General features: G+C 41.0%; 3 protein-coding genes and 1 long non-coding RNA gene across 5 annotated transcripts; 3 read left to right on the top strand and 1 right to left on the bottom strand.

Annotated features, from left to right (window-relative positions):
- The first annotated feature begins 25568 nt into the window (after positions 1-25568).
- MNS1 (meiosis specific nuclear structural 1) lies at positions 25569-34285 on the top strand. The gene is made up of 9 exons (XM_032194948.1): positions 25569-25766; positions 25864-25991; positions 27444-27546; positions 28460-28689; positions 29485-29701; positions 29780-29887; positions 31719-31976; positions 32884-33009; positions 33985-34285. Exons 1-9 carry the CDS (start codon positions 25569-25571, stop codon positions 34081-34083), a joined length of 1467 nt encoding a protein of 488 aa, XP_032050839.1. The 3' UTR covers positions 34084-34285.
- Positions 34286-35305: 1020 nt separating this feature from the next.
- TEX9 (testis expressed 9) lies at positions 35306-55455 on the bottom strand. The gene is made up of 12 exons (XM_032195056.1): positions 55337-55455; positions 55130-55215; positions 54091-54154; positions 52509-52579; positions 48851-48899; positions 47740-47825; positions 46085-46260; positions 45146-45228; positions 42623-42796; positions 39815-39949; positions 39248-39382; positions 35306-35562 (listed from the first exon to the last, which is right to left on the bottom strand). The coding sequence occupies exons 1-12, from the start codon at positions 55391-55393 to the stop codon at positions 35485-35487; spliced, it is 1194 nt and encodes a 397-aa protein (XP_032050947.1). The 5' UTR covers positions 55394-55455; the 3' UTR covers positions 35306-35484.
- A 15866-nt stretch (positions 55456-71321) lies between these two features.
- LOC116493716 lies at positions 71322-74721 on the top strand. The gene is made up of 3 exons (XR_004253784.1): positions 71322-71582; positions 72174-72692; positions 74295-74721. It is a non-coding gene; the product is annotated as an uncharacterized LOC116493716 (long non-coding RNA).
- A 6711-nt stretch (positions 74722-81432) lies between these two features.
- RFX7 (regulatory factor X7) lies at positions 81433-134643 on the top strand. 2 transcript variants are annotated; one of them, XM_032194722.1, is made up of 9 exons: positions 81433-81475; positions 104779-104812; positions 112762-112844; positions 113607-113729; positions 120869-120985; positions 123128-123212; positions 123899-124106; positions 126973-127268; positions 128223-134643. In XM_032194722.1, the coding sequence occupies exons 4-9, from the start codon at positions 113620-113622 to the stop codon at positions 131526-131528; spliced, it is 4122 nt and encodes a 1373-aa protein (XP_032050613.1). In that variant the 5' UTR covers positions 81433-81475; positions 104779-104812; positions 112762-112844; positions 113607-113619; the 3' UTR covers positions 131529-134643. The 2 variants fall into 2 exon arrangements, with proteins under 2 accessions (XP_032050613.1, XP_032050614.1); XM_032194723.1 differs by lacking the exons at positions 81433-81475; positions 104779-104812; positions 112762-112844 and having other exon boundaries at positions 113463-113729.
- Positions 134644-144179: the final 9536 nt, after the last annotated feature.

Raw genomic sequence — 144179 nt, 5'->3', positions numbered from 1 at the left:
TGTCAAGAAATATTAGATTCTGTTCAGCTTCAGACCAAACTGTCTGTTACCTGTGGCCTCACAGCAAAAAGAAATTTGACCTGACTGTAATCTGATATTCTTGAATATAATGTACACCAATTAGGTAAAGGTCAATAATTGACAAGGTCACTCATTCTGAACTCGGGTAATTCCTGTCCATCAAGCTAAATACATTTCACTGCCAAATCTTGTTCTGGGTAGGTGAAAAGTGCTTTCTACACATCAACCACTATTGTATCTATCTTTTATTTAATCTGCTGAAAAAAAATAAGCACAGAGTAGAAAAACGTTGTTTGCTGGAGTCAGTCAGTAATGTCTTTTTATTTGTGCAGCGCATCAAATTCTGAGGATGCTGTAAAAAACAGTTTAACTATCCTGGTGTTCATTCTAGCATAGAAAATGGACTTACTCTACTACATTGTTTACTGAACCATATCTTTATTTTTTGCGATCAGTTTAAGAGTATATATTTTAGTTATGCATAGTGAAGTTAGTAAAGCTGAGGTATAAAACCAAGGAGACTTAGAAAGAAGAAATAGGTCTATGTATTTATAGACCTAACACTCACCAATTTCATGGCACCTCTTCTATAACCCTGAACTTTTGAATACTGTGCCAAATCAGTTCCAAGATCAGGAACATTCTGAGCCTCACTGGGGGAAGAATTGTCTTTATTTTGGTGACAACTGGAATACTAGAGAACCAAAAACAAAAATGAAGATATCAAGAAAGAAAGGAAAAAAAAAAAAAAAAAAAAGCCCAGCAGTCTACCTTTCCCACTGCAACAGTAGGCAGGTAGGCAGAACACTGTGACTATACAGTAATGTCACAGAGCAGCTGTTCAGGCTTTTCCATTAACTACCCAGTAGAAGCTCTAGAGGAAGTTACTGAAGCTGAAAACAGGTAAAAGAAACGCAGATCTAATCATTTAAGTCTCACAACAGCATCCTTTAAAATTTCACTGGATTCTGCTTCAGGTGGTTATATTTTTTACCATTACCATCTCCAGCAAGGTCTGTGTTACAAATTGTGCATGACTAGAAAAGTTACAATGTAGATGCTGATCAAAAAAATTGCAAAAAGAACTATTTTGTTCTGCACATAATTGTGCTAATAAACTTATTTGACTAGGAACATGTATATGTAAGGAAAGATTCCTAATGCATGTGCTGAGCTTGAACAAAGAAGTTAGCAGCCACTCTATTTATTGCAGAAAGATTCTGTGTCTGCACATGCTGTTAAGGTGAAGCAGACAAGCCATTACGGCATGTGTATGGATAGCTACAGTAGTTGCTATAAAACAATAGCTTATTCATCTTTGCAGCCTTTTATAGACTGCTTGAATATGTGATGGAGTAAATGAATTTGCAAGGTTAACCAGCTGCATTTGTGAAATGTAGACATGTTGAACTAGATGTGATTTGAGATGTAAGAACTAAGGTCTCTACAGGCAATCCAGGCAAGGATTGCTTCTATTTCTGTAGAAGCAAGAGGGTAATTTTTTTTAACGATACAGTATGTTTTCCAAAGTATGGCTGAGAATCTGGATCAAGCTCTTTAAGGTTCAACTAATTCAGTAATGAATTAAGACAGCTTGGTGTGCAGTAGCTTTACTTATAATGGAGTCTGTAACCACTACAAGATATTAGCAAAATTGGAAATAGGAGTAATTGGACCACCTTCAGACTTCAAAAAGCTCTTTGCAAAAGAATAGAGACAGCAACTGTAGAATATGCTGGTTTTCCTAAACTTATATTCAAGAGTGTTGTTGTCAAAAAAAACATGATAGGCTTATTAAATATTCTATAAAATACCATATGAGATGGTTGTTTTTTATCTAATCTATTTTTTCTCCTTAATTTCAGCTGTATGTATGCTAAAGCAGCTTCAAAACATCTGGGTACAGCAATTTTTTTCTTTTCTGCACCTGCAAGTGTAAGTACACACATAAACAAAAAAGAAATTAAATCTTTCACAGAGCCAGAGAGGAAAAACAACAACAACAACAAAAAACAGTGAGCCATGAAGCTCAGGGGAGCAGTATGACAAGTACTGAGCTGTAAACAAGCTTGAGAGGGATTTAATTCTTATGACAAGCGCCAGTGGTAGAATCTCACATGGACTCAGCATATGCACACATTTCAGAGGAGGAATCACAGAGGACTTAATGCAAATGTAAAAAAGCTTAGAGCACATCAGCCTATACTGTTCTAAAAATAGCTTCACAAATCAGGGTGAGCTAGGGTTGCAATTATCTTGATTTTTCAGAATTTTGCCACTTGTAAGGAGGTTTCTGGTTTCACAGTAATTAGACTTTATAACACAACCTGCAAACTCTTTGGGGCAGGGATTTTGACATTTGTAGGACAAGTATAGAACCTCATTTGGTAGTATTTTCAGGGTGATAGTACAATATAAAGGCTGAGTAATAGCTACATTCAGATTTAAACAGGCTTATTTTAGGTCATAAGCTTTTTTGGTTGCTGTTGTTTGTGAAGGAAAAAGAACTGAGATATAATTTGGTACCCTAATTAAATTTTAAAAGCCTCTAATGCACACTTATTCCCTAATGGCAGTCATGTCCTTTCATATACGCTTATTACTTCCTTGTTAGTCTAGCAGCATTCTGAGAAGTACATACTGCAAACCATACCCTGCAGCCTGTACTCAAGCACATTTCCCCATGGTATTTGATGAGTTCATGCTGCAAGGTGTAGCCAGTTTTCACATAACCTTCAGGCAGGTTTGAGATGAGTGGTGTGCTCCCTGTGCTCTAGCTGCTACACAGGTTTGACTTATTTAAGAAGCCAGAGCAGTGCTCTCTTCACCTTACATCTTCAGTCAAGCTGCTTTCTTTTCTGCTTTCCTCAGTCTGCAATAAATTGCTTTAAAGGTTAAATTTACTAGCAAAGGATTAATAGTCCTGGGATGCATGGGTTTGGATTGTCTGTAGGCTGGTCCAAATTCTGCCATGCTTGGCTGTAGCTAGCTAAAAAATTTTTTTAACCATACTTTAGATTTCATAGCAAAAGGAGGCAGTCTCTATAAAAAGGGAGTCTCTTAAACCCCGTCATTCTTGCTCGATTCCAGTTGACAATTAGAAGGAGATAAACTGTCGATTGCTGAAGTTCTATTATGTTTTTAATTGGATTTTAAATAGTTTCATAATACCACTATTTGCGTTTTTAAATAAGAGATTTTTTTTCATGACTCTGCAAGTTTGTTGTGCAAATTACCTTTCATTTGCATAATGTAAATACCCAGTTTTTTTACCTTGTTTCTGGATATATGTTTTGGACATCCCATGTACTACAAATGATTGAAAAAGGCTTTGTATTTGCAGTTGGTATGAATAACCTTCAAAATAAAAATTAAGAGGCGTGTCTTTACAAGCAGAACTTTTAGCAAGAAAAGTTAAAGCTGTTCTTTCCTTTGTCTCTCACAAACACAATAATATATTTTTCTGTTTTAAAAATACTTTTTTAATTCTGATTTTCATTTTTATTACTTTTCTCTTAAGACGTAAGTATAAAAGAAGCTAATTTTGTTTTGAAGTAAATATTCTAATATTTTGCAAAACTGTAACCTGTAATTATTTGCTTTACTGATCTAAAATTACCTGGGTAGATCAATATATGGGAGAAGAGCAGAATATCAAAATCCCCCCCCCCTTTTTTTTTTAACCAGGGGACTAAAAAGAGAATTTTCTAGCTACCTGTTTGTTACCAGAAAAAAAAATGAAAGACCTGTCCAGTATTTGCAGAACTTTTAGGTCTAAATAAAGGTTTGAATATTGATGTAAACTTGACAAACATAAATATCCAAGCACCTATGAATCTTGAAATTAGATCCCAATGTACTTTGGATACTGTAATATTTATTTTCTTTTTAAATTTTGAGCATAGTGCTGCATACTGTAGAAAGCCATGTAGCTATTTCCCCATAATTTGGGGTCTTTCAGGAGTTCTCAAGTGAAGTAAAGACAACAGTTTTCACACTCAAAATGCAGTTCAAGATTTAATATCTGATCTAAATGAGCGAGTTATGGTGACTACATTTATACTGCAATCCTTTTAAAGGAGCATTTTGCCCCTTTCAGCAACTTGTTCTTTATTTCTGGCAAGATAAAATTATATTATTTTTCTGAAGAGCGTCTAAAGTGCTACATGATATGTAATGGCCTAAAGGGTCTTGCATTAAAGTAGGCTGAACTGTTACTTTACATGCTTTATGGATTCCTGATTCTCCAATATCATAACTTCCCCACGAAGAGAAGGTCTGGGTTATGCTAGGTATCTCCTATTAATTTTCAGAATTAGAACGGATTCTAATGTTCTACTTGTCTTGCACAAGTAGACGGAAGATAGAGGAGGGTTTAGTGGTTGATTATGGGGTCATCCATATACATCTTCTAAATTGATGTGGGTAATCCAGATAACGCTTGTTTACAGACCACTGGATAAGCATCTCTGCCCATGATTGGTTTTGTGGGTTACAGCTGCTTATAGAACACGCTAAAAAAGCTACATCTCTCTTATGTATTTCTTTTGCTTCTTTTAATTTCCTCTATTTTGTTACTTTTCCAGTATTTGTCCTTCTATGTGTACAGTAGGAGCATAGAGGAGTTGTACTGGAAGGACACTGAATATTCTGTGTGGCAGTAGAACTGCTCATCGGTTGTCCTGGGATTATGATCTATTGAAGACAATAGACAAGGCCTGTTGTAGGCTGCTGTGTCCTAGGGTTTTCTGTTATCTTTAATATCTTCATTTAGGTAGTGATGACTAGATATGTACTTTGATTCTTGATTCTTGTTGTGGAGGACAAGAAAGCCCCCACTCACCCTGAGATTTGAGTGATGAGTGGGTATGTGAACACGTACATAGTAAGCAATTAAAATGCATCTATATACTACACTACATTATTCTTACGATGTTTTTGTGTAGTATAGGGATAGACAATGACAAATAATGTGTGTATACGGGGCTGGTGTTTTGTAATCTTTCTGTACAGCCTGGTTTGCTTAATTTTATAACTTGATTGAACTGAAGTTGCTGTTTTGTCTCTTTCAATGGTAAAACATTGTATTTTGAAGAAGGGTTACTGAGGTATGAGATCATTTACATTTATTCTAGACTTCCTTGTGCTTGAGTGCTTTGCAGAGGGAGCTGTGTGTGCCTGCCAGCCTGCCTCAGACCTTTCTCTTTCACCTCTTGTGTAGCCAGGACAGCCAATGGAAGGAGCAACTCCAGGCCAATCCTACTGCAGATGTCTTTGTTTCATTTCTAGTAATCTTAGCATAAAGGCTGCTCCTTTCATAGTAGTGGGGATAATTTCTATAAACAAGGTGAACATGTGGTTCTCTACAAGGGCTTCCATTTTTTCTAATTAACAAACAAACAAAAAAGCTGATTCAATAGGTTTCATACATTTTATTATGAACCTAACTAACCCTTCTAGTTCGATAACTAGAAATAAATGGACAGCAAGCTGCCAGTGTATATGGCTACTTCAAATCTCTTACAGTTTAAGTCCTGCTTGTGCTAGATTTAAGAGTGAGATGACTTCTAGACCTCTGGCTGCATCTGTTGGTCTGAATACTCAAAAGGCTGAAATACTACATCTTACTCTGCTTCTACAAAAGAGAGATTTCTCAGAGTGAAAGACAGAAACTTATTCTGCATGATGAAAATGAGAATTGCCAGAATACAAAATTATCCTAAACTCATTGGCTGAGATTAAAACTTGCTTCATTATTTTCAGCCCTCTGTGGATGCACAGGCCAAACATCAGTAACCTGCAAGATTTGTTAAAGGCTTTAGTATTCTAATTCCCACTGGGGTATTTTAATGACAGCTGTTAAAATTCTCAGACTGGAGCTTCACATCCGTATTCCCTTCCTCACAGACACCTGTAATGGGTTTCATCTGTTTTCTTTGTTATTCCCTCTGCTCATTTAAATGTAATGTGCATTTCTCATCACACCACTGGATTAACTTTTATATAAATTACTGAAATGCACAGATACACACACACACATGCTTATCCCAGACGAGCAGAGGATAGGATTTTAGGCTTGAGTATTAAGCTGGCTAAAGAAAAATACTGTAGTAAAATCCTCATGCCTTTCTTTAAAACAAAAGAAAATTTGTATTATGTAGCCAGTAAGGTGAGGCCTTTTGAAGCTTCTCCTGAAGTTATCTTCCCTGTCCCCTCAGAAATGAATGCCAGGAATGAAGAAACTCACTCCATTTATACTTCTGCCGTGTTACTACCAGTCACATGGTCTTTCTACCTCTTCCCTCCAGTCCCTCTTTCTCATTTATATTGGGTAGAATCATGGCTTTGCTATCTTTTGGGATGAGTTGGCCAGATATTGGGAAGGTATTGTATTGCCTCAAGGATTATTCATTTCTAGGACCTTTATTCTGCAAATGATGTATTAATGGGATGTACTAATAGGTGTTTTAACCTGATACCTGATAGAAATTCCGATTGAACCTGCCTTGGTTTATCTGTGACATAGCAAGTCAGGGTGCCAGCCTTGCATTTGCACCTGAGTTAACTCAAAGATAGCTTGTGTACAGTGGTTGTCAAAGCAGAGGCGGGGTTGCTGAACAGTCTGAGACAGAGACGTTAAACTATAAGCTTTCTGCTGCCACAACTGTTCTTTGCAACACCTCACTCAGCACTTTGAAGTCATGTGGGTGAGTCTCCACTACTGGAGTCCCAACAGGGATCACAGAATAGATGCAGCTCATGAATTAAAGGTATGAGATCAGCTGAGATGTAGTCATTAAGAATCTAATCTGCAGAAGATGCATGCTGCAATGCTGGTCAAATTCAGTTTTAGTAGGAGGCCAGGCTTGTATGCATCTTATTTAATCCCCTTACTCAATGAGCAGGGAGCAAAAAAAAAAAACCTTAATCTAGATGAGTCAGTGTTATCTACCTCTTTGCAAACACTCTTCCCAAACGAGCAGTGTTGCCCACTTAGCTGGAAGAAAGGCCTGCTGTGATGCCTCTGCTATCGTACTCCCTTTTACAAACTGTATATGAGGCTGGCAGGCTGTTCTTTCTTCAGTCAGGCATTGCTCTTGGGATAAAGTAATATTATGGACTTGGATGAAGATGTGGTCCTTGTTGCTGTTGACAAGGATGGGAATTACATGAGACTGGTAAATGGTGTAGTGGTCTTGGGAGGAAAAATGCTAGTGCAAAAATGTGAATTAGTTTGTTTGAACAAAACCAGTTCTCCTTTGCCCTGATTTTTTGGTTTTAGACTTAAGGAACTAGAAATAAAATCCTGCTATTATAACTATGCAACTTTGGCATTTTAACTCCCAGCAGTTACTGTTGTTGTTCATTTGCACTACAACTGCATGCAGAGGCCCAACCCAGATTTATAGTTATTTTATATGCCTAGCTAACAACAACAACAAAAAAAAATCCTGTCAGAAGTTTGCAGTGGGAGGTTGGAGAAATATTTTAAAGGAACAAAATCAGAAACATGGAGAGCAAGCAACCTCCTAAAATTCATCCCCAATGAAAATCAGATGAAGTCGAGCTTACATGGTACTTCTAGCAGAGCTTTTATTTGGATGTTGTAAAATTCAATCATATGTGCATATTTAAGGAGGAAAAAAATGGCATCTTATAGAAGGTCTTTATCTGTCATACCTTAAAAGCAAAGAAAAGAGTATCTAATAATAAAAATGCTATTTTTAATAGACAGACTACTATAAAGTTGTTACCTGTGCGTAAAGCATAAAGAATACATGTAATGCTATCTTGTTATAATGTGTCAAAATAGTCTTTAATGAGGAAAGGTATATAAAATGCACAGAGCAGGGTACAACAGCTACTAATACCTTCATTATTGTCTGTCAAAAAATGACAGTGCTATCAGTAAATGAATGAGCTCGAAGGAATAAACAGACAGCTTGTAGAAATTGCTTTCGCAGTGATCTCTAAACACAGAAGATGCAGTTTAAGCCTTCAAATTTCAGCGTGGTCATTTTGGCAATAGCAACGTATGAGTATGTTAGGTGTCAAAAATGTTTTTCTCTGTTTTCTGTAGCTAGCGACTTGGAGTGGTTTTTTTTGGATTTAAATAATGTTCATGAAATATAAGTACATTCTGCTCACTAAAAAATGGCTTAACCACTAGCATTATTCTGGACTGCAGAATTCAACCTACTAATTACACTTTAAACAAGTACACTTGTGGGGTTTTGTCCTTTCAGAATTAATGGAGCTCTTTGTCTTGCTTGAGGCATATCAGAGCAATACCATGAACAAACTGCTAATCTGACCCTTGGTTCCAGGACATGGTTCTGGGGCTTCAGCATAATATTTTTGAGGCTCATTCCAATAATAAATTACAGTTTTAATGATGGTTCTGCTAACATATGGCAAATATAAAACACTTTCAATAGTTTAAGCAACATAGCTTCCATTAAACCTTTGCAAGGACTAAAGAACAGTAAATTAACAGCCCAATTATTCATTCGTTGTTCCTTGCTGAATTATTTAACACCTTTCTCTTTCCCACTTTAGTGAATAATCTATGTTAGAAATACTATTACTAATCCAGTTACCAAATCTTCAACTATATTTACTGCTCCATTTATTTTACATCTGTACGTGATGTTTACCTGAGAAGCAATGAAGGCAGACTCAATTTCTTATAAATTTTTTCAAGCGCCTGCCCAAACTGATGATGTTTAAACCAGGACAATTTAAAAAGATGAAGTAAGAAACTCATGAAAATTTCTATAGAGGAGTAGTTTTTTTTTCTGACTTCTAACAGCCTAATTATTTATGAATTTAAAAGTAAAGTTTACTTACTGCCAATACTTCTTCTTGAGTTTAATGTTCTTGGCTGTGCTTCAGATCTTGTGGTTAGCTTGTGCTCTTAAGAGAAGACTCACTGCTGTACAGAGCACAGCAAAGGCTGAAAGCATGACAACTCTGGTAACAAGGATATGTATCTGTAGTATCCCTTGGTAGTAAGACTCTGGCTAAAGTATCTGATTTTTCTGTACACACTTTGAAAGACAAAATCTTTGCTTAATGGTTAAAGATTGAAGTCTGAGACATGGGGGAAGAGAGAGCAGGGGAAAGGTGACAGTTTATTTTAAAAAGGCACATTCCAACCTTTACTTAGTTTATGTCTATTTTATACAGTTTAAACTAGCTAAATTTTGGTACGTTTGTTTTAATGTACTTATCCAAGCCATCTGTCAGTTACCTAGTAGTGTTTATTTACAGATTGAATTCTGGTGCCATCATCTGTTGAGAACGTATAATTGCAACATGGGCAGACTGGGATCCTAAAACACCTAGATTACATTTATATTGCTTGTTTCACGCCTAACTTCAATTCTTGTACTTGCAGAAGGGCATTCCATATGCTATTTAAAAAAAAAAAAAAAAAGTTGCCTATGCAATGGAGCAGCCATTTTCTGTTGGGTTGGATATCATGTGTGAATACTAGTAACGACAAAGCAGAAGTTTTGCAAGGAGATGAACTAAACAATGTGAACTTCATAAGTGTGTGTGTAAAGTCGACTTCACGGAGCCACTTTGTCAAAAACTACTGTCCCTGAAATTTTACAGCAAGAGTATGTGTTGCAGTTATTCTGTTTGGAAACTGTTACTCTTTGGAATATTTTTTGGAAACTGTTTTGTTTTGGTAAAGAGTTTCTGACCTGCAAGAACAAAGCTATTTGAAAGTAGTAAAAACTGCTTGAATTCTGCGGCTCTAGATACTAGAGCTCAAGCCCTCATTCTCTTTCCTGGGAATAAACTATCCCAGCAGTATTCTGTGTTTTCTCCAATACCAGCATCTGCAGAATGGAGTGTGACTGGTTTATTTGCTTTAGCAAAATGTGTGTATTTAAATTCAGAAGATCATCCTGTGGCAAGAAGATTCAACGGGTCTTACTTGCTGGTAATAGATGCCTGCAGTGTATCAGACATCTCTAGTTGTGAGGTGTGGTCGTAGGAAGGTTCCTTTCTACATTTGTGGCTTATTGCCACTGAATGATAAACTTTTCTTTATTCATAGGTTCAGTCTCAGGCTCAGTTTACCAAGTTAATGTTTATCAGAGTGCAGCAAAAGAAATGAGTATGCAAATGGTGGAGAGATGTCTGGAGTCACATGTATTAGAACAAAGACCAACACGTGGTTATACCTCAGGCCTGAGTGCCTGAGGTTTGTGGGTGAAAGTCACCTGTCCAAAGATGTCTGCATCTGTGCTGAGCTTTTTCTGGTAACAGCCAGTGAAGAGAGGTGCTGTCATGCCCTCACCCTCCGGTAGACATAGCAGGCAGGTGGATCTGCTGCTCTGTCATGGCAGGAGCAGGAGCTCTGACAGCTTCAGCCGGAGATGCTGCCTTAATGGTCTGAACTTTGCTAAAAACGTGTCCCATATAATACATCCATGCTGTTGCCAGATTGCTGCTGTAGAGAAAGAAACTCCATGATGAATATCCACAAAATCCTTAGCAACAAAATATTTATGTATCAGTTATAATTCAGTGAAAGATGTGTGCTGCACTTTAAGCTACCCAGGTGTACTCAAAACTTGTCGCTGATTTTTGCAGTCTCTTAATCTTCCTGTTTATTCCGTGCTTCATTAAAGTCAATCTCTGCTGGACAAACTGTCACTCAGGCTAGGCCTGTCCTGCTGTCTGCAGTCTCTGGAGAGCACCCTTCATCCTGATAAATGGTCTATTAGGAGAGCATGTCAAAGAGAAACCCTCCTTGAAGCTAAATAGATTACAGCCTCTTCCTTCTGAACAATCTCAGCGGAATGGGGTAGGCACAATCATTAAAGAGGATTTAGAATAAGACACTTTTCTTCAGGATGGGAAATTGCTCTGAATTTACAAAGATACAGATTAATTCTAGTAAATGTATAAAGGGGAAATTCACAGCATTAAGCTCTTGCCACCGGAATGGGCGGAGTGTGTTGTCCCAGAAACTGCTGAACTTGACTTGTTCTTGTTTTTTTCAGGGAGTCAGGGAAATGTTAGGGAGAGGAGGATCGGCTCAGTTATCTTCCTCTGAGATGAGCGGACTTGTAGCAGAGGTTGGCTCAGCTCTCTTTCAGGTCCTTGGAAGCAATCCCAAGCTCTTGAGGCTGGTCCCGGCCTCCAGGCACTGTGTTGCAGATATTGAGTGTAGAGCCCAGGGTCCCTACACATGCATGCACCGAGGCTCTGACTGGGTAAGCAGAGATTTAGTTGAGCCCCAGGATCCAAAGTGCTGTGTGCCTTGTAAACTTAATTAAAAAGATGTTAGGTGCAAAAGCTTGGCTGAGGGGGAGATTTACTGTGTACATATATTTATGAAAGTATGGAAAGCTTGGCTCGCTGTAAGCCTTAGCTGGTGGCGGCGTTTTTCCATAATAGACTGCTGTTCCTGTAACCCATGTTTTTGTTTTTTTCCTCTCACTTTCTTTTCTGCTGGTGCCTGGGGGAGGGCTGGCCAGGTGCTGAGCAGCCAAATGTTGCCAGTGACCGAAAGTCAGTCCCTGCAGGTGGGCATTTGAAAAGTATGCACTGCTCAAAAATGCCTTTTTACTGTTCCTAAACGCTCTTAGAGTCTCTCTCCTTTCCTTTTGTAGGGTTCTTGAGTCTTTTTTTTTGTAAGAGCTATTTAAAAAAGAGAGAGCATTTATATTCATACATATGTATTTTTTTGGTTCACTGGAAATTGGGATGCCCTCAATGATTTTACAACACTGGCTCAGATTTTTCTTCTAGTACACAGAAAAACGATGCTTTTGGTCAAAAGAATATTCCTTTTGTTAGGGTAAATTTAGCCTGACCTCTCAAATTTTAAATATTAATAATTTTACTACCACATCCCTTTCTCTGTATTACTGAGTAGGGATGAGGAGGAAAACCATTCAGAACTTTTCCCCGCATATATTTGTGTCCTGAACATCCTTTTCTGTTGGCAGCACAAGTCTGCATTTATCTGGTCTTGAGATTATTCACTGTTCTGTGGGTGTTTGATACGTTGCAAGGGTGTGCATGGGAAAGGGAGAAGCCTGTGTGAAGAGGAGGCAGAGGAGATCACGGTGCTTTGGTTTTGGTCCTTGTAGGAATTAATGTTCCGAAGTTCTGATTTTCACCCCTGCTGGACCCAAGAGAAGTCCAACAAAACTGTCCCACTTCTGTCAGCACCGAAGAGGGTGGCAAGTCCTTCTTGGTGGTGCTTGTGCGAAAATGGGGCTGAGGGGGATTCTGCCAGACTCTTGAGAGGCGAGTGGCTATTTTCCTGAGAGAAGATAGAAAAGGATTATTCTGAGTGATGTTAATTTTAAACAAATTAAATGCATATCAATTTGCTTTTTTCTGGTAGAGCATCTTCATGAAAGAAGGAAAATAATAAAATAACAAAAAAGCAATAAACAGCAAATGCAACATTACTTTTAGTGAAAGGCTAAGCAAATATAATAGATTTTTTTATAAGAGTAATAAAAAAGCATGTTGAAAACTCGTGTAATCGCATGGTGTTATTGTTTCTGAATTGCATCTTGTTTCTTGCAGCATTAATGTATGCTCTGTCTGCCTGGGAATATTTGGCAGACAATGACTGCAATGATAGTACAAAAGTTGAAAGAGGTAACACAAGGGAAAGGGTGTTCTGGAAGACTCTTTTCAACTCTTTCTTTTGTTGTTATTTATTTAAATGCAAATCTTTCAGGAAAAAAAAAAAAAGGCCCCAAATCTGATAAATATTCAGTAGCCTTGGTGGATTCATGAATGTGAAGCTGTATGGAAACCGCGAGTCACACAGGAAGTCGTCCAGGAAAACAGATCACTTTTCCTATTTTTAAATTAAAGGAGGAGCAGCCTTATGAAATAAGCTAAGGCGTATGGCATATTTTTAGAATCTTTTAAGAATAAATTGTGTGGGAAAAAAATCCCTTTGGTTATCTTCAGGCAGACCTAAGCAGTACTGAAGCCAGACAGCTATAATTAGTGCAGCCTTCTGCTTTGAGATCTGTGAGTGACAAGGGCCTGGTATCTTATTGTTAAAAAGCGGGTTGTTGTGAGGTCTGGGACCAGGTCATCACGCACAACTGAAGTGGTGAGCATGGTGTCTAGCACTGCCATTCTGCTATGAATGTACGATTTCACGTTCAGTGGAAGTAGCCCTCTCTTGGCTGAGATCATCTCCCAGCACTGGACGTGTTCTGATGCAAATAGGTGGAAAAGCTCATCTTCCCTTTCTGTCCCTTGGTAAGACAGTGCTTGTACAGGGTGGCTTTCACTCCCCAAGCAAAGCACAGTAAAGTTGTGGCTTCTCCAAGTGACTCGTGAAAAAGGAATTAAAACTTCCTGCAGTGCTGGGGTCCTCAGGAGTCTCTCAACTTTCCTGTATTGGTCATGAACAGGGTATGAGACTCAGCTCCTTCACCTGAACAACATTATGGCATGCTCTAAATATGGTGATTCTTTAATACATTAAGGTTAAAACTTACTCAACCTATTTAAAATTGTCACTGTTTCCAAGGTATCAACAACAAAAATATTTCATGAAAGAGACCTACAGAAAAGCTTGGATGCATTTTTGCTGCAAGTGTCATGAATGTCATGTTATTTCACAGCTCTATTTTTAAGCATCTTAATTACTGCTTCTACTTACACTTAGAAGATTACCAACTAGCAAGGATTCTAAACTTTGTTCAAGTGAAATTGACATAGCATAAAAAGAACTCACAGAAAACATCTTTGGGATGTGCTTTAGCATTTATTGTGTCTTGGTATTTTTATCTTTTTTTCATGTTTCTACCCTATCTCATTATGAGTTTGTTACAAGGGTTTTGCATACTCACAGTACACTACAAGTAACTTTGTTTAACGTTATTGTTATTATATAAGATAACTTGTAAGTTCTGCTTATTTTATTATTAGATTATACATTTTGAGCAATATTTTTTAGAAAAAGTGTTGACAAATGCCAAGGATTTTTTACGTTTTTACTCACATTAATTTTCTGTCTACTATCTTAACAGTCATTATATAGCACAGACTAGACTGGCCAGAAAATTTGTACTCAAGGAAGGAAGTATTCGTGCCATTTTGGTATGAAATACATCTTATTTTTTCACTACTGCTATAGGAAAAAGAAACGAATTCTCTGATGCAGCTGAGGACAGAGAAGGTAGATTTTCTACATTTAGGACAGATGGGTATTGGATTTATTTAAGATCATGTACTGTTTATGACATCTAACTTTATAGTCTCAACTCTCATATCCCATTTTGAAAGCACGTTTTGAGTATTGTTGTTTGTTTTCCTGCTTACAGTTGGGGACAAACCGCTGCAAAGCTCCTTGACATTATGCCCAAGCTCAAGGTGTCCAGAGGAGGACTTGTACAGGCGTCTCCCGTCTTATGTACACCTTGCACCTGGACTGGCTTGGACACCATTCTCTTCTGACTGTGCACAGAGTAACAGGGTCCTCTCCCATGACTCACTAATCCAGCTTGGGAGCCAAGCAAGGTGGGTATTTGCTTGACAAGCTGCCTGGAAGGCTAAGATAATCTAATTTTTATTTTATTTATTGGGGGGAGGAAGGGAAGATCCATATTTTCAAATACTGACATTTGTAAGAAGATCTTTCTTCTTTCTTTCTTTCTCCTTCCCTAAACTAGGTAAAAAAAATATACAGATTTATAGTCCTTCAGGAAACTGGCACATTGCATAACAAGTAGACGAGAATGAATTGTTCATTTAAAGTTAGTTTTAAAAAAGGAAGAAAGGACTTTTTAAAAAAGAGTGAATATTGCAGTCTAGGTTACAGCAATTTTGTTTTATGCAGCTGGTAGGGAGGAGTCTGATGTCAAAATGCACTGGTACGTATAAGTAGAAATCAATAAACATGAATTATTTAGGAGACAGGATAAAAATGGGTAAGTATTAAAATAGAATCAATTCACTCTATAAGCACTGAGGAACGTGTTTGAATTCCTAGCAATTTTGCAGCAAATCCATTTAGAAGCTCAATTTATGTGCATACAACCGGAGTGTAAGTGAATATTTCATTATCTAAATGTAAATGAATTATCTATAAATTTCAACTAAACTGCATGAACTAACTGTTAAAGATCGAGTATCTTAAGTTAGAATACCTCTGGTGTATAAACGCAGAAGTATCTAGCCAAAAGGTGTGAGAATAAGGAGCAGCTGTATTTCAAATAACAAGCATGTACAAACTGTGTGGGGTCAGTCAAGGAGCAGAGGGATTTGACTGACTAACAAAGTTTAAAACTACCTGGGAGGAAGAGGTGAGACAGTTTAGGAGTGACAGCTTTTCCTGTGCAACTGGTAGAAGGTTTTAACATTGCTTCAAGGTGGAAAAAAAAAAATCTATAGTAGAAATGGTAGCAAACAAGACAGACTGAGTCAGGCAATTTACTCTGCTAGACACCAAATGCTTTTCTGAAGCCGTTCCAACCCAAGCCATTCTCTGATATGATTCCGTGATTTCAAAAATGATCTCAGAACAAGTGCCAATGGCCAAAGAAAACCAGAAGAAAGTTTCTGTGTTGGTGGGGCAAAGAGAAGGTCCCGTTTAACTGAATTGAATTGCCTAAACTGCTTTTAGGGAGGATGCTTATATACATATATACAGCTTATAGACAGCCAGAGACACAACTAAGGCTTCTGCCTTGCAGCACAGCACTCTGGCTGGGAGCATGGTGTCTCCTCCCTCTGCTCGGGGTATCCCTAAGAGCCCAGACTGCCCTGGGGCCCTCCAAGAAAAATGGCCCATCATCTTAGAAAGGTTATGGCAGTCAGACCATGAGAACAGAACTGCTTGGTGATAAGCAGAGAGGCAGATGAGAATAATGGCAATTAGGTACCTGGGGAGGTGTGTTCAGTGATAGCCTTTAGGAGGTGGTGGTGTACCCATTCAAGTGCAGTACAGGTATAAACACACTAATCTGCCTGATGTTCCTGCTGTCCAAGTATAACAAGCACTGGAGCAAAGCAGTAAGGTAAAATAGCTGTCTGAATGCCATGCAGCAAATTACAGACAAAGCCAGAATTTAGGCACACCTAATCCTTAGTCTGTCCAATTCTACTAATTGCTCAAAGTCTCTGTGTTGTTGTCAAATACAAAAGGTAATTACATATCTGAAAATGTTCCCTGCTATTTGCTTGGCGAGCTATTAAAGAACCCACATGTGAGAGATGAACGAGACTAAATTTTTCCATTGTTCAGCAGAAATGCAGGATGGGCAAACTGTGTACAGAAATAGTGCTCTGAATAGCAGAAGAAAGATTTTAGAACCAGCCTTTACAGTGGAATTGACAAATTTGAGGATTATTAGTCCACAGAATGTAAGAAAATGACTGTGGATGTTCCAGGCCTTCAGGTGTTTAAAATCTCCATTATTTTTGGAGTCTGCAGGATTAGCCCCTGGTTTGCAAAGGAAAAGCCTTACCTGCTAGGCTTTCAAGGAACGTTCCTCTTTGAAGAAATAATTCAAACCATCAGTTCATTCTAGAGCGTTATTAGAGACCTTCATCACTGTGCTGCAGATATTGGTTTCCTTGTGCATGGAGTGAATTAGTGCTATGTTTCAGCTGGATTTCATGACCGTATTATCCAGTCAGTATTAAAATCCATTCATGCCAATCCTTTGAAATACCAACCTGTTGTGAATGCAATGTCATGCTTCGTGGGAGCTAGTTACATTATGAAAGAAACAAAATGTTTGTACGGTAGGCTGCTTAGCTCTTCTTTGAAATGCTATACCCCTAGATGAGCAGGAGGGGGTAAAAAGGAAAGAAAATCTGAAAATCTCTGGGTAGGTTAAGTAGCAAATTACTGATTTCTTAGCCATATTATTCCCTCAAAGATGAAAACATCCTGTCTTCATTCTGCTGCTGGAGTTGATCAATTTAACAAAGCTGTCCAAGCAAAGAATTAAAACTACTGTATGACTCTTACCACTGAGCACTGAGAATTGTGCAGGCAAAGAATGCATATTTCTGCCTCCTCTGCCTGTCTGGTTCTTGCCCTGATTCACCACAGCCTTGTGCTCATATGTACATGTTCTGCAGCATCATCAAATTATGTACTTATTATAATTTTTCTAGCTCCACTAAAGTTTAAATTCAAAATCTCAAAGTTCCTTCTCCTGCTATTTCCTTTGCTTCCTCTCTTGTGATACAATTAAAACATCTCTTGTCCTATAATCACAGGTAAACGAAGCACATTGACACTGCTTCCAGACACATGTGCTATCTAAAAGGCAAGCCTATGTGAAATATTTTTCAAATAAACTTGGTTAAAATTTCAGAAGTATAGATGTATGTGAGATGGGGATTTCCTGTATATCCAACAATAGCAGAAAAGTAGAAACTGTAATTACATACCCTATAAAATTCTTTGGGTCATCAACTTCAGGTGACGCGCCCTTATTAAAGCACCAAAATGTTTCTGGACTCATTGCAGTGAAAACAAAGTTGTCAACAGCAGTGTTCATCTACTAGGACAGCAACCTGATCACCAATTCCTACATGAGTAACAGAAAGGTTAAGAAAAAGGTTTCAACAGGAGGACTTTTTTTTAGTCACAAGGGACAAAGGAGGAGAAAAAAAAGACTAAAGAAAGTTATATACAGAGAAGCCATTTAATGCAGATTTACCATAAGGCAAGATAACCATGCTTGAATGTTATGGACTGTAGAAACTCTGTGAACGCATTGTATTTTAAACACTTAATCTGTTTTACAAACTATGTACATTCTTCTGCTAAATAAGATGAATTGGGATTCAAGAAGCAGCACATCCTGACAAATCTCCTCCTAAAGGCATCCATTAATATAAATCAACAGTAGCAATTTTGTTTGATCATTTATTTGCGAGAATCATTAAGGTTTATTAGCATAATTATTCCCTGTGGGACTTCATGCCACATAAATGAGAAATGGCATTATCAATATTTAAAAGATAAGTGTGTAATGTTCAGAGTACTTAAACAGTACTCTGCAGGTGGTGTCCAGCTGTAGCAAATTAGAATAGGTTTGATTTTTAAATTGTAGAAATACAATTTCAACTTAACCATTCATTTCAGAAAGTACTAAGTTTGCATATTGTACAAACCATAAATGCACAACCAAACTGTAGTTACTGCTTACATCAAGTGTGTGTACATTGTCTGCTGATGTCAAGTGGCCAACTTGTCTTAATACACCAAATGGGAAGCAAATGTCTCTTACTGGTTGAAGTCCTTTAGTTATTTTCTTTTTTCCTTTTTACAGTTCTATGTGATAACCTTTCTCAGTGAAGGAAGAGAAGAACTTGCTGCCTCATCCTCCTATCTCCCTCCAAACCGAAGAGCAGTTACGGCACTGTCATATCTCCTCATCCCTACAGACAGCGCAGGGCCCTGCGTTCCTGCCGTAGCTTTGTGACCAAACCCAGCTGGTGCCTCTGCACAGCTCTGTGATCATCTCAGTACTAGGAAAGAGATGGTTTATGTGAGCATTTTTTGAGGCAGACAGAAGGGACTGACTGCTCAGCGAAGCTGCTTGGGTGAGATTGTCCCAGTCCTGCCCCTGAGCCGACTGCTGCCTGAGGCATGGCATGGGCTCCAAGCTCACAGCCCGTGGGGCAGGTGCTTTCAGGCTTTTGAAGGATGCCAAGGAGGTCAGAGTTAAGAAAAGAGTATGTGGGAATAACAGTCAGATTTGAGAGAGGTCAGATGAGTGAACTGACTCCTTGTGATCTGATCAGGAGGAAAACTGTGTCTTTGGTTCCTCTTGCTGCTGCTAGAGCAAGTGCCAAACAGCAGGCACAAGCCTAGAGTGCCTGTTGCTTTCAGGAAGAGTTGCCAAAGGTTCCTGCACAGACCACCTACCATCTCGGTTCTGTTCCGTGTGAGACCTGTGCCCTGAGGGAAGGGACAGCTCAGAGACCAAAGGTGGGTTGGGAAGGGACAGCTTTTGGGGCTGGGTGAGCCCCACATTTTGTGGCATACCTTCAGGGTGTGAGGTGGGGAGCGTGGCGCTTAGCTGCGGCCACCTAAGGAGGCCTCTCAGGCCCTCTCCATGGCTGCAGGCAGTGCCGCAGTCCCCCCAGCTATGCAGCCACTAGCACCAGTGTGATCCTTCCAGGGACCCAGCAACCGAGTCGGGCTGCGAGGCAAAGGGCTGGGGACACCTGGCAGCTAGGCCTCTGGGGCTTCGTGTGGTCCATAGCAGCACAGAGCGATTCACCAGTTCACTGGTGATTTATTTTTTTCTTTGAGCACAAAGTTGCTGTTTTATCAGCGGTGAAATGTGTCATTAACTATTGTGCCCTCTTCTTTTCTCTGAAGGCTTTTGAATAAAACATCAGGGAGCCTACTAAAGATGCCCCAGGACTCCTGCAGGCATCCCCACACGGGGCAAGGAAGGCAGAGCCTTCACCAGCCCAGGGCTTTTTACAGAACTCTGCTGAGCTGACTGGCAGGATGAAATGCCAGAGCAGGAGATGGACACAGGCTTTCACATTGCTCTCAGCCCTTTCTGGTGTTGTTGTTTGTTTTCTGTTCATAGCCCTTCGGTTGCCCTTCCCATTGTTTTAGTGATGTTGTGGCTTAGGGTTACAGTTACAGACTAGCTTGTTAAATACTTTGTTAGATGCTGAATTTTGAAAATGTCAGTTTTCTCCTGTTTTCCCCTCTCTGCTAAACTCCCCTTTAGAGTTCCTCAGCTTTTAATTATACACAAATGTTAAAATGAACTCTTTGGAATTACTGTGTTTGGTGTGTCTTGCAGGAAGGAGGGGGGTTCTGCTTTCTTCTAAGCACATTTCTTTGTGCTCTTTTGTACACAAAGTAGAAATATATACAAACACCTGGGCTTGGTGCTTCCAAGGAATTAGGCAGTCCAGGGAGCATGTGCCATCCCACCCTTTTACTGGGTACACACTTTACTATGGGGGCTAATACAGGGAGGATGGGGAAGAGTAAAGCTCAGCATTTGACAGATTTTTCTCAATATCATCTTCAGTCATGAAAAGGATAAGTATTCCTTCCAGAGATGTGCTTTCTGATGGTAGTGCATTAAAAATGCTGGAAATGGAAAACATGACCAGGTAGAGTGCTTAAGAGGCAGGCAGAAGCTGAAGTGCAGGATGATGGCTGGGTTGAAGACAATGACTGGTTTTCCTCTGCCAGTCCCTTTCCCCATCTTGGCAGATGAGCTGGTTGCAGGATGGTCACTCAAATGTTTCTTCTGAACCCCATGCAGAAAAGACAATGAAAGATAAGAAAATGTAGCATAAATGCAAGTTTGTTACTTAATCTCTGTTTCCAAATTAAATGCTACAAATGGATCTTGTTATCCTGAAGGGCATTTCTTAACAGATAAACAGATCAAAGCGCTCACATAGAAGTCTGAGTAAGCTTCATAAAACTTTCTTGATGAGCTTTTGTAAGCAGAATTGTCATACCATAAACATTTAGATTCTCAACTAAACATCACTGCTCATTGTCATTAAAAAGAAATTGGTCCTTTTGCTTGAACTCGTGATCTCAATTCTTTTTCAGTTTAACTGGGGGAACAAAAGTTTGAATTGAAGTGGATAAAGCTCTTGCTGCACAAACAAGAATGTCATAGTGGTTTTATGATCATCTTGACACAGAACTCTGTTCTGCCTAGGACATTTGCTTAACAAAAATATGATTACAGGTAAAGCAGAAAGCCTGGAAATTGCATCTTGTATTTTCCCCTGCGTTTGCTAGTTGGATTAAAAAGAGCGTGGTGGACATGGCTTTCAAATTATTTTTTAATCACTGAATGCTAGGAAAGTTGTGCCAAATACACTTGAGAAATTCTCTGCTCCATAACCTGAGCAGATCTACTAGACAGGCAGCCAGTTGGCAGGAAAGTTCAGACTGTTGTGTGCTGTAAAAGCTCATTTCCCAGCTCACTGAATGGAACACAATCCTGTTGGCTGTTGTACAAAACTTGGCTGACGTTGATGGTATAGGTAACCTGAAAAAAGACAGCTATTATAAGAAGCAGTTGAACTCTGTAGTATAGATTAAAATAATAAGAAACTATAGAATATGTAGGACACTTACAAAACTACTAAGCAATGTAAATAATGTTGATTGAATGAAGGGTTGCAGAAAGCCACAAACTTAGTTTGGTAGGAGTAATAGGAATAGGACAGAAACTGCAGAGACAGAGGCACCCAGAGAAGATACAAAAGAAAACAGCCAGTGAGTCTAAGGCAGCCTCCCATCGTAACCCTGAACAAAGCCTGACGGGTTGAATGAAGTTTGGAAAGAGACTTGAAACTTAGTGAAGAAATAGTGTCTTGATTCCCTGCTTTTGTTCACAGCGTCCAAATGAGTTTGGTTTGCATGTTTCAAGAAGCACTTGCTTATTATGGCACTGCTGATGTGGAAACAAAGAATTGACAAGGATATTATGGAGGTAAGACACCGTGGGATGAAGAATGGTTTTGTCAACATGTAAGCCTGGAAGGGACTATCTGATCATCTACCTGCGTGAAAGCAGGATCAAGTGTCGTTGCACTACCTTACTGGTTTTATTTTTAAAGGTCCTCTCTATAAAATAGCTAATGACTCTGTTTTAATGTAAGTCTGCCCTTTTAATTAAAATAATAATTATTTTGTGTCCAACCAGCAAAAATCTCCTTTATAAGAAACATTGGAGTGCAATGTTATCACTGTGGAGTAAAATTCATCTGTAGTCTTCGGAATTTATGTATTCAGTTTTTTAGAAACTCTGTGCTTCCTCAGAAGAGCGGGTGGGTGCTTTAAGAACTTAAATAAGCCAGTAATAAATATTAATAGGAAATATTAAGAACTCCGAGTTTACTTGGCAATATATGCTGTGTATGATGCTGTGGATATACATTCTAATTGGCTTTGCTACATCAGCCTTTAGATGCTCACAACATTTACTTTTGACTAGTACAGCTGAGCAGAAATGGAGACCTGAAACTGAAGCAAAGAGCATACTGCCCCTGTAAGACTAATTGCTGTTCATGTCCTTTTCACAAACATCCTTTCTGGCCTGAGACTCCGTTTATTCTCTTTATTCTTTGAAAATTATATAGCTAAATATTTATTAAAACCACATTTTCTCAACAGGAGCAGCTGTATTTTTGCTGAACGAATTTGAAGCACAGAATATTTTTGTTCCTTGTAATATTTTTGTTTACAATCTATAATGTCATAAGTAAAAGATCACTTCTGCCTGCTGCTGCCCTGGGACATATTTTCCCTTCTACTGCAGAATAATCCTCCCCCCCAAAAAAAAAATAATAAAAAAAAATTGTAGTATTAGTGCTCAGATTTTCGTGACAGTGATAGCCCCTTAGCTGCTAAATCTGCTATCCCATCCATCACTAACATCAAGGAGAGCAAGCATTAGTTTCTCTGTGACTTATCTAGGTCTTTAGTAGATCAATACCACTGCTCAGATGTTTCAGACTCTTCCCTGTTAATTCACATTTATCTTTTCATCTGAAGAAGGTAAATTGTCTCACAGAGACACCATGTTATCCCCAGTAGTGGCTTATACTGTTGCAAAGTCAGCATGACCCACATATCTTATCTCAGCTGGAATGCATTTGTCACTGTCACATGGTATGATCATCTGGTAAAATGCCCTAGAAAAGAGGTAAACCTGCAAAATGGCATCACTTTTTTCATTTAATGACCTTATCTGCTTTGTGCTCCTGCATAACCTTTGGTTTAAACCCCTAAAGTAAAGGAAACCTTCTCTTTCCCTTTAATGCTCCATTTTGTCATTTTTATCATGAGCAAAATTGTTGTTCCTCCGCAGTCTTCCTTTCTGCAGTGGTAGGTTGATCAGTAGGTGGTGATACTGAGGCTGAGAACTGAATGGTTTATTAATATGCTCTGTTAACCCTGAGAAAGGGCTGCTGAATTTAACGCTTCACTTGTACAGTTGGCTGCTGGTTTACCTGATGCTTTTCAGGCCCTGGGAGTTTTTAGTGGTGTTAGGGAAAAGGAATGAGAAGCAGGTTGCTGACCAGTAAGCTATAAACAGACTACTGCAAGAAGAAATGCTGTATGAAACAAGGGTTTGATGGTAATTACACAGCTGGGACTCCTTCCTTTCCAAACTGTAGTGAAGTAGACATTTCACTATCTGTTATTCTAAAAACTTGGTAATTTATATTATGGAAAGAAAACGTAAGTATAAACACACTTGACAGTAAGGAGTCTGATGTAGCCGGCTGCAAAATGACTATGTTTTCACTCTGTTCTTTCAGATGTGTTGAGCAACTCTGTCCAAGACTACCAGTGTGGCCTTTAACTGAGAAATTAGCTGGTGCCATCCATCAAGGAGGGCTGCTTTTTGACATAAGGAAAAGGTAGGTCCACTTTAAACACAGGGCTAGACTTGTTTGCAAATAAGAATCTACCACAGAGGCCTCTGCTAGGAGCAGTGAGCTGCTGTGACCGCACAGCTGGGAGGAGCAGCAAAAGCAGATGCTTCCCGCAGGTGGAAATGGATCATCCAACGGAGACAACCTTCCTGGGGAGAAGGGGAAGTGCTAGGGCAGAGGAGAGAAGTGCTTGCTCAGATGCAGGTGTGCTACCCACATGCCTGCATGGCCAGCAAGTTTGTAGATGACCACAATGAGGGGTGCGGTCAGTTCTTTGGTTGGGGGGGGACAAGACGACTGAGCAGCAGCCTCCCAGAAGCTACAGGGAATGTATAGTGGGAGACTGAGACACTAATGAAAGAAGGGGAAGTTCTGGATATAAAGGGGAAAAAAAAAAAAAAAAAAAAAAAAAAACAACACAGACAACCAAGCTTTAGGACAGGAGCCTAAGTATTCTCTAAGTATTTAATTTAATAAAAGGAGTAGGGTAAGGGTTGTTTTTGTGGGGCTTCTAGAGTATTTTCCCCTCACCAATACACTATGTGATTGTAATGGCTGAAAGGTTGCTTTCTGTTTGGAGATCTGTGCACACAGTATGTTTTTTGAACTTCACCATGCTTAAGTTATGTTGGAGAAAACTATGATGGCATTAAAGATAAGAGTTTCTGAACACAAGCTGCCATAAGATTTGAGGATAAAAGAAGTCTCTGGTTGGATTTCTTTTTTTTCTTTACATTATAAAGTCACTGGAGCAAATCTAAAATGTATGGGAAATCAAAGAAAAATGAGGCACTGAGGACTGTAAACCTTCAAGTATTTTCCATACTAGATGTTAGTGCTGTGGTCTGTCCCTTCTGTGAAAGAAACACTGCTCATGAATACTGTTGATACACAAATGCAAGCCACCTCTTAATTTTAAGAAGGACTCTGTGAACTGACTTGCTGTTTTCATGTATGTTTTTCAAACACTTTCAATCCCAGTTTTCTCTCCGAATGCCTTGCTCTCCTGGAGACTGAACCTAGGTATACTTAATGTGCTTTTCTTTAGTGTTGCTGTTCCAAATTAAGGACATGTGTGCAAAAATTAAATTTTACATCTGAAGGCTATTTACTGTTGTTTCCAGAAGTAAGGTGAGGGGAGCTGGTTTTATTTTCTTTGGCAAGAAAGAAAATTCCATTTAACTGAGGCATATAGCTGTTCACTCAGGGAGCAGCAGCGAATGCTCATGGTGTTTCTTGCTGCCCCAGCTCAAGCCCCTGCTCGCAGCAGTTCGGTTCAAGGTGGCCTATAGCTTTTGGGGCAGCTTGTTCTTCTCAAGCGTTGTGGGAGAATGTTTTTCTCTTGAAAGTGTGAAGAATACCCATAGCTTCAGAACGTATTACACTAATCTTGGGCATTCTAATAAAATATTGGAAATTGATTTAAAATAATGAGCATTCCCATCCCACGTATATACAGATTGAAGCATACCTAGTACAGAGTCAATAGAAACAGGCAAACTTTTTGTTTTACCTGTTTCTGAAAGGTTTTTGTCTTAAGGTTAATTGTTTTAATTATCAAATAGGTGACAATGAATTTTAAATACTATTTTAAATGAGCTTAAATGCCTTTAATCTCTCACTCTGTAGAAGGGAGAATAAAGATGAGAGAAGTGGCAAGAGGTAGTTAAGTAGAGTCTGGGTTGATTTCCCTCCAGCAGCAAAGCCATTCGGGAGAAATTCACGGAGTGAGCAGTTGTGTGCTGCATAAGGTGTCTGTGGACGAGTTAGGGTCAGATTCTCCTTCCTTTTTGCCTATCGGGTTGGAGCGAGGCGCACTGAGCACCCTTGCCGGGACTCCCCTCTTGTGGCGAGGGCCATGGCTAACGCTCCGCCACTGCTTCCCCTTGGGCAATCGCCACGAAGGACAGAAATTCCTAATTAAATGCTGCCATCTAGTTCGTGTGCCTAGAGATGCGTGAAGCGAAGTGGTGCTTCAAGTAACACTTCGGGGGGGAATCGCTCCGGGAGCCCTTCTGGAAGCACCCCCCCGGCCACCATTTTCCCGAGGCCGCCCCGGAAGGCGAGGCCGGTGCCGCCGGTTGCCATGGCGGCGCGGGCGGCCGCGGGCGGGCCCGGCGGGAGGGATGGTGAGCGGGGATGGCGGGCGGCCGGCGGGCTCCGTCAGGGCGGTGTCAGGGCTGTGTCGGGGCGGCCCGGCGCCACTGCCTGTCTCTTGTCGCCCGCAGGACGCGGCGGCGGAGGAGCGCGGCGGGCGGCGGCGGGCGGCCCGGCTGTGGGCTGCGGTGGAGCAGGAGCGGCGGCTGGACGAGGCCGTGCGGAGGGTGAGGCCGCGGGGCCGGGGCGGGCGTCGCCTGAGGTGGCTGTGGCAGCGCGCCCCGGGCGGGGGACGAGGTGTGACGGGAGCTCTGCCCCGGCCAGGGCGAGGAGAGGCAGCAGCAGAGGGAGCGGCAGCTGCAGCAGGAGGAGCGGCTGGCGGCTGAGCTGGCCCGGCTCAAGCACGAGAAGCTGAAGGACGAAAAGATGCGGCAGCAAGTGCGGGAGAACAGGTAAACGGGAGAACAACAGGTAACGCCGCCAGGGAAACCCCCACCCATCAGCTGTGCCCGTAAATCAGCCCCAGCCTTGATAACGGTAGCGTTCAGCCTGTTGCATCTCTCAGGTTTGTTTTTCCTCCTTTAAGTTTGGACTGAGCCTCAGATGCAGCAGGGTTACACTGTGGGATGGTTTCTAGCAATGGAGAGGAGCTCTCAGTACGTTCAAATCCAATACACACAATTTACTATTTTAGAACAGGCTTTAACTTTTTGAACTTCAAAACTTTTCTTTTTCTGCTCTTATATGACCATTTTTTTTTTTTTTTAATCTAAAGTCAGGCTTTTCCCCTGAGAAATAAAACAAATGTTTTGTTAGATAGCAGCATATCTTTTATGTAACTTCCTTTTATTGTTTGTATCACTGGCTTTCCATGTTCTGTATCTGTTAAATTCCTGGTGTATCCTTGTAATATTACTGAAAGAACAGTAAATACAGTATTGTGCTCAGATTTCTTATTTGTACAGATGTCATGGGTGAAAATATTTATGAAGATAAAAGAAAACCTAAACAAAACTAAAACCATTTTCCTTTTCTGTAATACATTCTAAAGAAACTTTCCCAAGGAATTACTTATTTAAGTTTATTTTAAAAGGTATTACCTTGACTTGTTTCAGAATAGTTAGGAGTCTAAGGTAATCCTTGAATGTATCAGTGGAAGAAAGAAGTTCTGTGACTCTTGCAGTGATTACTCTGGGTTATGGTCAGGTTATATATTCCATTAAAATGTTTTGGGAACATTCTGGTAACAGTCCTTGTGTCTTTCCTGACTACTGTAGCTTTTGCCTCTGGGCTCTGCAGATTTCAGCTTCCTGAGTTGCTGCACATGCAGACACCGATGTTCTCCAGTGGTTTGGCTGGCTGGTTCATATCAACACTCATTTTAACTTTGTTTTCTGTTACTGTGGGCTGAGACTTCACACAAGAAATTTTGTTCTTGACCTCAACGGGATGAGAGATTTAGCATGTATATTTAGAAATCTTTCATGAAAATCCTTCTTTTTCCTTCCCTTTGTTGTACATATGCATGATATGCAATAACATATCTCTAATTTATTTGCACAGCTGAAGAGCATTATCTAATTTCTAGTGAGCTGTTGTGTTACTTAACCTTTATTGTGGATACCATAACAATGATCTACAGTATGAAACAATAATATTCAGTAGCAAATGTTCATCAGTTTATAATTCTTGTTGTAGTATTATTTCAAACCAGTTGGTATTTGTGGTTTAGTTTTATTGCCTGTTCAGTGGTTGTCTCATTGTTTCTTTCTGTTTGACAATTTGCGTCATTTCAACTCCTGTAAAGAGATTTGATCTCTCCATATGCTTTCAGTGGTGGAAGTTTCTTTTTTTTTCCCTATAGATACCTTGTAATAGGATAAACTTCTTTTTTTTCCCTCTAGTCTTGAACTTCGAGAGTTAGAAAAAAAACTGAAATCTGCTTATATGAATAAGGAGCGAGCTGCACAGATTGCTGAAAAAGAAGCTATACAGTATGAGAAAATGGTAATTAGTTTCAGTGTATCCTAGCATGTGGTTTTCAACCAAGTCCTATTTTGTTCTCAGAAGCCACCAGAGTGCTTTAACTTTTTGTGTACATTGTATTAAAAATTCTCTTTGAGACTGGCCTTTTTATCTAGGTTATTGCTAAGTTTAAGAATTCAGTGTATACTGAAATCTGTTTTTTGCTGTGGAGAACTAACTAGCCATAGGCTAGTTAGGCTTGCTAGTTAGGCTTGCATACTAGGCTTGCTTTGCCACGACAGCTGAAGTAGTAGTGAATTAAGCTGTGTGAAGGGATATAGTTTTCATTTCACTGTTTTTGTAATGTTTACTGAAGTTGAAACTATTATACACAGTTTTGTGGTGAATCCTTATCTCAGAAGCAGATGGTTGAAAATGCTTTTTACTATTATTAAACATAAACACGTCTGAGTAACTTCAAAAAAGAACTGTGAGCTTTTATATACATACAGGGTAATGTTGGTGATCAGGCAGGTGATTCTAATTAAATTTTGCATCAAACATTAATGTAAGTAAATTGAGTAATTAAGTAAATCCTCACTTTATTGAGGATGTTCTGCATAGTTCTATTACATACTGGTCAATATGCCATTGTGAGCTAGTTTCACTCATATTGTTAATGCTCTACTTGGTCTTAGTAAAATATATGGCTTCCTTGAAGTATTGTTAGTTCTTCTCAAGTTGTTTCAATAATGGGGATTCACTTCAAGGGTTCTACTTAAGGCATGAAGCATGTTAAGGCACTATATGTGTTTGTGTAGAGGGAGAGAGAAAGATTAAGGTGGAAAACATTCTATATCTGTAATGCAATATAATTCTTTTTATATGCGATGTAATTTTTCACTGCAAGTGGAAGCAAAAATGAATCTTAATTGCTTTTTTTTTCCCCTTGTAGAAACGTGATGCTGAAATAGCCCAAAAGATGAAGGAAGAGTATGAAAGGGTAGCAAAAGAAGAAAGTTCTGCAGAACTAAGGCGAAACAAGGAGAAAATAATGTATCAGCAAGAACTGGAGAAACAGCTTGAGGAACAAGAGAGGAAGAGGCAGGATGCTTATGAAGAGTTTCTAAAAGAGAAACTCATGATTGATGAAATCGTAAGGAAGATCTATGAGGAAGACCAAATGTTAGTTACTTTGAATTTTTATTATTTTTTAATTTAAACTTAAAACTGTGTATAATTCTACGTAGAAAAATTAACTTGTATATGCCTATTTCACAGGCCAAGGGCCACTTCAACAAATTACTCCTATTCAAGAAAGATTCTCTTGGTCCCACTTTAGTAACAAGAGAGACACTCGCATAGATTTTGCGATTTTGCTGTGTAAGATTCTTGTCATTTCAGTCAATCTTGTCTTGTTCCCCAGATACAAAATCTTTTTTTTTTTTTTTTTCAAGGAGCGCTTCCATTAGGCCTGTCATGCTGGAAATGGCTGCGTATCACAGATTTCTACCTTGCCTTGTGTCCTGACCTTTTCATGATACCTGTTAAAAATGAAATATGTTGTGTGCCATGTCTTAGGGCCATGGATAAGAAAGGAGTTTTCTGAGGGCATGATGGTAGTGGGGTGAAAGTTTAGTATAAATGAATAAAAAGGTTCAGGGCTTCTGAGGCATTTGGGCTATTGGGCTTCCTTCTCTCTGTTGTTTGGATGGAGCATGCATAAAATAAAGTAGTAGTGAGCACCTGTGTGTTCAGTCTGTCCTGAAGGAAAGGTATTAAACATGAAATTCCCTTTCTGGGGTTCATTAATTAGCATTTATAATTCAGGCATCTGATTTCCTGCTGAATGGGTAAGGAGAGTCATCTAAATCTTCATCTCTGGAATATATTGTTAATGATGAGCATACGGTGTGTTTAATGTCACTGCGGTATGTTAGATGGCTATTTATGCACTTTCACTTTTTTTACCTTATACAGGGAAAAACAACTAAAGTTAGAAAAAATGAGAGCAACTCAGATGTATATCGATGAATTTAAAAAAGAACAAGCTATCTGGAGGCAGAGGAAACGGGAAGAAATGGAAGAAGAAAATAAGAAAATCATGGAGTTTGCCAACCGTCAGCAACAAAGAGAAGAAGATCGGATGGCTAAAGTTCGAGACACGGAGGAGAAAAAGCAAAGACTTCAAGCCATGGTATTGAAATTTGATATTATAAAAGAGTACTTTGTATATTCTTGTCTTTTGTTGAGAAGTCCTTCCTTCTTGTAATAGATTGCCCAGAATCTACAGAGAGAACAACAGAAGCGTGAAGAACTGGAACAGCTACGACAAGAGCTGTATATGGAAGAACAGGCCGAGACAGAGAGGAAGAAGGAGATGGTAAGTGTTGGCAGGTAGCTGCAGTAGTACCTCTGTACTGCGTGGGGGGAGATTCGCTTTGCCTGGACTTCTGCAGATACTCGTATGGATGTTTTGGCACTTGGCAGGTAACACTTTTTTACATGTAGAACATGTCCTTTGTGCATAAACTGTTTAAGGGAGAATGCAAGTGGAGAGGAGTACTGCAACTTTGCCGTTATTCCTGTAGAAGATTCAGGTTAGTAGAGCTGGTCTGGATGAAACTTCAATAAAATAAAAACAGAAGTGTATATGCAGAAAAATATAAAATGTATGTATTACTTACGGGTAAACTAACCTAATTTAAACAGACAGGATATGGAAATTTTAACAGGAAGTGAAACCACTCGAATTGCTGATCTGAAAAATAATAAGGTGAAAGCTGGGGGACAGTATTTTACCCAGTATTCCTCTGTCTGTTCATTTCTGATGTCTGTGTGATGGAGCAGCTCTCCTTTAGTCTCTAGGAATTGTCACTACAACCACAACACTTACAGAAACATTTTTGTGAGACTATATCCCATATGCAGTTCCTTCTGCATCTGAGGATGCTCTTCAAAGGCCAAGTAACTCCTGTTTCCAAAACTTTTCTTCTAACAATGCTGGCAGGGTAATTCATGGATTTTTTTTATTTTTATTTTTACACTTTGGATTTTGCAATGTCTCCCGTGTTCATTGTGACTTTGGGATGGTTTTGAGGGACTTCCTTAGGCCCATTTTAGTATGTGAGCTGCCTCAAAGCAAAAGCTCAGTTCTGACAGGTTTATTAAATTAACTGAATTTTATAGAATCATAGAATGCTTTGGGTTGGAAGAGACCTTAAGGATCATCTGGTACCACCTCCCTGCCATGGACAGGGACATCTCCCACCAAACCAGGCTGCTCAAAGCCTGTCCAGCCTGGTTTTGGGCACTGCCAGGGTTGGGGCAGCCACAGCTGCTCTGGGCAGCCTGTGCCAGTGCCTCACCACCCTCACAGAAAAAGAGTTTCTTCCTTATAGCTGATCTAAATCTCCCCTCTTTTAGTTTAGGGCTGCCACCCCTTTTCCTGTCACTACACCTCCTGACAGAGTCCCCCGGTAGGTACTGGCAGGTTGCGGTAAGGTCTCCCCGGAGCCTTCTTTTCTCCAGGCTGAATGACCCCAGCTCTCATTATGTTTTTTCTTCTTTCTGTTCTGGAACAAAGTGTTTCCCTCTAGCAGACTGTATTTCCTAAATGTACCATGCCAGACAAGCAGTTTGTATGTAAACTCTAGTTTTTGGAGGAAAAATTCCATCTTTTGAATTTCCTTTGCCATCCCTAAGGTTTTTGTTTTTCTTTGAACCAGGAAGACAACTGAAGGTTTAGGATACTCTCATGGTCCCCTTTATACATTGATTTTATCTTAAGAAGAAGCATGACAGTAACTTGCAAGTTCAGGTTTAAGCGAAGCAGCTTAACTGCTTGCTTTTTACACATCTGTTTGCTTTTTCCTGCCTACTCTGACTCTCATCAGATTTTAGATAAAATCCAACACAGATAATACGTAACGCTGTTATTCCCAGGGAGCTTGCAGGAGGAATGTCTTGTTGACCCACTTCATGCTTGTGGAAATTTTTTTTTTTTTTGACTTAATTTTGACAGTCTTAAGACACTTGCCAAATTGGTTAATACTGGAGACCACTGTTAAATATGGAATGCTTGCTCCACTCACGTATGCTAGAAGGTAGCAGCTACAGTAATTTTTATCTGAGACAAATCAGGTAGATTGGCTGAAGTTTAAATTTTCCAAAGTATTTTCAATAAAAAGCATTTTATTGAATTTCCTGTATAGGCAGAAATTGAAAAGAAAATAAGGCAACGTCTAGACTTAAAGCAAACACATGAAGAGCAATTTGCTTTAAAGAAGATAGCGCGACAAGCTATGCAAGAAGAGGAAGAAGCCTTCAGACAACAGATGTTGGCCAAGCTTGCAGAGGATGATCGCATTGAACAGATGAATGCTCAGAAACGAAGAATGAAACAGCTTGAACACAAAAGGGCTGTGGAAAAACTTATTGAAGACCGTCACAGGCAATTTATTGCAGATAAAGTAAGTGAAATGTTCAGTTTTGCTGTTGGTCTGAGCCAAAACATCTTAATATGAGAATACTTTCTCTATCCTATGTAACAAGGCTGTTGTTACACGGGAAAGGTGACAAGGGAATTACAGAGAAATGGCTGAGGGCAGAAGGTGGAAAGCAGGCCTTTGTTTTAGTTTGCTGACAAGAAAGAAGTCTTTAGAGACAACTTATTACAGCTGAAAAGGTTAAAGCCTTTAACAGCTGTAGATCCTGGTGTACTTGACATGCTCTGCAAATAGCTCTTCAAGAGCCATATGATCAGTGACACAACTGTTGCCCATTTCAGCCTCCTTCATCAGGCAGTACTGCTCATGATATGTAAGAAGGGGAAAACTCAGCCTTGATTTCAGATTAAGTATTTCCAGGTAGCATCTGAGGAAGAAAAAGCTTGGCATAAACTAAAAACCACCCATGGAATGCTACGCTGTAGTTTTCAGACTGCACACACAATATGAACTGCAATTTCTAATCATTGGCATAAGAACACAGGCCTGGTTTTCCTTTTCCTGGACTAGAGCAGTGAGACAGGAACGGACTAAATCAGCTGAGAGTCCACAAGGAACCAGACCTTGACTTACCAAACTTTTTCAAAGGACTTTTAAATAATTTAATTATAGCCCAAATCTTGGTATTCACTCTTCTATTTTGTCTGAGACTTTTCTTGTAGTTATCACTTATTGTTTAAATAGTCCCTTTTTACGTATGCTTTTTCATCACTTTCAAACTAGTTTTCCCATGATCAGGATTTAAAATTAATTAAAAGAACTAAATTTACTTCATAAAAAAAGTCTCCATAAGTATAGTATATATTGGTGGGAAATAAATCTTGACAGAGCTGACGCTCAATGATTAAGAAAATTTACTTCTTTATTGTAGGAACGTGAACTCGAAGAAAGGCAGTTAGAGGAGAAAAGACAAGAAAACATTCGTCTAATTGTTGAAGAAGAGAGACAGAAACTCTTGAAAGAGCACGCATCTAAATTACTGGGTTATCTTCCTAGAGTAAGTAAACTGTATCTGAAACGCTTTAAATGATTTTTTTCTATAAATCACTTTTCTCTGGTTGTACAACTGTATAAATTACCTGGAGTCAGTGGGTGTCCTTCTTGTGTCAGCTCTCACATGTTCACCTTTTCTGAATTAGGCAGCAATGAAAAATACTCTTTATTGCTGTATCACTGCTTGCCATATTGATGCATACGGAGTTTGTTGAAAGCTTCCCCAGCCCTTTTTGCACATACAAAGCTTTTTTGGGGATATGGAATGTAAGTTTTTAAGTAGGGCTCTTCCAGCTAGAAACGTGTCCACTGTATCTAAAAGCTGGTATGATTCAAAATGCCCGTTTCACTCAAAATGGATAAACACCAAAGCTCTGCCTCATTTTGAAGCCTCTGATACAGCTGTAATTTGTAATGTTTTTTGAAATGCTGCAAGATACATTCTGTGGGTCATGTGCATTTTGAGAAAAGGAAAAAGCTGCTTTTTTAGAAAAAAGCAATTTTATCAAAAACTTCAATAAGATTTAATTAATGTTTCATGTACTGGTGTTAACTGGTGTCTTTCTTCAGTATGACCACTAGAATTAGGGTTAGAGACTTTAATTTCTGGGTTCCAGTCCTTCCCTTCCCCAAAACACACTTAATCTTCCAAAGTATAATTCCTGTTAAAGTTGTTCAAGTATCACCTGATTTCCGAAATAATTTCTTTGTGTAGGCTAATTTCAACACAACGTGATAAAGACACATCTTACCCAGTGCCTCTTTTCAATGTAGTTGCTCGACAGCTCCAGGTTAGCACCGAGTGCAGCAATTAGAAACTCATCCAGTGAAGTTTGTTGATGGTTTTCAGAGCTGTTTGTTTTTAAAGAGAGTACTGGCACTATGGATAGATAAAAGCTTTACAACTTACACAAAAGGATTCATAATCATCTTTTTAATTTGTTTATCTTCTACGTGTGTTTCTTTCCCCTTATTGCAGGGAATACTCCAAGGTGAAGATGACATTAACATGCTTGGTGAGGAATTCAGGCTGGCTTACCAAAAGAGAAGAGATAATGCATTTTCTGAAGAGGGATGAAATTTCCACCATCTCCTCTCCTGGTTTGCCACTAGATGTCATCTGACTTCTAATGAAAGTTTCTGTTGATGTTAACAGCGAGGAGCTCCTTTTTATTGTCAAAAAGCCTCCATTTTAAGACTGGAAGATCTGAGGGATAGTGACTTTCATTTAAATGTGTATTGTACTTGCATTTTTCACCAATAAACTGTTAGGAAGTTGAGTTATTATTTGTCAGTTACATTGGACAATTGAGTTTGGGGGTGAAGCAATGTTTAAAGATGTTTTCTCTAGCAACTGAACAGAAACTTAAGACCCTGTAAATTCAGATGGATATTTCATAATAGACTATAACATCCTGATGCACTATTTTTGGCTTTAATTTAAATATTTATCTATATTGGCATATAACACTATTAAAACACTACTCTAAATGTTTCTCCTTAGAAATGGTACATCTGAATTACGTGTTCAGTGCTAGCTCATGTTACTTTACTAGTACAACCTAAGGAGAGAGAAGTCTCATTGTGAGGTCAGAATCACCTTATACTATTACTCATGCACATAAATTTACTGTTTGTTTGTTGTGTTTCTATTAGGTTGCTGTGTAGGAGGAATACATTGAAATAGCTGAGATTTGACAAAGATTCATGCAGCCAGGAGTGACCTTTATTACTCCCATTCATTAAGGCACACAGCTCATCTACACTCACATTTTTATCTAGTTCTTGATTATAACGATGACATAATAAAATCTTCAAGGAGATAATGCCAGTAGGGCGCCTGTGAGTATGGAGCCATCACTCCTGACAGTATCCATAAGCAGCAGCTGATGGCCAGGGAAAGAGGCAAGTTTTTTTACTTTGACTAAATCAAGTAGAAATTTTGAGCAATACAATTCTTTCAGATCTATAGAATCACTCTGGACATTGAGGGGCAATTCTCAGGTATGTTTTTGCCACTCAGGCTGTAAGATGAACAACTAAAACAAGTTATGAATGTTTTCACAGAAGAGCTGTGAATGCTTGAAAAGGATGTGACAGTTTTGTTAACTTGTTTCTATTGCAATAAGGAATTTTCTAAGACTAAACGCTGACTTCTCTTTGGACTGAGCATTACCTTATCTAACAAACATTTCTGAATACTAAAACAAACAAAAATGATAACAGTTCCCTTGTTGGAATCTTGCTTGCATTCTCAGTGCCTCTGCTCACCACAGAATGGACAGTTTGACTTGAAGCTTAGCAATTTGTATTTCAAGTGATACTGCAATATAAGCTAGCAGGCTTCTAAGAGTTAAATAATTTCAACATAAGCAGAATCAACAAAAAACAAATCACTGTGATTTATTAACAAACATTTTTAGTGCCAAAAGGTTGTCTCATCTGACTTGTATTTCAAACATTTTTTTTTTTTATTGAATCAGTAATTTCCCCACTCAAGAGCTTTCATGAATTCCTCTTCAGTAAAAGAAAGCATCTTAGCAGCTTCAATGTGCATCTCGAAAGAAATAAAAGAAATCAGGATCAGAAGACAAGCTAGTACGAATGACTAATATAAAGTCCTGTGTAATTGAGATAGCTGAAAGGGGCTTCAAATTTGTTCATATTTCCTGCAAAATTCTCAGTTTTTAGTGTAAGGATATTGCGGTTAGTTTTACGCTAAATAATGCAACCTCACCTCTAGTCAAGTGGGATCAGTAGTTTTTCTTAGTTCTTTGTATTACTTTAAAAATATGTTTTAACAGGGCATGGAAATTACCAGAAAATTGACACCTCCCATGACCCCCAAAAAAACATCTGAGAAACTGTGTATTCATTCTTTCAAGCTGATCAATATTCAGCTAACTTTAAAGCTAAACACATCATTGATTCATTCACAGTACTAATGCTTCTAAAATGCATGATTTAATGTTGAGTATTTTAGCAAAGGAATACAGTACCAGTAACAAAGAGCATAATCAGCATAAAACAAAGCATAACATTAATACACCTTGAGAGATATCTGGAGCAGACTACTCTGTTATATTGCCCTGTATCTGGGGTTCATTATGGCATGTCTATATAGGATATAGCATATTATATAGGATACTTTAAACAGAACCTTGAGTGGAACAAACAGAACTTTAAAACTTATTACAAGGCTATTTTCTGTTTAAAAAAAAAAAATGTAATTGCTTGGAAGAACATCATCCAGGTGATTGCGGAGAGAACAAGTACTCAATGGCTCGCACATTTGCACAGAGCTGCCAATCAGAAAGGCACAGCAGCCAGGAAGCCCTGCAAGCTCACTGGGTTGCAGCTGCTGTCAGCATCTAGCACAAATATGCCACATCCCCACACTGCAATAGCCTCTCTTTACTTACCAACACTGCAAGTGGCAAGGACCATGTCCTATCTAAGCAGTTCTCATTCAGAATGCACTTTTTAATAGAATGGCTATGTTTTAAAGAACAGGAAACAGGTCTGGGCTACAAGGTATCTGATCTTTTTCTCACTATACAGACACATTGTCAGTTCCAAACAACAACAAAGAAGCCTAAGCAATTCCCACTGATAGTGTAGCGCCCTCCAGCTCTGTAAAACCCAGATGAACTCCCTAATTTCCTTTTAAAACTAGGATTTTCTATGAGTTTCTCTCTTTCGAGGCAAGCAGAGAATGGTCTAAAGAGTCCAGTTTGAACACCAACACCTCCTTGCTGCCAGCTGCAACTCATCCTACTACTCTGTGTTTTTTTTCCTTTATTTTTCTTCATGTGGTAGCAGCATATCGTAGCATATCCTCACCTCCAGACTATCTGTACCTGCTTTGTGCATCTCACTACACATGAATACTACACCAATGACCCAAACTAGGTTTTCCTCATTAATTCAACAAGAGGTTGATGTAAAATCAACCTGAAGGTCTTCTGGTGATTATGCATATTGGCCTCAGGTGAGTGTTAGTGCACTTCCCAGCTCCTTCTGCTGCCAGGTATAAAAGGCAGCGTCAGCACCATTTTCATTCAGGTTTTTCTACTTGTTGCCTGTTCAGAAAGGTCAACAATTAACAACATCCTTTTTCTGTGAGTACATAATGTTTTTAATAACAGAAGCTAAGTTGCTTTCTCTACTATCTGCAGTTCTCTTATGGTATTCATATTTTTTTAAAAATGTGTTAAGTTTTGTTTCTTAAGTATTTTAAACTATTTTTTTTAAATGTATGGTTTATCTGATACTATGTTTCTGGCTCAGTCAAACAGAAACACCGTCCCTGGACACACGTTTCAGTGAGACACGCATTTCATGTTCCAGAGGACAGTGAGCTAGCTCATGGAAATGATCTTTTGAGTGAATGCTACATTTTGTTGTTGTTGTTCTCAAAATAACATTAAAGAGCTAGAAAGGCCAGACAAGGCTAGTAGTATTTCTGTTAGATGAACTCCCAAGATTTCCTCTTTAATTCTGCCAGAAAAACTCTTCTACTGGAAGTACATGAGCAGTCCCAGTTGTTCTTATTCCAACTCTGTTCTCCTTTGTCCCGTGTTGGAGATGTATTCCAAATTCAAGGGTGTATTTCCCCACTGCAGTTCTCCGTTCTTGGGATAAGTATGTGCGTGTTGTTTTATGAAGTTGCCACTTCATACAGGGCTGTTCTTTCTCTCTGGAGGCTCAACAACTTCACAAGTGTTTACAAAGTGTCTGCTGATCATTGCAGCACTCTGAAGGGCACATGTTCTACTTTCTTACCATAAAGGCTACTCCTTCTAAGATCCTTCTGCTCAACAAGTCGCCATTACTTGCTTTCTTTAGCTGACAGCTGTGGTTTGAGTGCAAAAAGCAGAGCCTTAACTCTATCACTGATACTTTCTTCCTACTACACTCTGCAGTTACTGGGATTGATAAAGATTCAGCAGTGAGCAGGAGTGAACCGCTCTACCAGGTTAAGAGCCTATCTAGAGAACTCTGAAGTACAGAGCTCTGCAAACCTTCCATGCAACATCAGAAGGAAAACCGATACAAGTAACAGCACGTGAACCTAACGCAGTCCTTTGAGGGAGAAGTGCGACAGAACTCTGAGACCTACATGCATTGACAGTAAGGGGAGAGACTTTCTGATTTGGGCAACATCTCTTAATGTATCTTCCTTTCCCTGTAATTTGCTTTCATGAAAACCTACAGGTTCTTTCAATTTGCTCCATGCAAGCTCATTTGATAGGTGTATGCTGAAAATGTATTTGGTATTTGGACACTGCAGAGTAGGTAAACGCATTTTTCAAAGTGTTTCAGGAACAGTCTTCACCAGTGATTCCATTCAAAATGAATTTTTAGCAAGTATTTTACTACCTACTCTATATTCAATTTCAGCTTCACATACTAAAGAAAGCTGAAAGCAGAAGCCCCTGTCCTTCTTTCTATGCCCTCAGAGAGGAAGTGAAGGAGATATTAAATGAATATACAAACAAATGACTTTCAAAATAAGGCTAGGTGCCAGTGCCATGTAGATAGGGAACCCACGCGGCCATGTAGATGTCATTGTGACTCCAAGAATGCATGACATTCCAGGAGTTAGAAAAGGATGTAGATCAACTCCCATCCTTGACTCTAGTAAATTCACACCTAGGCTAAATACTCTTCCCCTCACCCACTCTTTTTTTTCCATGACACACAGGGAGATCTGCACTTAGGCAGATTTGTACATGTGTATAAAGAAGCAGGATTAATTGCAAAGGATGCACTTTGAGAATCCAGGAACAATGCGAGTCTGAAATGTAATGCCTTAATCCTGGGAGGGTGCTATATTATAGCTGATGATATACAAGTAATATGCTGGAGGAAAAAACAAAACAAAACAAAAAACTCACATGCTAAAATGGATTCTATTGATACAGCACTGCAGGGAGCTGCTGTTACAACCTGAACAATATTTATTCTTGAACATATATTCTTTGTCTCCAAGCTCGTCAGTAGTAATCTTTTACCATAACAGGGTATGTTCCAAATTAGGAATGGAGTCAATTCAAAAGAGGACCAGCTTTTACTTTAAAGAAAAACGTTAGCAACATGTGCTAATAAAAGCTGCTGTTCCTTTGTATTCCAACTTCCTGGTCTTGGGGCTCTAGCTTACATTTATGTGAGTACGTAACTTGACAACAGACAAATTCAGTTAAGAGTTATCTGAAATACAACAGCATTTGTGTCCTTACCTTTTGTCTCTTTAAAATATCAATTAACTTGAGCTGCTTTTTGAAACCTGCAATTAGCTCTCCTTTTTCTTTCTGCAGTTTCTTGTTTTCTGTTTTTAATTCTTCAATTGCTTTGAGTTCTTGGTTAACTACATCCTACCATGGGAAAAAAATGAGAAATAGATTAGTCAAGTGAAGCTTTAAACAGAGAAACTTGGCATAACATAACAAAATGACAAATAGTAGCCACAAATGACATTTCAGACAAGTAAATGGATGCATCAAAATTAATAATGTGGTTTGCCTGTGTTTTTATTAGTTGTGTATGTGTACTTTCCCCCCTTTCTAGGGACATCTATTATCCAAAAAAAAAAAAAAAAGGCAAAAAAAAATGAGAGGCTATCATTTTCTTCTATGCATTTCTTCCTCCAGCAGTATCATCAGAGATAAGTTATCAAGCCCCTTGATGACTTGCTGTTAGTAACTTCTGAGACAGTCTGTAAAGGACACCGTACTTCCAAAGCCATTTGTCTCACGTCAGCAATATTGAGTAATCACAAATTGAAACTTTCTTCTGAACCACTGTACCTTGTTACTTTGCTTCAGTTTATTAAGCTCCACTTTATATCTTTCTGCTTCTTCCAAGGCCCTATTTAAGCGAACCTCTGTTGCACTCTGACTGGTTGCAGCCTGCTTTTGTACACGCTTTAAATGCTCTAGTTCCTATGTAGGAAGAAAAGGTTAAAAACAAACGTTGTGAATCATGGTAATTTAATGAATACCATACAACCAAGACATTTGCAGCAAGGCTCATCCCTGAGAACTTAACGGACTTCTGTGGCCTGTGAATAGAATCAAAGACCATTAATACCACTGTTATCCCCTTTTTCCCTCCTCCTTTTAAATCCTGAAAAGTCTTTCTAAGCTCTCTTTTAGCATTCTCTTAGAGTATTGTGGAGCTGATCATGGAAGTCCACAGGATTGATACAGGAGACCACTGCTATGCCCAGTCTGAAAAACGGGGCAAAGTGCTGCCATGTTCAGGCTGTGGCAGACTTCAGAGCAGTGGCTAGTATTCGCAACTGCTTCTTTACCTCTTTTTCTCACAGCTTATCACATGTAATTACAAACTAGAAGTTAAAACAACCTACCCTAATGCCTCAGGGTAGTAACTATTTCATCTAGCAGAAAATAGTTCATCCAGTGTTTATGGCAACAATCAAAACAGTTCCCTCTTATCTCTGATGAGGGTATTTCATAGTGCTGTAAGTGGGGAAATAAGAAAAAGAGACCAAGCTGAGAAACAGAGTAATGAGATTAAAGATCAGAGCATACAGATAAAAGACAAAGTAGAAGAAATAAACAATTCTGGCAGAAAGAGCACATCTTGTCATTTGTGAAAAAGAAATAGACTTTTTTTTTAAAAAAAAAAAAAAAGTGTATCAAATTTTGTGTACAGAAAGATTATTTTAAACAAACTGAGGTTGGGGGAGCATCTTATTTTTAACCCTTTACTCTTAGGCTCTCATGTTCTGAGCAGTTGTTCCATTTCCTTAATTCCACACAAGCTCTTGTGGTGGTTACTTTAAGTAACCATCAGTTATCCAAGAAATACACTTTAGTATGCTTATATTGCACCCAGGTACACATCTAATTGACAAGTATAACCAAAAAAAAAAAAAAAAAAGGTAAATTATGACTGGACTGGGTCTTTCTGGGAAGCTGGAAATCTTCTCCAAAATGGATGAAGAGGAGAGCAAGCTGCATCTCACTAACTCTTCAAAATGGTATTGGTGAATCTACCTCCCCAGCAGCTGGCAAAGATGTTGCTTCAACTTTTTTTTTTTTGGTGCTACCCCCATAAAACACTTGAGAGAAGATGTTTAACATTGATTTTCTTCAAGACAGGCCATAAAATCCCTGCACAAAGTCTTGAAAGGATTAAGAGCAAAAGTTTGATGTTTCCCTAAACTTTATATGACATTATAACTAATTTGAGTTAACAAGTGGGAGAGAACATAGAGGAAATAATATTCTTCCAACCAGGCAGCAAACAGAAAATGGTGATAACGCTTATTAGATCACCTAGATGAGGGCAGATGCTTAGAAGAAGATAAGAGTCAGGGAGACCAAAAAGCAGAAGAATGAAACATAGAAATAAATTAATTACGATGTTTCAGGTAAAGTGTGAAAACTTGGTGAAACTCTTTGCCTAGGTGCGTACAAAAAAGCAACTGGGAGATTAATGAAGTTGCTTAAATTGCTGAGAATCTAAGTAAACTTGGTATAGAGACCATATTTTGGATATGGTAGCTGTACAGCAGATGTGAATCAAATTTTAATTGCAATGGATGCATCTTAAATGGTGGGATAAATTTTCTAATTGTGAATATGCAAGAACCAACATATATTTTCCTGACAGAATCAACAATCAAGGTACGTACCTGAGTGAACTCAAAATCTCCAAGTATCTGCGCAGAAACTACACACAAGCTTAGCACATTTTAGTTTTAAAATGCCAGGACTTCGTAACACTAAGATGAAAGAACACCTATACAGTTGCATAGTACAATACAATGGAGGTATAATGAGGCTTTGTTAAGCTACAGGTTGCGTTCTGCTTTCCCCACATTCCTGACTAACATTCCTGGTTACATTACATCCATTATACACTACTATATGTAGTGCAGGATTTTGATGTCAACCTCTCTAGCTCTCAGTAATTAAAGAAAAACACATGCTGCTCTTCGATGAAGTTCCAAACAAACAAAGCTGGGTATACAGGCCATCTGCTGTAACTAGGCACGTATACAATTCTGCACATGCAGCGTGCAGGAGGAGCCAGGTTAATTTTGATACATCCAAATTGGAGTGGCTGATTTTCAGATAGTCCATTTCAAAGAATAAAGAGACATCCTTTCCTCTACCTGCAGAGCATACTAAAATGACCTGCAGTTTTGTTGGTTTTTTTTTTGTTTGTTTTTGTTTTTTTTTAAAAAAACTTCCACCAGGTTCTGCGATTTACCACAAAAGCATCATTAATTTTTAGCAACTACAATTAAAACCAGAAAAATACAATTTCCCTGTATTTTCAAGATTTCTTTATGGCTTTGACAGCAGTCACAAAAGGTGGCTTTGTCTCCTGCAGATCTTTCACACAATTTTAAAATACAGAATATACGATAGTAGAAACAGAAGAAAAACAATTAACAAAATGTCATTTCTTCTTTCTACAAAGTGATTAGACCATATTAAGATACATTTTCTAAGACTGTTACCAAAGATTGAAATGCTAATGAGATCGTTGGATACTAATCTGCAAAACTAGCCTGAAGAGGGTGATTTGATGCTTTTTTTTCCCTTTCATGAGATAAATGAGACTACTATTTGCAATACCTTTCCTAGTGCAATGACCTCTTGTTGTAATCCTTCACTTTTTTTGTTTGCTTCTTGTGACAACATTTTGTACTTTTCATTCTGTGACTGTTGCACACTGATTGTTCGTTGCAGCCTAGTCTTTTCTTCCTCAGTACCCTTAAGCCGAGACTTTAAACTCTGATTTTCATCATCCTGTTTGACAGCAATTAGCAAAAACAAAAAACAAATTAAAATGTTGCAAGGAAGCAGTAGAATATTGTGATAGTAATATTTCGTAAATAAAACTACAAGTCTATATATTGTAGATATAATCATTTTTTAAATGCTGTTATTTTAAAATTTTTAGATGGTGATAGATTTCACAAGGCTTTGTAGACAAACTAAAGAAACAGATCATGAGTTTACCAGAGCAGTACTTCAAAAAATATTTTTCTGCTCATCTAATTTTCTGCAGTCTTTAAGTTGGGACTGCCTTGTAGTAATACCTAAAACATGTAGTTTCCTGTAACACAAAGGCTGTGAGAACCATCAGAATGTTACAGAATTATACGAATAACAATGGCACATAGATATTTTGTGACATTTTTCTGAGAATAGCTAAATGCACACAATTAGGAAAAAAATCTAGCAAAAAGAAGGGCATATAATTACTGATAATCCATCCTTTATGTTTTAAAGGATTACCTGGTTTTGACTTAAAAGCAAGCTAATGTTCCAGGATGCATCAAGTATTCAAATCCAGGTTTCTCTCAAGATAAAGTGAATCCTGTACTAGCTTCATGACCTACTGGCAATTATATCCCACATTAAGCCTTATAATTTAAAGGCATTTTACATTTATAACCTTTTAAACACTGCAAGTGAATACTAATGTAGGTTATTTCAGAGCTACATTATGCCCTTCATTTCTTTATCAAAAACATAAGAAGGCATGCACAGAAAGTGGAGTTTCTATTAAAAAAAAAAAAAAACAAAACACAACAGGAGTCTCTCCTACCCTCCCAGCCCACAGCAATACATGCTTCTCACACAGGAAATGGGTTCTTAATATTGAGTGCTTGGTGAACATATGCACCTCAGATATTCCCATTCTTTATATTTAAAACAGGTTTCTTTATAATAATTGTACTGTGAATTGAAGCAAAACTCACAGTCTGTCTCGAGGCTTTGCAAGTATGTTCTTCCTGAGGCCTTCAGAATGTAATAAAGTTATTTTCACACCACAGAAACTACATACAGAGTCGTATGGAAGCAGAAGTAGGTATGAGGTTTTCTCCTGTCATCTGCTAGAGTAACTGAACTCCATAGTATTTTTGTCATGGAATGCTGAAGTTCTATAGCTACTGACAAAATGGTGTTTAATCTGAAAGTGAAAGTGTCTTGAAAAGCTGATGTTACAGCCTTTTTCTGATCACAGCATAGATATATAGAAATGCAGAAGTAACCACATTGATAAATATTAAATACGGTCTCAAGTACAGATATAAAATATCAAAATCTAATTCCTTCTACAGATTTTCTCTAGGTACCTATCTCCAAAACAATTTTAATATTGTCCTGCTTCTTAACTCTCAATCAAAACTTTGAGAGAAAAAAACATGGGTGGTTTAGCATATGTTCTGAATGTCATCATAAATTTGGGCCTGGGGAAAAGGAGGAAAAAAAAACATTCTGAAGTTAAGAGACCACAGTCAACAATAACGTAATTATATTAAAAAAAAAAAAAAAAAAGGCAAGTTAGTTCAAAATCCTTGCTTGGTTCCAAATGCATGAAAAAGAAGTGATCCCTCTGGCAGACAGACAAGAACTATTTCAGGTTTTACCTTTCTAGAGGTGTTTTGAGCATCACCTGAAAGTATATTGCCAGACAGTGTAGATCAAAAAACTCTTTTGTAGTACACTGTAGCAGAAGGATACCAGCACAGTCTCCCCTTTCCTTAAATTTATAACGTGATTCACTAAACTTGTAGCCCCAAATGCAGTCCTTCACAGCAAGAATGGTGTCCTGGGAATGGGAAAGCCTGATTTCCATTTTGTTTACAATATTCCACTGAAAGTGGATCACAAATGAGCTGTTCCACTTTTTTTTTTTTTTTTTTTAGTTCCTACCAAGGACCCCCAGAGTACCTGACTAAATTTCACAAACTTGATTTACTTCTCATTCCATCCCTCTCCTTCTATTACCCATCTCTGGGTACTACTCATCTTCCCTCTGTATATATCATGGGTCTGTATTTTGACTCCTCCTCACTGCAGCACCACAGTGTCCCTACAGCTGGGGCACATCTTCAGTACTAATCATTCATTTCTGTCTCAAATTCTTTTTCATGAAGTATGCTTTAAAAGCTTATAGTTTAAGATTATGTTTATACAGAAATTACTACTCTTGATTTTTTTTTTAATAGAACCTTAGTTCTTTACTAACTGAAGAGAAAAAAAGGAAAAATAGAAAGCCTAATTAAAGATAAAGGGATTCTATTCTGATTATTTGTAAAAGGGGGATATACTCTATTTCTACAGATAAGAAAACTCACATCTTACCTTTTCCCTGCATTCACTCGCTAAGCTGTCCAGCTCTTCCTGCATAACATGTAGCTTGGCCTTAAGAAACCTGATTTGAGCTTCTGTGAACATAAACATTTATTATTTAATACCCACAAGTACTCATGACTCAATGCAGAGAAGAGGCAAGACCAACACAAGAACAATTCAGTTTCATCATCTTGTTTTCAAAAACACACAATATTGACTGTTTATTAAGAGAAATAGGCAAGATAAAAGTAAGGTTTATAGATAAATGTTTCAAGTTTCTCATTCTTAGAGTTGCTTTAGATAGATTTTTCTTTTTTAATGACTGAACACAGCATATTCAAACTGCAAGAGGCTCTTCTCAAAACAGAAAATTACTGGAAGCTCTTGTCATACTGTACATTATAGTATGTTTTGAGTTTAAAATCAAGGAAACTATATTGCAGGGCATGCCTACATTGCAATCAATCTGTAGCTGTAATTTGTGTAGTTACACAAAAAGTAATTTCATGCTGCTCACAACAAGGAATTACATGTAGACTGCACAACCCTCCTAATAGATTAATACCACTCCTACGCACTAGTGCACTTTCTGTGTACACATAAACACAAGTTTAGCATCATAGGATCATGTATTTTCATTTCCTGAGTGAAATGAATCAAGTTGTATCCACAAATCAACATATGTAAACATTCAAATGTCAACTCAGAAAGGAGGAGATGAGGATAAAAAAAATAAATCAGTTTTTCCCGTGGTTATTCCTATGTGATCTCATCTTTCTTTAGGACTGTATGAGAAGACAAACCTTTTTGTTTTACCATAATATAAATTAAGGACTTCAGAACTTTCCCTGTAATGTCTACTACCCCATCCCACCCCACCCCCTAAAGAAACCATTACTAACAGTCAGGAAGTAAGAATAAAGTATGAAACCATATGAAGAAACCTACCTGCTCCGATTTCGTTTCCAATGTTTGGAATAATGTCATCATCTAGACAATCTGGCAAGCATCCTTTATCTAGTTTTTCTTCAATTTCACTTATTGTTTTTGCTAAAGAAAAATCTATGCAATCCTCCAGTACTGCAACATGATCAGCATTTTGTGCTTCCAGACTTATTTCTGCACTAAAAAAAATAAAAAAAATACACAAGCCCTAGATGTTAAATTTATAATTTAAAAAAATACAAAAATATGAAGTATTTCCTATACCTACAGCAACTTTGTTGCCATTGATGCATCTTAATATGAAAGAAAGCAACTTGCCATTTTCATTATGTAAAATACCTTTATTGTATTCCACATAATTATATCAGTTCATGTATTACACCACGGGGGGCAGAGAAACAATACCACTTTCTGCTAAGCTTTTAGTATGGTGTTTTTCTCTGACAATTTCAAAGCTAAATCAGAGTAAGAGAAATAAACAGAAGAATGTTCTTTTGGTCTAAACTACTATCTTCAGCCTTAAATTTGACTATATCTTCCCCACGCTGTTAACTTCTCCAGCTTGGTTCTCTCTACCTACATTCCCACCTTACTGCCACAACTCATATATCATTATGCCTGGGTAGGAAACTTCGTTAATCCTTACGGTTGCAGACCAGAGCCTTTAATGACATTGATGAACACAACATACATGACAGCTGCTACAGAGGCTATCTCCTCAGCTTTCTTTTATAAAACAATGACATTAGTTCCCGCATCATCTGAAGCTCCTAAATCTTACTCAAATGTATCCTTATTACAACACAGCCTCAAAACTCATGCCAGTTCACTTCTCCCACAACTTTGCGTTCATCTTAAAGGTTCTCCTTGCACAGCTCTGTTTCTAAACCTCATGAGATGGTGCCATCAAGACAGCCTCACCTGAGCCAAAGAGGAACAAATGATCCACAAGTGACTTCTAAAGCCTAAAAGATAATACTGGCCTGTGCTAATTTCATATTGTGCCATCTTGCAGACAGTTTTCATCCTATTTTCTAAGTCTGTATTTTCTCTTGTAGCCACTTTCAATTGCCCCCAAGATTTCTGTCATGACTTTTCTACTCTTCTTTTGTCCAGATCTCGAATTTTTGGTTATATGACCTCAAATTTGCTGTCTACAGAGCTGAAGCTTTTCAGCACTTGGTGAAAACCCCTGAAAGCTGTGATACCATTACCAACTCTTGTCCCGTAAGCCCATGATTCACAAAAATAGCAGGGACCCTAGATAGCATCAGGTATCTGATCACTAATCAGCCTGCAGCACCAAAGTGTGCTCTCTCTCTAGTTGCCCCAGATCTATCTCCCACAAGCATGCTCATTAGGCATCCATTCGCTGAAGGAGTTAGCAGCTTAACTGTTAGCCTTGAGAAGTGCTTGGGCAGAAAGCAACAGTTCAATTGTCATAATCAGCTGTTTGGGAATGATTTCAGGTGCTCCATGCAAGTAAACAGAGACAGCTACACGGTGGAGCTGACTACAGAGGAAACAGTTTGGTGCCTCTGTGTGATAAACCTATACACAGCAGCATATATGAATAAAAATAACCTGCAAGAAAAAAACAGCAATTAAATATTTTATTATAAGCAAAAAAAAAAAAAAAAAAGAGATACATAATATACCTTGAAGTTGTTCTGTTCCCCTTACTTCCAGAATATGGTCTATTGTGAGCCATGGGCGCGGAAGCACATTTCTTCTTGTTTAGTGGCTACAAAATTTTCCAGAAAGCAGTGATTTTAATCAGAAATTACTACTTGCTAGTATGTTTTTGTTTGTTTTCCCCTCCTTTTTCATATAGAAAAGTATCCCTGAATTTGAGTAAGAACGATTTTCAAAGCCTCACAATCTCAGGAGAGCACCAAATCTCTTCAGTTTTATTTGTACTAGTGCTTATCTTGCATGTTTTATGTCCATATGCCCAAATTATAACACGTCCAATAGTTACTTGCCTGTGGGACCTCTTTCAGACATACTCATAATAAATGAATGCATAAGCAAGGCTTTCAAATATTATTGAGACATTATTTGTCAACAGACTGCATTTCTTTGGACAGTGCTTATTATGGTTTCAATTTTTTTTTAGAAGTGTTATTTTAATGTTATAAATTCCCTGTAGAAAAAAAAACAAACAAAAAAAACCAACACAATATTTTCTTACTTTCGTCCAAGCAATTAATCTTCCAAAATTAGTTTTCTCTACTGTATTCTGATAAATGACGGAAAACAACATTTTGGAAACTTTAGCTCACCTCCTAAAAGACTCAATGTAAATTGGAGGCTTTTGAGTTTTTACAGTTTGTTCCTAATCTCAATCCCCTTTTTCCACTTTATTTCCCTTGCTTTAAGTTATTTTGACTATTAGTTTATTAGTACAACTAGAAAACTGCAGCACTGCCTCTAATACTATCCTGAGCAAGGAAGACATGAAATTAGGTTCTAATATTTTGCACTTAGAATTGTTAAATTGATGTTCAAAGCACTGAACACTTCCATGAAGTGACAGATATGCTTTACAGAAGAGAAACTTAAAGAAATTAAATGTGATAGAAGTCCACCTAGCTACAAGTGGCACTGCAGAAAAAAAATACTGGTCCATCTGTCCCTGCAGCACTTAGGTTTGAACACCATTTTTCTTCGGCTTCCCACCCATTTAAGTCCCCTGTGTTGCACAATCTCAAAAACATAACTGATACGTGGAAGAGAAATTAACCAGCATAATTTTGACATTGATACCTTGGCATGTGAGTGTGTAAGACGCGAAACTTCAGGAAAGAGTGGATCTCTGCAGGAACAAAAAAAGAAAATACACTGAATGCGTATATAAAACCATTTTAGGATAAAACTCCACCACCACCTGAATGAGGAGAGTAATGTTTTATATACCTACAATCAGCAATACGTAGGAACATCTACCAAGTTCAATCATCAGCTCACTCGCATTCTGTCATTCCATTCTGTCTCACTCGCCACGTAAATCACCTGGCGAGCCTGAGATGTTTATTCCAGTATGGTCTCCAACATAACAGTTTATTTATGTACTGCAATCTGAATCTCATCTCTTGCCATTCAGGTGACTGCAGCAAACACCGGGTTGTTTGATCCATGATTCCCTGCACCAGGGAGTACTTTGCCAGCTTGTGGAGTGTTAACAGCTTCAACAGCTGGACTGACAAACCATTATCAAAGATCACCAACAGTTCAGTGACTCACACACTTACCTGACATTCAAGCCTCTGAATTAAAGCAAAGAAAATGATGATATAAATCAGTGTCCTCTACATCCTAGGAGAGAGTGCCATAGTATGCTTAGATTGACTGTTGTTAAGTCAATGGACAGCAACTGTCAAGTGAATACGAGATGGGAGTAATTTATACCAAAAAAAAAAAAAAAAAAGCCTCAGAATTTTGTCTGAAATGCATATTACAAATACTGTATCCATTTTACAGATAAAAAACAGGAATGAAAGAGCAGCTTTCTTATCTGCTTATTTGGCTGGAAACCATACTTCTTAGCAACTAAACTTCAGGTTAAATGATTATTTTAAAATCTCTTGGAAGCAAGAATAAAGTATTAGCACGCTATATGCTATTAACTTCAAGTTTCTTGTCATACATATGATTTATTTTTAGCATCTGAGTTCTGTAGATCTGTATTAATGTACAGAAAGATGACTTTTTAACCACCTTTTACAACTTCTAGCTATTCAATTAACATGCAAGCTTATAAAAGGATAAATAAAAATATATGTAACAAAACTTAAAATCTAGGCACATCAAGTCACCTCAATGATTTGGCTCAGCAGATTTGAGCAAATATTTACGTCTTGTCTTTACAAATTTTAGACACCCATCAGTCATCAGCAAGAATTATCTGCACAAAGCTCCAGATTAATCAAAAAATCATCTGTGCGGTTGGCAACAGACTTCAAGAATAGGCTGATTAGTTTTTGTCTGTTTACCCTATTTTCCTCATGCCTCCCTCCTATTGGCTAGTTTCAGGAGCGTGTGGAAGGTGAGGATTTTCTGCCACAGAAATAAGTTGCATATTATTCTGAAAAATACGAAAATCCAGCACTTGATGCTGAGGAAAACAATATTCTTCTTTCCATCCATAGACTAATTTGATCCTACCATTTCTGCTGTCTCACGGCTGCCTTCACGAGACAAAAATGTAAAACAAAAGCCTCATTGTTCACTGAATTCCTCAAACTCATTTAACATTTTTTTTTCTTTTTGCACACAGATGACAATACATTTTTAAAGCCTTGTAATACATTTCTATAGTTGGTAAGTGAAATTAATGTTTAAAACCTGAAAAGGTATACAAGTAAACAGCCGGGCGATTGTGGTGACACTGAAACAGAAGCTAATGGTTAACAATTCCATCTCGGCATGTAAATACGAGGTGCATGTGCATGAGCAAACCCTTTGTTTGCTAATCCTATTCCAAGCCTATAGCGTGCCTGCCCATGCGCATACAGATCCCAGCGCCATGAGCCTGGCAATGCGCTGAAGAGTGAAAGTGTAAACAAGAGCTGATTTCAATGCAGTGTCACTGGAGCGGCTTTGTCTCCATGTTATTCGAGTTTCTCTGCAAAAAATTAAACTATAAAATCCTGAATGACTTATTTTTAAAACACATGCTGACTTAGAGAGTGGCTTAAATATTTTTACCTTTTCTTTTTAACTTTTCTTACTATTTTTTTTTTGCACTTAACCTGTCTTTTTTTTTTCCTGATTCTATTTCCTTCTTTGCTTCAACGTTTGCCCCTCTTTCCAGTTGCTTTATCGTTCATTCTCCATAAAGCAAACAATGAAACTGGTTTCAAAATCATCTTAAGTGCTTCCTTTAGATTTGTGGCATATTTGCTTGCATAATTTTGGAAAAAAAAAATATTAAATACTTGGAGCTAATCTAATTGAATGGCCTCAATGTTCAGTCATGGATGATCAGCATGCCCAATTCTTTGCACACATTTCTATTATTTTTTTCCCCACTACACCATGGGATTTCAATTCTTCTCTTACATAAATGTTTACTAGAACACAGACTGTGGTTGTTTTAAGACCTATTAATTTACGTAAGTAATTGGTAGATTAGCTGCTACTCTGATGTGCTAATTGCCAACATTTTCCTAATTATTTCAGCACTTCCATTTATTTCAAATGCATACAATCATAGCTGTTAACTCTCTTTGTCAGGCTGATTCCTCTGATCACATTACCTTGTAAAACAGCCCTATAACCAAACTCTGGTTTGAAGTTCCTAAAAATCTTCTGTCCAGTAGTCAAAATCCATCCAGCAGAACACAAAACTAAAGAAAGATCTAGAGTAAATTTGCAAAGCACAGCTCTACTGATAATACATGTGGTTTTTGTTTTCTTCCTCACCTCCACAACTGACGCACACAGCCTCAAAACGGCTCAGGAATAATCATAATTACAGCAGTGAAGTTTTTTGCTGGTGTAGTCAGGCTTCCATCACAGACTCGTAGTCATTCATTTTTTGTGTACTGAAAAGCTTTTTTATGGTCATTGAAAACTTTTTTTCACTTTTACTTTGCACAAAAGTAATTACTTGATCATCTCTAGAAGACTTTCATATATACTACTTCAAAACCATTTCCCAACTGCAGCTTAACATTTGAAACAGCTTGTAGTCTGACCCTTGTATCTTTTTAGGAATCTGCCAGCTCAGATCTTTGATTAAACTGCATATTAGTGTATCTCAAATCCACCCACTTTGTGTGTTATCAATATACAGTCCCTTGAACAACTGAGTAAATAATAATGCCCCTGAACGTCTAAGTAAATATTGTCGGGTATCCAGTCTAGAGGTAACAAATTTGAACATACAGGCCAAAACCTCCAGCTGTGCCCAATTCAGACAGACCAAAGGCATGTGGGCCTCAGAAGTGTAATGATATCCAAATACCAGAGGGTGGCAGCTGAAGGTTTGTCTATTTTCATTTTTTGTGTTGTTTGTTATCACACACTTCCTGTCCCATAAGCATTTAAGCCAAGTTAAATTAGAACGAAGAGAACCAGCATTTCTTTGTTTTATCAGCTGAACTGGTTACAAAATATCTACTGCTCAGTGTCTACTGGTTTGTATTGTAAAGAAAACTGCTACTTTTGCTCCTACTTTTACAGATGTCAGAGCTACTTAGCCTCCTAGATAGAGTATTTCAGCAAAATTAAGACTTCCTTGAAAACACAACAAATAGTTGTTTAATATCAATTATTTCAAATAGCATAAAATCCAGAATCCACTAATACAGTATGCTGCAAAAATAAGACAAAACTGGAGCACAAATAGGGCAAGTCAAGGTGTGCAGATCATGGCCAAAGATTCGCCATGAATTATACAAAGCAATTGTAAAGCACATACCTCTGTCTGTCATCTTCATGTAACTGAGTTTGTACTGAAATTGGTCTAGACAGTGTCTCCTGTTGGCTTTTCTTTATTAAAAAGAAAAGAAAAAAAAAGAACAGTATAAATCATTAAAGATTAATTGTATATTCTTAAATCATAGATCACAACTATAGTCTATGGAAAAAATGGAAACTTTAATCTACCATAGAAATTAATTTTTCAAACATAGGAAAAGATAGCTAGAAATTAAAATACCGCTGATATCCCCAAGCATTTATTTCTGCTCCACAACATGTAATTACTGCCTTTTTACCATAAAACTTTTGCCCAACTTATCATCTGAGATGCTGTTACCCTTTCTTATTTTTTTCTGAAATGGAAAAGCAAATGCAGAGCAGGTGAAACAAATTTTCAATTTTATTTATTTTAGAGTAACCCTTAAAAATAAATCTTTGTTTTATTTTATGCAATACAGCCATAATTTGGACACTGATATGCTTTATGTACTTAAGGAAACAATTTAGTCTATCTAACATTGCACATTCAGCTAGCTTATGTTTCTAAGTTACAGTTAGAAAACATAACTAAATGCAGTTGTCCTGTTTAGTTTTTCTTTTTTAAACTTAGACTTGTTTTTCTTTTGTTGTTATATCTGTGCAGTCGGGCAGTGCTATGTGGTATATTAAGTGTCCCAAGAATATCTGATCTGCTGCTGCATTTAGAGGAGGGGAAAAAAGTGGTTTTGTTGTTGCTGTTTTTCTAAATGGAAGAAACTAGATGCTATTTTGGATGTTTCACCTGCTTCTGCTCAAATGCCAAGCAGTTACCCTCAGTTTATCAGAACTCAAGAGTGCAACATGTTTTCATAGGACACAAAAACGAAGTTTCAACAGTAGACAAACTACATGTACCTTTCCAGAATATTTAAGGATTTGGGTTCTAGGCCTTTTCTGAAGTGTGACATTATAATAAATATTTCTAATATTCAGAGCACCTTCTCTGAACTGTTTTGGGTATAAACCAGACCACCCCTGCTCCCTTTTTCATACTTTGCCCAATTTTAATATAAAAATTGGTATACAGCCAAAACAATTTTAAAAGATACTACCAACAAACAGGAAATTTTTCTGTTTTAAGAAAGCTTCCTTTTAACTAACTACATATTTTCTCTTTGTTATTCTTTATATTCCTTTCAGCTTGAACAATGTAGATCTTATTTCACTAGGATTATTGTAGAAGTATCTGGTTTTCAAATACTAAAATAACATTTTATTTAAGACATGGAAACATCTGCAGACACTTTACTTAAACTTCATAAAATGTTTTTATGTGATTTTATGTATAAATCTGCGCAAGTGCTCTATGCATCTGTGAACATCTACCTACCTGATGAACTTACAAAGAAATTATTCCTGCATGTGTCTTTAGTAGATGTTCACAATTTTGAAGGAAGAAGAGAATAGGAAGTAAAGTGTAGACTGAATTTGAAACCAAAATACCTTTAGTTGTCATGGTCTAAATAATTTCTTTTGAAACTTGAACCTGTGCGCATGTGAACCAAGGCTAAGTTATGTAACAGTCTGCATAGCATACTCACCATTACTTCTTCAGCCTGACGCACAAGTTTTTCTGTTTTTGCTTCTAATTCTGCATTCAGTCGCCTGAAAGTACAAATGCTTGTCAATGACTTTCTGAAAGATTTGAGATATAAATGTAATTATGACAGTATCTGTCTTAACTAAATGAAATTGTAATAACTCCTACAAATGAACTACCAAATATACTTCAGGATATTATTAAAATTGATTCAGTTTCCTGGGTTTCTGTCAAATCTATAATAAAATACCATATACATATTCAACAGTAAGGTTTAGACTATGATTCTGAGAGGGAGAGGGAGCCCCTTACTTTCTGTTATGTCATTGCTTAATACACATTTAGGTCTTCAATTCCTCAACACTTTTGTTTTTACTTATAATGCTTATCTTACGTGTACTTAGCAGCAGGGGTTGGGTCAGGAGTCACATACCTTTTAATTATATATTCATTTAATTGTATCACCATACATATACATAGATTAAAATATGCTCATGTTTTTGCATGTGTCATTTTATGGCTTTTCACGTAGTGTAACGGGACATTGGATCACCTCCCTGCTTACAGGAGCTGGGCACTGAGAGGAAGGAGTGCGCGTGCTTTTACACCAGGGCAGCAAGGTGTTTACTGGTCTAATTGGGGCTGCCTTTTGGGATCCTTGCGTCTCTCTGAAGCTTCAGAACTTTTAAGCCTTTTTTAAAACAATCTTAAGCACTTAGATCTTCCTAACTTAAAAGTAATACCTCTTTTATTATTATTTTTAAGCAGAAAAATCTAATGCCCATGAGTGACTTAAGGCCTAGCGCAGCACGCAGTCAACCCCGATGCTCCTGTGCAAAACGGCGGTAGGAAGGCTGCACTGCAGCAGCAGGAGGAAAAAAAAAAAAAAAAAAAAAGTTCCAACCCCACTTTTAGTACTCTCATCCGTGCATTTGGTAAAAGCGGTTGAGAGATTCCGACGCCGGGGATGAACCGCAAGCCCCGCTGAGCGAGCGGGGTCCGGCGAGGCGCTGAGGGACCGCCGCCCCCCGCCTCCTTACTTGTACTCCGCCTCCTTGGCCAGCAGCGCGCCGCTCAGCACGCTGCTCCCAGCGGGCGGCGAGGGGCCGCCGGGCGCTCTCCGCACCTGCAGCGAGGATGAGTCAGAAAACGGGACGGGACGGGACGGGGCCCGGCTGAGGCCGCCTGCTCCTCGCCGTGCCCGCCGCCCCGCGCCCGAGCCCGAGCCCGAGCCGCCGCCGCCTCACCCCGGGCATGCCGCTGCCGCTGCCCCGCCGGACCCCGCTCTTGCCGCCCGCCGCCATTTTGTTCGCGCGGCGGTTGCTGCGCGGCGTCGCCCTCGCCCGGGCAACCGGCGGGCGCCGCTCCTTCTCCGGCCGCGCCGCCGGTGTTTTTGTCGTCCCCACCGCGGGCCGTAGCCCTTGGCGAGTCTCTTCTGGCGCCGCTGGGTCCCGGGGGCGGGGGCAGTGCCCGTTGCGGCACGTTAGGGCACTGCTGCAGCCAGGTTTCGGCCCCGGCTGCCAGGCGGCTGGGAGCGCTTGGTCGGCCGTTTCCTCACACACACCGTGTCCGGAGCCCCCTGACAGAGCCTGCGGCCTAAGAGGGGCCGGCTCCCTGAGCAGAGGACAGAGATCAAGCGGCTCCCAGCATCGCTGGGCTGCCAAGAGTTTGGGTGAGGGAGAAGTGGTGAGGTCTGAGGTGGCATTACACCCGTCGTTGCACTAAATAGTTATTAGAACTCTCCCCTTAAGCCTTTTGGCCTCACGTATCATCCGTCATCACCTTTTCAATATGGCAATTGTTCCACTCCTACCCCATTTACTGCACTCGTGCTCTCTCATCTGTGCATTTTCTGTTCTTAGTTTTCTGTGATTGTTGTCTCTTTTTAGCCTTGTCCTCTGCTATGTTTTTGAATCTTTCCATTATTTTTGTCCCTCACACCCACGCTGTTTGATTTTGATGCATTTCTCCCTCCCAGTCAGCTACTGGCTCGTTCCCCTTTTCACACGTGGTTTGTACTCCCACTCACCTGCTCATTCAGCTGTTTTCCTTTCACACGTTTCTAGATGATGATGCCCTACTGTTGATTTCCCTCCCTGGCAGTTTCTGAACCCTGCACCTCTGAGGAAGGATCAGAAAAGCAACAGTCTGAGCTGCATTGAGCCTAAGGGTCAGAGATCTGGATCTGGATGGCCTTGATGGGGTTAGTTCATTAACATTTCTGTCTCTGCAACACATGTACAGTCACATATGTATACCTGGATGTCTATACAGTAACAATAGTATACCCTGAATTATATAGACTATGCTTTTAATGAAGAGATATGCACAGAAGAAATCACAGGGACTTAACTGACTAAACACAGAGGGTCCATATAGTTGAAGAATACTTCTGATTTCTGATATATAATACTTCTGAATACTTCTGATTTCTGCAGAAGTATTAGTTGCAAAACAGAAGAAATGCTTGGAGATTAACTTTGAGCACCAAGACATGAATTGTAATGGGATAAATGGCGATGAAATGAAAGACGGGACAAATGTGATTAGCGGAAGGCAAAAAATACAAATATCAATATAGAAAATGAAAGTACTTAATGTTAACATTGGTATTGATACAAAGGGGAAAGGGATGAGCCTATGAAAAAGAAATTGCAGAGCTTTTGGAAAAAACAATCAGACAAGAATTCAGTCCGTTACAGGCTTTTTTTTTTTTTTTTTTTTTTTTTGGTCAGTGAGAATGGCAAGAGGTTAATGGGTGGTGGCCTTTGAAAAACAAGATGCAGAATTTAACTCTAATGGTTAGGCTTTTGGTTTGGAGAAACAAGGAAGAGAGAGGTCAGTAGACGAAACTGGAGCTACACCAAGGGAAAGACAGGTTTTGTTAAGTAATAAATTGTCAATTCCAAGAGAGATTAAAGCATCATAACCAAAATGAGGTTTTGGGGGACTTTAAGAGAAACAGAAAAGCTAGAGAATACCAACAAGGTGAAAGCTATAATGCCGGTATGAAAGCTATAATGTTGAACATGCTCGTTCCAAATGGTAACAATTTTTTTTTTTTTTTCAAAAGAAAAGTATTTTTTATTCTTTTTGCAGACAAATATTTTGGTAATATACCCACTGTTTTTGAAGTTTTCATCCAATATAACTGTAAAAGATCATGACGTTAAAAATGGCATAAACATTAGCTAGAGGATCTCTGCTAGTTAGGTATGCAGGCAACAAGATCACTGGTTGAGATTAGAGAGATTAGAGCCTCTTTTTTTAGCCAGCTTTTAGCTAACTTGATAAACAAAAGTGGGGTAATTTATTGTATCATAAATGATTAAATATGTTAACAAACACAGCAACACAGTTCTTTTTGTGTAGAGCCCTCTGGGAATGATAACATACATACATATTAGGATTGCAGATTTGCACATTTCTCTATGATCCACAACATGATTTATTTAATACGATTTATTTTATTGAAATATTTAAATCCAGTTGTACTGGATTTAAAATTCAACTACCTACATTTAAAATAATATGAAAAGATGAATATGTTTAGATAAGTATTTTTTGGAGAACTTTAAAGTATTTCTCCAGAGATGCAGAAAACAGAAATAAAGAGATTGTTATATTCTTTATCCCTTACTCCATTAAGGTTTTACCACTTTGATGTTGACTTGATGTGACCTTAACAGTTGTGGTTAATTCTATAATACTTAGTTGGTAACTGGGTAGAGAATAGGCTTATATTAGAAGGGACAACCAATAGCGAGATACTTACAGAGCTAGCAGAATTTATTTAATTTATCTGAAAAAAGCACTTGAAAACAAAACGTTGGTATGGTCTGAGATTTATCTGACATTATTTGTTAGCAGATTCCCAGTTTCCCTTTAATCATTTCTAAAACGTTAACCTAAAAATCATGATTATAATACCACGTTTTTGTCATTTTGAAACAGAGTGCAGATTTCAAATGGATCAATATTTGTGATCATTTTGAGCAATAGTTGAGATCTATTGCTAGTATCCCTCCATGATTAGTGGTTGTAAATCTTCATTCTTCTGTAGCTTCCAAGTACTGCATTATTTTTAATTTTATAAGGTTTCTTCAGGATGATGTTGTTCTCATAACCCAATGGCTCTAACAAAAATGCATGCATTCCAAGTTAAGTGGTTCACTGCATTGCCATTGTTGATCTTTCAGCAAAGGAGGAGGCAGATCATAGAACAAAAGAGCTCGATCAGTATAGCTGGTAGGAGTGGTTCAGGACAGAAGGGTATGTGTTGCTGATATGCTGTTAGAATAGTTTATTGCAGAAGACAGCTGAGGATCAATATACAGTGTTTGCTTTTGATTAGATCAAAGAACATGCATTATTTGTTACCTATGGCCCTCTTCTTTCTGCAGGCACAAGTGTGGACTACTTTCCTTTTCAAAATAAAAATATAAAAACTTGAGTTTTATATATTAACCTGTTCTTTTTACAAGTTTAGATTTATTTTTTTTTTTCCTCCTAGTACATTCTTATTGGCTTAGTGTCTTCAACATTCATTATATAGAATTTTCCATGCCTCTCATAAAAGTTGTGACATTTAGTAGAGACTTGAATACCATCCATAGCTAACAGTGTAGGAAAGCACAGGATTTCCATGCATGTGCATACTACTTGTCAGAAACAGAGGAACAATAGTGTTTAGGAGAAGATGTTCCTCCATAAAAATCCTTGCAAATGCATCAGGTCAAAGAGACAGCAACTGATACCATTGCTGAAGGTGTGTTTTGTTTATTTTTAGGCCCGTGATAAACAAATAGCCTAAATAGCATCACATATATGCAAAAGGCTTACCATTTTTAGATCAACAATCATATTAAGGGTTGTATATTGTCCTTGGTAATGTGGTAGAGCTAAATTCAATTGAACTCGCATATATGAGAGAGGCCTGTGATAAAATATTACCTGAGTACAACTCTAGAAGGAAATGGCTTTTACAGGACTTACTGCAGCCTGTTGAACCCTCCACACTAGGAAAGAGGGATGCTTTACAGAGGCAAACTGTGTCATTCTTACATGTACGCAAGTATCTTTGACCAGTACAGTCTGTACTGCTTAGATTACCCAGCTCTGGGTTGAGCAGTCATGAATAGACTGTTTACTGCACTATGTTTACATTCTCAGCTCTGAATACTGGTACTTTTCTCAGTCAACACCCACGTTTTTAGGCAAGTGAATCCAAAGCAATCCAATCCACTCTCAAAGGAGGTCTGTGTTACTGGGGCTGCCTCTGTTGCAGCAGTGTGCCACACAACGCTGCCATATCTCGTGGTCCACGTGACATAAGCTGCCGTTCACACCATGCCTCTTATCTGCTTGCTTCACAAGCAGGGCATGCACAGGGAGCCTCACACAGAACAAAAACCACAGCCTGTGCAGGCTGAACCAAGCAACAAGGAAGTAAACTAGAGACAGGCTGACTGTAGCACATGCAGACAGGCAAGGAATGTAAAGCTAACAGGCAACGGTCATGTATCTATCTATCTATCTATCTATCTATCTATCTATCTATCTATCTATCTATCATTCTATCATTCTATCATTCTATCATTCTATCATTCTATCCTAAACATACCACAGAGGATGTCAAACTTGCATCCAATCACATCATTGTAACATAAGCCACTGCAACACTTGCACCCACCCACTTCACACTAGAATAGTTTCCCTACCTTAAATTTTTGTTTCATTTTTTCTAGTTCCAATTTCCTGGAGGGGCAAGGAGGAAGAGCAGAATTTTGGAATGAATTGTATGTGAAATTTCATATTTAGCAGTTTTCTGAAAAGTCAGGGGGGTTGGCTGCACTGACCCATCTTAGTTTTTACTTTAAAAGATAAAATTGGTATTTTGTACATACTGTGTGGAGTACTTTAGGAGTAGTAACAGCCAATCTCACCCCCAAATCAGGCTAATTTTAATAAAATACGTAATTTTGTGCAATTCCAGAGAAAATAGTGCAAACTTGTTTACCAATGATCATTTTCAAACATTAGTGGAGTGGTAGGATCTAGACAACGTTAAGCTATTTAATCAATAATCCAGACACTGAGGGAATTCCCAGACAGCTGTTGGATTTTTCTCCCAAAATCAGTAACAATAATCCAGTGGTGTTTGAAATGGCATGATTGCATATTGTAATGTATTAAAATACCTTTTGTAATGTATAAAAATACATGCTGATATTTCCTCATGGCTCTCTAATTCCTCCACAAGTATTATTAATAGCCACGTATTTCTTATGGAAAAGCTGCTAACTGCTTGGGCATAGGAAGTCTGCAAAAAAATCTTTTGATTTTACCAGCAAATATCCTAAAACAGTTTACTGTCAGTATAGACTGTTATCACATGTTTTTTAGTGTACTGACACTGATGGATGTTAGTTGTTATGCATCAAGTTTGTGTGGCAGAAGCAGAGGAGGTGTGCGTGAACCGACCACATGGATTTCGAGAGACAACAGGCCTGGGGGATGGGCAAGCTGACCTAGTAAGTCTTTTCCATATCCAGTGCCTCCAGTTCTGCTTTCATACGGGTTTCGGTTTGATGGAAATACTTGTCTTGTTTCCAGTAGCTACGTAGACACATACACCATCTAGTTGCTATGTTGTTCTAGATGATGATTATATAGCTGTAACTAGCTTGCTTAGGGTGTTCAGAATGCTGTTTACAAATACAAACATTTTTCTTCTTCTCTGCTTTGCTATTGGAGCTTACGTATTTCTGTGTCATCCTTTCTAACCTAATCCAAACAATAACCTTGGCTCAACAATTTAAACATATTGAATCCCCAAACAGAGTAGTTTTTCCTAGTAATACTCTGATTACAGCAGCTTTTATGTCTGAACAGGAAAGGACCTTAAACACTAAATCTCATCAGAACTGTAAAAAATAAGTGGTGAGCATCAGTCACATTTTCTTGAAATACCACAAGTCTTTCTTGAGGCCTAATCCTTTAATCTCTGGATTTTGGGCACTTCTGTTCTGATTACTAGGGATCAAAAGGTTTGGCAAATACTCTTCAGACCGTTCTTCAAAGTGGCCACTGTAATGTTACCAGGTTATGACAAGTTTATGATTTTTTTTTTGTAGTAGTAGCTGGTGGATTTTTTTTTTTTTTTTTTTTTTTTGGGGGGGGGGGAACAAGCAAACCAAAGCCAAGAAAAACAAGATAATCAGTCTGTCTCACTGAAAATTAATAATAATTAAAAAGCACGTGGTCCTCCAGTGTGGTGGTTCAGAAGATTCCAGAAGACAGCAACATTAAAGTAAGAGAACTATCTTTCACTGATGATGGAAATTCCTCCTACTGCGTAAGACATAACATTTTCTAGTTGATGGTACCCCTAAAGAGCTGCCAGGATGTATACAAACATTTTTCCTAGCTTGTTCCCAAAGCAACAATTCATTTTACTTAAATTAGAAATCTTACACTATTTCCTATCTGAAATGCTGTCATGTGTGAAGTTGCATTTAAAAAAAAGTGTTTTGCAACCTTAGACCGCAATCAGTCCCTTAGACCTGGCCCTTAGATAATTCTGTCGAATGTTCTCTGGAAAAGTACACCTTTTTTTTTTTTTTTCTCTCCAAATCAGGTTATTTCTTCATCCTATTTCAAACAAAGGCTACATAAGTTTAAATAAATCAGTGATTCCTTCTTCCAAAATTTAATTTTCATTATAGAAAACCAGAAGTAACATAGGGCTAAATATTTTCCCAAATATTTCTTACTTAATCATTGGAATTAAGACTGCCAGTTTATATGTTAGTTTCTCTGTCTAAAGAACACAATTCCATCTCCCTTAATCTTAAGGGAGGCAACAAGCTGCTATGAAGCAGAAATCACCTTTCAAAAGAATGGCATGCTACTGACATGGTAAACTTTGAAAAAGAAACCATCTTGTCACCCAGTGCAGAGCCCTGCAGTCACTACAGGAGCAAATGCAAATCTGGCCATGCTGTTCCTGCTGATCCCATTCATCATCATTAACCTGCATTTATTGTTACTGTCCATGCTGTTGTCAGTGAGAAATATAATCATGTATTTAGTACCAACAACCATATAATCTGAAAGAGCCAAATACTCTTCTGTTCTTTTAATGCGTATTTTATTTGCATAGGTGTGTTGTGACTTGTATCCAATTCTTTTCCACTTGGAAGAGTATGTTCTGCGCATGCTATGCGGCATAAAAATTATTTAGAAAACACATTTTTTTTATCGTTGCTTTTATGAGACTTGCCACGTTGTATATTTGAGTGTGTATATCAAGGATGAATGCAGATGAAGTCTTAAAATCGCTATGCCATGTTGACAACAGCAAACCAGGTCTGCCTTTTACTACTAACTTGCATATTTTTATTAACTTTTCATTCGGTGCAGAGTAAGATGTAATCTAAAATATTTGGTGACTCTAGTGTGGCATCACCGAGCAAATTAGTATTATCTAACAAGTACAAACAAGTTCTAACGTTTTAAAAGTGTCAGTGTTAGCATTCACAAATAATATATTCTCAGTGTAGCCTTAAACTAGAATAACACGTTTTGGTATTTGCTCATTCTACGTTGCTCGATAAAAGAAATGCTAATTCAGTCTGCATTGTCAGTTCAGCCCTTGGCTCCTCTGTTAATTCCCTCTCTGCGATAGAAAACCCATAACAGTGTAATAAAATGAAGTGAAAGTCCACCTGCATGTTCCTGTGTAAAACTGCCAGTGTGAATGCATGTGACTCGTTAGTGCATTAAACTGCTTTGGGAAATTATTTCAGCTTAGGTGAGGCACAAACGTTTTCACTGAATATAACTATATGTATAGTTCAGTGTGGGGCAGAGCAGAGAATATTCGTTTGTTATTTTTTTTACCTGTTTTCATAAACAAATGCCAACAGTGATTGTTATTATTTGCAGAGCCAGCAAAAATTCATTTGATTTTTTTCTTCTTCTGCCACACGAAAAAGAGATGTTATTTTAACAACACAGTGTTTGATAGCTTTTAAAAATACATGGCCTAATTTTTAGGCATGCTGAGCACCCACAATTGCAATTGAAGTCAGCTCTAGCTGAAGATGCCCCACAGCACTCTGAGGCAGTCCCTCAGATTTGAGATCCAAGTACAACATTAATGAACGTCTCTGATGTGAGGGTAGCTTCCAGGAAAAGCACGAGGGGGTTTGTTTTCAGTTCATGGACTAAACTTCGGCTGAGTCTTTTGAGAAATACATATATTGAGCACGTCCAAAAGCTTGGCCAAGGTATCATCGCAGCAATCTAACTTAGCAGTAATTTGTAAGTTAGCTTAAACTGAATCAGGACTTCACTAATGGGAATTACTTTGTGAGGGGAAATGCATAGATCAGGATCTGGACATCTACTGTGGGACAGTAAGGCACAGCTAAGCATCTGTCTTTCAAAGAAACTACCTTGCCATGGCAAAAATAACCTTGGACTGAATACTGTACTGAATTTGCAGGCTAGGACCATTTGGCAGGGATTTAAAGGTTTTTGTTGTATAGTCACAACTTTTTTTTTCCTTAGAGCAGCTACGATTTTCCCAGGATTCATGCTTCAGCAGGCAACAGCAGATAACTGGGAAGGCCTCCCAGAAAAATAAATGACACAAAAAAATTCAAATCCCTGACAAAAATAAATACATAAATACAAACTTTCCTAGATGTAAATGCAACAAAGTGGAAAAACGTCCTTGCTTCTGTCTCATCACTCCTTACAGTCCTCTTTTCCAAGCGGAGTTGAATCCCTGCTGTCATTTAGGTATTGTACATGTATTGAGTGCCACAGGACAGATGTACAAGCAGTATAGTGGCAAGTGAAAGGCTGTATGTTCCTTTAAAATTTATTGTCAAATAACTTACTAGCATTATTAAATGAACTGCTGTGTTCACATGCTCTGAACTTTTGGTTAACAGAGTAGTGGGAGAGGAGAAAAACTGGCTAACGTTAATTTTGAATGAATCAGCTTTTATGCCTTTGGCTGTCCTGAGTAAAAAGAGCACTCCAAAGGCATTTAAGTTCAAAGGCTGCATTGTGGGTTCTTTTCCCTAAAACCTGATCAAAAGAAAAAGATCCATTGGAACAGCTATTTTGTTTACTTAGATTTAAACAATCTTCTCCAGTGTTTGCAACTCAGATTTTGCAAGATCATGCCACTGCATAAGGAACACAAAGGGGAATGTAGAGATGAAAGCGATTGTTATCAAAGAAAAGTTGAATCCTCACTGTAAACATATAGCTCGAATAGTGAAAATATTCATTGTAAAATTATTTCTGGTTTCAATAAATTAAGCAGTTCACACTTAAACATTAGGTGTAAAGTTAAACTTAATCCATTTTAAATGATATAAATCAACATATTAAGTGTCTGTGGTTATAACCATGTAGTGCTGCCTTTCACTTACATTGAGTCTTAAAATGTATTTAAATAGAATTAAAAGTCAAAATAATAAAATTCTGCTCTGAGATGGACATAAGCTTTTGTCATACCTCCCGCATGGTGACCTCACTTCTGTGAAGATCACTTGCCTATCATTGCGTAAACAGAACTAACAGCTGTATTGTAAATGATAGTTTTAGAACAAAAAGAAAGTCCAAAATTGCACTAAGCCAAAATAACGGATACTGTTCACCATGAAAACTTTCTGTATTCATTGTGAAAATACTGTTTGTAGAGGAGGCCATTATCACTGGCATGAGCTTTAATGTATTCCGTCACAAATGTATTTGAGATTCCTCACTTAGGGACGCTCTCATTAAAAGTAATGTGTCACGCTGGTCATGTAAAGTTGCTGAGGTCTCTTTATTAATCTTTCAGACCTCAGAAGAGAACTTTATAGTTTAAATTTGAAATCTTATTAAGAAGATATTGAATACAGTAAAATCATCTTAATAGTTTTTAATAAACTAACTCTTGTCAGAGGATTTGAGCAAACCCCCAAATAACCAGGTGTTTGCTCTCGTACAACATTGCATGTGAAAGAGAAAAAAAGCAGCTTATGACAATGAAAAATAAGTTCTTTTTTCCTTTATCTTTGAAGTCAGTACAGCATGAACAATCATGGGTCCTTTCCCTGTGTTGCTCTGGCGCCATGACTAAGTGTTGGCCTGTGTTAGAGAAACCACCTCCACAAAGGTTGTGGTTTATTTTCCATGCAGCTTTTCCAACGGTGTTGACATTAGCAGTAAAGCTGCAAATGATGTTATTCCATGCCATGGATAGCTGTGTTCCTTATGCAGTCAGCAGTCCAATAGGAAACGAACATAAGCTGCCCCTTTCCTGGGTCGTGTTGAACAACCATGAGATAACTGCTGGCCTCTTGTGTCTGCGCATTGAGCGCTTTGTGGAGGAGTGTCCAGGTTTGTGCCAGCGGAATTCTACAAAGCTACCTATGTGACAATGATGGGTGGTGCTCTGCTAGAGCTACAGGAGGCTCTGCTCAGGGAACAACTGAAAACATATTCTTCCCTACCTGCCTACCATTTTTGTAGATCTCCTCTGAAAAGATCTGAGTTTTGTTGGAGATTTATGTCAAACTGGAATACTTTTTCAGGAAAGTGGTTAAGCTCATATATAGTGTTAAGCATGTGAGCTGTTATCTAACTGCAGTACTGAATCAGATTTCTAAATTTGTTTCATCTCCTTTTGAATGGAAATTGATCCATCTTCTGAAATATTGCTCATGCTAACCAAAACATATCTTTGTTTCCAGAAAGACATGCTAGTTGAGTTAATATTTGCCTTTAAAGTTTGGTTTGTCCAACCAAACTTTGGGGAATAGTTTAAATTATGTCTGGGTTACAGTAGAACAAATTTCATAATGAATACATAAGAAATGGGGAGAACCAAATCTAGCATTCCTGCAAGAAATAAGAAGTGCCCTATTTTATTGTTTGATCTATAGTTGTGCAGTGCTGTTTGAGATTAATAAATTTACTTCTTTCACTTCAAATCTTTTCTTAATGTTTTAATCCCACAAAGTATTTATTCTTTAAATTAGTAATATAGTATGAAACCCAAATGTCTCTTTCCAAATTCTTTTAGAATTTAATTTCATATGTTTAGCTCATTTTTAAGACCTCACGTAAGCCCTTTGCAACCTGTACTCTTGCATTTGCTGCATCCGTTTTTCATGTTTTTCTATCCTGTATGTTATCTTTATGGCAGAGACCACCTTTCGTACTGATCCTGTGTAGACTGGAGTCTTTGCAATGTGTTTTGAAGGAGTTGTAGACACAGAGTAGACCCGAGCTCATTACCTCAGCTTTCCACCCTTGCAGTGATACTTGTGGCTAGGTGGCTTTAACCTTAATCTGAAAATACCTCGATGTTACTGCTGCTGGTTCAGCTCCCTGAGACCCCTACTCTGGAGACAGTTCATGTGAAAGCTTTTGTGTTTTAGGTCAGCTAGTACCCAGACATTCATCACAAAAGCAGGTAGAGTAGTGGGAGAAATTGTAAGAAATGACTCCTTTGGTTGAGGGAGAACAGCTGAAGAGCAGAACCCACATTTCCTTGTCAAACACCAAAGAAGGCTGACAATGCAAATCTGTTCCCACATAAGCACTGTCTGAGAGTAACAGCTATCATGCCCAAATGTCAATGGCATATATTCAGGATAGCCTCTCCTCAGCAGAAAAGCAACATTTTGGTGCTCTTTCTAAATTTGATACCTGCTGCAAATGTTGGATCTTAAAAGCCGGATGTGGCTGAACTCTCTGGCTAAGGCCTATTCTTTTATTTGTTCATACTTTGACCAAAGGATTACACTGACAGTTTCACAGGATCCAAAATTGCATTTAATCTGTTTACAGAGCTACATACCTGATTTGAATGTGAAAGAAGGAAATGAAAGTGACTATTTCTATGTCATCTGATATCTGTTCACAGGGAGCAGAAATTACTGTCTAGCCTTCTTCCCCAGGAAAGCCTACCCGACTGTGCCGTGTAACTGTGTGGTGCTTGAACATGCAGTATAGCCACACAAAATACCAAAAAAAGCACTAGCGAGCTGTAAAAGGACTAATGCACACAAGTAGAGTTACAGGAATTAGAATAATCCCTGCATGACCATAACTGAAGGTAATTTCACTTGCAGTTGTCAAACTGAGCTAAACTGGCAACCAAAGGAATGTGTATTTGTAATCCCTAGCGGTGCACTTGCAGTAAAAGAGACTCAGGCATGGCACACTCAGACAATATCACCTCTTCCAAATTCACTCAGCCTGTGCAGTACCCTGCACTTTTTCTCTTTGCTTTTTTTGGTCACAGCTCACACATCTGTGAATCATTCAAGGGGAAATTTTGAGAGATGCTATGTGTCAGGTCAATCCAGGTTCATTCACTGTATGTCCTTAGAAAGCCAGAAATTCTGGTGTGTAAACAACGGGGGAGGGGAGAGGAAGGTTTAATAAGACAGCCAGAGTTGATTTTTTCTCTACATATTGCGTAGAGATATTTGGTTTTCTGATTTGCACTAAACTACAGTTGTATTTTCTTTAATTCAGTTATACAAATGCAGAAGTCAATTAATATTCCTGCACTGTGTGTTATGAAGAATGCACAGAGAAAACCTTTGTTATTTTTCTGCTGCTAAAGGAGCTGTTCAAGTTAAACCGTATTCCTCTACACAGCAACAGCAAAGTAAATGACAGCATTAATTCAATCCAGAGTGCTTGATAAATTGAGAGGGGTTGTTTACCTAGTGTATTAAAAAGTCTCTTGGGATGGATTTTATTGTGATCTGCATAGTCATCCATCTTCCTATACTGTCTGTGCTCATGTTTGTGAGTAAAACATATACAGTAATTTAGCATTCAGATAATCCCACAGCTATAATCCAGACAGAGTTAGCTCAAATTTTTCCAGGATTTCTATTATCTAGATTTAGCAGCGTGGTGTTGACTGGATATTTTAAATTGCCGCAAATGCTTTTTTCTGCAATAAACAACATATTTTGATGATCTCATAATTGAAGCTGTGGATTCTTCCTGGCATTAACCACATGAAAAAAAAAAAAAAAAAAAAAAAAAGTATCTTTGTGAGGACTGTGATTGCACAGCTGGAGCATGGTTTTAATGGATTCCAGCTATTTGACTACATACTATATAAGATCATACAATGTTTATGCGAAAATCAATGTAAAATGTTCCTTCCCTGTAGTAGTGCAGGTAATCTGAAGAATGTTCATCTCCACAGATCATCTATTTGAAAATGAACTCAACTGCTTCAATTTTAATAATGTTTTGCTACACTATATTTTACAACATAATAATACAGAGCCTGGCTCTTTTATAGCACTTTCAATAAACAGATTGGAGAGCTTTTATTGTTTTCAGTTTCCTCAGACAGAACTTCTACTTTTTCTCATTCAGCAGTTCCTAGGAAACAAGGGAGTCCAGGAGGAGGGAAAGCATCATTATCTGAATGAAATAAGGGTATATTGAAGTCCAAGTGCACTGGATACCTTTCGCAGTAGACCACCCTTTGTAGTAGGTTCCTCTGATTAATTGCAAATGTATTCAAGGGAGCAGAGCAGACATTGTTGAGAGAGTCCAAATATGCTTGTACCAAAAATGCCAGACCTCCCACACTTGCTAGCATTGGTGGAGCTGCAGGAGTAAGAATGCTTACTTATGTGGGAGATTTTGGGGAGGGAAGTGTACTGTGGAGAAAATTTTAACGCTGCTGTTTTTACCAGAGTAGAGCATCTGAACTGAGCAGGACAGGGCAGTGCATGCAGTGTGCTGTGCCTAGCAATTCTGTTGTAAATGTGAAAAGTACATTATTAACCCTAAGGACAGATCTTTTGGGAAGCGGCTTGTGCGCACCTGGCAATACTTTGATGCTAAGATTGTCTATAAGTGTCTGAGAAATTCAAAAAAAGCAAACTATATGAAACCCTTTGTGAGATTTGGGATGCCCTGAGTCATACTATTGCTCCCCAGACTGGAGGATTCAGATGCAAGTTCACTGGGTAAATTCAGGTATGCTCCTCCTGAAACCATTGTGCTGTGTTTCAGATACCTTCTCTGACCATACACTATTGCCAGTCCTAAAAACTTTAAAAATCTTAAAAGGGGTTTTAAATGTGAAAAGAGAGAGAGGATGCTCATGTAATTGCTTGTGATAAAGCTGTTGAAGATACAATACTTTGCTTAGTCCCCAGACTTCAGGTTTGCCAAAACTATGGAAAAAAAAGAAAAAAAAAAAAAAGAGAGAGAGAGAGAGAAATACACCACATATATGTGGCAATACTTTTGGTTTCGTACTTGCTGTGAGGTATTCTTTGCTGTAAATGCTATAGTAATTGGGTTTCAGATGCAGCAGTGCTTACGTACTTGCAACGAAAAAGAAACTAACAGACCATTCACTCGCCTCACCCATCTGCTGCCCCTGGTAAAGCAGTGGGACTTCTGCTGTTGCGCTAAAGAGAAAGCCCCGACTTCTGGTGAGAGAAATATTTATGCTCAAATATCTATCGATATCCAAGTTGCATCCCCAGTAAGTCAGAACTATGAAACTGTAAAGCCAGTAAGATGGAAAAGCAACCCGATAGCCCTTAAACTGCTCTTTCTTCCTGGCAGTGCCTGGGACACCAGTTGTTGTCCCGGTTGAAACAGTGGTTGGGAGTTTTCAAGCCCCAATTCTTTCCTGAAAATAATTTCCTTAGACCCCTAAAAAGTGGTGTCAAAACCATAGATGAGCAGATTTAAAAATAGCTCTGATATTCTTATGTCATAACTGCATCTTGATTTGAACAGAAATTCAAAACGATCTTAAATTTTACAATCAGAGTCTAAGGAAGTTGCAGATGTACCCACAGGCCTTCTTGTTGCTACACATAGGGGATTTTTTTTCTACCCTATTATATCCTGATCCCTCTTTCAGCAATTACTTTGAACCATGCTAAGGACACTTTTTCTTACTCCATTTAGATTCTCACTTGCTAACGCAAATGCATCTTAAAATATCATCTTCCCAAGTTATTAGATCCAGAGCTTGATGCTGCATACTGGACTAAGTTGAAGCATCAGACTAGCAAAGAAAGACCAAGACATGAAAGAACATCATGTAAATATTGACATATTGTTTTTATGACTAACCTATGATTATTCTTTAACTTACCTATGCTTTCAGAACTAAAGGGAGGAAATTTGTATAGCAGAGCAATGTTTTTCTACAAATAGTGACTAAATACTATGAGTATAAAACTTTCTGTTCAAGCAATCCTTCAAAAAAAAAGTTTAGAACAACAACAAAAAAATCTTACAGTGGGGTGGATCTGCTATGTTTAAATGTCACATCACTATTTTCTGTCTGCATATGCCATTTGAGATTAAGTGCATTGTGAACAAAATTTAAAACATCGTATTTTCTAACTATCTACCAAGCCATTTACAGTATTTTGTTTCCTTTTTAACAGATTGGTAGTAACGAGGCTCTGTATCTCTGCTTTGATGGTGTTTGTCCTCAGAGATGGTTGTGCCACTATATCATACGCTATAAGCTGCAGCAGCACAAATAGGGCAGAATTTGGGCCTGTAGCATCTAGTTAATTGCTCTGCGTGCCTTCAGCTGAACTGATACCGTTCCGCCCCCTCCCCTACCTCAGTGCCGGAAGAATAAAGCAACTCAAAGTCAAACTAGTCAGTTGCTGTAATTCTGGAAAGATTTTTTGTGCAAGAAGTTGCCAATTGCACAATCATCCATTTTCTCATCAAGTTGCAAACAGCCAGAAGGTACCAAGCCCCTCTCCCTGCATTGCAGAGTGAGGAATCTCAAACATCGCTTTGGTAGCTGTGCCCTGCTGTTTTAACCCATTGAGGTATTTTCTAAAGATGCTCTTATTTCCATGTGCTTGGCTGGTGTTATGGTGACCATGAGTGCATAGATCAAGTTACTGGTATGGGAGCAGCCTTGCCAGGAAGCCAGAGGGCATATTCAGTGCAAACTGTTTTTAGAAGCCTAAATAGGCACAGCTCTAAGTTGGGTGCCTGCTATGTTAATAAAAGGACTAGACATTATTTCTGGCCAACCTACCTCCTGAATGTGGATAAAACACAGCCTGTATTTGGGAAAAGGATTGGTCCTGGGCTGATATCACATTTAGCTATCTGGCCCTCACAGGACTGTGTAAATGGCAGTATCTTAAACTTGGCTTAAACGGTTGGATTCCTCAGCTTGAGTTCTGCCAGAATTCAGGGAGAGGACTTTGTTAAAACCTGAAAGGAGAAGTAAACAAACCTCAACCAAACAAAACTGCCTAACGTGAAATTTTAATTAACAGAATGTGATCAACTCACTCTACAGGTTAAAGTGAAAATGAAGAGCAGAGGGAAAGCTGCCCCTGCTCCCTCTCTTACTGATGTTGAAAGAGATCTCTCTTCCTTACTTCCTAAAGGAAAGAAAATGATCTGCCGCAGGAAAATGAAGTTAGCAAGGTGACCTGATTTATTTATTTTCTCCTTCTTGTTTGTAATGGTAGTGGTAATAAAACACCCAGGTCTGAAATGTGCTGGTTTGTAAACTGAGCTGCTCCCGTAGAGCTTATTCAGATTAAAACTGCTGAAAATCTCTGAGTGCTATCCCAAAGAGTAAAATCCATGATTTTATCCATTTTAATCCCCACACTTTGCTCCTATGCTCAAATTATATCAGTTGTAAACTGGGAGCTTTTATCTGAATTTCTATAATTTCACACATAACGTTAATTAAAAATCTATTTAAATATATCAGCCGTCTCTTGGGTTCACTTTAAAAATAACAGAGGACATGAAGTCCTCTCTCATATTGATGTTTATACTTTGGTCTATTTTTCTTTTGAATTGTTAGAGAAATGTTAGAAGCCTGAGAGTCTGAGAACGGCTGTTTCTTGGCTGTATGTGGTATTGATTTGTAAGAGCAGTGACATTGTAACTGTTAAACTAATTAGAAGTTTTGGCAATAAACTGTTAAGACATTGATAAAGCATCTTGATAAAGGATGCCATTCTTCTCCTATCTAAACTGATTTGCTATTGATTTTTTTGCTAGGTTGAGGATCCAACCCAAACACATTGGTTATGACCGCAAAGATTGTTGAGTACCGAGAAGTCTGTGACCACCGCTGCTGACTCATTCACTGCCACACTCATCTGACATGGGAGCCCATGCCTCCCCTCCCACCCCCATTCACAAATTATCTGCTCATGGACTGGGTTCCCTCAAAAGCTATCTGGCTTCATCCCCATCTCAGTGGTACCTTTCTGATACCTTGATTTTGACTCTGAGCTAAACCCATTGCCTAGGAAGGGTAAGTGTGAGTTCAGCCAGATGAATTATGAGCAACATTTTCTTTTCAATTTTCTTGTCTCCAATCCCACAGAAGATTATTTTAGTCCAACAGAATACAATCCTGTCCTTCAGGTAGATGAGCCAGTCATTTTACATCAGCATGCAGTGTAATTATCCTGTGTGTTCCCTATAACAGGTATTCTACTCAGAGTTTTTTTCCACCTGAAATCTGGATGTGCTGCTGACTTCAGGATCACATAGTGTGAACTTTCTGCAAAAGTAGGTGAAGGCATTAAGAATCTAGACCTCTGTATAATGTCATAAACAGAATTAAACAGTCTCTCATTTCTTACATTGCACCCTGATAAGAAAAAATAATGTGCATGCTCCATTGAGCTCTATGCTGGTGAGGAGAACTCCGTGTGAAGTTTATAAACACATTCAATCCAAGTAGATAACATGACTATTTTTTCCCAACTTGATTCAGATTATTAGTCCCCAAGTCCTCACTGAGTAATACGGCATTTTTAATTTATGCTGAGGAAGACTTTTCAGTGGGATTATTTGCAAAATAAGACTTTGTCAGCTATTAGAGATGGGATCATTGCAGAGTTACTAACGTTTTGTTGCTACTTACCACAGGCAGCACAAATCTGCCTAGCATCTCTGCTAATTATTTAGATTGTAGCAGACAGAAAGTTAATAGAATTGCTATTGGAAGAATTTGTCGTCTATTATGTAGTGAAAGTGATTTTGATCTATGAGCAGTGTTGGAAGGAATCATCAGTGCAAAAACTCAACCCGGATCTGTGTGCACAATTTTCTTGTCTTGCAGGAAGTAGTGGGAGTTCACATGTGAAAAAGAACTGTTCACAAATCAGTATCCCTGGGAGCTCTCTGAATGACTTTCCCTGCACTTTGTGGTATTCTGCAAAGAGAAATATCCCCTTTCTTCTTCATGTGCCTTTTTACGGCACAAACCATTCACAGAAAGCCACATGTGTAGCAGTTCACACTGGTTCATCTGCAGAGGATGCAGATTAGGATCAGGTACAAAACAAAGGTTCTAGTCCATAGCGGTGACTACAACTACTATCCTTAAAGCAAAGGTATTCTCAAAACAGTCTTCATTGTTAAGTGATAGGACATGAGGAAACGGTCTCAAGTTGTGCCAAGGGAGCTTTAGATCAGGAAGAATTGTTCACAGAGAGGGTGATCAAGTGTTGGAACAGTCTGCCTAGGAAAGTGGTGAAATCCCCATCCTTGGAGATGTTTAAGAGGTGTGTGGACATGGCACTAAGTGACATGGTTTAGCATTGAGACTTAGTAGGTCAGGCTAATGGTTGGATTTAAAGATCTTGAAGGTCTTTTCCAACCTAAATGGTTCTATGATTCTATGATTAAAGTCTTTCCAAATTATAGTGTGATGAATGCTTGGGAAGCTTTTGCCTTGCCTTTAATCACAGCTTAACTGGAATCATGAACAGTTTTCATAATGAAGTCCACAGCTTGCAAAAGATTTGTATACCAAGTGTATGTGTAGACCTTGTTGTTCCAGATAGTACTTCTTCCTTGAAGCATGCAGTGACAAGCTCTTCAGTATGTTTATTACTGTACAACACCATGAGCCAACTAGTGTTTATTACGGGCTGTGCATTGGGTCAGTGCAGAGTTTCACCACAAGAAGGTACATTCTAGATGGATTGTGCCTGAAGGGCACTATCCCTTATGGATCAACCCAGTGGGGCGAAGAACCTCTATCTTAATAACGATGCACCGAGCTCCCACCTCTGCCTCAGGGGAGAGTAGGTAGAGTGACAAGTCCTGTCTGTGTACTTCCCAAGCACAACCAGTCTTGATTTGTACTTGGTCTTTTTCCAGAGCTCTGGGATGGAGAAAATCCTACTCATGTCATGTCTTACTCCATATGGCTGCGCTAAAGCCAACTTCAATTACTGCTGTGAGTATTACGTTGAGTAATTAAGTCTATGTAATGCCATTATATATGCGTGCATTGCACCTATGTTCTCAGAGCAAAGGTGCATCCATAAATATAGGTACCAGACTGCTACATACGTAGAAGAGAAATGGTATTTATTCTACATTAATTAATGTTGCATGCAGATTTTCCCACCTTTTTAAACATCTTGAATGCCCATTTTTAGACTCTAAATGTACACATTGCTTTGACAACTTACCATTGTAATCTATCTTCTTTCAACATATGTAGCCATACTTTGTTAATTTAAGTACTATCTTGCGCATCCTCAATCTAAGTGCCATTATTGTATTTCTGTTTCTACTTAAATAAAAATAATCAATTGATTTAATCAATTTCAATATGGAATGCAAGTAGTGGTACTCCCAGGACTCCAGGGAGTTAATAGGTCAAGTTTGACAGGAGTCAGGTGTGCAGGTGTTGGCTTTATTGGTCATCGCCTTCATTTATAGTTTGTTTTTTCTTAGCTGCTTGTTTCAGATTAACATTACACATTAAGGATAAAATGTGGCCACCGCTGGGATTTTACTGTTCAGAGTAACTTGTTCAGAAACATTGCTTGAGATACGCAGTCTTTGCCATTGTATTCTTCCGCTTGAACATTTCTGCCTTAAGACTACAGTTATACACAGACATAGCTAAAAACAAAAATGCAATGGCACTATCATGGATATTAAACCCTGTTGCTTTAAGGGGCACCCTCAACAAAACTAGGCCAAAAACTTGACCTATTTTAAAATACATGGCAATCTGTTCTTTTAAAAAATCATTCACACTTCATTGAGTCCTTCTCTCTCTCTTATGCCATGAAAAATACCATACAGTAGCAACATTCAGAACTCTTCTGTCTGTACAGTTTCCCAAACATGTATTGCAAGCTTAATTCTCCAGTTTGACAATTTAATTTTTCTCCATCACTGATCTTGAGAAAGAAACCATCTTAAATACTAGCAAATGCGTAAATTGAACTAATTAGCCGAGCAAAATGGCTACATCAGTACACTCTCTCCCTGTTATTTACTGTGATGAACCCATTTGGCAACCAAGGTCTTAGGATCCATACAAGATTTTTGCTTCTAGGGGCTTCCATGTCTTGAATTTGAAAACTGGGAGCAGCGAGCCATATTTCTCAGTTATTTTGTAGTTTGAAATCTGGCTGTGAAACTCTATTTACTTTGTGTTGGACTCCTGCCAGAGGAGGCCTGGTTTTAGCAGATGGTCGTGGAGTGGATGCCAGACGTTTCCTGCTGCATCCTGACCAGGCACTGACAGCAACGCTCCTGGGCCCAGGCAGTGCTGCCTTCAGCAGCCACCGATGCTGAAGTTACAGTGACTGCTGGCACAAATGCTGTGAAGAGTTGCATGATGCAGGCCTTCGGGCTAAAGGCTGTGTGGAGGAGAGGGTCCTGACAGCTTGGAGTGTGCGCACGAATAGACATGGTGCTTGGAGGTGGTGGAGCTGTGCGCCAGAAGACAAGCAGGAGGAGAGCTGAAGTTTTGACCAAAAAGAACCGAAGTGTTAAAAACAGATGGACAGGAACCAGTAGCGATGAGATGAGTACTTAGATCTTAGGCAAGACACATTACTGTCTTGTTGGGAACTTGAAGAAGAAAGAGATGAGATGAAACACGAGGCTATGGCATCACAGTGATGTGTGAGGTTATCTGTCTGCTCTGTGAGCACAATGTGCAGGTAGTAGTTTCCTTTCCTTTCTGGGGAGCAACTTCTCTGAGAACAAAAATCTTGAATGTGTCCTCAGGCTGGTGTTTGATCTTTGAAGACACTTCCTGCTCACCAGATGGGGAATCAAAGGACAACTGCTGTAACCACAAGCACTTGGGTTTCACTGGATCACTGTCTTGTCCATTTACATACAGGAGAAAATGCAAACAAATTTCTCAGGAGGCTGTAGGACTTGGAAATCCTCCAGAATTCCTTCAGGCAGCAATTAAGACATCCATCGTTTATTTATTATTGCAGCTCTTGGCCCAACATAACTGAAATTGATGGTTTCTTGGGCTATGGCCTGTGCCACATGGCTCTGAGTCTGGGGATTTGGTGCTCTCCCATCCTCTCCTATCCCGTCTGGAATTACTGTATTACCATGTTGTGCAGTGAGCTTCTCTGGGTCACATTTCTGTGCAGGTGGCCACCACTGCATGCAGCAAGGCAATTCGCAGGAGGTGCTGAGCCCCCGCAGACAGGGGCTGACCCAGTCCTTGCGGTCAAGCCATTTCAGGCAGGCAACATTTACTTTTGAATCCTCCTGCCTTTCCAGAATACTACTGAATCTCAAGAGGAAAAGAATTAAAGACTGAGGTGTTGTTTGCTTTGTTGCATGAAACTTGCATGCATTTCTCTCTCCTTGTCTTTGATTTTGTTAGTCTCCCTAAAACTGAGCTTCTGGGTCAGCATGAAAGACAGCTGACAAGACTGTCACCCCCCCATCTGCATAGGGGTCTGACTAAAAATATTTTCACCCCTAACTTTTACCAGCAAGGTTATCAAATATTCAACATAACTGAAAATGGAAAGATGTCAGTGCAGAACCTGATTCAGTTAAGTATCAAACTCTGGTATTTCTGTCAGTGACAACCTCCCTTCCTACTTATCAGCCTTGCTGTAAAGGGCAGTCCGAATCATTACTTTCATGACCCACTGTCCCTTTTTAAGTAGTTTTCTTAGGCTGCAGTAGTTAGTGCCTATTTCTTCTTTATTGATGCCTTGCAGCCTGAAGACAGCTATGTGATACATAGGAACACCATACTCATAACTTTCTCAAACTCAGCACCTGATCCCATTTGAAATTAAATTGAGACAAAGATTTGCCCCAGAAAACTTTACAGATGAGGCAGTCTATGGAAACAAAAAGTTTCAAACTGTCTGTATCATTGAAGAACTAGGACGGACCTTGGGAATTTCATCAGGTTATTGTGACTTCCAGGATGTGAGTGATCTGTATGGTATCCCAGCAAGACACCACACTCCTTGTCTGGCCTGTCATGGTAAGCTATAGCCAGGCCTGTGTGAACCTAGACCCTCGGTATCTTGCTTCTGATGATCATCTTAATCTGCATGGAGTAAGGGCTGCACAACCGTTCCATTAACATCTTACACACACTGCTCAGATGCTGCAAGAACCAGGACAGTTTGGCAAACTCCTGGCCAAGCGGGCTATCCTTCAAATTCAGATAGCCCCTTTGTCACGGTGAGGTTTGAGCGCAGCCCAGTTTCTCCTGTCAGTTGATGTGACAAGAGTTTGAAGATTTTCTAGGTAAATTAGATTTTTTAAAATAATTGAAAACATAAAAGCTAAATTACAGATGAAAATTGGTTAGGTGTACTATTAGTTATTGCACTCTCATTTTACTAGTGCTACACATGAATAGAGATAAGAAAACAGTCAGAACTGGGGGGAGATGTCTTGGGCATAGCTCAGGAGACCTGGAGACAGACAACTTTAGGGAGGAAGAGTTGCAAAGAAGGCATCAAAATGGGGTTCAGTTGAACCAGTGTTTAAAGCTTTTAGGAAGTGCCTTTTTTTAGCAAGGTTTTAAAGGCAGTTATCCTCACAGAATTTGTTTTATGCTTTTCTTGAGGATGAAGATAGCAATATTCCATTATTTATCTGCCTCTTACCCTCAGTGTAGTCTCTGAATGTGCAGGCCTCTCCTTGGCCCTGCGTTGGACACAAGATGGCAGATCTGTCGCTATTGACAGGAAACGGGGAAGAGCACTTGCCCCTCCGTGCTGGCTGCTCAGCAAGGGCAGCAAGATGTTCATTACTCCTTGAGAGCACGAGACAGTACATTCCCCAGCTGGCAGAGACAATAGGCTCCAGCACGATAGGCTTCCAGCACTTCTGAGTTAGAAAAGACAGGAATTTCAGCACTAATACAAAATCATCCCTTTCTAGATGAGCAAAAGCTGTCTGCAGAAAGGGAATGTCTGGAAACAGAGGCACAAGACCAGAAAGCCCCTATCCTACCTTGTCTGAGTTCAGCTGCTGCACTCCTTGAAAGACATTTGGGAAATGGGAAAGTAAAAGTAAGATTCCAGTCCTGCAAATACTGTTCAGGTTTCTGACATGCTTAAACTTAACCACGTGCTTTTGTTTACAATAAAGGGACCTAAAATTAACCTCTTTATGTTTTTATTATTATTTATTTTTATTTTTTATTGTACTGACCAGGAGCCTCAATCTACATGTCCAGCAAAACTATTCAAAGCTAGAAAGTACAAGGGCTGCAGTAGAGGGTTGCAGTGGTCCTAGGTGGATATTCCTGGAAGGTCTTCAGTGCTCTGTCAGCTCATCTGAGAACAGGTTAGTCTCTTAGCAGTTAAATAATCCTCCTCAGCGTCTTCAAGTTAATTGTGTCAGCACAAGCTCCTCTTTGTTTAAACAATTATTCTGGATCTATTTCTTCTTTGTTTTAGTTGTATATTACCATGTAAACTGCATATAAGAAGCTGCCATTTTTCTTTCATGCATTTTGCAGAGGTACAAAGGCCGTATGAAATACAAGGCAAGTTCAGCTGGTTGTGCAGGAGCCAGCTAAGTGGCCTCCATTTATTGGCCTACCTAATACATAAAGGGAAGAAGCCCTCATCCAGTGTTAATACAGGTGTATAAAAAACCTGGGGCAAACCTTGTGCTTTATGGGAATGTGAGAAAAACACTGCAGTAGAGTTATTCCTAACATAAAAAAAGCTTTTGAAGAGCAGAGCACAGCCCTCTGTGCTGATGCTATTCTATTCTATAACAGACCTCTCTGGATTTTGTCCTTTAAATCTTTAGCAGCAGTAACTCCCATCGGCTGAATCAGTCACGGGGGAGGCTCCAAGCAGGCCAAACAACCTGAAAGATAGTTTATGCTCAGGTAGCACAGGGGGCAGTTTGCTGTGGCCGTGTGCCCCGGGCAGCTCTCTGGGGCACCTCTCCTACCCAATGTGTGCTGTGCAGTCCCTCTGGTCATGCCACCAGCCACCGGTGACCTTGCTGGAGCTGGAGCATGCCCCCTTTCTTGCAAGATCTGGCTGAAAAAAACTGTTACATTTTTCTTTACTGCTAGGTCTAAAAAGGAAGTATTTTCTTTACACCCAATTTTATTTGGGGCCTCTGCGTGTTCCATCAGAACTACTCAAACCCAGCAAGCAACAGAAATGGACTTATAGCTGAAAGGCTTCACATCAAAAAAGCACAGGAAAAAGTATTTAAAAAAAAGGTGAACTGATGGTGAGATATGGGAGTACAGAAGTAGCTTTTGAAGCCTAGTGACCACTTCCACCACAAAAATGCAAGCTGGGAGTCTGGCCCACTTAATTAATTTGGTGCCAATTTAATCACATTCTGCCCTAAAACACCAGGTGTGATTACAGGGTGGCAGTGGTGGTGCTGTGGTGCCTGTGTGTGTCCAGCGCAGCAGATTTTACAGAGTAGATGTGACTAATTTCTTTTTTGGTCATCTGACGCCAATACAGCTATAAATAAGTATGATCACAATTTGACGTTGCTGGGAACTAAATTCTCAAGGAACTAAATAATAAATATGTCTTCCAACTGTTGGTTTAGGCTGAAAGCAACACTGAAATTACATATATTTTTTTCGGTTTATTGTAATAGTCTCTGGTCCTGCAACCATGATGCACATCTGTTGAACCTTATTCTGATGTGTGGGCCCATCGATTTCAATTAAGGGGAGATATGCATTTGCTCGAATCTTTTTAGGGCTGGGATCCAAGTAGGTTAAGCTCCGGCTCAGATTTCACGGGGTCAAACAAAAGATCTCAACAGAGGCAACCCTGACCCTGTTGATACAATTTGTATTAAGTGGAAACCAAACTAGAAAACATCACCAGGAACACCTTTGTTTCATTTTACCAGCTTGCAAGTGTGTTGATGTAGTTTTCCTTGCAAAAAGCAGAATAGGTAGGGATTTTGAATCGATTGCCTTTTTGTTTACTTCTGATTACAATTTTTATCTTTCTTCTCTTCTTGGATGCCCTTCAGAAATTTCCAATTAAAGTTAAAAAAAAAAATGCTTTTAGTAGAAGGGAGGAACAAGAGAAAGTCGTTTTCGTAATTCTGAGGAGAGGTTTTACGAGGAGCAGAAAATCACCATCCTTGGCACAGCCGCTGATGACCTTACTTCGCAGCAGTGGGAATGGGAGCGGAGATGCACTTTTTGAAACACTTGCTTTGGGTGGTGACACCGGCATTTTCCAATACCGGCCTCCTAAATCGCACAATGCCGTGTGTAGGTAGCGCTTTACCAGCTGCGTTCAGGCCTGCATTTTCTGGGAGCGGCGTGAGCCGGGCAGTCACCCGCTCACCCTCAGGGGCAGGGAGCGCGAGCACCCATCCCTCAGCCCCGGGCCGAGCACCCGCACCCGTCCGGCGCTCCCTGGGGACGGCACCGGGGCTGGGGCTCCCCTGGGGCCCCCCCGAGCCCCGTCCCCGTCCCCGTCCCAGCCCCCCCCGGCCGCGGCCCGCCCGCTGAGGCAGCGCCGAGCCTGCGCACTGCGCGCCCGGCCGGGCAGGGCGGCCGCGGGGCGAGGAGCGGCGGCGGCGGCGGCGCGGGGCGGGCCGGGCCAGGTGCTGCGGGGCGGGGGAAGCGCCCGGGCACCCTGCGCCGAGCGGCAGCGGGAGGAGGAACGGCAGGAGGAGGAGGAGGAGGAGGAGGAGGAGGAGGCCGGGCCGCCATGCGCCGTGCCGCGGGCCGGGCTCGCCATCCTGCGGCGTAGCGGCGGGACGCGGCTCGGCTCCCCGCCCGTGATGTCCCCCGGGCGGCGGGGGAAGGCGACTGACGCGAGGGCTGCGGCAGAGGCCTAGTGCCCGCAGCGGGCAGCGCCGCGCCGCCACCCCGCCCGCCCGCCCGGCCCGGCCCCCCCCGGCCCCCGCCGCCGCCTCGCCCCCATGGCGGAGGAGCAGCAGGCGGAGGGGCAGCCCCCGCGGCGGCCGCCCGGCACCCCCGCGCCCCCCGGGGCCCTGCCGGCCCTGGTGCCCGGGCTGCAGGGCGGCGAGGCCAGCGCGCTGCAGCACAAGATCCGCAGCTCCATCTGGTAAGGGAAGGGCCGGGGGGCGCCGCGATGGGGGCGAGGGGAGGGGAAGGGAAAGGGAAAGGAAGGGGGGGGGGCGCGGCCGCTTTGTGCTCCCCCTCCCCAAAACACAGGTGTGCCCCTGCCCGGCTGCCAGCCCCGCGCCTCGTCACGTTTTGGTGGTGTTTATTTCTTTGATTTCTGCCCCCCCACCCCCCCCCCCACGGACGGCCCCGTGCGCTGAGGGGCTGCCGGGCTCTGGGCTCACCTGCTGAAGGCGTTTCGCTGAGGCGGCGCCTGGCGCAGCCCCTGTGCTCGCACGGCCACCGCTCGCTTTGGGGCTCGCCCCCCGGCGCGGCGCGGTGCTGCATTGCTCGCTGCAGAGCCTTGCAGCACGAGGGCATTTTTCCAGCCTCCTCGTGCACCCCTGCTCGCTGAGTTTTTCCAGGCTGGCGATCAAAATGCAGTTTTGGCCGAAACTTGTCACGATGGCTCGCACGTTACTGCCCGGTAACCCGTCCCTCCCACCCCCCAATTAAATAAAAACTCACAGAAAACCAGCGTTTCGCTTAAAAATACTAATTCTGCATGCGTTTGGGGTGAAGAGATGAATTGAGTTTAACTTGCTCTGCAGAGGAAATATTTTGTCATTCCCCCCCCAGCCCCAATCCACAAGAGGCTACCACCTGCAGTATTTACATTTTCTGTATGCTTTTAAAAGCTGCTTTTGGCTGAGGGGGCTGATACAGCATTGTGAAACTGGGGAATTGTAAATATAGGTTACTCATCATAGATCATACTTTCCATATATACGCACCGTGTATATAATATGGCTAAATACGTGTGTTCATCCTAATAAAAACATACTGATGTAGCGTGCATCTCAATTGATACTATAGTTAGCTTTTATGTTTTGAATCCGTGTGGCTGTCAAAGAAAAAAAATCCAAGTATAATTTTCCCTTCAGGTTATTTTACTGAATGGCATACTGAAATTGTGTCTATTGTTTGGTGGTTGGTTTTTTTTTAGAATTGAAACAGTAAGCGATAATTCACCCGTCCTTAATCAACACTTGCTACCTTTTGTTTTGTTTTGTTTTTTTTCTGCAACATGACCTAGAGAAGAAATACACACTGCAGAATTTCCTGTCTGTTTAGATCATGAAATCTTCACGCTGTCCTAATTTATTACGGTATTTTGTGACGTCCTTTTTAGATTTTCTTCTCTTTCCACGAACGTGCTGTTTGGAAATGAGCCTTAGAGAGCATGTTTACATTACATTCAGATTAGGTATCATGTCCAAGTTGAAGACAAAATGGCTACTAAGCAAAACCTCCCCTTTTATTCTGGGCTTTCTTTTCAAGGAAAAAGAGCGCATACGTTAGCATTTTAAATGAAGATTGCTTATTTGATTCAGGTACACTTGATGAATGGCCTGCCTGCCTGTTCGGTACAAAGGAATGCAGAGTTTTACCCGATGTGAGTGGCTCGCCTGGTGCCAAGTGCCTGTGACCAGCAGAGGTTTTGCCAGCACCTTGCAGCCCTGTCTCCTGGGGTAGTTTCACAGACATTCCTCCCATGAGCGTGACCTTTCCTCCCTGGCTACCTGACAGCTCTCTGCACGGGGCTGGAACTTCCCTGCCACTTTCAGACAGAGTCAGTTCCTCGCAGGTTTTGCTGCAGAAATGCAGTATTTGGAGATCAGGTCATTTCTGCAACATAACCTGTTCTCTGGCATCTCCAGAGCTTTTGTCTGTGACTGCTCCGAGTTGTGTGTGTTTCCCTATTTCTGTATTGCCGTCAGCCAGACCTCGTTTGGAGCTCGAGTTCTGTGTCAATTCGCGCTGTAGTGTAGATGCAGTTGTTGTTTTTGAGGAGCAAGGCTGAGGAGCATTGCCAGGGACGTCGTGCATCCTGCACCCAGAGAAAAGAGTGGCAAGTCGCCTCTTCTGCAGTTGCAGTCCAGGATCTGTTGTCCTGTTCGGTAGGAGCCATGTGCTGGTAATGAATACACAGTGTGAGAGACTGTGGGGAGGGCTTGTGAAAATGGCAGAGCTCTGCTGCTACCAGAGCTAGGTGCAACGTGCAGAAGAGCTTCCTCTTTTCTGCTTTCCCTTCTCTTCCTCCCCTCCTCCTGTGCCTTGCCAGTTGTGTGTGCTGGCCAGTTGGCATGCCGGAGTCCTCGTTTCCTTCCCCAAGGATTTAGCACACCTAGATAAGCACTCGTCTGGATTTATTTTTGCCTCTTTTCTCACAGGCGTTTGTGTGCACCGAAGGGATATTTTTAGTTTTGTTTTGTTTCTTTAAAAAAAAGTTTTAGTCTTCAAAATGTATTGTCAATGAAAATAGTGGAGCAAAATATAGCAGCTACTGAGCTACTGGACTTGAGGCTCACAAACAAGTCTGTGCATGTCCTTCCACCGTACAGACAAATATAAATATAGTATGTGATGTAGGCCTCAAGGGGGACAATGAGTTATTCAGCATTTCAACTCATACTTAATTTATTCTGTTTATTAGATTAAAATGGAGTTTGACAAAAGTAGCTCCAGTAATTGTGAACATGCAGAGTCCCTTAAAATCAAACAATAGGTTAAGTCCTGCTGGTTAAAACTGAAGGCCCAGTCAGCATATGTGCTGAAGATTTTAAAATGTGCTTGGTAGGAGTCCAGTCTGGGCTTTGTTTTGTTTTCCCTTCTATATAAAGCGACTATGAGTGTGGACTGAGGAAGGGGAGAGAAGGAGTGTCTTAGCTGTGCGTAAGAACAGATCGGGAAGCATTTGTTCACGTTACAGCACCGTGCACAGATGAGAGCGGGTGTGCTGCGCGCTTGCCGCCGATGAATTATTTGTAGCCAAACCCAAGTGAAAAGTTCATCGCTGCCTCGCTGTGTTTTTCCTAGCTGCCCCACTCGAGCACATCCAACCCCGCCGTGTCTGTTTTTGTTCGCGTTAAGCGTGTGACTTGCTCAGACAGTCGGACGTGTTCTTACGGTGTCGATGAAAAGGACAGAAATAATATTAGATGTCTTTTCCCACTGACGGATTAGAAGTCTAGTCTAAGAAGAATACGTCTTTGCGGAGCCCAGACGACCTGATTAATGTCAGTTTGGGCGGGTTCGTGAGTTGCCCTAGTCTTCCCTGGACACTGGGCCTTAATCTGCCTGTTTGTATTTCCCTTAGATTCATTTTCGAGCTTTTATATTTATTAATAGCGTTTTGTGCAGACGTTGGAGCCCGAGGCGGGAGAACCTCCCCAGTCAGCTGTCTGAGCATATAGACTAATGGGGTTTCAATTATTTTCTTGGGGTGAGGGTACTGTATTTACAAACATGTGATGTTTGTATGGGATATTTCTGTACCCAGACAGATGCTGGTGAAGACCGAGTCTACTCCTTATCACATTAAGGTGCCAAAAAACATCCTGTAGCTGAAGGCAGCCGGTAACGTACCTAAAGGAGCATGGCACGAGGACTGGGACAAGGAGATCCCCGGGGAGAAAGGTGGTGGCTGAGGTTCTCTGCTCCTGCTGGGGGGGATGAAAAGGACCAACAGCTTCAGGCAATTTCATCCTTTTGCTCACTGCATTAATCACAAATTCAGTCCATAGCTATGAGAACGGAAGAAATGGATGGGTTTGTTTTCTTGATCACCGTTGCAAATAACTGGTGATGGCTCTTAAATGAGTACTTGTTTACTGGTGTACATAGTAATCTGGTGCTTGTGTCTGTGTGCGAGCTGGTCCCGCTTGCTTTCACTTAGCCAGGATCTCAGCTCTTTGTCCTAAAGGCATCTGTTGGGATTTGAGTGTCGTAATTCTGCCCCAGAGATTAATTTCTCACCTCCCCGTCCCCAATATCTCCTGTGTGAACCGTGCTGAGGACTGGGCAGCAGTTGCAAACTCCAAGCATTGCTTTTCTGGTCTTTTGAACTGGATGTGGGTGTAGGCTTCAGATCTGTAATTTTTGTCTTCAAATCCCTCCCCTAGCTAGAAGTTGTACTGGAAAACCATGTGAGCTGGGCCACATAGTGCTAAATTACGTGGGTCTAAGGCCCGGTTTGTCTCCTGTTGAAGGGGCAGGAGGAGGGAAATTGTGCCTCGGTGAGTTCTGGGCTTTTTGTATTGAGCTGGAAAACCAGATTCGCTGAATTGAATATCACTATTTTCTAATTTTTGGGAAGTGCCATTCTTTGTCATGACTTAGGTCACTCCTGCTCCCGCAGTTGCATCTCTCACTCCTCGTTAGTTTTTGTCGGCAAGGGTGCGTCGCCACTTAGGCTGCTGGCTTAGTAAATGCTCCCCAGTTTGGGAAATGCCATTGAGGGTTTTCGTAATAGGAATTACTACTTATTTGTGTGGTTGGGTGAGTGGAAAAAATGATTGACAGTCTTAATATTTTTAACAAGATACCTGACAATGAAGAGGGAAGCTGAGAGCGTGTTTCAGGCTTTGAGAAAATGTGGCTGCAAACACCTTTTTGGTAGTTTTCTTCTACAGTTGAATTTCCCATAAAACCCCTTATGTATATTTTTTAAGATTTTTCTTTTTTGAGCCAGGTTGGATTCATCTATAGACTAATCCATCTGCTTGTACAATTTTTCAGTTTTCTGTAGCTTGAGAGAGGAAGACGGCGAATAAAAGCAAAAGAAAAAAAAAAAAGCCTCTACATTTTGTTAAACGGTCTATTGAAATTGTGTGGAGAGCTGGAGTTCCTGTAAGTGATTACAGGCTCTTCCTGGTTATTCTGTGCCCCCAGCCCAGAGAGCACCAAGCCCTCCTTCCTTCTGGCCAGTTCACTGCTGAGGATGTAAAACAAAGTTTTTGTAATTCTTTAATAATAAAAAAATCTTTAATAAAAGGTTATTGGTGAGTTTGAGGAAGAGCTAAAATAGTTGTTGACAAATGTACAGGCTACGCTTAATCCAGTAAGTCTAAGTAACATCAGAGGTGTGTTTAGCCCCTTGGAAAAAGTAATTCCAGCTCCTCAACTGAGAGGTGTTGTGAAACTGCAAATACTTCTTGTCACTAACTCAGTTTTCCCTGTCCTTATGGTCTGTTGTTTGCAGGTGATTGTGAGACTTCCCTGTCCTGAATGTATTTCCCAACGTAGTATATAGGCAGTGAAATACACAGGCAAAAACTGAGCTATGGACCAGATTTTAGAGTAGTTCTGGGTGATTTCAGGAGAGGTTGGCCTTCCGTGGACAGAGCACCTAGCAGCATCTCATTCTTCTTCACGCTCTGCTTCCTCAAATGGGGAGGGACAGGCAGTGGGGTTTGTTACACTCGACTCCTTCTGTTTCCACGTGCATTGCTCGAGGTCGCTCCCGTGTTGCTGTTGCAGAGAAAACCACGCTTGGAAGGTGAGAGCCATCTCCTAGGGACGCTGTTGCCATAAACCCATTTGTCTGATCATTTTCTGGGCCTGTTTCTCCTCGACCATAAGCAAATCCTGAACAGTGCCAGCGTGTAACCATCTGTGGTGTAGATCTCTTGAGGTGGGCTAAATAAAACCTGCGCCTTTTGGGGGGAAACCTTCCTTTTGGGGGAAAGCTCTGCTGGAAGAATCCCTTCTCCCTGCAGGGGCTTGAAGGAAGAGTTGCCCTCTGCTGCAACGCCCCCCTTGCTGTGGAGAAACCCTTCCTCCCTCCCCAACCCGCCGGGCACGCGGCGCTCGGTGCCAGGGCGCTGTGGGAGGAGCAGCAGCTTGCCAGAACGGGGCACGGCCACCATGCTGCTGGAGTTTCTAGGTCAGCAGGTGTGGAAGCCAATTTGGTCTGCAGGCATTTTTACAAGGTTAGAAAATAAACCCGAATAAAATGAATGCTGACCTTTCGGTAACCTTTGGAGAATGGAGTTGAGGTTTTATTGAATATCCTGGCTCTGAGTTGGGTGGAACGGCTTTGCGGAGAGACGAGCTCTGTAAAGCTGCCTTTAGGAAGAGTGGGGTTTTCGCCCTTGTTCGTGGGCTTTGTTTTTCTTTGTTCCTTGAAACAATAGGATCTAATAAAGTATGTGGGGAGAAAAGCAGTATTCAAATAGTAAGACTCGGCTAAGTTCTACTGCTGTTCATTTAAAATGCATAGGAGCACGTGAAATTGTTGACTTCACAGGACCAAACATACGCAATTCCTTGTTTCAGCAGCGTTTTCCTTACCACCACAGGATGTCTCGCTGTTGAAGCAAGTCAGACAGTGTGACATTGTGGTTTTCAGGGTGGCATTTGTAATGAGTTCTTAATAAGCACAGAATTGCAGGTCTGTTACCTCAGGCCTCTGCAGGTGGGTTGCTTGCAGTTTGAAGCAATTGTGTGTGATTTGCACGTGTGTACACCGTGGCAGGTAGGAATCCACACTCAGAGCCATCCCCCAAGTTTTCTGAATGCTCTTTAAAGGAAAAATAAAAATAAAAACAATACAACTGGTTAAGATGTCAGTATTTCTCAGGTTTGGGTGATCAGATTTATACTGAAGCTCTGATTAATCTTTTTATTAATTGGGGCTTGGGGTGTTTTGTGTGTGTATGTGGTTGAGCACAGGGGTTGAGCTTAATGTTTTTATACAGATCCCATAACTTATGTATGTTGCCTTCTCTTGTTACTCCACTCTGCAGCTTGCCAAACAGAAGTATTTGGAGAAGGGCCAGAGCTGCAAAATTCAGATCACGATCCAAATTTGGATTTTTGGTTCAAGTCTTTCTAATATCTAATATTGCAAAGCTTCATATATAAAGAAGAATCTCATTATTTCAAAATTCAAAGTAGGAAATGGATGTCACTTCATAGCATTCCTCTAGAGCAGTCCAGATAGAGTGCTGGACTGCATGTTTGAAAGATTATTGTTGGATGATTTAAAAGGTAAATTAAGTAGATAAAATTGCAATGATCTGTCATCCAGAAAGAGCCCAGACAGAAGGCTGGCACAAATCAGTTCTTTCAAGCCAGTGAGAAAAATCCCCTAAATACATCTAAAAATTCCAGAGTTGTTGGAATGCTGTCTTGTGCTCCTCAGATCTATGGGAATTTTAAGATTTGGTTTTGTTTTGAGTGGAGTTAGCCGGTATCTCAATTTTAATGCTTTCTTGATTTAATGGAAAAAGGATTATCTGTCATCAGGTAGGGCGCTTGTTATCGGTTGCTGTACCATCAACAAGCTCTCAGTAAGCTGCCAAGTATTTTCTGGTTTTGAATATTTAATCATTAAGACAGTGGAAGAACATTCAAAACTTCCTGAATGTTTTCCCTGTTGCTTGTTTTTAATCGCTCCTGGTTGATGCGGTGACATTGTAGCAGTGGAAGGGCAGGGAGGCTCCCCTTTCTTGCAGCCCTGGTAGCTGGGGGTGGTCTCTGCTGGTGACCCCCGCTGCAGGAAGCCAGGCAGAGGGGACCTGAGTGGGTGAGAGACGTGCGCAGCTCTCCTTGTACAGCCGCTTGGGATCACACCTAGTGAGTGGTGCAGGTTTTCAGCTGAGAGCAGGAGGGATAGGCTTAGGGTACGCAAACTATTTGTAGTGTAAAATGAATTGCATGTGTTGTTTAACAGCCTTACAATACCCAAGTCTTGCTTGCTGTGTAACATGTAGTATTAGTTGGAGTTGGGTTAGTTGGCGGGGCTGGGGGGCTGTTGCTGTATGTCATTCGGTGAGAGCTGGAAATGACCCCGGAAGACAGGGTGGATTCTGGTGGATTTCTCCTGAGGCTCCCCACCCCCAAAGTGGCCATTTAGAGAGGGATAATTTTAAGTCTGTTCTTCAGTACAGAAATTCAATATAATGTGCTCTCAGCGCTGTAGGAGCAGGTGAGGATGGGAACCTTTTGCCTGTATTGCTTTAAATATTTTTTCTTTCCCTTTCCCAATTCCTAAAAATTCCCAAGTCACTTAGGAAACAAACAATCCCTAGTAGCTGGGATTAGGTTTAAAAATCTGCCTGAATAACTAGCTTACTTTTTTTTTTTTTTCATATGAACCAAGTTCTCTTTTTTAACATAAACAGGTATATTTCTGTGCTTCATCGCCTGCATTAGTTCTAGAAAATTGAGGTGTGTTTTGGTTCCACCTGTCAACATCAGACTGTGGCTTGGGGCTGCGTATGGGCTGGCTGAGTGCTTACAGTGGGCTGTAGATGTATTAACGTGAGCTGGAGCACCCGTGCCACCTTCATCATCTTGGGTAACAGCACATTTTAAGCACATCTTCTGTATTTAATGATCCTCCGGTACAGCTGCCGGAGAAGGAGCTTTTTATTTTGGTTTTAGTTGAACCCTGTATGGTAGCTATGGTCAGGAGCAACTTCCTGCTTGCTGAGAGTGCGTCGGCTGCCTGCTCGCTGAGCTGAGGCCGTCACGAAATTCAGCTCGGGGGTGAACTTGGGGTACTTTTGGTGTGTTGAGAGTGACAGTCTCCTGGTGTGGCTTCTGTGTAAAGGAGGTTGACGCGGTGGACACTGTCCAGGGTTTACAACGTGGCATCATTTCAAGTTTTTATCTTGTCCTTACATATTGCTGAGGTTGCATCAGCTGTTACCTTTTTCTAGCAGCAGCCTCTAAACGTATTGCGTGGTGAAAGGCGGGGCTGTTGCAGAGTGGGGGGATGCATCTAAGGAGGTGTGTTTCTCAGGATGCACCCGTGCTCCTCCAGAATGACAGATCCTGCAAAGCTTTTCCCCGGAGCTGGACGTGGACGGTGTCGCCTACTGCTTGTCAGGTACTTCAAGTCTGGGAAGAAAATCTTGTTACTGGGGAGAACTCGTTTATTGAGGCATCTTTGTATCTCCCCTTAGAGGAAATTTGTGGTTTAATGTCAACGTCCGTAATGTATGGCTGTCCTTTTTGATGGATAGTCTCACGGGCATGGAGGCAATCCATATTTCTTAGTCAAAAATTCCTAAGTGCCAGTAAAAAGGTTGTTGGGACTTTTGCCAGTGGAAAAGTTGGATTGCATTGGACAGGAGGAATTCCAGTTCATTACTTTGGTTGCCTATAAAAGAGTGAATTAACTTATTTTTAAAGCTGTCAGCAATACAGACAAACTGTTGGAACTTTTTTCTTAATGTGAGGTTGCCTGCAAGTGTCTGCCTCAAGAACATCTCTTAGACAAAAAAGAATTAGCTTGTGACTGAGGTGTGCTGGATTATAGGATGGGCAATTTGTTCTTCATTTTCCTCTGCAGCTTCTTGCCCTTGTTTGGAAGTCACCTGGAAACACTTGGAGTATATAATAGTCTTTGTGACTTCTGTGTGCTTTCTCCCTTCCTCTCCAGAAACATTGCCACACGGAAATACAGAAGGCAGTTTTTCAGTATCACAAGTTAACAAGTTTTAAGGTATATTTAATGCAGTGTTTCTGTGGATGGAATTTTAACTCCTGTTTGGAAAAACAGTGAATCCCCCCGCCTCTAGTACCACGTGCTGTTTTTATTGCCAATTCCATCAAGCAGCTTGGGCGTGCGTTAAGGTTGTGGGAGAGCTGGGCACAGTGCTGCTGGCTGGATGCTGACGAGCAGGGCCTGAGGTGTGTGGAGGCAATCTGAAAGTGGGACTTGAGGTTTCAGCTTCAGGGTCAGACAGACGGCCATTACACAGGACCTTTTGATCTTTGGTGACATTGATGTGCAGGGTGTAGTTCCTCTGGCAGAGCATGCAGGCATCTGGTGCTGCCCCGTGAGAGGCCCCCCTGCAGGACGGGTACCTAGCTGAAGCAACCTGTCTTGATTCTGACCCAGCATCATCATCCACCTACTCCTGCAGTCTCCTACGCTGTGGATTTTGTTGTTTCATCCTTCTGGCAGTGTTTCTCAACAAAAGGTAAACAACCACTCTGCAATTCTGGGGCTGGGTTATAGGAAAGCCCATAGCTGCGGGTAGGGCCCTGTGACGTCTCCTGCTTCCCGTGTATGGAAGCTGCAGCTCTTTCTACTGGGATGAGAGGGTCTGAAACAAAGGCCAAAAATCATTTAACCTTGTATCCAAGCTCTGAAATACAGCCTTCTTTTTATAAAGGATACATAAAAAGCTTGCCTGTCTCCTTTGTTTTTATTTATTTTTATTAAGTCTGTATTTTAAATGAGAAGCTGTGTTAGGGACTACAGTTGCTATTAGTAGTCATGTAAACTTATGAGGCGGTTGATATTTAAGAGTCAAATTAACTTGCTGTCAGTAATCACTAGCAGCACACCTGGCACCCCAGCGTGCTTAAGCATTGGGGCAGCTTTTGGCTCCAGGAGCCTGTTCGGCAAAGGTACATTTGTTAATGCTTGACTCTGATGGTCCTGTTCAGTGATGAACTTGTTAAAAGTTGAGAAATTAATTGGCAGCTGAGAGAAGAGTGTATTTGTCTCTTCCATTCAACAGGTGAGTGAAGCGGGATTGTCACATCTAGTTCCAAACACGTCAATAGGGATATTCTGAGCAGAAACCATTAATTGAATTCAACAACTAGAGAGAGCTTACTGAGTCAAACTGGAAAAAAAAAAGGCATCAACAAATGTGCTTAAGGCATAAGAAGAAAGACTTTCTTTTTACAGCAATTTGGAAATGTTGGCTTCTGTGTGCTACATTGGGCAAAAGTTTGTCTAAATGCACTTTATAGTGAATTATCAATTAAAAAAACCTATCTTGTAAATTATCATTTTCTTATGCAAAAAGTGCTAGAAGCTGACCGTGAAGATTTATTAACCTATGTAATTAAGTTCCTGATCCATGAATATATTCAGACAGCTATCTCTGTACACTATAAATAGTCAGTTTTCCTGGTTAATGAAGGCAAAAAAAACCTGTTGTACTATTTACAAGAAAAATGAAATCCACAATTTTTTGTTCTTCTATTCAGTGCCATTGAGTTTAAGCTGTCCCTCTCCAGCTTTCATTGCACATATTCCCACGGACTGCATCTCTCTTTTCCATTCTTTTAGCTTACTTCTCTTGGAGGGATTAAGAACAAGGTCCCTGTACCATCGTGGTTGTACTTGTTGAAGTTGGTGAAACTTGCAGCTAAAATAAACTAAGAAGTTCAATCGCTTGAATGAGTGGAAGCCCTGTTTCTGTAATCCCAGACACATGCCTATGGACTTGGATCTTGCCTGGCAGTAGCTCCAGATGTTCAGGGTGAAAATATTTACCGTGGGGAAATGTTTTCAGTGCAGAATCTAGTAATTGTTATTTGTCTATTCAGAGTGATTCTTGGCACTTCAGAGAATTTCATAGTTACCACTGAATACTTCAAATACCAGTAGCTCTATGTCAAATTTGGCTCAAGGTAGGAGCAGGAGATAGCTCAAGTGCATTCTTCTGGAAGACATGGGCCTACCTAAATTTGTCAAACTCAGGTGAGGTTGACTCAATTAGTTCAGCTACTCAGTAAAGGAGTGGAAAAGCAGCAAATAGCTCGCCTTAAAAATTGAAGTCAAACTGCTAATGATTGGGAAAAGACGTTTTCATTCCTTTAGTGCAGACATCTGCTCTCCTGCTGGCATGTTGACACATTGTGGCTCACAGGAATGAAAATCCAGACCAATGAATTCTGTAGTGTTAGACCAGGTCTTTCTGGAGGGATCCATCAGACAAGACATCGTGGTTCACATTAGTGTGGGAACAAACGTAGCTCAGCAGGTTGTTAGATGCTCAGAGGTGTTAGCCAGTTGTGTGCTGCAGCCTACAGGTGAATTTCAACGGTGCGGTTGTCTCAGTGAGTATTGCTTTAGTAACTTTCTATATCCAACCTACGCTTAATTTTCTGGTGCACTGATTTGGGGGAAATTCAGAAACTTAATGTAGTTTTTCTTAAATCTGTAAATCTGCTTCAGATTTAATCGAGGACAACCTTTTTTTCTTTCTGACTAAATAAGCTGTGGCATAACTTTGCAGGTCTTTGGGACGTTTGGCATGGCCATATTGTGAGTAATGACTCCATGGAACTGTTCTGCATTCACAACATCTGCAGTTGTCCTAGGAGGGTGCTGAACTCAGTTTCTGACCTGCAAGGCTGCAGTTTCAGTACTTCAAACAAGGGCAGGTCACATGCCCTCTGTTTTTAAAAGAAAAATTTAACAAAACGAGAACTTTTAAAATAGATACCAGAGTGCTTATGGAGCAACAAGCCCCAACGGGGAATACTGAGTTCTGGTTAGTTGCCTGCTGTCCATGCTACCCATTTAGAAGTTACGTGCTAGAAGAAATAAATCATCTGATAAACTTGTTTGTTCATTCATTGCAGTTGCAGTGAAGGAGGCTGTGGGTGGAGTGAGGGTGACTTGAATGAATGATGCCCGCCTGCCCTGCGCTTGTAGTCTGAGCCAGTGCAGCTGTCCAGGCTGAGCTCTGTAGGTACAAATTGAAATAGATGTGTGCAGGTATGAACTTACATGGCTTTAGCTTAATTAAATTTTGTGCAGCTTTAATTTTAATCAAGTGCAGCTTGCAGGTTTAGACAAGCTCTTGAGTCTGCAAGTAAACTAAAGTTCACCTGGGCTGCAGGCTAAGGGAGCTCAAACTTTCCAAACCAAACCCTTGAGATGTGGAGTAGCTTGTGTTTGTTACTCTTCTTAAGATCTTGGTTTTGGAATTAAATAGTAGGGTGGAAAGCTTACAGGATGTACTGCTGTGGTGTTCAGTGAAATGATGTTTGAGGTAGGCAAGAGACTTCTGGCTGCTTGTGACTTTTTGTACCATGCAGTTCCTGTGTCTGGAGTGCGCTGAAGCCTGGAAGTGGAGGTGAGAGAAACATCCCCGGGTGCAAGTGTGAGGCTGAAGGATGGAGGCTGGAAGGAACCCGTGGCTCTTGAACAGCAACGAGGAACTGAGAGGGTTGTATGGCTGCTGCTGCAGGCAGTGGTGCTGTGGTAATCCTGCATGTAGTCAGTTTTTAAATTTTGACCCCTACAAAAATGCCAGGGGTAGGAGCAGGGTTACAGGATGTGCCAGCAAACGGCGTGGCCCACGGCAGGGAGAGGCCTTGCTTTTCCCATGGTCGAGCACCCATGCCCGCCTAGCCCGAAAGAAGTGTAGGCAGATGCGTGGAGAACACTCCCTGTATCCTGGGGCAGTCAGGACTCCTTCCCAGGTGGGTGACGGGAAGCCTGCAGTTGTTGATCCTGCTGGGTTTGGAGTGGGGACGGGTGTGTGGGGCACCCGAGCTCTGTGGGATCCATCCAGTGGCGGTGGCGGTGCCCAGCGCTGGGGCTCGCTCAGGATAGAGCTGGGGTACAGCACTGCTCAGCAGGTGGTAACCATCCTGGCTGCCAAATTAATAGGATAAAGAAGAGGTACAACCAGGAGCCAACCTGTCTGATACCAACAAGCAGCTAGGATGGCTGCAGGTTGTGGAAACCTCTAAAGGAACTACGAGAAATGAACAAAAACTCACCTGTTACCAGCAGGCGTAGATACGCTGTCCTGGCACCTGTACCAGCACTGGAAAACCTGTGCTCCCAGTCTGGAGCCCTTGTGGTAGCACTGGTAACGCTGGGGGCTTGGATGTGTTTGATGGCCTGAGCTTTGTGTAACTCTGCAGAATAACCATAAACCAGTACACATTCACACGTTTCTGGTTGTGCGTTAGGTGTAAGCAGTGTGCACCATTCCCTGTTTCTCGTGGGTGTATGCACACCACGGCACCTTGTCACCAGCCTTTTGTGGCCGTGCTTTGTGGAGGAGAAGGTGGGGAGGCAGGGCTGCATCCTGCGTTACGCTGCGCCCTGTCCTGGTGCTCCGCAGGCAGGTGATGTGCTTTTGTCTTTCTCAAGCTGATGGTACGGAGGGGTCTGTGCACCTCTGTGTTGTGGCTGCGTTTCCTTGTTTCTGTTCTTTCAAGTGCTGCCACCCCTTCAGTTTCCCTAGGCATCCTTTCGTGGAGCCATGTGGGAGAAAGGCTTGAGACAAACCTCGTCGTGCTTCCTAGCATCTCCCAGTCAGGCCCTTTAGAAATACAAACCCTGAGGAATCAGATTGTAACTGGATTGGGCTCCTGCTGACCGGGGCTGGAACTGCAGCAGCAGATCTCACAGCTATCTATGACTGAATTCAGGAACAACAATGGTTGGTTGGTTTCTCATTAGTTTTAAAGGCAGTTTTCATTGTGAAATCTGTGACCCGTTGTGATAGGTGATTTGCCATTTAGCCACAAACCTTTCTGCTTTTAGCAGGACATGCTGCAGACACAAAGACTTCTCCAGTAGGACTTGGTTCATGTAGTTTTATGTAGATCACCCTGTGCTTTCTGTGTTGGGGCTTTCCAGGCAATTGATCCACGCAGACTGATCTTGGAATACCCTGCAGTGCCTCATATGGGTTGTCAGCAATAAATACAGGATGCAGCTCCTCTGAAGGCGTTATCATCTGCCCACGTAATGTGCAGAGGGCATCACAGCTTTGGTACAGAGTCCTGCCTGAAAGTAACAATATACACTGACTTTAATTTAGATCAGTGCTGAAAAAAACAGAGGTGAGAAACATATAAGACCATTTTCTTATTTCTTCTAAGAGTTCATTCAAGTAGTTTGTAGCCAAAAAGTGTATTTTAGTAATTTAAAAGAGAAATACAAAACAGGAACTTCAGTGACTGTTGTGTTACTGGAATAGAGCACCTGGCATGCTGTGGCTGTGGCAGGCTTTTCCCAGTTATTTTAAGAATTGTGGAAATGAGTCTTCAGCATTTGCATAGAGCTAGAGTTCCTCAGAAAGCTAAAAGAGATGTTTATATATTTAATTTTCAGGCCCAGGTATTCTCATGTCTGCCAACTGATTATTTCTCAGCAGTTCTTACTTGGCAGTTCATTGTAAGGGGCTACATGGGAGATGGGTATTTCATTAGCAGCCTTATCTTCCTTCTTTGTTCAGCTGTTTGCATCGTTGGCATTATTAAATAATGTATAAAATAATCATAGTCTCAGGAATTAGTAGGGATTAAATAATTTTTGTCCTGTATGCAATATTTCTCTTGCATTTATATTAGTAACAAGTGTTGAAGTCATGCGTTTGACTAATTTTAACCTGCAGTAACTTAAAATGTAGTGGCATGCTGATCTAGTGTTTTTTTCAGCTGCGTGGTCCAGTGTTGCCCCTTTTTGTGTCTAATTTAAACCCGACCTTGGGTTTTCTCTTCTGCAAGTGGAAGGACGTAGATTAGGTTACATGGAAGATCAGTTGGTCGCAGCTCGGCTTGGCCCACTCTTTTATCAGTTTGGTGTTTCTCTTGCTTCCTTATATTGCAAAGAAGAGTGTTTTGGCTTGGATTAAAGGAGTCTGCCTTCAAGCTGAAGAGCCAATATTTACAAATTGGTGGCAGCTTTCTGTATTTACTTTTTTGAGGCCTTAGTTAGATACTTTGGTACATTTCCAGCGGACAGAACTCTGGCTATTTTTATGCTTTAGGGAAATAACAATACTTCATGTGCTTCCAAGACAGAGTTACAGTCCCTGTACCTTCTATCTGAAATGAGAATATACTTGCTTTTGAGTACTGGGAGATTTAATTTGTCTCGTATTAATTTTTTGGTTGTGTTGGCTTGTGTTTGTGCTAGGTTCAAGTAGTTTAATTGAATAGATTGAGGTACGTTCGCTGTTACTGGCAGTTCTCTTGTTTACAGATCTGGGTCTGTTCACGTCCAAATCTGTCTTCCTTTGTGACAGTTTCATGATACGACAGCGCAAATTGGCATTTGAGAAGTCAGCTGTGCGAGCTTAAAGGTGAAATGCGTGGCAGGGGACAAGGTACAACCAGATTTGATAGAAAACTGCTATTGCACATAAGGTCCATTTCTACGATTCATTTCAAGATTAACATCCTTATTGAAGAAAATCTTTCCAAAAAGTTGTTGAGAGAACCTGGGAGAATACACAAAATAGGATAATGGCATCTTTTCTGCAAGTAAGTTGAGCTCTGTGCCTGGAAAGACTTGTCACTTGTCTGATGAAGATTTTATTCCCTGTTTTAAAGGAGTCTTCAAATACAGGCAGAAGAGTTAAGTCCCTGTCTTCAAAACTTGTCATCTGAATCTCACTGCTCAGTTGCTGGTTTTTGTTGTTGGTGGTTTTAAGTGTTTGAAATAGTGTCAGACCTAATCACTGTCTCCTCTGATAGCTCGCTGTGGCATCACTAGGAGGGTACTGGGATGTTACGCTGCCAACGAGCTGGTTGTGAGCCATCGCCGAAATGCTGGAACCTGCAGCTCTGCGGGCTCTGCCTCCCGTTGGATCCCGGGGTTGTGGGATGAGCTGCTTCAGTTAATTGGTTCGGTGGGAAGCTCGTCTGCATTAATGAGATGATAAATTTTCTGTTGGATCAGCAAACAGATCCGACTCAATGAAATCCAGCTCAGCTCAGGCTGTACAATTTGCATGGTCTGACATAAAGGCACTGACACAGAAAGGAAAATGAACTGGTCAGCTGAGAAACAGCTTGCAGTTCAACTGGATGCTGCTGCTTGAAATGGCCTCTACAGGTGAACACGGAGGCTGTGACTTCATCTTTATACTGCCGTGGGCTGTTTTTCCCAGGGCTTTGGTCCCTCGGTTGCTTTTTTAAGTAGGCACTTGGAAAAGCTCAGCTTTTGTGGCGGGTTCAGCCATCCCATGGCACACTATCACCTAAGGCACTGAGAGCTGCAGGATTTACAGGTCCCCAAAACAGCCCGTAGTATTTTGTACTTCGCCTTTAAGACATCAAGTTGAATTATCTGCAGGAGAGAAAGTGCAGGCAGGGAGAGAGCCCCTAGGTGGCATCAGAAGCCCTGCTTTTTGGCTCTTCCATGCCTCACTGTGAGAGGTGAGGGTGGGAGGGGATGCAGTGACTGATGCCAAGGTTGCCTTGTGGAAATGCCCTGCTTGGGTGTGCTTTCCTTTCACAAGAGCTGTTCCGTACCGGCCTGTGCTAGCGAAAGCTCTGCCTCCGTTAGCTAAGCGGTGTAGTCATCAGTGCAGTAATTGAAACAGATTTCAGCCTTCTGCAGCTCTGCTTTCTAAATATTTAGTTGAAATGCTTTTACAACCATTTTACTTCTTTATCAATATGAGCCAAGCCAGACAACGTAACATGGCATATGTTAAGATGTTAATTGAGTAGCAACAGACATAGGCGGCTGTTTTCATAATTTTCTCCTTAGATGATCCTTGGCTCCAGTTTAACATTTCTTTGTGCTTCTGAATGGAAGGTTCTATAAAGATATTTTTAGAGCTGTTACTCGAAGAGAAGCATTAATTCAGTCAGCCTAAGAATTAAGGGCCGAATCCCGCAGGCAGGCAGTGTGATGATAATACCTCTCTGAGGGTGCCACTTGCTGTCGTGTGGTTGGTGGGCCTGTTGCTGGGTGCTTCCTCGCAGCATTCAAAATAAATGGACTTCTGTGAAATGTCGTCTGATGTCCCCAGCATCCTGGAAGAGAGATCTGAGTCTTTTGGAAAGGGTGGGTGTTCAGTTTAATAATTACTTTAATTAATTTAATAATTATCCCTTCTGTTTTGACATGGCTTTCAGAAAAATGACTTGCCCTGAATTGGCACGGTTGGTATTTAGTAACGGAGGCTGACTTGTCCTTGGGAACTAACGAGGTTTTTGGAAGAGGCAAAGAGGCAGCAGGAAACTGAACAGGAAGAACTCTGGGTTGCTGCCAACGCTGAAATACCTCCTGTGCCTGGGAGACAGCAAGAGGGGCTGCTGCTCGCTTGGTGCTGTTCCTCCACAGAAGGAACAAGACTACCTGCAGACCCTGTCGTTGAGTAGTTCGGCAGACAACCCTTGAAGATGGTACGAGGGAAGGCTTGGTGCAGTGAGAAATGGAGACTTTGCGTAGCTGGATAATTTGTAAGGGGCCATGTGACCAAAATAACTCTTCCTTGGCAGCCAGCTCTCTTACCTAGGTACCTTCCACTTTCACACAGAAGGCTTATTTTCGGGTATCTGCCTAAAAATATTGGGGTAGCAGCATGTCGCCTACGCGTGGGCTACAGGTGACTTTCTGGGAGATCTCCTGGTGGCTGCTGAGCAGCCTCTGGAGCTGCACCACGTTGGTGCTGGTTTTGTGCTGAGCTCTCCAGAGAAAAAGCTTGTGGTCATCCCCCCACTTCTCCAAAGGAAGCTTATTTTAGAGCTTTATAAACCTCCCTCTTGGCATAATTTGTCTGAACTGGTAACTGCTTTATCATCTCTGATGGTAACTAATTAGCAGTGCTGGGAGGTACCTGCATGCTGGGGTTTTTGTTTTCTAGTTGCAACTTTTCTTCCTGCATCCCCGTGTCGGGTAATGATGGATCTCAGCGTGTGTGCTCTGGGAGCTCTGCAGTGGGAAATGCTTCTGCCTGCTCAGGTTGTGTCCCATCTCCGTAAGGTACGGCATAGCTCTGGGCACTGATGGGAAGTTGTTCCTTGGCATAACCTGCAGTAGGGTTAGGCAGAAATAATGTTTTTCCTGGGCTGTCCAAAATGCACCAAGCACGTGAAGCAGAGCTCTGGAGCCCGTTCTCAGGAGGCTGTTGCAGTCTGTGCAGGTGTTTGCAGGACTGTGCTGAAGAGGATACAGAGACTTGTTTCAATCTCACTGCTGGAGTTAAAGCCATAATGAAGAAGGGGCTCCAGGCTTCCTGAGGCACCTTACTCAAACCATTACAGGATTTTGCACTGCAAATCCTGGCTGCACTTGTCTCCCGAACTCTGTGAAGCTGGACTTCTGTTGCAGTTGTGTACAACTTCCTCCGTCTGAGGATTAAGTCTGCAGCTAGTGCCTGAATGATGGGAGCCACGTCCTGTGCGGCTTTTGAGGCTGGGATGTCCTTTGCTGGGGTAAAGGGCAGTGTCGTGGAGGTGCTGCTGTCCCGCTCCTGCCCGGCACAGGACCGAGAGCCCCTTTGCTGGTGTCCTTTGTGCACGGTGGCTCCCCGAAGAGGAGCTGCGCTGCAGCGGCCGGGCGCTCACGGGGCGTTTGCAGCACGTGCATAGATGTTCCTCCAGCATTCACTGCGCTGATACTAAATCAATAACTCACTGTTGGAAAGCTGGTGTTAGTTCCAGTGGTTGTGCTGACCTGGAGAAGGTTTATGGAGTTAACTGAGCAGCAGCTAGCAAGTTGGAGGGCTTTGTTTTACCCCTCCCAGCTGCCTTCCTCTTTCTGATCTCACAGGCATAAGGCCTCTCATATCCCCTGTGATGATACGGCCTGTACTCTACAGCACTGAGGAAATAGTAAATGTGCTCAGAGCAACTGAGTTCTGCCATATCTTACAATAAGATACTCCCATACTGCTCAGAGTGCATCAGCTACGTGTCCCTGTACCCAGGGTGTTGCTTAGAGCAACGTTTCAGGAGCTTGCCAGCAGGGCTCCAGCGTTCAGGAGCTTCAGTTGCTGCAACATTGAACAGTGAGCGTGCAGGAGCTGTCACAGGGCTTGGGCCCAACGACTGAGTCAGGAGCTGAGTCCATGAAAAATGCTGAGAGGCTGTCCAGTAAGGCTTTGGTCTGCGACATGAGAGCTGCCCGTGTATTCCTGGGGAAGGTGTAGGGCTGGGGGGCTCTGTGAAAGACAGAGGCTTTGCAGAGAGCTGCTGGTCCGCTTCTGTAAAGCACAGGCTGAATAATCCCCCTTTGCCTTGCTCTTCAGCTCATTAGAAGAAGCTGGGCTCTTGGTTTTGAGTGTTCCAGCTGACGGCTAAGGGTAGTTCTTCAGAGGGGAACTGTTTCAGACTGGTGTTTTGGGCAGAGCTGGTGTTTTTGAGAGGCATTTCTGTAGGCAGTGGGGCTGAAACACATCTTCCTGGAGTAGCCGCGTGTATCTGAACTGTCAGCCGGCTTCGCAGCATCCACTGAGTAAATACTTCACTGAGTGCAGTAGGGTCACTTCGTCTGTTTTGCAAAGGTTGTAGCTTTGCTCCCAGGTTCTCGTGGAGGATCAGGACCTCAAGCTGGTGACTGAAGGCAGCTGTCAAAAACAAGCGCCTTTGTTATCGCCCCTACGGGACAGCTGTCCCCTCAGTCAGAGGAGCTGCTGCTTTCCCTCAATTCAACTGCTTGGAGCAGCCTGCATGAAGTTGTAGATGGGGTAAGGGAACTCGTTGGACTCGAGGGAGACTTTCAGCATAGGGGGCTGCAGAAGAACGGGTGCCGTAACTGTGCCGCGTGCTGCGGGCACTCGCTGGCACGGAGGGTGGAGCAGCTGCCCAGGAGGAGCAGCGCTAGCAGCGTGGCCTCTGAAAACTAAAATGAGGTGGACGTAGGTCACTAATAGATGCAAATGGTTATTTTCCTTAGCAAGAACATCTATCACTTTGGGTGCTCTTCCACAGCTGGTACTGGACACATAGCAAAGTGCATGGGTAACAGCCCCAAAATCCAAGTGTTAGGCATAGGTCTGTGGGCAGGGTCTGAGGCTGCCTTGCTGTTGTGATTGCGGGTGGGAGAGCGACCAAATGAACTTTTGCCAGAAGTCTCCCAAGACAGTTGACCAAATTAAAATTTTGTGCCTGTAAAGCTGAGCCTGACTGGTGCAGTTACTGCCATTAAAGTAGTTATTAGGTAATAGATGCATTTGGCAGAGACAGAATCAGGCTTATTTATTGAGAATTTGAAAACTGTCAGCTTTCAAAACACATCTGTCTTGTAAGCTAGTGAAGGAAGAAGTGGCGTAAAATAAATAACATTGTCAAATACATCTTAACTGGGGTGGCTGTTACTTCACCACATTTGTCACTTGTCCTTTTATCTCCTGATAAGATGGAGATGCTTCATCTTGTAATTTCACCAGAAGGAGCTTTTCTGTGCAGTGCTCAGGACCATGCAAAGATCGCTGTCCCAGCACGTTCCCGGCCAAAGGGCTGGTTCTGCAAAGGGCTGTTGTTGCTGTACTTTGACGTGGATCAACTCCCCTGCAAGGTAAATAAGAAGTGTTTCTCATCAGGCACAGGCTTTATGAAGTCAGCCTGTGTGAACCTGGGATATGGTTAGGGTAAAAGAAGCCTCAGTTTACCAGTGACAAATTAGAATAATGTCCTTCTAGAATACCAAGGAGCACACAGCGGGAGGTGAAAAAATGTCTGTTAAAATAGACATCGTGCGTACTCCTGCTAGAGCCCTGGGACCTTTGCCTTGTAAAATGTCACAACATCTGTGTGGGGATTAGAGGACACGAACTCGACTATCCTTTTTGTGCCACCAGTTGACAAAAAGAGAACAGAGAAACTGCACTCACTGGTCTAATTATTGCTCTTTTGCTGTTGCTTCTAGACAGTGTTGATCAGTGCTGTCGGAGCAGGGGTCACAACTGGAAGAGTCTGAACTGAATTTGAGAATTTACATTTACTGACTCAGCCTGATCTTTGGAGATAAAAGGACAACTCCAGGGATCTCCTGCCCAGCTGCCTCCTGGCACTTTGCCTCTTTCTTTTTGCAAGAAGAAAATATCAATGCAAATGGGCATGCTTATGGGTAGTTTGGCAGAATCTGCCCGGGCTGTCAACTGTGCTGGCAGAAGCACATCCTTCTGAAAAACCCAGCACAAAACATCATGAGCGAGTCCGCAGAGAAAAGGCGGTGTTTGGACTAAGTTTGGTCTGCCTGTCCCCTGCGTCCCCTTACCCTCTGTGTTGCTTTTCCGCATTAAGCTCTCACGTGAAGCCATGGAAAGGCTTCGGTGCAAAAGTGGGCACGTGTTGTCTGCTGCTTTATGAAAGAGGCTGCGGATCCGTAGCACAACAAGCATTGTGAAACCCTGCTAGGGGCAGGAGGCAGTGGGGCAAGGTGGAGTCCAGGGCGAGAGCTGTGCTCTGGGAGCAGCCCTGAGCTTCAGTACTGCTTGGCTCAGCGTTGAGTCGGATGCAGTGAGACCTCTTAGCAGCAGCAGGTTTCCATGCTTGGTGTCCGTTGACTTTCTGGTAAGATGGTGGTTTATGAAGAGTGAGATGGCATCTGGATGCCCTTCTCCGATTGTTCCAGTAGGTGGGAGCCCCTTCTAGGCAGGGAGAAACTTCCACTTCACTGCCTTTAGCTGTCTGTGTTTGCACAAATCCCCAGCCGCTCAGCTTCGCTCCTGCCTTAGCATTCCCAGGTGTCTTCCCAGCTGCTCGTCCTAACAGCAGGCCAGCAGCAGCAGACGTGACCGTTGGATCTCCATCGGTGGCCTTGCTAGCCAGTTTTGCCTGTTGATGCTTGTTGTTGTATTGCCATTATCGCCGTATCTGCTGCTTGTACGGGAAGGGGGGTGGAGGGGATCGGTAACAGCAGCTCCTGCAGGACATACTTTAGACCTTCTGGTTTCAAAATGCGATGCTGTAATAACCAGGACAGCCAGGCTCCTGCCTCTTGGAACATTGGACGTAACATAGGAGCTAGAGCAACTGATTCAGCACCTATTTGCACCGGGCACTAGAGCTGTTTGGCTTGTTTTAGCTGTGATTTTAGTATGTCCATTGGATACCTTACTTGGCCTTTCTTTTGGATGTGGTAGCACCTGTACAAAAGTAAAACAACTGGAAGTTCTCTGTTTAGTTCTGCTAACAGGATGTTTCATTATGTTCTATCCTACCAGCAGCGAAGTGTTTCCTAAACTCACACTGGTTGTTCAGTGCTTGTTCAGTAAGTGTTCAGCAGTAAGGACTATTTATTTCCGCATGTTAAAGCTCATTCTCATGTTCAGAGGGATGATTAAATGCCTTCAACTGACCCGCAGTCCAGCGGAGCACACAGCATACAGTACTCTTCAAGAAACACAAAAGCTGCTTATGGGTGTGTTTATGTGAAGTATAATAAGTTCCATACTGTACCTTGGCACATCTACTGAGGTCATTTATGGCAATTTTTATTTCAGTCCCCACCCAGTCCCTTCTTAATAAGCCAACTGGGAGGTAGTGAGACTAGAGGGGAAAACTTCTAAGTAAGTTGTCAGTGGGATACAGATTGTCTGCTTTGTAGCAGCTCTTTGGAAAACTGGTAATAAATGCATTGAAGTGGTGGGCTTTAGTGAAGTGTGGGGAAAAGGGGGGGGGTGTTAATTGTGTTTACAGATGAACAAATAAAATGCATCTGAATTGTGGAAGAGTTAACAATAAAAGTAGTGAGATCCATCCTGGCTGCTTTGCAGCTTGGGATAATAGTTCCCAGTTGCAATGATATTTCATTTTAAATACACTTCTTATATAAAAGGGTAAAACAGCAAAAATTCTAACAAATAGCTTTGTTTGCAATGACTTTCTACCAAAAACGTTGCAGATGAAGTATGCTTCCATAGGCTGTCATTGCATTTTGTAGCAGGAGATTAAGCCTATAGTGATAGCACTTCTAATATGTAATATTTTTGTTGTTACTGCTTAGATTAATTCAAGATTTCTATTCTCTCTTTCTTCCCTCACGTCTAGCAAAACTGTACAATCTAAAGTGGACTGCATTTTGGTAAGTACAACTCCAGAATGCTTTTTAATATTTGATAGAACTGTAAGACCAAAATAGACAGCTCTGGAGACCGAGAGTTGTTATCATGTCGTTCCTTGGCAATACTTTAAGGTACTACCTCTAAATCTGTTCAAAAGTAGTTCACGTTGCCCACCCCCCAAAACAATGCATGGTGTAGGTTTGGTACTCATTTTCCAGGGAAGCATTGCCCTCTTTCTAGCAACAGCAAGTGATTTCCCTTTGCAGAGGCTATCAGTATAGATATGACTTAGAAAGATGCCTTACTGCTTTTGTCCACATGTTTTTGTTAAAAGAGGTGTTATGGATTGCACAGATCAGAATCTGCAAGAAGCTAATTGTGCCTTCAGGTTCCATTGCTCTTTAGGTTGCTAATGACAATGATTATTGCTCTTGTTGTTTCCTTGAATAGTTAATTCATGGCCAGTGCCACATTTTAAGGAAGGAACTAGATTGAACTGCATGTTTGCACAAAGCCTGTCAGATGAATGCCCTGGTCCGTGAAAGTCTTGCTCATGTCATAATTGTCAGATTATTTGTTTATTTTAAATCTTGCCAGCCCCTGAAGTTGTGCACTATCTTGACTACCTTCCCAGAAGTGAGCAATGCTGCAGGTCCTGTTAGTTCAGCTGTACGTTAAACAGATGCTTCATTCCTTGAAGAAAGGAAAGCCCTTGAAATACATCAAGATCACATTCCTTTGTGCAATAAAATAACAGAATCCTAGCCAGTGAGTAGAGGTAATTTCTGGGAAGCAAATATCTAGGACAAACTGAGAGGATTTGTTTGTATTTAATAGTGAGCAATAGGTTTCAAGTTTCTTTAAATCAGAGTCTGAGTTCATAAGTCTTACGACTGGAAGGGACTGCTTATTCTGACTTCCTACCTTTGGCATTTCATCCAGAAGTACCAGCGGGTAAGATAAAAACATGACATAGACAACCATCTGGATACTATCAAATAGAATCTGTTCCGCTATATGGCTGAGCTAAATCAGAATATTCCTTGAAGTCGTGTTGTCAAAGGCTAATTCAGATGGCACTGAATTCTGTTTCCTTTAAATGTTACCTTAATTTGTCATGGTGAGAGATTTCAAGGAAGCTTTATTGTTGTTTTGCAAGCAGACTTTGGACCTGGTTTTACCTATGCTTAAAAGAATTCCTGGATGCATCCAACTACACGTGATGCATGATGTCATTTTTGTCCTATTTATTCCTCAGTGGTGTCTGCCGATACAAAGCAGGTGAATATAAGATCTTTCGTACATGAGCCTTCATTTGCAAGAGGGCAAACTGCACCTGTAAAATTCTTAACACCAGCTTTTTCTGCAGTGAAATAAAAGTCTGGTAGGAGTTCTTAAGTAGCATCAGAGAGTGAATAAACAATCAGCAGTTAACTTGTCACCTGCTCTTGGAAACCTGTTTTAAGAAAACGGAATTTACAGTAGGACTGTTCTTGCATTAAATTCTGCAGATTCATGAATCTAGGATACTTAAGTAGAGATTTACAGTCGGTGCAAGCCAGTGTTACCATTCATCTGCATGGGTCGATGGTGACCATCCACCAGGTGTTTTTCTGAACAGTGCTCTTGCACGCAAAGCAATCTCCATAGCTTGGCTTGGGACAGAGCGGGGATTTCCTGATGGCCCGATTTTCTGTTCCAGTTGCTTTCTTGTCTGTCCTGCTGATGAGTTCAGAGGAGTCCTATCAACAGTGGAAAGGTGACTGTAGGGCAGCAAAGGTAGATCAGATGCTGTTCAGGTAGTTTGAAAAAAGCAAAATCTAAGACCAGAATAGTTTCAAGAAACAAAAATGAAGCTGAATCATGTCAAAACAGTTTCTGCATTTTACATGCTCTTGGAAAGCTGTAAGCTGCAAGACAGAATGTAGAAGTACGTTAAGCTAAAAGGCTGTGACCATACACCTGGAGATGAATTGTTTGGAGCTTCCTTGCAGACCTATCCAGTGCTGGCCTGTAGAAGGCAGGATGAGGAGGTTTCCTCGCTGTTGGACTGTGTATGGGTTTGTCCAAACGGCCTGTGACTGCGGTGTTTGGACCTGACCAGTACCAGCTGCTTGCTGCCCAAGGTTACAGGCAGGTCAGAATGCTTCCTTCAAGTGCACTTCCTTAGATTTGGGTCAGATAGCAACGAACTCAGGGCCCCTGAATCAGTCTCATGAGGTATAAAGGGCCAATGCTCATCCCTTGCATCTTTAACTGTAAAGGGGAGATCTGTGACCGGCTTTCAGTTATGTTGAGAGGTACTGGTAATGGCTTAGAGCATTTAAACTTTACCAGTTTGCTAGTAATTGTAAAAAAGAAATACATAAAAAAATAAATAACAAAGCTCAGCCTCTGCTTGTTGCCATTTGTGTTTGGTAGCCGCAGCCGCGATGTGCAGAGCAGCACATGGATGCCCTTTAGAACATCAGCTGCCTAACACAGGATAGGAAGAAAAAGGGAGAAGAAACAAAGGTGATGGCAGTTGTCTCTGCAGTGGGGAGCTAGCATCAGAGGACTGCAGAAAACAGCTAGTGTAAGGGCACTAGGACTGTAATTTTTATTTATACAAGAGACGAAAGTTATCTGCCTCTTACTTGTTACATTGCACCATTTACAGCTGACATACTGTCAGTTTCTGGAAGATCATAAGAATATTGTATGCCGTGCAATCCAAAAAAAAGGTAATTAGCAAGAATTGTGGTGTAAACAGCCATTAAAAATTCATTATAACATCTTTTTAACTGTAGTAAACATGTCTGGAAGTCTCCTATGACTTTGCTTGTTACATTTCTTGCCACATACTAACTGAACTCTTGAACCTGCTGTAACGAAGTGTACGCTCCATGTAGTTGCTTAGCAAGGAGGCTAAGGCTGCTTTCCTTAGTCCTCTGAAAAGAGCTGGGTGCTGGTGAGAGGTGGCTGGATCCATGGCTGTGCAAACCAAAGCTGCCAGTGGCCGGAGCAGTGGCAGTGTGGGCAGCAGCAGTGAGTGCGCTGTGCTGGTGAAGCAACCTGCCTCCGTCCTGCTGCGCTCAAGGTGGGGGCTTGGCGCTTTTTGGCCCTACAGGAACCAGGCAGAAGCTCTGGGTAGCTTTGGCTGCTGGCAGCTGTACTTGGACCCTGTCGGTGCTGAGCTGCCATGTATTTTTAGGGCTTGTTTTGGAATATTTAGCACCTGAAATACGTTTCTGCTTCTGTTCATCTCAAGCCTACAAAATATGTTTATGAGCATCTCTTTAGAATAATAGGTTCTGTTTCAATTTAGCTATCTGCTTTCTGGAGCATTGTTCCAACAAACCATCTGACCTTGAGCAAATTATTTAACCTTTGCTTCTTGTTTCTCTCTTCACACAGTGGGGAGATGATTGCTTGACTACTCCGCTATTCTTAGTCTGGTTGTTAAATAATAGATGTTTGTTCTTTTGAAATATGACAGGTTTTAGAACCAGTCTGCCAGTATGTGCAAGTTACATTGCCATTGGCATAGCCTTTTTTACTTAGATTAGAATATAGTTATATATAAATAGTCAAAATGTGAAGAGAAATACTAAGATCAGTCCATGCTCTCTAAAATAGTAGTATTGCAAAATGCTTGCAGCGGTGCCCCTGGCCTTCAGCTCATTTTCACCAGAACCTTAGGACAGAAATAACCTGTAATTCTACCTTCATTGTAGAAGTGTAAAATAAGTCAAAGTTAAATTCAGCCTTCAAGAAACTGTAATTCTGGTAATTGTTGCTTAGTGTTTTTTCCCTCTATCTCATTTTAAGTTGGGCCTGACTTAATGTTTTCTTAAAAAACAAAAAACAAAACAAAACTATTCCTTGGAGTTTTCCATGGTAATCCATTCTGGCAACAATAAGATGAATTTTGAGTAACACTTGTGACCTGCCAGTGGATCAGCAGTTGGAGAAAAACAGATAGAAAGATTCAATCCATCGAAGTCAGGAAACTTCAAGTGATATTATGTGAATCTGGAGACTCAAGTTGAAGTCTGGCTTCTCCAAGCAGGACCGTGAGTCTCATGTTTCCTGCATTACAGATGAATTCCTTAGCTACGTTCTGTGTTGAACTGATCGTTTGTCTCTTTGTGCCATGAAAAATTTCGTGTCTAGCTAGTGTCAGTATGGAACCAGATGTCAAAAACTATTTTTGATTAAAAAAAAGTTGCTATTACTTTACAGCTGCTTATTTGCTCAAAGAAAATGCCTGTTGGAATTAAAAAGAAACTTGCTTGTGTTCCTAAGAGGTCCTTGTTCTGTATTGTTCGTAGTCAGTAAAAGGACAGAATCATTTGGACCAGATCTATATTGTTTGTATGCACAAATGGATTTCTGGTTTAATTTATTTGCTCCATATTTTGTTCATTTCTTTGGTGAACTGTCTGTCTTGGGTGACTACCAAAATGAAGAAAAATGCCAGAGACTTCTTTATATATTACCGTAAGGCTTTCCTTGTCTGTGACTTGAGATTTCTAGTTCTTTGTCCTGTTTTTCTGTGTAAAATTACTAAAATATTTTGAATACTTGATGTGTTTTTTTTGGTTAAATTGAAGCCAAATTGTAAGAAATAAGTATGAACGCTCCTTACTCCCCATCTTCACAGTATCTTCCTTTGTTTGATGTGGTTCCAATTACAGGAGATAAATATAATGTGTGAAGACCCAGAATAGCAGAGTGGGGCTTTGTGATGGCTTTACACCTCAGCCATACAACCAGTTTAGCGCTCTCATGCGTCTTTCTAATGCAGCTTCAAGAAGTAAGGTTTATAAATAACCTTTGGAGAATTAAACATTCTTCAGCTGATTTGATAGAAACAGTTAAGGTCTGTTAAATTCAAGCAAAAGATGTACTTAGGTCCTTTTAAGTAGTGAGGAAAGATTCCCCAGACATTTTACATTCTGCGTGGATATTAAAACTACTGTAGCATAAACTTTAAGTGGCTACACAAAGGGGAATTTGTCCAAGATGATGCCGGCATTGCAGTTTTCCTTTTGATGCTCTGACTCTTTTCCACTCTGTTCCATGTTTAGATTTCTGCCAAACGTGATATTGACCTATTTTCTTAGTCGGAAATATGAAGAAAATTGGTAGTATGTTTTGAGTTGTGCTTTCTTTTCATTCATTTTCATATGTATCCTACTTAAGACAAAGTGAAATTCAGGATGCATTAATTTTTTTTTTTTTTTTTTAATTTGGTCAGAGATCTGTTGTGAGTAGGCCAGCTGAAATGTTCCTCTGCTTTCCCAAATGCTTTTCTGATTGCATTAAGAATTAGAAAGTTTTGATACTTGGAGCAGTCACAGTAACAGAGAGACTACTGAATTCACTGGAGCCTTACCACTGAGAGCTGGTAGGTAAGGGCTAAGGTTCGGTAAGAAGTTGTACTTAATGAGGCTGTAAATAAAGTTTTGAGAGTTTTAGGAACATTCAGAGAAAACAGCCTAGGCAAAACACAACGTTCAGAATTTTTTAAGCAAAACATTGTTCCCTGAATCTATTAGCAGCGCCACATTCAATGCCTTTGGTGCAACTTCTTCAGCTTTGAGATGTTTTTGTCTAAGTAGATTCAGTCTCATTTAATAAGCTTAGCTTTATCTAATTATCACCCACGTAGGATTACCTCCAGGAACTTGCTCTGCATCCTGGTTGCGTGTTTTCTCTCCCGTTTGATGGCAGGGCCTGCCTCCCCAGGAGCTCTGCACAGCCATCGCTGCAAGCTGGGGGAGCTGTGCAGGAAGTGCAGCCTGTGGAGAAGAGTGGGTTTTCAGTGAAAGCAGAGGGAAAATGCTACTGTCTGGCCTCTGCTGAGGACATGAGAGCCCTAATCCTCAGCTGCCTTAGCCCCAGGGATGCAGTTGTGCTGGTGAGAGTCGTTGGTTCACTGGCAGCTTCTGAAAAAGGTTCTGCTAACATAATCCCATCAGATTTCTTCTCTACACGTAAATCAGGTTTTGTTTGAACGAATGCTTGTCAGAGGGGACCTGCATAGCAGCGTCTGCAGCACGGGCAGGGCCTTTGTTTGCAGCCCTTTCCTTCAGCTGGGAGACAGCAGAAGTTGCTCCAGCTGCAGTGGGCGCTGAGGCTGCTTCAGCATTTTCTGGTGAAAGTCTAAAACCAGCCCTTACGCTGCAAAGTAGCACGTTAGATTTGGAAACAAGAGGTTGTTTTCCACTTCGATATCAGGGTCAGTAGGGCTTTTTTGTTTGTTTTGCAGAGGATCTCACCTGACCCATGTCTTTTGGTGATCTTTAAAATCCCTCCCAGCCCATGCTGTGATTCTCTTGATTCTAAGCACATGGAAAACAAGGAAGTCTAATAAACAAGTGGGAATTTTCTTGCAGCTGTTTCATTCCTACCTTTTCATAAATTTTTATTTTCTCTAAAATGTTTCTTTGGAGAATGATCTCAGTAGTGTTTTTTAATAAAACCATTAAACCATTATTGATGGTGGAAGGACCACCATTACAAATGCCATCATGTGTGCGGGGAAGGAAGAACAGAGAGAATTTTACGAAACACACCTGTTCAGAAATACCACTTTGGATCTTTGGTGGTCTGTGCACCATTGCTGTGTAAGCTGTTATAGATGACAGACATCAGTGTCAGCACATCTCAGGAGTGTGCGGGGGGGTGGGGTTAAACAAAAACCTAATGTTGTGGCTTGCTGAAGCTTACACAAATAAAAGCAACAATACAGTGCCTGTTCCCTGGCTGCTGTTGGCAATGTTTCTGTGAGCTCTGAGAGTATCTGTCCTAGCGCTCTGCTTATTTTATTGCAAGACCAGCAAGGAGGAGGGGGGAGCTCACCTCTGGCTAGTTCTCTTCTTAACTTTGTGCCAGTGGAAGTGAGATACTTCTTGACTGGAATGGGTAGGGACCCCAGTTGGAAATGAAGTTCAGGATTTATTTTCCCCACTCTGTTTGTTGTTGAAATAAACAGACAGGCTTCACTGGCTGCCGGTCCCATTCTCTTCCTTTTGGAAAAGGTTATGTTGACAGTAAGACAGCAGTAAAGGAAAATAGAATGAACTGTAATCAAAAAGCTATATTCTGAATTAAAAAGAGATTGTGGTATTCTTAGCCTCTGTGCTGGCAGTGCACCTCTCACATGGGTTCTGCAGCATCTTCCGGAAAGAATCTGTACTCGTTGCTGCGTGGCTTTGCTCTGGCTGCTGCTGAGCAGGCTGGAATACCTTACCTCAGCTGATGCTGCTGGTATGTCGGAGTCGATGTGGGAGATCTGGAATGACCCCAAAGTGGCTCATACCTAGCATTCACTGTTTGCATACAGCAGGTAAAACTCCCTCTTGTGTCTGCTGCTCTGCTGGGATCTTCTGGAGTAGGACTCAGGCATCGTAGGGATTCATGGTAACAGAATGGCTTATTTTCAGTAGTTGTACAATAATTCTGATTCAAAGGAAGCAAATACATCATGTATTTGAACGACATTGAGGTCTGTGACACAACTATTGCTGTGGTGGTGTGGGTTACAGGATCGGGACTGACATTCTGCATAGTTACAGCCTAGCTGTATTTTGATGCTTTGTTCTCAGAGGTGCTTCAAATGAGCTCTGAGAATATAATGGAGGTTTTCATGTTACATGTCCAGTTACAAAAGTGTTCTCTTACTGTCATTTCTCCAGATCCTGCTTTTATTGTGTATGAATTTTGTAATGGTATTGTGGAGCTGGCATTGTGGACAAGTGTTTTCTAGGGTGTAGTGGTGTACAAACAGAAAATCATAGTTCTAGGCCCAGAGTACTCACAGTAGCATTCTTTCACATAAGTATTTTTCTGTTTGAAAGTATATTATTTTGGAATACAATGTTGGATGACAATTTTAGCTGTCAAGCTCAACTCTTACTGTTTGCTCTTTCTACCCCCACCCTCTTCTTTTGTTTTTAACCAAAACACCTTTGTTATCTAGCAAGAAGTTGAGAAGTTTACAGACCTAGAGAAACTCTACCTCTACCTTCAGCTGCCTTCGGGTCCCAACAATGGAGACAAAAGGTATGTGTGTGGTAAAGGTAAGCAGCTGGTGCTGAAAACACAGCTTCCTGTGGCACTCATTATGTGACGTGTTTGGTAGCAGAAGCTGTCTTCAAATATTAAGAACTTATTTTTTGGTGAAGATTGTTTTTAATATTTGAACTTTATTGCTCAAATACCTTGTAAATATAAACCTCCTAAAATGCATGGCTCATCAAAGAATATCTTTTGCAGCCTAAGTGCAATCGTTCTTTCACATTTTACATAGGAAGTGATAATATAGCAACATAAATGTGATGCTGGGGGAAAGAAAGAACTAACAGTATTTCTGGTAGCATTTGTTTGATTAAAGGAAGCTCTAGAAAAACAACCTGAAGATCACAACATCATGAAATTAGCATCTGTTCCCAGCAGGCTGCCTACAGGAAGCACTTTGAGCACTTGCTGAGAAAGTTGAGTATTTGCAAAGGGCAGTTGGCAGACGGAGTGGGCAGAAGCTTAAGAATGGTCAGCAAAAATAAATAAATCAATCAGGAGGCAGGCACACTCTAGCCCATCACTCTGTGTGTGGCTGTGTATCAGGCAAGAACCAGAGTATGGAGTCTCTGTTGAATTGTGTACAAAAAAGGGAGATAATGCTTCCTTAGCCTTAAAGAATAGCTGCATGTTTGAGGTACTGGCCTTTGTTGGCTGTCATCTTTCTGCCTGTGCAAATACAAAAACTAGAACTGAGGAGGAACTATGGAGTGAAGTCCTCATCAGAGCTGTTTCTTCTTTCACTAGTGATCAGATCTCCATGTCATCCAGCCGTGCACAGCAGATGCATGCCTTCTCTTGGATACGGAATACCTTGGAAGAGCACCCTGAGACATCCCTTCCCAAACAGGAGGTTTATGATGAATACAAGTGAGTGCTTCGGGTAGTGCTTTTGCATAGTGCTTACAAAGTTGTAAGTAGTTCTGTGACACGGGCTCTACAAGTGCTCCGTTGGCATATATACACAAGTGCACGTGGAAGAACAAGGCCTTCTGTGCTTGGGTGCTAACCTAACTGAGGCCAACTCTATTCAGTAGCTGTGCCACTGAAGATAGGACTGTGCTGGTTAAGTGGTGCATTACGTATGCTGAAGTAAATGTGCAAGTATTTCTTAGCAAGGAAATATCAGTATGAATATTGTTTTTATTTTTTGGACAGAGCGGCACAAATTAAAAGTGCCACTTGCTGTCTTAGAGTGCTTTTTGTTCTAATTATATATACGTGCACATGTAAATGACTGTCTTAACAAGGATGAAGGGCTGAATTGTTCCTCCTGGAAAGGCAGGTATTTGGCACATAAGGTCTAGACAATGGTACCTTTCTCTCCAGAATAATACATAAGTATTGGGCTTTCCTGCAGCAAACCTGATTTCTACAAAGGCACAGTATACCTGAATATGCATGAAACCAGTAACCAAGGCCACTGAGAGTCTGTTTTGTCAAGTCTCGAAGCTATCATGTAATGAGAGCGATTAGAAGCAAGGGAGGGCGAGCTGTCTGGCAAAAGTTGGATTTGGATTCATTTACAAAATGTTCCCCATAGGGGGAAAAAAAAAAAAAAAAAAGGCCCAGATGCCTGAAGATGAATAACAGATTCCTGACCTAGTATGAATATTTCCATAATCTGAATGATTCCAATAATTTGCAGGGAGTTGAGTGCCTTCACCTCACAAATGCCTACAGGATTCAGCCCTTGGTAGTTGTTGCAGCGCTGCATTATGTGAATGCCTCCTTTTAATTAACTCTCTCTGGCAGAGTTGTTTTGCTCTGACTGAGCTGCAGCATGATGGCATTCGCTTGCCTGGGGTTGATAAACACGCAGACACCTATTTCTGAAGTCTCCCCATTGAGCTGAGCGGTGACGCAGCCTGGAAGCGGGGCCAATAGCACAGACGTGCCAGGGCAGCCAATCCCCGAGCAGGAGCTGCTCCCGCAGACACAGCAACAGCGGCAGCTGCTGTGCGGGAGAGAAATGGAAGCGTTATTCTGAAATATATTTCTTATTTAATAATTTATGGCCTGCTTCAGCAACAAATCTGCTTGGCTTCCATGCTGTGCCAAGCTGCAGATGCCCAGAAAAATCATCATCTACAGATTGTTGAGTGTGAAATTTGGATGGCTTTTGGATGTAGCTGCATCAAGTATTTGTGTATTGTATTTTTTTGCCTAACAAAATAAGGGTGGAAAGCAAATATTCAGGAAAATATCAAATGTTTGGAATCTGTTCTCTTTTGAAAGCATCTGTTCTGTTTTTAAAACATGTAGTTTCTGTGAGTGTATTTATGAGCTATTCTTGCACACCAAAGGAAGAATAGCTTTGGAGTGGGAGGTGGGGAAGAGGCGTATAAATAGATGAGTTAGTTTTGATAAGTCATTTTTCTTTACCTAGGGGCGTTAAGTCCTCTCAAATCTCACTTCTCTCTTATTTACAAGTTATAATTTCTCTCCTCTGTGTGCAAAGATAAATGTTGCATGAGCTCATAGTGAGGAAACTTGTGCACTCTGCACATAATAAATCGAAGTTAAAAGGCTTCAGAAGAGTGCTGCATCATAGCAGCGTTTCAATGCCTGCTGTAAATTTTGGTCGAAATTTTTTTTTATATATATATATATAAAAATACTGCTCTTCTGTATCACCTTTGTGTTTTTCTTTTTTCTATTGAGAGAAAAAAGAAGCTTACAGTGCACACCGATCCAGCGCTGGCAAACGTTGATAGCATTTCCAGCTCCTTCACATTTCAGTAGCCTTGCATCCCTCATCTAAGTTAACACAATGATGCTTCTTTTTGGTTTCTTACTCTTTTTAATTGTAAATTCACATCTCTAGCTAGGTAAAAGTGAATGAGTATATCACTTATTTTACCCCCTTCAAAAGGGAGATAAATGCATCGTAATATGAGCCAGTAGCACTTGGGACGGTTGAGAGCTTGCAGCTGAATTTCAGAAAGGAGGTAAATGAGAGCTATTTCACCTCTCTTGTTGGCACCGCAATACCACTTGCACTGACAGAATATGCTGTGCTGTAAGAAGCTGTGTTCCAGTGCACGTGGTGCTTCTGCCAGCTTCCTTTGGAAGTTATAGGGGAATACAGTCTGGAATATATTATTGGGACTCATGGTGAGCTGCCTAATCTCTTCTGTAGAGATCTTCTCTTCTGTATTCTGAAGAGAATAGTTGCTGCTTCCCATCAAATAAATCCTTTCAGTGTTTTCTCGTCAGTCAGTTTTACTTACATATCTTTGCTTTATTAGTAAACACCCTTCTGGAGGCTGCCAGGTGTAGATTAAGCTGAGTATAGAGAATTAAGATTTCAAGTCTGGCAGTACTTACACAGAAAAAAAATCCTTGTTTGTCCACAAAATGATTTTTGAGCCTTCAGTAAGCACTTTGGTCCTCTTGCTGCTACTGCAATGATGCAAGAAAAGGAAGTTATGTTGTTCATATTTATGCTTGGTGCCCTGAAGATTCACTTAATACACTTTAATGTAGGTTAGGAGGTCTTTGAGTGAGCTTGTATCTCTTATCTGGTCTGTAAATCATTAATCCTTGATTTACTGGCTGCTGGGCCACTTGATGCATAGGTTGTGTGTGTTAAAGATGTTAACTAGCAAGTGGAAGAAGACTATTGAGAAGCTGGAACAGAAGAGGGCAGTAGGTACAGGGCTACCATGGACATTAAACAAATTAAAGATGTGAGATTCATGCTAAGCTTGTTTGATAGCTTTTAACCAGTGTTTTACTTAAAAACTCCCTGATAGGAACTGCATGGGACCTGTTGTGTTGTCAAGTCTTCTGTTGTAACTGAGTAACTATGTATTTCTTTTAAAAGTTGATCAAACTCCCATCTAAAGCAACTGTTTCCTGGCTTTGTTACTAGTCCTAAGAATCTGATACAGAATTCCATTTCTTTGATGGTTTTCAGACATCTCTATTCCATCCTATGTGATTTCTAGGACTTCTTTGCCAGCATTGTTTGTTAGCTTAAGGAGAGCCTGCCTCTTCCTAAGGTTTTGTTCTAACCCGTTTTTTAGAAATCAGTTACTTCGGGTGGATTGGATAAGCCAAGATCTTTGTTTTGTTTCATGCAATAGGTTCTTTCCTACTATTCATAGGGTTCTTTCTGCACCCATCTTGTGTTGAGTTCAGCTTTCTTGAACAGGGTGTGCAGAATATGTACCATGTTCTCTGTGGGATTTAGCCTGTACGTACAGTGACAGAAAAATTCTCCTCAAGTAATGCTGCTGTTTTACTCTAAGATTGTATCCACCTTGTTATCAGCTGCTATGGATATATCATAATTAACAACAGGATGACTAACATATCCATTTTATCTTCCGCTGCATTCAGTCGATGAGTGCCTACTTCACAGCAGCAGCACTTGTTAATTCTTGTGCATTAGTTTCCATCTCGAGCTGTTTAATTCCATCTTTTTTTCTATTCTTGTCTTTTCAGTTTTTGCATGTAACACCCCAGTCATTTTGTTTCAGTGATGCCTCCAGAATCAGATGGTTTTGCCACATTTTTTTCTGACAATTTAATACAATATTAAGTAAGGAGGATAGATTTTGAGGAACTGTGCGTAGCTTTCCTCTGAGCCTTCTGTCTCAGTGTAATCCATTACCTCCATCTTATCCAGTTCTTTGCCCGGGAAGCTAGTTAAGCTGGGCTGCGTAGCCTGACCATCCTTGTTGGCTTGTAGTTGGTTAATCTTTTTTGTGGTCTAATTCAAGCGCACTCCTGTTGTATTTTCTGTCTTGAGTACATGTAATTCGAAAATGGACTTCCCTTGCCAAATTTACTGTGTAGGTGCGCTCTGTACAAAGGAACATAAGCAGTGATGCACCCATTGTCGCTCCTGTCTCTTTGTAGACCTTCCCTCCCCCATCTGTTTCCCACCCACCCTTCAAATAAGCAAAAGAGCTCCTGGGCTCAGCGATGTACCAAGAGTGCAAGTAGCAGAGAGAAGAGCTTCAGGGAAGAGACTCCTGGTATGTCTTGTCAAGTCAATGAGAGATCGCAGATGGACATGTAGGATTCTCGGCCAAGCCAGGAGGAGGAGGGGCCATATGGAAGGATCTGTCTGAAAACTGAAATTACAGGATGATAATAAGAGCTCGGAAATCACAAGCTTGCAGGAGCTGCCAGTATGGATTCAGGGGGACCATATAACTGGACACTTGGTGCTGCTAGCAAGTAATTGTCTTGAAACAGATGTGCTTGACTCGAGGAACTGATTTTTTTTCTTTATTCTTTTTTTTTTTTTTTTTTGGAGAGGGAATAATTTTATCTTTGAAGTTGATTGATTGATAGGTTCCTAATTGTGTTGTTTTGCTATTTTAGGTTTTTTGTTTTGTTTTGCTGACATTGTTGAGTTTCAGTCAAAAATACTGCTGACTGCAGCAGAGAAATTCGGAGAGCCCCCCTTTACATGGTGGTTGAGACTTCAAGCCCTGTAATCAGCCTTAGAAAGTGACAAAGACCCACCTTTTAGGATTTTTCAGAGGGAAGTTAAAATCCAGTGGAGTCTGGTAAGACTTCAGATAAAAAAGCACAGAGACGTGTCTAGAACAGCATTATGCATGAAGCAGCCTCTGATTCCTAAGAAGGTGCAGCAAGGCTGGAGCAGCATTCCTTTGTATCAACTTCAAAGGGACAAATCCAGAATCCAGAGAGTGTGACTGACATGCAGTGAAATGAATTTTGTTGGTATATAAATCAGGTAAAAATTTTCCTGATGTCTGATACAGAAACATCAAGTAGTTGGAGGGAACCTCTGGAGGTTACCAGGTCCAACCCCTCACTCAGAGCAGGGCCAGCTTTTGACGTTTTGTGATGTTGCCTTATCCCAGACCATTTATGAATGAGGGAAACCAAGCACTGGAATGGGAGCCCAAAGAGGGTGTGAAATCTTTCTGCCTGTTTTTAGGACCTTACTGGGCGAAGCCGAGCAGCCTGGTTTTGACCTCAAAGCTGAGCCTCTTGTGGGCTGGTGTTTAGACTGAAGTCTAAAAGGGTGCTACCAAGCGCCATTCCCACTCTAACTAATCTGTGATGCTATGCCTCCAAAGGTGGAGCTTCCAGTGTCCAGCAGCTCCTGTTCCTGTGGTCTGTCCACTTTCATTGGGAATGTGTTGGGGGCGTTGTGTCCCATCCCCTCGCTTCCTTTTCAATAAAGAAGAAAAAAGTGAGAGTTGTCACGAGAATGGGCTGAAAGTTTTGGTAAGACTGGCTCCTCTGCACTACACTGCATTTCCTTCTTCATTTTGGAAGGAGAAACAAAGGTCTTTTATTTCTGTCCCATGGATAACAGCAGTCTACACAAGTTTGCAGACAGAGCTGGGGAAAGTAAGGGCACACAAGCTCTATGGAAGAATGGTAGAACCAAATAGAAAAACCTTGCTGTTTATCATCAAAATCATAACATTTGTGGCAGTGCTTTGCAAAAGGAGGATACCTACATACAGCCAAGGTAAAAGCAGCATATAGCTGCTCTGTAATAACTGATATTTTTACAGAGAAAATAAATGCAGTGGAAATATCTCAAAAATATCTCTCTGTGTAGCTACAGTTTTCAGAGAAGGCTGTTTGTCTGGACTCCTTGGATGCAGGTGCCATTGCTGATTGTGACTGGTTCTACCATGTGATGCTGGGAATTAAACCTCTGTTTCAGGAGTGATGCTTTTTGTTTTCTTCCTTGATGAACAGAGATTTGTTTGCCTGCATGTACCCAAGTTAGAGTAGTGAGCAATGCAGTGTGTGAAGCGATTGTCTTGATGCTCTCTGCTATGATGCCCACACAGAGCTGTGTACAGTCACCTCTTCTGTTCAGAGACAGCTTGGTTCTGTGTATTGCTGGTGGGCTGCCCACAGGAAAGGAGCTATTGCTGTGGTGCTGACTCTGTGACCGTAGGAAGTCTGAAAGAGAACGCTTTACCGGTGTGCTTTTGGGCCTGAGCATGTCAACAGCTGTGAAATACTACGGTGCTCTTGAACAAAAGGCAATCAATATGTAGTAGTGTTGGTATCTTTGTGCAGCCTCAAGCACTTGCTGCGTAGCTGAGCGTTCCAGAGCAGGTTGTTTTTCTCCTTTGCTTTCACGTGATTGTGATTTCTCAGAATGTTCACACTTGGCAGTGTAATCAACAATTCTTGCTCTCTGCCTTAAGGAGATATTTTTCTGAATACCTCAGGTGTTGAAACAAAACTTCTGGTGTTCTTGAGAACTGAAGACAGATAATGGTACCCATTTTACTAGAAAGTAAATTTAGCAAAATGAATAGCTTCTGTTGCTTTTTTTCCTGTGTCATCAACTTGTTTACTCATTTGTGCGAAGATTAGCAGATCCGCATTTGTAGAGGCAGTAGAAATCTGTGAATTTAGGGCTAGTAATTCATGCAAGGATATCTATAATTAAGCAGATCTTATAGTTCAGTGTAGGCAAACAGTTGCTAGGAGGACTAGGTCCTCAATACCTGTTTTTTTGTTACACCTATAAAGGTGAAGCTGGTTCCATGGGAAGCTACGCCTCATGAAAATCTGTGCGCTAAGTTGTCTCAAGTTGCAGCTGTGCAGGCAGACAAATCTCGGACCTGCTGCTTTTCAAATACTCCAATAGGACTTCAGGCCTTCCCACACACTCAAGCCATACCTCTGGCTAGAGCATGTCACTGCTAAGTCCTACAGTAAGTGAATTGAAACATAATAGCTTCAAACTAAGTTGTGGAGAGAATCTTAACTGTGCTCTAGTTAATGCCACTACTTGTTAAATCTCCACATGACTTGTCTTTGAACTCAGTAGAGAACAAGGCAAAACCGATGGTATTAATAGCTCTGTGTATACATTTTTTATGTATTCAGTTCGTTGTGGATAGCTTCATTAATGTTATATGTGGTTCTAAATATGGATGGGTTTGAGTGTTTTCTTTTTGAAAACCTTTGGAGTCTAGCATGCAGGCTGGCCTTTTGTATTAACTTTGATTCCATTCACGTTTTATTTCTCTTTGTTGCAGGAGCTATTGTGACAATCTTGGCTATCACCCATTAAGTGCTGCTGACTTCGGAAAGATCATGAAAAATGTCTTTCCGAATATGAAGGCCCGTCGTCTAGGCACAAGAGGCAAATCAAAATATCCTTTGCTAGAACACTTCTCAGTAACTTCTTCTGCAATTGCCTGGAGAGCATCTGCTGTTACAGCTCAACTACCAGCTAAACTTAGAAGTAATGTTAAATAAAATATGCAGACACTTTCCCAAAAATCTTTAAAGATTATTAAATGCTATAGTGTTAAGTTGCAAGATACCACTTAAGAAACAAGATAGTAAATTTAGGTTACACTGTCTTTCTGGGAAGCTTAGTTGTCACAACAGCGAGGAACCAAAAAAGCCTTATCACATAGTGTGAAGAGGAATATTGAAGTAGAGGAACTTGCCTCACGTACATACAATAGTATTTTATTAGCAGTTCAGAATTATCAAAACATTTCTTGCTTCATTATATACTTGTGCACACCAGTACTTTAAAAGTTAGTTGTAAAGCCACAGATCCTTCTTAAGAGGTGCTACAAATCTCTCATAAAACTGCAGCTCCTCAATCCACTCTTTCGATTGTTTGAAAGAGAAAAGGGGATTACTGGGAAGCAGTCAAAAAGCTGATTATAGACTTGGAAGTCACTTATTGATGGCATGTCCTGCAGGGGTGAGGGGAACAGGCTGCTTCCTTCGTGGCATGGTGCATACTTCCTGAGACAGAAAAGACAATTCAGAGCAAGTGCTAGGATGAGAAGCGATGTCTCTCTCCATTGACTGTGGTCTCATTCCCTGTGCCCACAACTGGAGTCCGCTTCTTTCCCTTTTTGCTTGTGGTAGAGAAATTCACTCTCCCGAAGGGTATGCAAAAATACTATCCTGTTCAGCTGTAACTTAAAGCAGAGCCTGAAGTATACAGCAAATTGGTGTTGTCATAGTGCAGGTAAAGATAGTGTTACAGGCATAAGTATGCACAGTTAAATGTTGAGACAGAGTAGTTTATCAGCTAACAGGCAGCCGCTATGAACAAGTCAGGGCAAGTACTATGGAAAAGAGTCAGCTTATATCACTGGTGGTTCTGCTGTTTCAGTTTAGGGACAAGAAGCACTGCTGGGAAAGAAGTGCAGTAATCAAATCAAAAGGCTACAAGGATGTAAATTTTTCTCAGGCTTTTCTGAGATGAAGCTATGGTTTCTATTTATTGCACAGGTAACTGCTTCTGTCTAGTCTTTAGCAAGCTGAGGTATTCCATTAAAAAACAGAAACTGTTACTGATTTTCAAAGTAAGTAGTTTCATCTGCAAGAATTTAGTCTTTTCCAAGTTGAGAATTGCACTTTCCCTTGAGAATCTTTGGAAACTGCCATGAAGCAACCTGCTGCCTGCTGTGTCCCACAGGGCCAGCTCTTGCTCCATCAGTGTGTTGCTCTGATGCAGTGGATAGATTGAGCTACTGCAGGAAGTGAGGATGGGCTTCAAAGGGTGAAAGACCTCAAGGAGGTTGTACGTTCTAATTAAAAAACAATCAAAAGAACTACCTGTAATGGACTGACTGTAATACTGTCTTTTGCCAAGGTTTTACTCTAAGCATGGTAAGCAAAGAGAATTAATGCTAGCGGGCAGCCCAGGATTATTTATCGTCTTCAGAGGGGACCAAAAAAAAAACACACATAATTGTACATGAAGAAATTATGTCCGTTATTTTTTTCATTAAGTACAGTGTTGGACTATCTAGTAATGGAGTCCAAAACTTTATAGCAGCATTCTGAATGGAGCTAGACAAATTTTAAGGAATAAATTATATGATGTAATTATAGCTTGACAGGATTGTCTTTCAGTTCTGTTTCCTAAGTTTCTAATTCAGAGTGATTAAAATATGACTTTATTTCACACTTGCCTTAATACCTAACCACCCTACATTTAATTTACTGTAGTTATGCTCTGTCCACGTTAGTGTAAGAAAATGTAAACTCTGTGGTCTAGGGAAGAGAAATACACATTTAGAGAAAATGAAAAATCGGTGATTTTGACAAGGATTTGCTCATCATAGAGAAGAGACACTGTATGTGAACTTTTAGGCTGTGGATTCTGGGCTGTTGTGAGGTTATGTTTAATGACACTGAATATGAGAGCTGTGGCTGAGTTTGGGTATAAAGTTTATGAGAGGTATAGGAGGAATTACTGCCCGTCCTCCCTACATGCCACCTAACAAGCAGAGATGATGTGGACCTTAATTCTTGATCACATATTGCTACAGTGGACTGAGGAAGAAGGCTTTTGTTCATATGCCAACACTGCCCAACCTTGACTTTCATAAAACTGGAGATGGGGTATGTTATATACTTCTACATATTTGTGCAAATTAACATTTATTATGTTACTTATACTGTCTTAAGTTTTTCTTACTATCTTAAGTTTTCCAAGCAAATTGAAGAGCTGTGTAGTTTTTCATAATTTCTTTATGATGCTCAGCTTCTAAATCATTCTTTGTTTGTTTGTTTTCTATAAAAATCTAGAAAGAATTGTAGTACTAGTATAAAAAAAATAATACATCAGAGGTGAAGCAGAATTCCATAGTACTGCTACCTACAAGGTGTGTTTATATATGTATTTAACTCTGATCCCGTTTCGGCTTTACTGTATATTGATAATAATAATTCACCGTTAGAGGAGAATCCCCTGGGAAAGAAGCAGTTCCTGGGGAACAACGGCTGCTGCAGTGACAAGACTCTGGTTGCAAGGAGGATCAACTGTAGGTGGTCTGAATGTTGGGATTCTTGCTTTGATTTTCTTCCAGAAGCAGCAATTCCACATGGTCCCTTTGGAAACAAGCAGCAGCATATAATGTTTAGTAGCATGGATGTTGTGGTCTCATTCTCCCAATTTCATGAAGAACTGTGAACATCCGCATTCAGCTTGCTGTGTGCTTTTGATCACCGTTTGCCCTGTGTTCCTGTGTTCACTCCTTAGTGGCCTTTAATAACGAAAGTAACCATTCCTTCTTTGTTTGTTGTAGTTGGATGGGACAGAGCCGTCTGGGCAGCTACAAAGTGCCGATGAGGAAGTTGTCTCTGCGGCCTGCCGGCTTGTTTGCGAATGGGCCCAGAAAGTGCTAAGCCAGCCTTTTGATACAGTCCTGGAATTGGCTCGTTTCCTTGTAAAAAGTCACTACATCGGCACCAAGTCAATGGCAGCTTTAACAGTAATGGCAGGGGCACCAGCAGGTAATGAGTTAAATTCATTCTGAATCGATGAAATGGGGGGTGTTTTTTCTGAGAGTAAGGCATTTTAAATCAGAGGGATTTCTTTTAATCTTAATCTGGGGTGACCAGGAGGAGTTGAGGTGTCTGGACAGCTCTGGACCTTTAGGGATCGATTGGGTTTGTCTCCCCTGCTTTGAGTAGGAACGTGTCCCACTTCAGACCTTGGCATTTTAGTCCTCTCCAACAGATGTTAGCTGAACCAGACTGATTTCAGTCTGCATTGCTTTAAATTATTTTCTTGAAAGTAGTCGGGGTAGGAAGATTTGAAAATAAGCAGTGTTTTCAGGTTTAGTTCGTGATGGTAACCTTTTGCTTGCCTGACAACTTCTTGCTGCAGTTTAGATTTGTGTTAATGGTCGCGTAAGGACTGGGTATAAAAATGTCTGGTAAAATAGAGTCGTGCTTCTTGAGAACTGCTTGCTGCCTGAGGGAGAGGTAAAGGGAAGGGAAGTGGGGGAAGAGAAACCTCAGTTGGTCTTAAAGCTACTACGTAATCACAGTCAGTGTGAAGTGTGGGGCTGGTCATTGAAGAGACTTCAGCAATTTCTCTAGAAGTCCTTACAGTTAAGTAAACAATTCAGCAACAGAAATTGAAGCAAGAAATTCTCTGTCAAGGAAATTACTAATGATACAATTTGAGTGGTCTTGTTCAAGTTGGTTTCCTAGCTCATATTCTCTGAGGTAATGAAAGGTAGGCGTTCATGCATGGTGGGAAGCAGTCAGGATGTGGGGCTTCCAGTCCATCTTGGCCGTTCAGGTCAAAAACCCCTGCACGGAAGGCAGGGATGTGTGCGTGGTGCTGTCATGAGCTGACTGGTGATTCCTGGGACACGGCCTGCAGTGATTGTCTGTGGCACTTGGATGGACGCCTGTCTCCCCAGACTCTTGCCAAGGTCTTCTCCAATTCCTCTGATGAGGACCCTGGTCTTACGAAGCACTCAAAGGCAGGGTTAACTTGAGTTAACCCTGCATGCGAGTAATTGTACCGAGCTGTACTATGCTAGATCAGGATTTGGGTGCCCTGACAGTGGGGGTTTGTAGGCACGCTGCTGGTGTAGCTGTGTTTGTTTGATGACTTGTCCTCATTTGGAAACAATTGTCCGTCTTAATTTTCTCTCCCGAGCAGATTTTCTTACAGGCATTTCTGGTATGTCAGATGCAAATTTTCCTGAGATGTTTGATCTGTGTCAGGTAGTAAAAGTGTGTCAGCTGTTGTTTTTATAGATTGTACTAGAGATAATGGTTTGAGGGGCACTGAGAGGGACAGGAGAGCCCCCTCCAGAGGCAGTTTGTGTAACTGGGATTCCAGCACTTGATGTCAGATCTTTGTTAAGGATCAAGGTAAAGAGGAGAATTACTTTGTATTTCACTACATCTCAGAGAAATGGATTTCAAATTCACGCATTTCAAATCGAAACTGGTGGTCAAGGCTGAAGACAGGGGTGATCCCCTTCTGGATCCCCTTACTTCCTTGAGGAGAAGGTGGTGTTTCAAGGAAAAAGGTGGTTATTTCCAATGCATGCCTGTGGAGCTCAGGTACTCATTTCAGGAGAGGTTCTATGGTCTGGCATGGTAAATAAGATATTAATTCCCATTCCTCTTTATCATGAGGAACTATAGTGTTTCTGTGTACTAACTGGTAGGGAAAAAAATAAAGCTTTTTTTTTTTTTTTTAAGGTAAAATTGTGGTGTTATTTTCCTGACAAACATTACTTGCTTTCAGTATTCAGACCACATATTTTCCAGTAATAGCAATATATTTGGGTGTTTCACTGCTCTGTGAAGAGGGAATTGAACACTTAACGTGGAGACGTGTTGTAGAGTTCAGGCTCTTGTGGTCCATGCAGGCTGCTGCTCAAAGGATGGGCTCCCAGAAGACGGTGTTTGAGCTTATACTGGGGATCTAAACCCAAATTACTGCCCTTAAATGGTGATGAGTGATTTATAATCGAGTTCTTTTAAAGTAACGGAGAAGCCTATGGAAATATAAATTAAACTGGTAAAGCATATTTAGAAGGGCAATTCAAGAGAATTGGGCCATTCTTGAGAGAGTGTGCTTATCCTCTTGACTGTTAATGAATGAAAGATCATAGATGCGACGTGATTTTGTAACAGGAATTGGTACCAGCTGCACAGACAAGACCAACTCCATAGTGTTCTCCTTGGAAGCACCATTGCTTGCTTGTGATTAGCAAAGGCATTGTCTCCAGAAAATAAATAAATAAATAATTCTAATTTCCCTCATTTTTCACCTTTTTCCTTCTTTTGTTTTCTTTTCCTCCCTTGTCACTACTCTTCTTGCCCTTCTTTCACTGCTGTCCATGATCACGTGCTGGTTGCAGTCCATTCTGACATTACATGTAGGTAGTATCTGTTCAGAGGTGCTCCTCTGTGACACAGACCCACAGCTTTCTGGAAAGATTTTTCATTTTTAAAACTGCTTTCAAGATAGGTAACAACAAAAACATGGTAGATGATGGATTTTAAAGATTCCTCTGAAATATATCCACTGCCCTCTACTGTCAGTTAAATTAATTGCATTGTTTTTAGATGTAATTCAAAATACGTACCTTGGGGTTACTAGAAAAAAGATGCCAATACATAAAATTTATCAGCTAGTGGCCAGCTTGCCTAACAGATAGGAGTTTAGACACAGATACGGAAAGAAACTGAAACACTGAATAGATTCGAGCATGCACAAATAGATGAGGTGTTCCCTGAATGGTTGTGGAGATGCCTGCTATGTATCTGCAGTTGGATACAGAAGTGGCACTACAACAGACTGCGTATGTGTTGTTATAATTCATTCTTCTTCTTCTGTGTTCAGGAATAAAAGGGATCCCCCAGCCCTCAGCTTTTATGCCTACTGCTGAAAGCAATTCCTTCCAACCACAAGTGAAAACTCTGTCATCTCCTGTTGATGCCAAGCAGCAGCTGCAGCGTAAGATCCAGAAGAAGCAGCAAGAACAGAAACTGCAGTCTCCTTTGCCAGGAGAGTCCCCAGCAAAGAAAACGGAAGGCACTGCAACCAATGGTGTGACGAGTATATCGAATGGAAGCCCTGCAATCCTGTCTCCTCAGCCCATTGGTATTGTTGTGGCAGCTGTCCCCAGCCCGATACCGGTAATCTTCTCCAGCAATTCTAGAGAAACCCCCTTATGAAAGTAGTTAAATAGATATGTCAGTGGGAGGGAAGAATGTTGCTTTTCGTTCAGACTTGGGTCCCTCGATGCTGTTCTGTCCCAGTGACTGTTACACCACGAGTGGTGTAACGATGTGACTGAGTTTGGGTGAGATAAGGAGGCAGCAGCATTCTGATCATATCACATAGGTCTTGTTCATCTTTGAAATCATTGATAGTGGGATTTCAGCTACCAATATTGGTTATATGTGGGCATAATGACCCTTGGGATGAAGCTCAACCAGATGGGAGAGCCAGCACAGGTCATGTGGCTCACTGAGCCCCTCATTTGGAATCCAAATTGACTTGCATTGGCCCAGCATACTTAGGTGACACCAGCAATTTTGTTTTTGCATGAAACTGAAAATATGGAGCTTCTTTGTCTTTCAGACAAAAAAAAAAGGAAAAAAAAAAGGGGGGGGGGTTGGGAGGAAGGTTATTTGTTTTTAGGTTTTTATTTTTTATTAGCTGTGCTGTTTATTTCAATAGATAAGGGAGTTTTTCTGCCTGATACTCAGCTTAGATTTGATTTGCTTTTGAAATCTTGAAAATGAGCAGTTTTGAATGCATCTTCTCCTCTTTGTCTTTTGTATTTCTGTCTTTTGTTCTATTTGGTGAAGGACTGTATGATAATAATCCTTTCTTAAGCCTAATGTGTAGGCCAGTGCCTTGTCCCTTAAAAACTGAGGCCATGTGTCTGCCCACCAATCCTAGGCAGACAGATACCAATTGCCTGGTACGCAGTTGAAGAGCTTGCTTTGTTTTGAAGTCACTAGCTTTGCTGTGTTGAGCTGCGTTGTCCTTCACCTTTTGAAATGCGTGGGGATGAAGTAGTCTGTGGGCCTGGAGGACTTTCTTGCTTCATCACCACACCGTGTCTCTTCCTCTTTGAACAGGTGCCAAGGACCAGGCAGTTGGTGACATCTCCAAGTCCTATGGGATCGTCAGACAGCAAGGTCCTGCCGCTCAACGTTCAGGTTGTCACTCAGCACATGCAATCAGTCAAGCAGTCACCAAAGACTCCCCAGAATGTTCCTGCCAGCCCCGTTGGTGACCGCTCTGCCCGACATCGCTACCCGCAGATCTTACCGAAGCCAGCAAATACCAGTGCTCTCACCATCCGCTCTCCCACAACGGTGCTTTTTACCAGTAGCCCAATCAAGACTGTTGTGCCAGCTCCACATGTGAATTCCTTAAATGTGGTAAAAATGACAGCAATATCTCTCGCCCCAAGCAGCGGTAGTGTGCCTGTCAAACAGACACCTTCAGTTAATAGCACTGCGGGAGCAGTGGAAGAGGGGAGAGCTGCTCCACAGGTGAAAAATGGATCTCTTGTCTCACTTCAGTCCCCAGGATCCAAACCTAGCACTGTTGTAGCTGCATCTGCAGTTGAGATCAAAATGGAACCAGAAGCACTGCTGGATGAGAACCCAGTACAGGGCCAAGAGAGCTCTGATGTATCTAAATCTATAAAGGCAGCCCCTGGCCTGCCTCCTGCTCAACAAATAAATTTTGAGGTCACAACCTTGAAGGTTTCAGCTGATGGTGTTGTGGAGGCAAAAACAGTTAAGGGCTGCGATCAGGGAGCTGAAGAAGCAGGGACCAAATATAAAACCCAGTCTAATGAGACGACACCAGTTTCTTCAGCAGGCAATAATCAAAGCACTCAAAAGCTCTCAGTTGCCAGTCACTTGTCCAGCACCAGCATTGGTTCACCTCCTACTGGTGAGTCTACGATTAAAGACAAAGTATGCACTAAAAGTCCAAGAAAGCGACAACCTTCTACACTTCAAGATTCCCAGGTACCACCTGTAAAGAAACCACTGGTGGGGCAGCTTTCAGCTGGTAATGCTGTGGAGGGTCAAAAAGCAAACAGCGTTAAGAAGGCCCCAAAGGTTGTATCGTTAGCTAGCGGTGACAATACTGCAACACTTGCTCAAGTTCCCAGCAAGGTACCTGTAAATGTACCCGTACCTTCCACAGCTCCAGCAAACGTAGCGACAGACTGTTCCTTGAGCACCAATTTAAATACCAGTGATCCTACTCTAGGACAGCAGCTTGCATCAGCATCATCTCCAGATATAAAAGTGAAATTGGAAGGAAACATGTTTATCATAGAAAATGATTCAAAATCTGATGGCAGCTTTAACCCGAATGCGTGGCACCATATCACCAAAACCTCTGACTTTGCATCTGTGAATTGTGACCAGCAGCAGGATATCAGTGTTATGACTATCGCAGGACATTCTGGCTCTAGTGACTTACAGGAGTCTGCGTGGGAGCCGGTGCACTGTGAGGGCATGCAGCAGGACGTGTACAACCAGCAGCTACAGAGCCAGCTCCAGGACTCCTCCTTGGGTCAAATACAAGCACAGTCTTCGAATCAGTTACCTCTGCAGTCCGAGCTGAAAGAGTTTGAACATACAGTCCCCCAGTCGAATGAGAACTTCTTCTCATTTGATGATGACCTTACCCAGGACAGCATTGTGGAGGAGCTGGTGCTCATGGAGGAGCAGATGTCAATGAATAATCCTCATCCTTACGGGGGTTGTCTAGGAATGGCACTTCAGAGCCAGACAGCAGCTCAAGGAGCTCCTGTGTCATCTCATCCCAGCAGCACACACTTCTACCATTCAATCCATAACAACAGCACTCCGATCCACACTCCTACTCCTACCCCCACCCCAACTCCCACTCCCACCCCAACTCCGACCCCCACCTCAGAAATGATCTCTGGATCTCAGAACGTGTCACGAGAGAGCCCTTGCTCCAGGCTGGCTCAGACGACTCCCGTAGACAGCGCCCTGGGAAGCAGCCGGCACACGCCCATAGGCACGCCGCATTCCAACTGCAGCAGCAGCGTCCCTCCGAGTCCTGTGGAGTGCCGAAACCCGTTTGCGTTTACTCCCATAAGCTCCAGTATGGCTTACCACGATGCCAGCATTGTTTCCAGTAGCCCCGTGAAGCCGATGCAGCGGCCTATGGCTACCCACCCGGACAAAACCAAACTCGAGTGGATGAATAACGGGTACGGTGGCGTCACCAATTCGTCAGTTGCAAACCACGGCATCCTTACGAGCTACCAGGAGCTGGTGGAGGATCGCTTCAGGAAACCTCACGCGTTTGCAGTTCCTGGCCAGTCGTACCAGTCTCAGCCACGCCACCACGATACTCACTTTGGTCGCGTGACTCCCGTTTCACCTGTGCAGCACCAGGCAGCCCCTGTAAGTAACACTACCAAGCAAGAGGGTTTTGCTGTTCCTGCTCCTCTGGACAACAAAGGAGCCAGTTCCACTCTCAATAACAGTCTGAGATGCCGGAGCGTGAGCCCTGCTGTCCATCGCCAGCGTAATCTCAGTGGAAGCACCGTTTACCCTGTTTCAAATATACCGCGCTCCAACGTGACGCCTTTTGGGAGCCCGGTGACTCCAGAAGTTCACAATGTCTTTACGAATATCCATGCAGACACCAGTGCCAATAACATAGCGCAGAGAAGCCAGTCGGTCCCGTTGACTGTAATGATGCAGACAGCCTTCCCGTCTCTTCAGAAACAAACAAACACTAAAAAAATAACCAACGTGTTGTTAAGCAAACTTGATTCTGACAGCGATGATGCAGTGAGAGGTTTGGGAATGAACAACATGCCCTCAAATTACACGGCCAGGATGAATCTCACTCAGATTTTAGAGACATCCACTGCTTTTCCTAGTGCCAACCCGCAAAATATGATTAATTCCAGCACTTCAGTTTATGAATTCCAAACACCAAATTACCTCACAAAAAACAGCAGCACCGATCAGATCAGTTTCTCTTCTGGAGATAACCAAGCACAATCAGACATCGGAGAGCAGCAATTAGATTTTAGCAGCACTGTAAAAGACCTTTTAGGGGAGGACAGTCTGCCAACAAACCAGCAGCTGGTGAATCAGGTGGCATCAGATCTGAACGTTACATCTGTCTTTTCCAGCGACATCAGGTTGTCTTCCGAACTCTCAGGCAGCATTAACGATCTGAACACTTTAGACACAAATCTACTGTTCGATCCAGGTCGTCAGCAGGGACAAGATGATGATGCTACACTGGAGGAATTAAAAAATGACCCCTTGTTTCAACAAATCTGCAATGAATCCATTAACTCAATGACTTCAGGTTTTGAGTGGATGGAGAGCAAGGATCATCCTGCTGTTGAAATGTTGGGTTAATCTTGTTTTATAATATGTATGTAGCACACTGTATCTGAAAGACAGACGTATTGTATTTGTCTTAATGGAAGTGCCTCCTGCAGCAGAAACACTTGCTATGTTTTGTGGCATTTAAAAAAAAAAGTTTGCTGTAACAGTTGCTCATACTTGAGCAATGAAAAGGCAGTCTTACCAATTTTAAACAAATCTCTGAAGGTGATGGGCTATCAAAGAGCCAGTATTAAAATTTGAATTTTATAGTGTTTCCCATTCAACATTTATTATTGTAGTAAATAAAGAAGTGGTGAATAGCCAGCCAGCAGTGACAGCAATGGTTGAGGCTTTGGGTGGGTGTTAAGTCGAGCTTGTTAGCAGGCTTTCCATACTCCGCATTGCTTGTTACTTCTAGTAGATGATCCTTACTGACCTCTGTTGGTGAGGTCTGAAGGGCAGGGTGCCTGCAGCTGTGTAGGTGATGGGGAGTGGGTAGAGGTGGAGCAGGTGACGTGCAGGTGCCTGACCATTGTGTAGCCATCTTGAGTACTGCTCAGTGGTGAGCTGTGGAAAATCTCCGTAGCACCGGTGCCATTTACATCTCTAGTAAGATGCAGAGACAGGAAAACTAACAGGAATGATCAAGGAAAAAAGAAAGATGCACTAAACTTTTTATTTAAGAGATACAGATCTATGTAGTTATTTTATCCATTAATGTTCCTGACGTTATACTTGGTATTTTAGTGTTCATTTCAGTGTTTTTATATTAGGTAAAATTCATGGGAAAAGATTTTGAGCACTGAGATGTAATCTAGGAGTAACACCCTATTTTAAAATGATAGGTACTATTTGATTATTTATCAGAGCTAAAGAAGTAATGTGATGTTTTTCCCTCTTTTTAAAAACAAAAGAGCTGTTGGAGCTCATTAAAATACTATTTTTAAAGATTCGATTTTAAATTTGCTCTTTTTTAACATAGTGGAGGGTGTAGGAAGATGTTATTTTCTCTGTGTTTCAGTAGGTTGAGCCTTTCTGTCTTTCTGTTTTAAACAAAATACGACTAAAATATTAGAAAATGTGGTTGATCTAAAAAGACTTCATATAGAGCCATAATACTGCCAGGCACTTTACAGATACACAGTCAGATGTGATCTTTCTTTGGGTAAAACTTTTTAAAGTGCTTACTGTTTTAGAAGGCTGAATTCCATTTTCATTGAATGATTTGGGAAGACAGATGAATCTAATTTTTGCTAATACTCCTTAGCTAGAGAATGGGATTTAGACTTCTACCTTACTAGTTCCCTTAACGAAACAAAAAAGACCTGTTGTTTTATCAGCATGAGATGGTTTTCCCTAATGATGAAAAGAGAGTTTCTTAACTAGCCCGTGACCCTGTTGTTAGAAAGAGGACTTGCAGGGGCAAGCTTTTACAAATGAACTGTACTAAGGATGCTACAGTACCATCCCTTACGCTTAGTATAAAATCGATTATTTATCTTGTGAACTGGTATGTACAAAACTGAAAGTAGAACTGAAAACATCTTCCTCTCTTGCATTCCTTCTTTGAATGAGCTGTCATGAATTTATGAATAGGAAGGCACAGTAAGCCCTCCTAGATTTATTGAGGAAGAGATGCTCACATTTTTAGGTGACTTTTTTTTCCCCTCCTTCTTGAGATTCTGGTAATGTCGTGATCTCAGGACTGGATTTTTTTATTTTTTGGCTGTGCTTGATTCAAATTGTGATGTTGCATTGGCACTCCAGGTGTACCATGGCTTCTTTTGCTCGTGCTCTGATTGACACCCAGTCTGTGGCCTCTTCTTCAGGGATGAGCAGTTGCGATAAGCTATAGCACCTTACATGTGGCCTGATTTCACTGTGCTTGCATCAGAAGTTTTGACGCTTCATTAGGAACAGACTTGGAGAGTTTGGATCCTTCCTTAAAACGCAGATGTGCGATGGTGTGGTTTACTTTCAGACCAAGTGACACTTTTAATTTTTTTTAAGGAAGTGGGACTCCAAAAACCGCAGTGTAGAGTTCTGTTAGTTGTCTGTCAGTAAGGCTGGAACCATTTTTCCTTTAGACAGAAGTTGCTGAAGGCAGGGCTTGAATTCTCTACCTGCCTGTGGCCTTTAGCCAGAAAGGTGCTGACCATCCTCTTGTTGACTTCACTGGATCTGAGACACATCCAGCACCTCTCTTTTCTGACCCTGTGCAAAGTGCTGTGAATATGTAAACCCTACCTGCCAGGGGAGAGTGGTGGGCAGGACAGGACGTCTGTGCTGCAGCCATCTGCGTCTGCGTGCTGTGCTGGCCTCACCTCCGTGGCGCTGGCACTGAGACCGACGTGGGCTTGGTGTAAACAAGTTTTTGTCTAACTTCTGGTTCTTCAGAACATTTCTCAGTAAAGCAAGAGTAGATTTAAAAAGCTGATGCACTCTAAATTATGCAGCCGTCACCAAAGGTTTTTAAAAGTACCTTTTAAATTATTTTTAAATACAAACATTATATTGAAGCTAACACATGACTTAATTAGCAGGTATATTCTATAATCAGTGGATTTAAAGCAAATGTATATTAAATTTAAGAAACGTTCAATTCAGTAAGGATTCTTTCAAGTGAAACCCAAGGCATAGGCACAGCTTTGTACATAGGTGTGTGTTAATTTATAGGTGTTCGTATGTTGATGTTACAACTAATATTCTGTTAGGTCCCTATACTTAGTGCTAGTTAGTTCTTTACATTGAGACAGAGCACTACTGCACACCAAAGTATGCAATACCCAAAGGAAAATTCTCTGATTTTTAACAAACGGAAGCCTGTGTCAGATACTCCAAAACTAAGAATTTGAGACAGTTCTGACCCCTTGTTTACATAATTGGCTTCCTAATAACATTAGAAATGAATTATTTTGCTAGCAATTTTTGCTAAAGTATATGAACTAGTGAATTTGTACCCTGTGTACTGTATTGCAGCAAACACTTTAAATTTGGTTGGTTAGTCCAGCAAACTTTCTGGGTTCATATATTGCACTAAAATTCTGTTGAACCTGTGGCAGGCACATTCCTTAGGATAAATGCAACAAATACAGCCCACAGATTAAAAAAATAATAATAAAATAACAAAAAACACAAAACAAAAAAAAAAACACACTCAAAAAAAATTAAAAAATAAAACAAAAAAAACTTTCTAATGTGTTTCATTATTAAAAGGCAAAATGTCATTAAAAGTGACAGGTGAAATTGTCTTATGTAGCAATGTGCATTGATCTCAATGAGATGTCTATTTCTTATTCTCTTACATGAGAATATTACAGCAGGAAAAATTAAGTTTAGTTTGCTTCACCATGTTAATACATGATCACAAAATGTGCATGAGTGTTAATGACTTAATCTTGTACAGTACTAGATATATTCCTGTAACCACTTTTATTTTTTTTATTTTGCTGTATTGAAACTGGTTAACCAGTGTTAACCATGTGAGCATAGTTATTCACAAGTTATTTACTTTTTTATGTTAACTAATTCAGCTTAGTTATTGTTGAATATGTTCTTTTCTTGGATTATTTTTTATTGTTCGGGTGTTGAGAAACATTTTTGCATCATTTTATCATGATAAGAATTCATGAAGTAAATAATTTGCAAATAATTGCAATAAGCACTGACTTCTGAACTGAAAAGAAGGAAAGCATTTCTTGTGCAGTGCATCTGACGTTCATATAATAGTCTTGTACTATACTGTGCTTTATTTACTGCACCGTAAAGGAAGAAAAATCCCTGTTCCATGTTTTCATTTAATGCAGGAAATCCAGTTTTCCCCCTCTTCCCCAGTGTTTTGTTGTCTGTTGTACTGCTGAAACTACAGTAGTTGAATATTGCAGTAGCATTTCAGTTATTTTTTTTATTGAAAGTGCTCAAAAATTGTTTTTTAAATGTTTTCAAAAACAATAAAAACATTTTATATTAAAATGATTTCTGGATTTTTTTTCTTCATGTGTATGTTAAGGCGGGCCTAAGATACAGAGCATCCTAGTTTGTGTGAAGACATCACAGCTGTGTGGTTGTACTGACTGGCTGCAGGTGCTGAGCCCAGGCTTACACTGCAATCTGTGCATGAAGGTGAATCTTCCTGCCTTGGAAACCTTGAGTAGTTTGTGCCGTCAGAATAATCTGTTGAGAGAATTTGCAGAATTTATGTGCCAGTTCTGCAGTTACCCCTTTTTAATGTGGAAATTTCTTGTGTGACAATACTATTGAATTTGGAGGGAAAAAAGAGGTTGAAACGGACAGGTCAAATATACCACCAGACGTGAAAATATTGTTGTCTGAGGCTGTACTTCAGAACATGGTGGTGATAGTTCTGCCAGTTGCCTTGTGCAGCTTCTCAGTGCTACAGGAATCTCAGTGTGGATTCGGGTTCAAGTATTAGATTTGTGTCTGGGTGGTGGATTTTGCTGCCATCCTACAACATAGCGGTGCTGCTAGAGTCATCCGCTATGGCAGTGCTTGGCTGGTTTACTTCTCTATACTGGTAAAGCAGTCTTACAAGACACTGTTATGATCCATCTTGACTCGCCGTAGTGGAAAAATATGCTGTTGTGATGTATGGAGTCCTTTACTCGTGTTATAAAAGCAAGCAATGCTGCCAGCATAGCCTACATAAATACAACAGAGAAGTACTGCCGTGGAGTAAAAGCTGGCGCTGAGAAAATGAACGTGAGGATAGATACTCAGGTTTTGATGCCCAAAAGATGGCACAGACTCCATCCTAGACTATGGAAGTAGTCACACGAGTTGGCAGGTGGCAGATTTGATGGTGGCAAAAGTAACTTAGTTCAGTCCACAACAGAGAATCGTCAGGGAGACATAAATGAAGCAGCATGAATGAAGAAGCATCAGAAAGATGAATTTTACTATAACACCAGAGGGGATACTGTTAATACATCTCACTGGGTTCTAAATTAACATTCCCCCAAAAAACATTTTCCACTATTACAAACAATATGCTGACACTCTTTAACCATGTTCCACAGTCATAAAAAAATGCAAACTAAAATTTGCCAAGGAATGGAGTGGAAAATAGTGTAGGAGATACAAAAACTTTTTTTTTTTTAATGTTTTTAAACATTTAAAAAAAAAAAAACATTTGGTAGATCATCTGAAGTTTTAATCATAAGAGCAAACAAAGCTGTGCATGGAAATGGAATAGAAATGACTAGATGTTGGTGTTTAACCAAGACCATCCAGAGTAAATTGTATAAAAAAAATAAAAACCAACACCACCACCAACAACAAAAACCACTGCTTGGAAGTATTTTCACATCTCCAGAAATACCAATCTGCATCTGTGAATGCAGCCAGTATTCTAGTAAACAGAATTTGCCCTCTAGGGTGATAAGGACTGCTGCATTAGTCAGTGGTTCATGTAATCTATACAGCGACTCTGGGACTCGGTAACATCACCTTCTCCAGAAAAAGAAGCCCTGCGTTATGAGGTGGTTGCAGAATAAACCACCTCCACAAATGCTGCTCTCCCAGACCCAGTAACTGGATGCCCAACCTTGATACAGTAGTAGATTAGAGCAGGGTCTGGGATTAGGTGACCTTCTTTTCAACCTAGCTCCATCAGTTTGTGTATCAAATTGGAGAGCTGAGGAAATCTAACTGAATCTGGCTTTGTAGCATGGCTGCTCTCAGTCAGACGAAGCTTAAGCACAATATTTGATGATCACCAATTCAATTGCCAGCAAGCTTTTAATTATTTAAGCTTCATGTGATGGATAAGACAGAAATAATCAATACTTGGATCTTGGCTGCCCTCTTCCCCCCTGTTAAAAATGAGTGAGTTAAGCTTGGATAAGGAGATGAAGCACATGATGAATGCATAGTGAGACTTAGAAATTGTGCAATAACTGAAAACCAATTTCAGACTTAAGAAATCAGCAGTGACCTGATGATGCTTAAGACGTTTCTAAACAATGCTTACACGGAAGTGCAAGGAAACTTACTGTTCTGGTGGTGTATATACTGTTGACCTGCGTGGTGTTTCCAATAGTTACCTGTAGCAATCCTGACATGAAGACTGCTGCACAACAAGGAGTTAGTGCTACACATAACACTCAGCACTTAATCTGAATAGGTGCAGGGTGCTGTCTGTACAGCTTGGATTCATGCCTGCGTTCTGCACATAACCCCTGGTTGCAGGGGAAATTTGGCAAGGTAATTGTAATAGAGGGGCCTGCCTGCAGCTCCCACGTGGTATTGGTGATTACACTGCCTGTGTGTCCTTGTCTTTATTTAAAAGTGCAGCAACTTATGTGAACATCCTTTCTACTTGACAGTAGAAATGATGAACAGGGTTGTTTTCTTGTAAGATTTTTTTTTTAATAGCCCAAGTGACCAAAATGGGGTAAGTTTTCAACAGACAGTGTCTGCACAGCATGCTCTATGTGAATTGGAGGCATGTTCATAGCATAGTTTGGTCTTCACAGCATCTGAAAGTATGTAGAACTATCTGTGCTGTCCTCGCTTTCTTCATAGTGCTAGCTCTAACAAATAGCATTTTAAGCAATACTTTACAGTACCTCTACCATTGCTAACATAACAAACCAGCACCTCCTGCTACCTAATTGACGTTGACTAATAAAATTGCAAATCTGTTAGCTAAAAAAAAGGTAAAATATAAACTAAGTAAAGCTGATTCAGTTCAGTCAAAAGTCAGTTCAGTCGAAAGTGAACGGAGCACATGAGAAGTTTGCTTAGAAAATGTATAGTGCTGAAAAGACTGCAATTATTCAGTGTTTAAATACTCAAAATACAAGACTACCTTGATATAACGCAGAATTTTATAACCCAGTGGTTATAGTTCTTGATAGGTCATAACATTTCTGCTACGTGCTTTAAATATGCAGGAGATATCCTACTGGTGATGTCAATACTCAAGATGGTTGCCTTGGAACATTTGCATATCTATTCACCAATTGCTTTGTCGTCTATTCTCCCTTGGCCTGCCTACCTGTTTTCTAAATCTGGTAATGCCTCATCTCTGCAATTATTAAAAGGTTCTATTTTTGCCCCCATGGTTCATCTTTCCTCCATTGTCATCTTCCTTTAATAAACTGCTGCTTTTTTATGGACTATTGTAAATTATGTATCATTTGAAACTTTGCCTGTCCATACCAGCTGATCAGATGATGTCCATTAGAGTCATATTTTCAGTGGACTTCAAGCTGCTCTTTCAAATGTTTTTAATTTGCAATATGCTACTGATCTGGAATGAATTCTATTGTATGTGCATTTTTTTCAACCCAAACTTTAAAACTGTACTGGAAAAGCTAGTCCAAGGGTGGAGATGAGTCTGAGCACTGAAAGAAGGGAAGTGGTCACGGCAGGCTTCTTTGAGGAGGTGACCTACTCATCTCTACAACTTTGGGCTTCTCAGCATGCTTACTTTACAGAGCTATTGGGCTCCCTCTTCTCAAATATCCTTGGTTTGTTTTTGTTTTTCAGTATGGATGGATACCCACAGATCTATAAATGTATATCATTGTACACTAACTGATTAGGACTCACTCATCTGCTTTCTCCAACAAAAGTATCCCTGAGTCTTCAAAGCACCTGCTCCGTATCAGTACTGCAAGAGGAGAGCTGTGTTCCAAGGGCAGTGATAATCAGACCCAGAGAGTAAAGCCCAGTTCCTCCTTGCCGTGAGACAAGAAGTGGAATGCACTCTGAAATGCACTGTTCAAAACGCTTTGCATAAGCAATGATTATTTCTGACCAGAACAAACTGCTACTTGTTTCTGTTACACGCTGCATTGAACATCCAGACAATCTCTCCTCCTATGTACGTGTGGATAGAGGGGAGACAAAGCTCCTGTGTCCAAGAGGCCCCCATTCAGAGGTTCTTGAGCAAATGGAATAACTAAAATCTACTCTGCCTAGGATTACTCGTGGAAAGAAAAATTTACGCAGAGAGAGAAGTAAAGACAGGAATGCATAAATGCTGCTCAGTCACCCACCCAGTCAGAGCAGTAGCTTCCTGTAGTCTTAGCAATGTTTTAGGCACTAGCAAAGAGCATCCAATATGTACTACTTCAAACACATATGGAGAATGATAATCTTAAAATATCTGAAGAAGAGAAGTCCAAATACATAATCTCTGGAAAGATCTTACTTCTGTGACATTATGAAGGGTTGAGCTGCTAGCAAAAATATCCACAAAGACTGTGTTAACCATGGGCTCACTGGCGGTGAATTAAGCTGGGAACAGTGACAGCAGTTGACTGGAGCTCAGCACCTCCGGTTTCTGTTCTGGCAGCTCTCCTCCCCCTCAAGCTGAAAATAGAGAGAGAAAAATGACATCTGAGTGATGGTGATTCAGACAAGTGTTTACTGCTTCATTCAAATGCATATGCAGAAGATGAGTATGACTTCCCACCTCCACCATAGTTGCTCTTCTTACTATGCAGGTTTGCTCATCAATCTAAAGAGATTTCTAAAATTGCTTGTAAACTGTTATACTAGTCACAGAAATTAGGAAAAATGTTTCTTACTGTACATCTTCCCCTTCTCATAGCCTCCCCCGGTGAAAGCTGGAGATTTCAGCAGCTTTCCCAGGGGATGGGGATCTCCGTGGGGGGTGACAGAAGGAGCTGGCCTGGAGCAGGTGTTAGTGTCTCGGGAACATGGGCCCACACTTAGGGAGCAGTGTGTGGAGAGGTGCTTGCTGCTGGTGTTAAATTTGGTGTGCAGGCGGCCCTGAAAAGGAGATACTTGAGTGGGGAATTTCTGGTTCACATCTAGTCCTTGGGAATAACAACCCAAAACGGGTTGAGAGGGAGGAAAACTCAGGGGGTGGAGCTATATTTTTTCTTGTAATAGCTGCGGCCATTTGCAGTCGGCCATTTCACTGAAGGTTGGCCCAGCGGTGACACTGCAAGTCAGGAAAAGTTCTTCCCGTGCAGCAAAAGGTGCCCAGACAGGGGTGGCCCCATACTGTTAATGTGTATGAGGCATGCAAATGCTTCACACGCTTGTTGTATTTGGGGAATCCTGAAGTGATTTTGTACATCTTCATCCTAGCTTTAGTCTTGGTCTGGTATCTAGGCCCTGAGGTGCTTGGATTGCTACGTTTGGGAAAATTGCCTTCGTTCCTTGAAGTACCGCTAAAAGCCCTTATCTTGGTCTCTTCCATCTGCAGTCAGTGCAAGTTCAGTGCCTCTGCTGGGCCCCTGTTAGCAAAAGGGCAGAAACTACCCAAGCAATGCAATCGTCTTTGTTTTCTACTGGGGCCCAGCCTGGAGCTGGGCACTGTCCCAGCGTGCTGCTCACGCCTTGCTGCCCCTCAGCCTGGACAGACGGGACTGCTGGGTTTCAGGCAGCTGCAGGCAGTGCCGTGGCACCATGCAATGCACAAAGCAACAAGCATCCAAACAGAAGACGTGTTGCTTTTAAGGGAAAGAAAGGTAAGTTGAAGAAAGCAGAAGTAGTGACTTAGGAGAAATGAGAATGAAAAAGGACCAGTAAGGGACTGGGAAAACCTGAGAGGGGTTAATAACAGTCTAGGTAAAATGCAACTCAGACAATAGTCAATCTAGGGTCACTTTTACCAGGCTGAAATTCTTTCTTCCAAAATTTAAGCTTTCATCTTTATATCAGTGTTGCATCATGGTGTTTGAAATCTAGTACCAAGTGCCAGGAGCTGTTATGTATTCGCACTTAACTGTGTAGCCAAGAAGAGTGCGAAGTCTTGGGCTCTTAACTCTCTCTGACATTAGTCTTGTTAGTGAGTCATTGTCACTGTAGTAGAGAAATTGAGATTACAAGGCTATCAATAGGTATTTACTTATCTTAGTCAGAGCAATGACTCACTAACAAGATATATATTTTCTGCTAATTTCCTCTTGCATGTAGTCTTCCATTTACCTGTCACTGTGATGCCATGAGTGGATCTTTGTACCGTTTCCTATTGTATGACTCAGTAGAACAAAAGATAATAGGATAAAAATCTATATGTGTGTTATTTGCATCAGGCTGATTTGTGTTGTAACTGCAGTTAAAACTACTTCTAATTCCTTTGGTTTAAAGCATGAACAATGAAGATAATTTATCTGATTTAACTTAAAACCCTCTACAGCAAAACTGTATCCTATTAATATAGGACATACTTTGATGTCACCTAATGTCCTACTGGTAATTTAACCATGATCATGGTTTATATATATTATTAAACTAAAGATTATTTTATTATGATAACCCTTTGGAAATCTGAAACAAATCTTCTTTTCCAACATTATTTCCTCCTTAACGACTGTTTTGTGTTTTTTTTTTCAAAGCGGTTCAGTACTAGAATGTATGGATTCTCTTCAGTCCATAAACGCCTCTACTATAAAGAAAGAAGTAAACTAAATATTGTAAATCAATATAGAATCTTGACCATAAATTGAGTCTGTCAGGTTGGATGCCATCATCCAAGAGACGGAAAATATTTTTAAAATGGTTTTTTTTTTTTTGGTTTTGTTTTTTTTGATATTTCACGTCAGACAAGGTTAATGTAGATGGCAAGGGAAGTCAAATTTCTCTGTTACCAGATGAGAACACACCACTGGGACAGAGTAATGAGATTAAATATTCATATGTTTTTAATGGTCTTGATATGCAGTTAAAGAGTTCCATTGCACTTAGATGATCCAAATGCAGGTAATTCTGTGTAGCTGACCATCAATTATCTGCAGAAAGAAAAGGAAAATCTCTCAGAAGAGTTCTTTTCCTATTTGTCTGTAATTGCGTAAGACCATAAAATATTAAATGCTGGAGGTATGTATCTTATATAAGAACTGAATGTTTGTTAACAAACAGATTGTGGTTTATTTTCCCATGTTTTTAAGTAAAAGATAGTTTAAATTAAAATTCCTCTATTTTGAGTGAACTGCTTGATGTCTTGCTGGAATATTGAAGATAGTTCTTGACCACAGTGAAAATGTACATAGACCTTAACTTAGCATATTGATGTCTCTGTCCTTATCTCAACCCTTGAGCCCTTTCCTTCGTATTTTCTCCCCCTTTTCTTTCAAGGAGGGGAAGTGAGAGAACAGCTGTGGTGGAACTCAGCTGCCCAGCTGGGTAAAACCATCACACCATTAGAGAAGACGACTAACTTTCTTTTGATGATTGGTGCATTAAGCTTTTGCAGAAAGTAACTGATGCATGAAATGCCTTGTTGCCTGAGTATTACTGTAGGTAAGGTTTTAAACAGAAGACATGGGGTGCAACTGACCACGGGGCCAATGACTATATATCCTCTACAGCCGACTAATTAGAGATGAAAACTTCCTATCTCCAGACAATCTATCAGAGTGATGACTCTGTGGAATGGGACGTGCAAACCCTGCACGAGCTTGCCCATGAGCTGCTCAGGGCTTGTCCCATCCCCATAACATGCAGCAGCTGTCGGGCTGCAAGGGAGCAATCAAAAAGAGAGCATAGGTTCACTGGTGGGAGAACAAGCATCCTGGGAGGTCTAGCTCTTGTCGAGATTATGTTTGCTCAGAGCTTCCTGCTAGCCCTGGGAGGAGACCAGGAGTATATGTGATAACTGGCACAGGCCTGGGAAGTTTCGGGAAGTGTTACTTACCAAGATTTTGTCAGTCTGCTTGGGGCATAGTCCAGCGAGCTGAGCCTGTCTGTGTTTGCTTTGGAAAAGGTGGGATTTCTCATCCGAGGATGAGAGAGCTTGGTCATACAGGTCATGATGGGCCGGCTGGATGAGCTGAGAGATGATGAAAGAAACTGTTTCCCTGCCAACATTTTTCCCTGCCACATTTGCCCATTTTTTTTTTTTTTTTTTTTTTTTTTTTTAGCAATGCACATGATTTTCCACACATTCCCCTAAAATGAAGTTAAACTCTCTGCTGTCGCAGGCTGCTCAGCACTTGGAGGAGTTTGGCTTGCAGACAGGCTCACAGCTACGGAGCTCAGCCCAAACCACCTACTTTACTTCCAGGTTTCTTACCACAGCTCTTCTGCTGCTTGGGACAGCCGGTGGGCTGGCACTCCTGGGTGATTTGCGGGCTAAAGGCAGGATGAATCCAGGCCCTTGGCAGACCTACGGGGAAAGCCGGTCCTTCAGATGGGAACGGGTGGGACTGTGGTATCTGTGGGGATCTGGGACCGACCTCAAGCCCTTGACAGAAGCGTCGATGCGCTCCCTGACTGACACCGCTACCACCTGCAAGTACCTCAGGCTGGAGGCAAATTGTTCTCGGCGGGCCCCTCCTCACAACCCCCTGCTTTGGCCTGGGACCCAGCTGGAGCACTATTGCTCCTCCGGCCCAGCAACCGTCAGGCCAGCTCCTTGCACACCGCAGGCTTCCTTCCTGCCCCACAGCCCCGCACTCCTGCTCCTGGCACGCGGAGCCCCCTCAGCTCCTCCGGGCCTTTAACGGTTCTCAAAGGCGCCCTGGACGCCAAGCACTGCGGCCAGGAGCCCCAGGGCGGGCTCCCTGAGGTGCAGAGAGCCCGTGAGCGCTGCGAGGCGGGGCTCAGGGGGCGGCTGTTGGGAACGGGGCGGTTTTTACCCTCACGGCCCCGCCGCCAGCAGCGGGACCCGGCGCGGCCGCCCTGAGGGAAGCGGCGCCGCCCCCCCCGCCCCGCCCCGCCCCGCCCCGCGCGCCCCCT

This window comes from Aythya fuligula, chromosome 11 (genome assembly GCF_009819795.1).
Source record: "Aythya fuligula isolate bAytFul2 chromosome 11, bAytFul2.pri, whole genome shotgun sequence".
Lineage (NCBI taxonomy): Eukaryota > Metazoa > Chordata > Aves > Anseriformes > Anatidae > Aythya > Aythya fuligula.
This window is presented reverse-complemented; position numbering and strand designations above follow the sequence as displayed.

Excerpts from the sequence above, each read along its gene's own strand:
- TEX9 (XM_032195056.1), bottom strand. The coding sequence starts at position 55,393 with ATGGCGGCGGGCGGCAAGAGCGGGGTCCGGCGGGGCAGCGGCAGCGGC. Across the intron at positions 47,826-48,850 it reads TTACACACTCACATGCCAAG|CCACTAAACAAGAAGAAATG; the intron begins GTATCAATGTCA and ends AAAATTTTGTAG. Across the intron at positions 45,229-46,084 it reads TGGAAACGAAATCGGAGCAG|AAGCTCAAATCAGGTTTCTT; the intron begins GTAGGTTTCTTC and ends TTATGTTCACAG.
- MNS1 (XM_032194948.1), top strand. The coding sequence starts at position 25,569 with ATGGTGAGCGGGGATGGCGGGCGGCCGGCGGGCTCCGTCAGGGCGGTG. Across the intron at positions 29,702-29,779 it reads AGCAAAGACTTCAAGCCATG|ATTGCCCAGAATCTACAGAG; the intron begins GTATTGAAATTT and ends TTCTTGTAATAG. Across the intron at positions 31,977-32,883 it reads GGCAATTTATTGCAGATAAA|GAACGTGAACTCGAAGAAAG; the intron begins GTAAGTGAAATG and ends TCTTTATTGTAG.
- RFX7 (XM_032194723.1), top strand. The coding sequence starts at position 113,488 with ATGTTTGAGGTACTGGCCTTTGTTGGCTGTCATCTTTCTGCCTGTGCA. Across the intron at positions 120,986-123,127 it reads GGCACAAGAGGCAAATCAAA|ATATTGCTACAGTGGACTGA; the intron begins ATATCCTTTGCT and ends ATTCTTGATCAC. Across the intron at positions 127,269-128,222 it reads CTGTCCCCAGCCCGATACCG|GTGCCAAGGACCAGGCAGTT; the intron begins GTAATCTTCTCC and ends CTCTTTGAACAG.